The 144,179-nt window shown below is 36.5% G+C and overlaps 1 protein-coding gene across 5 annotated transcripts; it reads left to right on the plus strand.

The window, feature by feature from the left end:
- Nucleotides 1-12,020: 12,020 nt before the first annotated feature.
- POT1 (protection of telomeres 1) lies at nucleotides 12,021-102,120 on the plus strand. Of its 5 annotated transcripts, none has more exons than XM_020900436.2 (20): nucleotides 12,021-12,128; nucleotides 12,953-13,082; nucleotides 14,746-14,818; nucleotides 18,136-18,227; nucleotides 27,554-27,667; nucleotides 30,536-30,583; nucleotides 34,482-34,596; nucleotides 57,206-57,336; nucleotides 60,747-61,037; nucleotides 65,474-65,629; nucleotides 73,138-73,307; nucleotides 74,425-74,513; nucleotides 79,685-79,741; nucleotides 83,322-83,478; nucleotides 85,584-85,789; nucleotides 90,568-90,703; nucleotides 94,654-94,742; nucleotides 97,067-97,158; nucleotides 98,739-98,844; nucleotides 100,802-102,120. In XM_020900436.2, exons 2-20 carry the CDS (start codon nucleotides 12,960-12,962, stop codon nucleotides 100,912-100,914), a joined length of 2,358 nt encoding a protein of 785 aa, XP_020756095.1. In that variant the 5' UTR covers nucleotides 12,021-12,128; nucleotides 12,953-12,959; the 3' UTR covers nucleotides 100,915-102,120. The 5 variants fall into 5 exon arrangements, with proteins under 5 accessions (XP_020756095.1, XP_020756096.1, XP_020756097.1 ...); XM_020900437.2 differs by having other exon boundaries at nucleotides 12,025-12,128; nucleotides 12,950-13,082; XM_020900438.2 differs by having other exon boundaries at nucleotides 12,031-12,128; nucleotides 12,898-13,082.
- The last annotated feature ends 42,059 nt before the right edge of the window (nucleotides 102,121-144,179 follow it).

Genomic DNA, 144,179 nt, shown 5'->3' on the forward strand with positions numbered 1-144,179 from the left:
TCTAATTATGTGTCCTGGAATAGATAGCTGTAAATCAGTTTTCAAAAAGTGAGATGGAGATACCTAGCATATACCATATGCCCTCTTTTTGCCTTTTTAGAACTTCTCACTCTTCTTCTTTGATCTGCTCTCTGCCCGAAGAGCCTTACATGTATAGACCAATCATTTGAACCCTATCCCTTCTGGTTCCCTAAGACTAGGGATCTGTGGCTTATCTTGAAGCTGGCTTCATCACTACACTGAAAGTCACATCTCTGCTCAACATAGTCTTCTCTATGTGACTTTGTCCTTCTAAGATCTAGCATCTGCTCCTTCTCCTTACTGTTGACATAGGTGGTCTCAAGTTTCACAAAGGAAAGAGTAATGGAACTGGTAACGAAAAGGAGATGGCAGTAGTTCTAATAGTGAGGGTCACATAATATAGCTAAGCTCAGATTTTGGCTCATGGAGAGTTAAAAACTTGTACTAACTATTAAGTTATGACCAACCTAGACAGCATATTAAAAAGCAGAGACATTACTTTGCCAACAAAGGTCCATCTGGTCAAGGCTATGGTTTTTCCAGTGGTCACGTATGGATGTGAGAGTTGGATTGTGAAGAAAGCTGAGCACTGAAGAATTGATGCTTTAGAACTGTGGTGTGGGAGAAGACTCTTGAGAGTCCCTTGGACTGCAAGGAGATCCAACCAGTCCATGCTAAGGAGATCAGTCCTGGGTGTTCATTGGAAGGACTGATGCTAAAGCTGAAACTCCAGTACTTTGGCCACCTCATGCGAAGAGTTGACTCATTGGAAAAGACCCTGATGCTGGGACGGATTGAGGGCAGGAGGAGAAGGGGATGACAGAGGATGAGATGGCTGGACGGCATTACCGACTCGATGGGCATGAGACTGAGTAAGCTCCGGGAGTTGGTGATGGACAGGGAGGCCTGGTGTGCTGCGATTCATGGGGTGGCAAAGAGTCGGACACGAATGAGTGACTGAACTGAACTGAACTGAACTATTTTGTTGCAAATTAAAACAAAACAAAACAAAACAAATCCTCATGTCAAAATGTTGTAAACAAAAATAGATTATAGCTCTTATCACTAAAAAAATCTAAGAGTAGATGATCAGTTATCAACAGATCTGGTGGTCAAACATTGTCAGTTGAACTGATAATATATAGTCACCCATTTGCTTTAGAACTAATACAAGATAGCAAAGAATAGTGAACAAATGGTTAGAAAACCACCCTCTAGCAAGGTGACTTTTCAGTAGAGACCTCAAGGAAGAGAGCCAAGTTTCTTGACTATTTGGAGAAGAGAATTTCAGTGTGTTTAGTCTGTTTCCAAACCAGCAGAGGTCAGTATTTTTAGCAGAGAGACAGGGGGAAATATCTGGATGTAAAAGTGGAAGTGTTGAGAGGCTAGATTTTTTTTTTTTTTTTTTTTTGGAGTGTGGTGAAAAAGCACTGAAAGATACTGTAAGCGGAAGTGACATTTTCTCAATTTTTTTTTTTAAAAATTCCCTCTGGGCCCCATGTGGGGAATTAGCTGTAAAATAATAAGAATGATGGTTAGTAATCCATTTTAGAAGGCTGTTACTTTGGAACAGTGGAAGATAATTGACTTGATGGAGGTGATGGCAAGTGCCTGGATCCAGAATAGGATATGATCTGAAAACAGAGACATCAGAACTTTCAGATTGGTTGTGGAGTGTTAGAAGAAATAAGAACATCCTCAATGTGGTTTAGCCTGAGTAATTAATTGCATGAAAGTGGTGCCATTCATTGAATTAGAGAATATTAAAGTGGAACAATTTGGAGTTCATAACATATGGAGTTCTCTCTTAAGCCTGTTCCAGTTTGCAAGTTGGAGATAACTTCCAGACATATGAGTGGAGATATCTAGGATGCCAATGAAAATATTAGATTATTATTAGCAATGTTAGATCTCTACACCTATGAATTCCCTGGTGCTAGCCTGAAAGAAGTCTTCTTTTGACTGCCAGTCATGTAAAATTGAAACAAGTTCATAAAACTTGAAATTCTGAGGCACGTGAATTTCAGAGTTAGTTGATACAAGGGCTTAAAGTTATCAAATGCAGATTTTTTAAAAATCTGACATTCTGCTCCTTTACCACAGACTGGCTTCATTTTATTTTATTTTATTTTTATTATTTATTTATTTTTTTTCCATTTATTTTTATTAGTTGGAGGCTAATCACTTTACAACATTGCAGTGGTTTTTGTCATACATTGAAATGAATTAGCCATGGATTTACATGTATTCCCCATCCCAGTCCCCCCTCCCACCTCCCTCTCCACCCCATCCCTCTGGGTCTTCCCAGTGCACCAGGCCCAAGCACTTGTCTCATGCATCCAGCCTGGGCTGGTGATCTGTTTCACCCTAGATATACATGTTTCGATGCTGTTCTCTTGAAACATCCCACCCTCGCCTTCTCCCACAGTGGCTTCATTTTAAATTTGTTTCCTTTTTGGCCATGGAATGGTGTACAGGAGTAATTGATCTACATGTTTCCTCACTTTGTATCAGAAAGATGGGAGGCTGGTTTGCCATACTGTTGCTATGACAACAGAGAGAGGAAAAAATTTTCTCACAGAAGTCCCCAGCAAATATTTTTTCATCTGTCTTTGGGCCATATGCTCATTCCTGAATGTGTAATTGTGGCAAAGAAAATATAATTTTTCTGAGGGAAGAATGAATGGTTTGATATAAAAGCTAATGGGCAGAAATTGAAAGAAAAGAAGAATGTTTAATATGAGGGAAAATTGAGATTTATCAGGATTAATATTATTAGTATTGTAAATAATGTGAATAGAATTGATTAGTGGATTACTTCGAGTACATAAACAATTCTTCATGATAAGTATAAATGACAAAGCAGAAAAAATAAATTTTCTTTTTACCGATTCCTTTCTTTTTGATAGAGTTACAAAACTGTTAAACAAACATGCATCTAGACTTTGGACTCATTTACACCATCTTAATATGAAAATAAGTAGGAAAAGCAAAGTATTTACTTTTCTCCATCTGTTCTATTCCTTTGACTATGCCAGACTTTGACAGTGCCAGATTTTGACACTGTACTCTGGGTTGAATATATCCTAATTAAACTAGAAGTTTTTCAAATATGATTATATGGTAATCATTTCTATTCTACTCTAATCATAGGAAAGATGCTTTGAACTAATATTTTTCCTACTGAGGACTAGATAAAAGTAGGGCCAACACAAATCATATTTCATCCTCCAATACAGTAGCTATAACCTATCACTGTAGGGAGAAAAGATAAACTGTCATTTATATACAGAACCTCTTACTGTTATTGTACACAAGTGAAAAAAAGAATAACATACCCTCAATTTTCATCAAGGGGACTCTATGATGTTGAATTTTGCATTTCCTCAAAAAATGTCTGAATGTAATGAATAAATGCAGATTCTATTTAAACTAATAGAAGAAAGATCTGACAAAAGTACAAAATGTCTTTTTGTGTTAAAAACATGTTTTGAGCCTAAAGCAAATGGTTCTCAATTATGCCAAATAACCATGATGAACTAAAAAAAAAAATGCAACCTCCTAATAAATTTTCCATTATTTAAACTATTTTTAAACTATTCATTATGAAGGATTTTAAAGTGTGCCTATTTTTGATCACCTGAAAAAGATGGGTAAAAAAGAGAAAAAAAAAATCAGATTACACTTTACTACCTGCTACCATGCTCTCCAACTTTCAGAACTGGACCAGAATCTTTTTAAAACACATATTTTGAAGTCTAGCACATTTTTTTTAACCCTAAGATTATATAAAGTTCTATAGTGAGTATTATTGCATGCAGGATTGTCCAGAACTATCCTCATAGTATACTCTGCAGGACATTCAGAAAATAGTGACTCTAAACTCAAGACATAAACCCATACATCTACAGTGTTAAGAAATTGAAAGTTCCTCTTTAACTAGTCTATCCTTCATGTCTGCTCATTTTCAGCAGGTCTTTCATTATTATTTTTCTTTCTCTCTCTTCAGTGTGTGCTGCCTCAATTATACTTGTATCAGTCTGAACATAGACCAAATCCCTTACTTCCTTACTGTGATCAATCAGATCAGTTCCTTTCAGTGGCTCAGTCGTGTCCGACTCTTTGTGACCCTATGGACTGCAGCACGCCAGGCCTACCTGACCATCACTAACTCCTGGAGGTTACTGAAACTCATTCCCATTGAGTCAGTGATACCAGCCAACCATCTCATCCTCTGTTGCCCCCTTCTCCACCCGCCTTCAATTTTTCCCAGCATCAGAATCTTTTCAAATGAGTCAGTTCTTTTCATCAGGTGGCCAAAGTATTGGAGTTTCAGCTTCAGCATCAGTCCTTCCAATGAACTGATTGACCTTAGAATGGACTGGTTGGATATCCTTGAAGTCCAAGGGACTCTCAAGAGTCAACACCACAGTTCAAAAGCATCAATTCTTCGGTGCTCAGCTTTCTTTACAGTCCAACTCTCACATCCATTCATGACTACTGGAAAAACCATAACTTTGACTAGATGGAACTTTGTTGGCAAAGTAATGTCTGCTTTTTTAATATGCTGTCTTGGTGGGTCATAACTTTACTCCCAAGAAGCAAGTGTCTTTTAATTTCATGGCTTCAGGCACCATCTGCAATGATTTTGGAGCTCCCCGCCCCCTCAAATAAAGGCTGTCACTGTTTCAATTGTTTCCCCATTTATTTGCCATGAAGTGACGGGACCGGATGTCATGATCTTAGCTTTCTGAATGTTGATTTTTAAACCAACTTTTTCACTCTCCTCTTTCACTTTTATCAAGAGGCTCTTTAGTTCTACTTCGCTTTCTGCCATAAGGTCTTCTTTGCTTTCTGCCTGATTGGGTCAGGCCCCAAGATAACCTTCATTTTTTTGATGTTTAGTGCCTTAGTTGTGTCTGACTATCAATGCTAAAAGATAACTTCCATACTTAACATCAACTGGTTTGCAAAATCCCTTCACAGCAGTACCCAGATTAGTGCTTGATTGTTAATTAAGGAAAACCAGATATCTCAAGGAATTTAATGCTTTTCTATGTATGGGAAGATGCAAGCTGGGCTTACTGAAATCATTTCTTTCATGTGCACCTAATCTATCTGGGGCCACTATCCTGTTTTCACACCCTGAGCTTCCTTTCCTCAGGGCTTAATGTAGGGAGTGGCTACAGTCTGACAGCTGTTCAGTTCAGTTCAGTCATGTCCAACTCTTTGCGACCCCATGGACTGCAGCACACCAGGCCTCCCTGTCCATCACCAATGCTTGGAGTTTACTCAAACTCATGTCCATTGAGTCAGTGATGCCATCCAACCACCTCATCCTCTGTCGTCCCCTTCTCCTCCCGCCTTCAATCTTTCCAGCATCAGGGTCTTTTCAAATGAGTCAGTTTTTCGCATCAGGTGGCCAAAGTATTGGAGTTTCAACTTCAACATCAGTCCTTCCAATGAACATTCAGGCCTGATCTCCTTTAGGATGGACTGGTTGGATCTCCTTGTAGTCCAAGAGACTCTCAAGCGTCTTCTCCAACACCATAGTTCAAAAGTATCAAATCTTTGGTGCTCAGCTTTCCTTATAGTCCAACTCTCACATCCCAACATGACTACTGAAAAAACCATAGTCTTGATTAGATGGACCTTTGTTGTCAAAGTAATGTCTCTGCTTTTTAATATGTTGTCTAGGTTGGTCACAACTTTTCTCCCAAAGAGTAAGCATCTTTTAATTTCATGTGATCAACAACTTTACCAAATGATAAATTTTTTTAATGGGTTAATGAAGGACAGCACAGGCATCAGAAAATAACATCTCTTCAGGAAATCATGTATACCCTTTGGCTTTTTGCTAGTTCCCTTTCAATTCCTCTATCTTCTCCACCTCTACAGAGAAACAAAGAACCATTTTCTTAGGCAACGTGTTTCCTCTCACACATTGGCACCTCGAGGTGTTTCTTTTGTATGTTTGTTTTTTAAATTTTTTTTTCTATAAACACTTTTCTCAGAGAATCTTATTCTGAATTAACTTATGTTGATATTGTAAGTGCAGATCGTTTCCAATATTTATCTTCAGTGTAACTTAACTAAAATTTATCTCTGTTGAGACAGCCTGTTTCAATCAACCCTGTGCCTCTTAGATTCTATGAATTACTTAGGTGCCTAATGGCTTAGTTGGAGAAGACTCTTGAGAGTCCCTTGGACTGCAAGGAGATCCAACCAGTCCATCCTAAAGGAGATCAGTCCTGGGTGTTCATTGGAAAGACTGATGCTGAAGCTGAAACTCCAATACTTTGGCCATCTCATTAGAAGAGTTGACTCATTCAAAAAGTCCCTGATACTGGAAGGGATTGGAGGCAGGAGGAGAAGGGGATGACAGAGGATGAGATGGCTGGATGGCATCACCGACTGGCTGGATGGACATGAGTTTGAGTTAGCTCTGGGAGTTGGTGGTGGACAGGGAGGCCTGGAGTGCTGTGATTCATGGGGTCGCAAAGAGTTGGACATGACTAAGTGACTGAACTGAACTGAACTGAACGGCTTAGTCCAAAAAGGAGAGTGTCTCACTCTTCATTCTGATAAGATCATGGTCCTTCTTGCTTTGCTCACCCTTCCTTCATGTATCTGTTTCCCTGTAATGTTTACTAAACGTTCAGGCTGTTACATTCTGTTTCCAGTAATTCACTTTTTCCTTAGTGTGTGATTTGTCCCTTAATATTCCTCTCAGAGCTTTTCACTGAACTTGATGTGATGATAACTGGAAGCTAATTTTAATTAAAAAAAATACTACTAAAATACAGAAATTGTGGTGGAATCTCTTCAAGAGACTCTAATGTTTGTCTCAATTTGTGATATCCAATATTATGTTTTAAAATATCTTGTTTTCATAATATACCCTGTGATTACATTCCGTATTTAAATTTATGCTTGAAATATAGTGTTGCTATAAATTTATGTTTGAAACATCTTTTAAACTATTTAACAATATAAAAAGTTGCTGCTTTAGAAATAAGATTTTGTACAGTTACTAATATGTTCATTAGGATTGGACACAAATGCTATTAGATTGCAAAGAAATGAACTCTGAAGAGTGTAATCTAGTTATTACTGTTAGGAAAACTAAAGAATAAGTAAAACATGTTATTGTCAAATGCTTGGGATGCAATATGATACCAAATGCTTGCAGGAAGATAGCTGATTGCAATAGGAATGGGTAACAACTCCACAATTAGTGCATAGGAAATAAACTTGGAGCATTGGGTGACTAGAAAATTCAATTCAAAATATCAACATTAAAAAATAAATAGGTAAGAGCAGTTTAAAAATGCTTATGAGAGATACGAAGTACCAGAAGCTTGTAGATTAATTTCTTTCCTTCTGGTCAGTCACTTAGGAAAAAAGTGTTCATCCATCATGCTCAGTTGTGTCCAACACTGCGACCCCAGGGACTGTAGCCTACCAGGCTCCTCTATCCATGAGATTCTCCAAACAAGAACACTGGAGGGTGTTGTCATTTCCTACTTCAGGGAAACTTTCAGACCCAGGGATTAAATTCACATCTCCTGCATCTCTTCCAAGGGCAGGTGGATGCTTTACCACTGAGCCACTAGGGGCGCACTGAATCCTTACATTCATGCTTTTCTTATTTAAAAAATTCTACTTTTGGGGACTTCCCTGGTGGTCCAGTGGCTAAGATTCCATGCTCCCAGTGCAGGGGGCCAGGGTTCAATCCCTGGTCAGGAAAGTAGGTCCCACATACCACAGCTAAGACTCGAGGCTGTCAAATGATAAATATTAAAAAAAAAAAAAAAAAATTCTACTTTCAGCACTTATTTTTTACTAGTGAGAATCTCATTTTAACTTTTCTTAAAATTCAACATTTTTACATTGTATATTTTATACCAAAACTTCCTTCTCTGTACCTTTAAAAATTATAGCTTGGAATAGCTGTTACATTAATTGTTAGTGTAGCTTTTTATATTGCTTCAGTAAAGGTAGAAAAACAATAATGGATTGTTTTGGCATTATATGAGTTCATTGCCCTATCTAGTTGATTCCATCTCTTTTTTCCTCCTCTTATTATCTTAAATTATACTGTATTTCATATTCAGTTTTTTTTTTTCATTTGTAGGACAAACTAATTGCTAATGTGAGGAAGAAATGTGTAGGATCCAGAGCCAGACCCATCCCCAACTCAGCCACTAACTGGAAGGTTATGAAGAAGAACAAGATTAGAATTTGCTTGAATGTGTAGGGAGCATTTGGGTCCTAGAGTAATTGAGAACAATCACAACAAAAAAGCAGTTTTGTATACCTCTCTTAGATATCTTCATCATAATAGAATATGGACATTCATAGACTTTAACAGGAAAGAAAATAAGAAAACTTTAAAGGTTTCTGTTGATAGAGGGTAAAAGAAAAACTAAGAACATATGGTAGTGTTACCAAACTTAAATTTGGCTGCTCATGGCTCAAGAATCTGATACTGAGAGACCAATATTGGATAAAAGGAAAGAGCATTATTGAGGAAGTTGGCAATCCCAAGGAGAAGGTTGACTCATGGACCAAAGAACTGAGTCCCTACTCCCCATGGTTTGCTTGGAGGTTATACAGGGGAAAGAGAAAAAGAGCTACATGCTCGTGAGAAGGTTTCAGGGTATATGCTCAGTTCATGGACATCCTTTTGTTTGGCTGGTGATGAGATAACCAGGAGTCAACATCATCAACTTCTGGTTCCAAATGGTCTGTGGGTCTACATGCTTGTGGGCAGCATGTTTGTGAGCAAACTCGTCTGATGGGGGGTTTTAGTATATACAAAATAGTTCAAAAGATATGGTGCAGAATGTTTTATATAGCCCTTAAGAAAAACTGTCTTTGACTTTGTTTAATAGCTAAACTATCATTATTTTGTCTTGTTTGACAGTTTTCCTTTGTTTCTGCATTTTCTCATTTCTCTGATTAAATTTATTATTTGGCTTAAGTTTTTTTACAGACAAGAGGCAAGTGGAGGACATGAGTGGGGAGGGTCTGTCCCAGAGAGGCCCCATAAGGCCTTGTGCAGTTACAGTAGCAAGATGAAAATACTTTTTTAAAAGATGAGTAAGAAAGACTAAAAGGTGTCCTTTTGGCTTAGCAACAAAGAACTCTTCAGTTATCTTGGAATGACAATTTCAATGTAATACGGTAAATTAGGGGTGAAATGGAATGATGGAAGCCACAGGTGAGGAAAGAGAAATTTTTTCCCTGAACATTTGTTCATTCAACAAATATTCAGCACCTACAATGTGCCAGACATTGGTCACAACTGTCACAATGGTCACAATAGCAAACAATCCTCCTTGCCCATAGTAAGCTTAGGCTGTGGAAGGTGTTTAAATGCCAATTGCAAATGTAAAAAATAAATAAAATAAAATAAGCAGAAACCTCAATTAAATAGAGTTGGATTGGATACAGTTAGAATTACCATTGGATACAATGACATATTATTCTCCACAGTCAAACGGAACTTTCAAAACAGTCCTTGTGCTCTAAACTTTTCCAACATATACCTGATTTATATAATTTTGTTGCTGAGTAAATTGTCTTGGGGTTTATGGAGATGAACTATTATGTTTGTATTAAGATTTGCTGGGAGTGATAGGTAGACATATCTATATATCAATAAGGACTAACCATCTCTCTCTTTTTTGACAACTATACTGTTTGAAACCCACAGTGTGTTACTCCACTTTCAAAAAGATTAACTTGGCACTTTCCCCCATTTTTTTTAATTGAAATTAAGATTTTTTTCTCATTTTAGGGCAAAAGATAATTTGAAGGATTAAACTAAAAAGATAGTTTAGATGGTGTATATTTTTAAAACTAAGAACATGTATACAGGTTCTGTGTTGCCAAGTTTATATGTGACAGTTGAAAAAAAAAATTCCCCTGTAATGATCATGGGGTTAAAATTTGGGGCTTTAGTAAACTTGGAGAACCAGTAGTCATAAAGTCAGTGGATAGTTTCACTCCCAAAGAAATTAATTGCTCCTGTGTATTTCCCTGGAGGACCCTAGTAAACCCTGTCTCAGTCCTGTATATTTATAAGGACCCTATAAGATGACCACCAAGGCTTTGGGTCTATGCTAAACAGGAAGCTCATGAAAATATCTTGTATAAATTTGTTTCTTTTTCTTTCCAATAAGCTCACATTCGGATAAGTTTAAAAAGATAGTAATTACCTTTATGTTTCCATAACACTATAATTTGGGTGATTGTTAATTCAGTTAGATACTGGGAAAAAAAATAGAGTTGGGAGACTAGAAAACTGAAGTCTCATACCCTGCTGACCTCAACAGGAAGAAGACAGACTTCCCTTTCCTGGCAAAGATATTTGATACAAATGAACTTACAAAACAGAGACTCGCAGATTTAAAGAACGAACTTGTGGTTGCAGGGAGGAGGATGGAGGGAAGGGATAGATAGAGAGTTTGGGATGAAGTACATACTGCTATATTTCAAATAGATAACCAACAAGTTCCTATTATATAGCACATGGAACTCTGCTCACTGTTATGTGCAGCCTGGATAGGAAAGGAGTTTGAGAGTGAACAGATACATATATATGTATGGCTGAGTCCCTTCACTGTCCACCTGAAACTAATCACAACATTGTTTATTAATTGACTATACTCCAATATAAAATGTTAAAAAAAGACTCAATGAAAAGCCATGAACTCTTTGCTATTAAAACCCTCCTAGCTCCCTTTCTCTCTCTATACCAGCTTTCTTCTTCCCTTTCCAGTCCTTTTCTTGCATGTTTCCCTGTGGTTGCAAACCTTGGGTTGCTCCATTCTACTGATCCCAAATAAACACATCCTTGTTGGAGAATTATCTGGTAGTCTTACTTGTTTCAGATCAACACAGAGAATAAGAAGGAAAAGTTGAAAATAGGTTGAGAAAAGATGTGTAATTGACCCCTTGGATAGTTTTCCTCAAATAACCAGCTGCAGAGCTCAAATTGTTATCACAACTGGTGGTATATGAATACAGGGATGGGAGAGAAAGGGAAAATGGACTAACACATGTGCTTCCTGCTCAAAAAATTTTTTTCTTCAAATATGTTAGCTACTTCTTCCTGCAAATATATACGTACAGCAGATGTTTCAGTCCAAATAGCCTTGGAAATATTTATGTGAATCTTTATTTCATTCTAGTTTTGCACTGGGGTGGTTTCACTTAAATGACTGGAGGGAGAAACAAAAAATAAGCAGAAGATTCACATTTAACAGCATCTCATTAACTACGGTGGCTCAGTGGTAAAGAACCCAAATGCCAATGCAGGAGAGGCAGGTTTGATCCCCGGGAGGGGAAGATTCCCCTGGAGAAGGAAACCGGCAACCCACTCTAATATTCTTTCCTGGGAAATCCTACAGACAGAGAAGCCTGGCCAGTTGCACATGGGGTCACAAAAGAGTCTGACAGGACTTAGCAACTAAACAGCTCATTAATTATAGCATCAAATCACAGTCCTATAAATCATTGAAGTGGTTAATCAAATCTGAAAAGTAGCATTCCTCATTGCTAGATTTATTTCACCATAAAAACTGCGTTAGAGCTCTTGCCTTTAGGGGGAGACAACTGGGAACTAAAATAAGGGCCCTGTCCCCGGGAGCTTCCAACCTACCAAACCCGCCTAGGTTTGCGAAACGCTCTTCATTGGTTACAGGATTTAGGAAACGTGTAGCACCTCCTCTCCTCCCTCTGCCTCCCGCCAGAGAGACTGCTCGAAATCGGAGGGAGCCGCCCTAAGTGAATCGGCGGGAATTCAGGGCGCCGGGGTAGTACAGCCGCCACCCACCCCGCCACGCGCTGGATCCTCTAAGTATTCCGGGAAACTTCCAGCGCATTTTAGGCCTAGACACCATCTCGTAATTCATCCTCTAAGGGCCCGAGAACGAGCAGCTGATATGCCCTACTGGTCGTGTACGCATGCGTGGGACTGGGTTGCTGGCGTGCGTGTGACGTCACGAGCGCGCCCGTCCGAACTCTTCCTAGTTTCTCTTAAGAGAGTGGGTCAGTCAATTTCCAAGTAAGTTTGGAGATCTTGACGTGGTTGCGAGGTGAGTTGGGACCTGAACCGATATAATGAAGAGCCTGGTTTAGTTTAGGTCAACATTTGGAGGAATTATTGCAGGAAAACTCTTCATACTTGTCTTTCTCGTGAGCTTAACTTGTGTTGAGCATCTTAGCATTGCATTATGTAAGCAGCTGACTTCAGTTAGTCCAGATCTCCGCCCTCAAGACGGTCTTCTGGCTTGGAGAAGCTTGGTGCGCACACACTAAAACTAAATATAGATATTAGTGCGTGTCCCAGACAATAAGTTTGGGGAAAAAAAGAACCTGAAAATACGCAAGTTAACAGCAGTTCAGTAGTTTCTTTAGACTGCGTAGGGGCTGGAGGGAGGAGGCAACAGATATATTTTGGAGTCATAAACTTTTGGGGCACAGTTTGTCTACATAATGTTACAACTGCCAAAGGAGTTTAAAAACGAGCGCAAAACATTACAACCTCCTTTCCCTTCCTCAATAGTTTGTACACTTTAAAGCACAGTAGTAAAGGCAGTTGTTAGGGCCCTTTTCACAGATCCTAAAACTAAATTGTACAAGTAGTTCTTAAAATACAAGACTAATAGAAAATGGTTAAGTTTGAATGCCTTAGGAGGATGTGTGTATTGATCCTCGTAATAAAATTACGAAATAATTCACCCGTCCTTCTTCTCCCCCAACAAGGGATGACTAACTAGAAAGGAAAAGCAAAAGTCAGTCAAAGACACTTAAAGCAAATTATTTATTACCTTTTGGATAAAATACTGTTTTTTTTGTTTTCAGCAGTAAGTTATCAATTTCTCTAACTGAATTTGCTTTCCATCACACTATGAAGCAGATCTGATATGCCACTTGAATTAATAAAAGAAGTCAACGGAGTGCCTGAAGTTGATCTGCTAAATAAATTACACAAAGTCGATATCAGATCCCTACAGCCAGGTTGTGATTATGACAAGAAATATATCCAGGTAAGAACTGACGCAACTCAGAATAGTTATCGTTTGTTTTCAGAAGTTGGATTGTTGAGTCCCTTGGTGTGTTCTTTATTTGAGCTTATCCTGATGGGAGTAACTGAACTTCTTGGATGCACAGGTCAATAGTTTTTATCAAATTAGGGAAATTATTGACTAATGTTTCTTGGAATTTTTTTTCTTGCTTATTATTACTCTTTTCTTTTTCTGGATGTCACTTACATGTATGTTTGCATGTTGGGTTCTTTGATATTGTCCTTCTGGTCTGTCAGGTACTGTTTGTCTTTTTTCAGTACTGTTTTTGTTGTGTGTTTTGGCTGAGGATTTTCAGACTGTGGAATTTCTATTGATTTTGTCTTTAAGTTCCTGAACTTTTTGGGGGGTTATATCCAATATTTGTTACATGTATTTAGTGAATTTTTAAATTTTAGTTATTGTATATTTAATTTTGGGTCAAAGTTAAGAGTGATGGGAAGCAGGTAAATGGCTTACTGACAAAATGTGTCATATAGTAAAAGAGAAATGATGTAACTTTTCAGTTTTACCCCATAATCAATATTCTCCATGTAGACATTCATCTTTCATTTTTTTTGTTTTCCATTTTCCTGATATTTCCTGTCATATGAAGTAAAGTTCTATGTATTACAGCTGGTCTTCTCTACTTCATTGTATTTAAATTCCTAATCAAATGTTTTTTAGTATTTGCAAACTCACCTCACATTTGGTTGATTAGGATGATGCTTCTTGCATACATGTGTTTATTAATAAAATGCTTTGATTAATTTTCTTTCTGATGAATCATTAATCTTAATTATTACTATGCTGTACCTAACTTCATCATTCTTCTCTTATTTTGTGTGTTTGATATAGAAGAATTTAAGTGAAATATTTAAAAAATTCTAGCATTTTTATTAGTGTTATTAAGATAAACCCTTTTAGATATAAATGAAATGTCAGTTTGAATTCTTACATTCCTTTTTCTAACCTGCACATGTCTGCAGGTATCTCAAGAAACATTTACGTTTCTTGAATTTTATTAAATACATTTTACTATGAAATTCACTGTATTTTAGTATATATAGGTCTGTGAGTTTTGACAGATGTATAAAAACATGTAACTGCAACCATAATCAAGCTGCAAAACAGGCTTTCACTCCCCCAAAATTTTATAGTCAGCTGCTACCTTAATTTCAATCCATGGCAACCACTTTTGACCAGTTTTCTCAGGTTATACAGTATTTTTTGCCTTTCAAGAATGCCATGTAAGTTGAATCATACAGTATGTAGAGTTGGACACGACTGAGTAGAGTTGGACATGACTGAGCAGCTGAACTGAACTGTTTGTAGCTTTTTTCTTTTTAATTATAGTTGATGTACAATATTATATGTTACATGTATCAGTGTGTAGCCTTTTGATTGTGTCTTCTTTTCACTCCTCGCAATTCTTCAGGTTGTTATGTTTATCAATAGTATTACATTTTATTGATTGCTGGAATTGCACCACAGTTTGTTTATAACATTCCTCAGTGTAGCAGTACTTGGATTCTTTCCAATATTTTGTAATGATGAATAAAGAAGCCTTAAAATTTTATTCTAATTTTTACTTTTGTTATTACAGTCTCTTGAATTTATGTGTAACTATTTTTTTTTCTCACTTCAGGGAAAACTCTCACTTATCTCTTCTTTAATCTGTGGTGAAAACAGAAGAGCTATTTTAAAGATTGGACTTCAAGGTAAATGACAAGACCATTTCTACTTAACTTTTTGCTTATAATCTAGAAATGGGTAACTTTATGTATACACACACATATAACCACAAAAATCATTTTTAGTATGAAACTCTGTAGAGTGAAAAGTTATTCTTTTACTCCAGCATCAAATATATGGAATGAAAAGTTACTCTTTTCCTCTCTAAATCTTTTCTTCAAAGTCTGTCCACTCCTCACTCCCCCATGGCTTCCATTTCACTTCAGATTCCTTTAATGTCCTATCCAGATATTACAATGGCTAACTTATCTCCCTATTTCTAGTTTCATTAATGTGACCCAAACAGCAAATTGTAAGATAATGCTATTTTCAGCATGTTATTTCTTTCCTAGGTGTTATGTAAGCCAATTCTTCTCCCTAGTAACCCTTAAATAATCTTGGTAAGAGTTTAGAATACTTGGAGACCAAAGTAAATCTCATCTGAAGTCTGAAATTAGTTAAATGAATGAAGAATGGTCTACAGCAGGAAATGGGAAATAAACTTTGAAGTATATTTCCAAAACTATTGGAAACCATATACATAACAGACACTGTTCTAGGTACAGGGAATGTAGCTATGACCAAAACAAGGTCTTGCATTCATGGAGTTTACATTGTAGGGGAATAAGTAAATTCAGCAAATAATTGTACAAAGTAATAATTGACAGAAATTTGGTTTGAAGAAAAATAGAGCAGGGTGTGGTGGTGTGCCTGATGTATTATCCTTTTATATATTCCTAGGTTTGATTTGCTAATGTTTTGTTAAGATTTTTTGCATTTAAATTTATTAAAAATATGGTAGGAATGTATCTTTTCCTATAGTGATTTTGATTGATTTTGATGTTGGGGTAATGCTGTCCTTAGTAAAGAGTTGTTTATGGCCCCTCCTTTCCTATTTTCTGGAAGACTTTACCTGGAATTGTTTACTTCTTCCTTAAATGTTTATAGAATTCACTGGTGAAACCACTTGTACCTAGAGAGTTTTTCTTTCAGTTCAGTTCAGTCGTGTCCGACTCTTTGCGACCCCATGAATTGTAGCACGCCAGGCCTCCCTGTCCATCACCATTCCTGGAGTCTACCCAAACCCATGTCCATCGAGTTAGTGATGCCATCCAGCCATCTCATCCTCTGTCGTCCCCTTCACCTCCCGCCCCCAATCCTTCCCAGCATCAGGGTCTTTTCCAATGAGTCAACTCTTCGCATGAGGTGGCCATTAGAGTTTCAGCTTCAACATCAGTCCTTCCAGTGAACAGCCAGGACTGATCTTCTTAGGAAGATTTAATTCTAAGTTCAGTCCCTGTATTTGACATAGGGCTATTGAAATTATCTCTTTCTTGGATAAGCATTGATAGATTCTGTTTCTAAAGGAATTTATCCAGGTCATCTTGGTTGTCAAAATGTTGGTGTAAAGTCATTCATAAAATACTTTTTATATGCTTTTATTGTATGTAGGATCTGTAGTGATGTCTTATTTCATTGATTTGATAATTCATGACTTCTGTCTATCTCTCTTACTTTTTTCCTGATCATTCTGGCTGGAGATTATTTTATTGATTTTTAAAATCAGCTTTTAAGTGAACGCTGAACATTCAGAATTTTATATTATCAAATATTGGATTTATTTGTAATTCTTTAAATATTGTTTGTCTTAATTTTGGAACACTATAAATTCTCTTGGAATCAATTTGATTAACTTTGTTAGGATGGGTCTAGAGCAGCGTTTATGTGGGGACTAATTTGTCCTGATAACTAAGGAAGTGCCCTTCTGACAAGTTTACCATGTGCTTTGTGTATGAGGATTCCACTCCGGAGCCAGAACAGTTCACAGCACTGTGTGAGTCTCAGAATTATTCTGCCTCTTTCTTTCAAGTGGTTCTGATTGCTTTTTGGGATTCTTTCTTCCCGTGCTTTTGGAGATCAGTACTCAGCCAAAGACCCAAAGGCACTCATCTCCAGAGCACTTGTCTATGCTGCTGTCTTCCTTTCAGCAACATGTTGCACAGATTCTATCTGCTTTGCTGTCCTCAAATCTGAATTCTCCTGAATTCAGTGAGGCTGTTGGGCTTTCTTTAGATTTTACCTCCATTTTCTGTTGCCTAGAATCTCCAGGAAATAAATTAGGGCTCTGGCTTTGCTTTCCTTCTCAAAGAGAATAGTTGCCTGCACTTCCTGTTGTCCAGTGTCTGAAAACTTGTGTTTTTATATATATATGTACACATATATACATACACATATATATATGTGTGTGTGTATATATATATATAGTCGTTGTTTTTGTCATGGCCAGAAATAGACATCTACAGGGCATTTACTATATTAAGAAGTAAGTTAAATATTGATTAGAAGCCATTGTATTTTTGAGAACATTAGTGTTTTAATTTATGTATCTACTTACTTTGAGGAATTGGATGACAGAAGTAAACAAAAGGAGATAATAGGCAGATGTGTGGTAGTTTTTTCATTGCTGGTGATAAAGTAGCAGATTGAAGAGTTATAAGTTACACTGCAAGTTTTGGAAAGATGTTTAATATACTTCATAGATACATGAAAGTCTGATGTGAGGGCAGTTGGAGTAATTGTTTGAAAGCTGATATTAACGAGACCTCCCTCAGATGATACAGTAATTGAATCTTAGCATTTGGCTTTGCTTCAGTGGTTCTTGGAGGTGACCTCTGGAGAACAAAGATGATGGAGAGTCTTCCCCAAAGCCTAGAATTTCCAAATAAGATTCCTCATAGCATATCTCTTTCTTCTTTTCCAAATAGTTCTTATTGTCAAAATCACAAAAAGCTCAGTTTTTATACACACACTGCTCTTTTACTCTTCAGTGAATGGGTGCTGCAGAGAACTCACTTGTCTAGATTAAAATTTAAAATTCTAATAATTATATATTACCAGAAGTTCAGTAAAAGTAAAGTATTTGCAGAGTGATGTTATACACTATAAAAATTGAATTGTTTTTATTTAGTTCTTATTCAGTATCTTATTCAGTTCTTTTGATTGTAACCATGGGAAAATAAATTGAAAGTGATCGTTATGTGATGTTAATGTGGCATTTACAGAAATTTGTAAAACATAGTTGAAACTAGTTATAATTCTGGTTGTAATGCCTAGTAGCATTCTGTACATTATTTTTGTGATTTTAAGGTGATAGAGTAAACTAAAAGTGAATTATAAGCATTTTAATTACTCTTCTTCATAATTTTGTTTTGAAATAACTATGGGTTTTAGAATTTAGTTGTCAGCAATTTTTTTGTGTCCATAAAGCTGTGTCTGATGTGTTTTTCTGTGTGTTTCTCTATAGAACAAGATAATTCGAGTTCAGAGATCAGCAAGATCAATATATTATTTTTTGGAAGCTTAGCAAAGGACTGTGCCAAAGTTTTCTATGAAGGGGTAAAATCATTTTATATTACTTTATCTCTTTAGAAATAGAATTATTGATCATGCTATATGTATCCTACAAGCCATTTTTTAGAAGTTCATTATAGATTTGCAGATGTATGAAAAATTATACTTTTTAAAAAAACAACATCCTTAAAATTGAACATTCCAAAGAGATTAGTGAAACTTATCATTGACAGAAAAAGGGACAATTTTTCCTCTCACTGAAGTTTACTTTTCAGTATTCAATAGACTGTCTTAAAGGTAGGTACATTTTCTCTTACTTAAAAATAATCCTTACTAACTAAAAAATAATATGAGCTCTAAGTCTATATGAGTATGTCTATAATATTTTCTGTAATTATTATAAAATAAATGCCAGCTAAAATCCCCAACAAGATGATACCAAACCAAACCCAGCAGCATATTAAAAGGAGAGTAAACACCATGACCAAAGGGATTTATCCCAGAAATTGTGTTTGGTTCAACCTAAGAAAATCATTGTACTACATTGTATTACATTGTAACAGCATCACTGACTAGAGGGATATGAATTTGGGCAAACTCCAGGACATAGTGGGGGACAGAGAAGCCTGAGTGCTGCAGTCCATGGGATCTCAGGATTGGACACATTTAGCAACTGAACAGCAACAAAATACACCTCATTAATAATAGAACAAAGGGATAGAAAGCACTGCTACTCAGCATTGCTCTAGAACTTCTAGCCAGAGCAATTAAATAAGAAAAGAAAGACATCTAATCTGTAAAGAAGAAATAAAAATATCTCTCTTCTCAGAGTAGGAAGTCTTCTCAGAGTAGGAAGTCAAGACATACCTGGAATAATAGGCAGTTTGGCTTTGGAGTACAAAATGAAGTGGGGCAAAGGCTAATAAGAGTTTGGCCAAGAGAACGAACTGGTCATAGAAAACACCCTCTTCCAACACACGAGAGACAACTCTACACGTGGACATCACCAGATGGTTAATACTGCAATCAGATTGATTATATTCTTTGCAGCTGAAGATGGAGACGCTCTATACAATCAGCGAAAGCATGACTGGGAGCTGACTGTGGCTTAGATCATGAACTCCTTATTTGAAAATTCAGACTTAAATTGAAGAAAGTAGGCCATTCAGGTATGACCTAAATCACATCCCTTATGATTAAACAGTGACAAATAGATTCAAGGGATTAGACCTGATAGAGTGCCTGAAGAAATAGGGACAGAGGGTCTTAACATTGTACAGGAGGTGATGACCAAAACCTTTCCCGAGAAAAAGAAATTGAAAAAAGGCAAAATGGTTATCTGAGCAGGCCTTACAAATAGCTGAGAAAAGAGAAGTGAAAGGAAAAGGAGAAAAGGAAATATATACCTATCTGAATGCAGAGTTCCAAAGAATAGCCAGGGGAAATCAGAACGCCTTCTTAAGTGAACAATGCAAAGAAATAAAGGAAGACAATAGAAACCGGAAGACTAGATCACTTTCCATTCCAATCCCAAAAAGGGGCCATGCCCGTGAATGTTCAAACTGCTGCACAACTGCACTCATTTCACGTGCTGTCAAAGTAATGTTCAAAATCCTTCAAGCTACACTTTAACAGTAAGTACATGAACAAAGAACTTTGAGATGTTCAAGCTGAATTTAGAAAAGGCTGAGGAACCAGAGATCAAATTGCCAACATGCATTGGATCATAGAAAAAGCAAGGATATTCCAGAAAAACATATGTTCATTGACTGTGCTAAAGCCTTTGATTGTGTGGATCATGACAAACTGGAAAATTCTTAAAGAGAGGAGAAAACCAGATCACTTCACCTGCCTCCTGAGAAATCTTTATGCTGGTCAAGAATCAACAGTTAGAACCAGAAGTTGAACAACAAACTGGTTCCAAATTGAGAAAGGAGTATGTCAAGGCTGTATATTGTCACTCTGCTTATTTAACTTCTATTACATCATGTGAAATGCTGGGCTGGATGAAGCACAAGCTGAAATCAAGATTACCAGGAGAAATATCGGTAACCTCAGGTATGAAGATGACACCACCCTAAAGGCAGAAAGTGAAGAGGAACTAAAGAGCATTTTGATGGAGGTGAAAGAGTGAAAAAGCTGGATTAAAACTAAATATTCAAAAAATGAAGACCATGACATCCAGTCCCATCATTTCATGGCAAATAGATGGGGAAACAATGGAAACAGTGACAGGCTTTATTTTCTTGGGCTTGAAAATTACTGCAGACAGAGACTGCAGCAATGAAATTTAAAAAGATGCTTGCTCCTTGGAAGAAAAGCTATGACAAACCTAGGCAGTGTATTAAAAAACAGAGACATCACTTTGCTGACAAAGGTCCATATAATCAAAGCTATGGTTTTTCAGTACGTACATTGTCATGTATGGATGTGAGAGTTGGACCATAAAGAAGGCTGAGCACTGAAGAATTGATGGTTTTAAATTGTGGTACTGTCCAACAAATAAAAATAAATGGAAGAAAAAAAAAATAAAAAATTAATATGTAAAAAAAAATAATAATAATAATAAATTGTGGTACTGGAGAAGACTCTTGAGAGTCCCTTGAACAGCAAGGAGATCAAACCAATCAATCCTAAAGGAAATCAACCCTGAATATTCGTTGCAAGGATTGATGCTGGAGCTTCAGTACTTCAGCTACCTGACATGAAGAGCTGACTAATTAGAAAAGACCCTGATGCTGGGAGAGATTGAGGGCAAGAGAAGAGGGTGATAGAGGATAAGATGGTTGGATGGCATCCTTGACTCAATGAACATGAGTTTGAGCAAACTCAGGGAGAAAGTGAAGGATGGGGAAACGTGTGCTGCAGTCTATGGGTTTGCAGAGTCAGAAATAACCAAGCGACTGAACAACAAGTCTTCTCAGATGACCTGATCCAATATATATAGGATCTTTAAAAATCCAAAAAAAGGAAAAAAGCTGAGAGGGCTAATATATGAATTTAGCAGTGTTGTAGGGTATAAGATAGACACAGCAAAAACAGTTGTACCATCCAATAGATCTGTTTGCTATGCTGGCAGTGTTCTAGATCTGTGTTGCCAATATGGTAGCTACTTGTCTTATTTGGCCAATGAGCACTTAAAATATGGCTTGAGGAACTGAATTTTAAACTTTGTATCATTTTAATTAAATAGCCACATATGGTTAGTTTTTACTGTATTGGACAGCACATCTACAGAACTTAACCACTGTCTGGTGTATAATACAGATTTTTTTTCTTCATGTGTATTAAAATGATTTAAAATTGTTTTTTAATAAGAATCATATGACATCTTTGATGTTAATTAGCGATCCTCTGGATATTTGCAATACCAGTTTTGACAATTAACTAATATTGAAGCATATAGCTGTAAAAATTACTGAGTCATTTATAAGTCTCCAGATAAATTGTTTAGTATTAGAAAATACTTCTAAAATGATGCTACAGAAATATTAGACATATGGTTGATTTATGGTTTTTACTAACAAGTAAATGATACAAGGAAAAACAGTGGTTTCTGCAAAATGACAAAGTCAGATGAGATTGTCTGTACTCTGTCTCTTTTTTCATTTACATTCATTTAGGTTCAGTAAACATTTATTAAGGGCTGACATTTTGCTTGACTTTGTGCTAGGCTCTAGAGAAACCAAAATGAATAAGACACAGTGCTTGACCTTATGGTGTCCACTATCTCTAGTCTATTGGAAATCATTTAATGGTGGTGACTGTAATAGAACTGGAGTAGCAACCTCAATAAACTGAATCTGCCTGGAGGATTTGGGGAAAAACATCAAACAGTAGGCACAAAGTTTTTAGTGGAACATTTTATCTGTTAGTCTTTAAAATTTTTTATTATGAAAACTTTCAAACATATGTATAAGTGGTAAGAGTTGTATAATTACTGTCCATATTCTGAACATCTAACTTCAGTAGTAATCAATACTTAGGATCTAATTTCGTCCATTTCATCTACTCATTTTACTGCCACAGATTATTTTGAGGCAAATAGCAGGAGTTATATAATTGAAACCCTAAAAATTTCAGTATATGAAAGAGAAAGCATCCTAAAATTGTGTATATATGTATATATATGTATGTGCTTATGTATATACACAAATGAATATATACACAACATAATTATACTACTGAAGTGTTAACATCAGCTTTTATACATCATGACATCATTGGTGCAGTCATGTGTACACACACACACATATCTATGTATATTTTTCTTTTCCTATGTATTTGTATACATGCATAAGCACAATTTCATCATTATGCCTATAATAATTGGTGTATATATATGTGTATATATACTGTTCCAGTTTCCCTGATTATCTCCCAGATTATTTTTCAATTTATACTCTTCTACCAGGAAGAGATTTAAGGTAGAGGAATCAGTGAGAGCTTAACAGTAATTCAGAAACTGTAAAGACCAAAATAATAAGGCACTTGTTGACTTGACATAGAATTGATTAGTTGTATATGTGTGTGTGTTTGGAGACTGACGTGAGAAAACATTGCTACGCTTTGTGTCAGAGAATGTTTTGCGTATGTTCTCTTCTGGGATTGTTTTGCTAAGTTTCTGTGAAGAGATGGTAAATGAGTTAATTTTTTTCCTTAAGTTTTAATTTGAACAAAGAAAAGAATTAATGTAGTTATTTATTTTTTCCTCAGTGAACAGCTGTTATTAAATCAGTGGTGTATCTTGAAATCTTGCTTTAAAACTTGAGGAAAGCAAATAGTTGCCATGCAGTTCATGTTCTAAAACTCCTAGGATAGTTCATTAGGCTTTCTCTCACAATAGTAACCAGAGTAATTTTTGATGCAATTTTAAAAGTTTTGATTGTGATATAGTTTTAACAGTTGGTATGGCACTGTGAAGTTCTAGAGGCAAGTATACTAAAAAATACTACCTGACAGCCTTATCAGGAAAGTGGACTAAGAAATAAAAGTTTATGAAGTTTATCACACACACAATCAAATCTGCTTGAGGCTGTTTAGGTAGGGTAAAAATCAGTATCTCTGTATAGCTATTTTAATGAGGCACTTCTATGAGTGGCTCCAGTAGCGGTCTGTTATTACTGTTATTCCTTATGATTATTCTTGCCCTTAAAGGCATGACTTTTATTTCAGCTTTGTTTAAATAATTAATATTTATGATGACAGTTCTGAATTACTAAGAATTCAGTGTTTCATAAGACTCCAAATCATGTCTTTTTTTAAGAAAGTTATTCTTCAGAAATGATGAGAGGGAGGGAGAGAGGGGAATGAAAGTGAGAATACTTAGTAGGTGTTTAACAGGGAAAGTTTCACTCCCACCACTTACTCCCATTATTAGATAATACCACTGCTATGCCATTTTTCTGGCATCCTTCCAGTGTTATATATGTATGTATATATGTATACTTACATATGTATGCATGTATATGTGTATACGTAAACTCATATGTGTGTTATCAAATGACATCATACTATCCATGTTTTGTAAATTGCTTTATTTCACAACATATCTTGGACATCTTAGAGAAGTGTTTTAGAAATAAATACATGGTATTGAATATTAGGGATCTGTTTGCTTATATTTTAAATACATTTTTATCTTTATCCTTAAAATTCTTGTGTTTATTCTTATTTGAAAAGCAATATAAAAAGTTTGTAATAAAATGAATTAGCATGTATGCATTCTGTGAAACATATGTGGTATATTAGATATTAGTATTTTTCCTAACTGATATGAAAGGCGTTTTCTGCTATTGAAATATATTTTAAGTAGATATTCATTAAAATAGGATAAAACTATACAACTAATTAGTACTTGTCTGGTAACAGGATATTGATAATGGTAAGTCAGTGTGTCTCCTTTTAAAATATAATGGTGAGAAGAGTGAGTTCACAATTTAAATTCTTTCTGCATTTAAAATCATGAATGCTAATCATCCGAGAGGTCTAATTAGGCTATTTTTTTAGAGTTTTTAGTGTCAAGGGTAAAGATTGTTGAAAATCAAAGGTAAAACTTTTTGCATAAAAGGATGAACTTTATTTATACTTCAGTTCTTGTACCATTCTTCGTCACTTGTTTTCTTAAGCTTGGCTCTGTGTTTAAGTACAGCAGTCCTAAAACATCTTTGCTAGATTAATGCACATTTTGTGAGAATATGAATGCTCTGATTGAAACTCCATTCATCTGAGGCATTTTTTTTCAGTTTTAGCTTTTGTTTAAAGAGAGTTTTAGCATTAGTATGTAGATATAAAATACAACTTTTTCAAAGTACTTTAAAATATTTTTTTTTTCCCACCCCTATAAGATTGTTTTGAAAGAGCAGGTAGAGTAGTACCTGGAAGTCAGAGATCTGAATTCTTGTCTTCTTCTACAATAATTAGCTGTATGTGACCACAGTCTGTTCATTTATCCTCTCTGGCCCTTATTTTCTTATCTGAGAAGTGAAGATATACGTGATTACATGATTTCTAAGGTCCTTTGCAATTCTAAAATGCCAAGTTTCTTTGAAGTAGTTTTTGTGGTAGTTGTATAGTTTATGTTAAGGTTTAATGAAGGTATATTTTATATAATATGTGTGTATGTTTCATGTGTATATTCATATGTTTCAGTCTTCATTGAGTTGTCTAAAGCTTTGTTGAATGTTTTTTGTCTTCTATGCTTGATGTCTGAAAAATCTTAACTGATTAAGACAGTCATGAACCTTGTCATCATGCAGTAGTTTTTAGTGGAGAAAAGTAAAATTAAACAACTATTATGTAATTAATTATTTTATCCAGATGTGATGTGTACTAAGAAGATTGAGTAGCAGAATAAGAAAAATAGCAGGAAGAATGAGCACAGGGGTACTAGGAGAGTAGATCATCCCTGCCTGAGGATCCTGGAATGCTAAGGAATTATGGGAAGGCAGAATTTCATAGTGAGTCCCACAAAATATGGCTGTTGGTCTGGGGTGGGGGTATCAGATCATAAAATGTTTTGAGACCACTTAAAGATTTTGGTTTTCATGCTAATATTGCATGTATTACTTCCAGTTATGTCCTTGGTGTTACACGATCCAATAGATGCTAGTAATACCCATGAAATACATTTCATATGTTAGAGAAATCTTTTCTGTCAGTCACTGTGCTATCAGTGACATCAGGTTCCTGACTTTTCCCTATGCCCTTTCACTCTTTAGCAGTGTTTTAAGGTGTAATAACCTAACAATATTTGCAAGTTCTGTATAGTAAAAATTACTTTTATGCTTGGTAAAGTCAGATAAATTTTTCTTTTTGGATTATCAGTTGCTTCATATTTTCTCTGCCTTTTTCCTGCTCAGTCATGAGAATTTTTAATGTATTATCCATTAAAATTAGCAAATTAGTACACTAGTTTTGTGATTTACATTTTTTGATATCTATTGATTTACTTCCTATTTCACCACTGATTGTGTTCATCATTAGGAAATATTAGTATGTAAAAACCATGTTTGTTTATATGCAAGTAAGTTGCCTGATTTTTTTTTTTTTAATTGTTCAATTTTAAAGAACACTTATGTTAAAAAGATGTGTCCTGATTTCATTATCTCGGAGACTCATTTGTGGTAGAAATATTCCTTTTGGCTAAACTAAAAATTGTTTAATGACGAGGACTTAGTCTTTCTTTCTTTTTTTTCTTTTTGACTCAGTCTTTCTAAGGCACTGTAACAAAAGGGAAATGACCCCTTTGTGATACCTGAGTATTCTGAGTTGGTTCAAAGATTTCATTTCATGTGTTTTCACTTTTATAGCATTGATGCAAAGATAGCAATTAAAACCTTATCATTTTTAGTAGCAGGGTTATGCTTCTCAGGCTGATTTCCTATTTCTGTTTTCAGTAGACTGAGATAGGGGCCCACTCTGATATATCAGAATACTGTTTGATTGGCTTCAGTATGCTCTTCTCAGAAATTTAGAACAATTTATATTAAATCTCATTTTCAACTTAGTCTAATGAATGTTTATGCAAACTAAAACAACCTATTGTATATTTATCTTTCTTATCCTCTGTGTATTTGAATTAATTTGAGAGCCATTATGATTAATAAATTCATTAAATATGAATCCTAGGCCACTTATTTTTCTCTTTGTGAAGTTCAGTATTTCAGTTTTTACCAGTGCTGATTAATTTATTCAGAATATATTTATTGAACATTGATTATGAACAGCAGCCTCCATCAGTCATTTGTATAAGATAGCCACATGGATAAGACATTCTTCGTCTCAAGGATCTGACAGAGTTTTAAGGGCAGTAAAAATATTAAGAAAGTTTATAAATAACACAGAATATAAAAAATATTAAAATGATGTATAGAAGAGTTTAGAAGAAGGAAGAATTATTTTTCCTTCTCCCTTCTTCGGGGTACAATCTAAGGTAAACCTCACAGGGAAGAAACATTTACAACCTAGATTTTCAAACATAGGTAGGATCAGATATGTGCAGAAGAGAAAAATGCTATTTATTTATTAGTGGGGGCTAAGAATATTCCAAAAATGTATGTGGAAAAGCACTAGATATTTAAAAGAATATGATTTCTGTAGTATTGAATGGAAGTATATTGAGATAAAACAGGCAAATTCCGTTGGGATGAGATCAATGAGCCCCTTCAGTGCTTCAGGGCTTCCCAGGTGGCTCAGCAGTAAAGAATCTGTCTGCAATTCAGGAGACGTGGGTTTGAACCCCAGAGTATCTCCTGAAAGAGGGAATGGCAACCCACTCCAGTATTCTTGCCTGGAGAATCCCATGGACAGAAGAGATTGGTGTGTTACAGTCCAAGGGTCATAAAGAGTCTGACACGACTGAAACGACTGAACACATGACACACACGTTTATAATATAAATATATATAAATAAAAAATTGGGGAGGTATAAATTGGGAGATTGGGATGGACATATCCACATTACTGTATGTAAAATAGACAACTATAAGGGCCTGCTGTGTAGCACAGCACTCTATATAGCACTCAGCACTCTGTAATGTGATAGATGGCAAAATAGTCCAAAAAGAGGGAATATATGTATATGTATAACAGATTCACTTCACTAAAAAATCTCTATGTGATTTAATTAGTGCTTTCCTGGTCCATTAAGAGAGGCATTGTACTTGTCTATGCCTACATTACTGATACCCATTTTTGTAGGAGATGGTATTCTAAATCTTAGAGTCAGAAAACATTAAGTAAGTTTAGGGAAGCCTGTTTTCCATTTTACAGAAATGATTTCCTTTTTTACATAGTAATAAAAATCAAAATCTATGTGGCTTTCAGAATTATGGTATATTGATGGTTTTAAATTATTTTATTCTATATAGGACACCATTGCAGTGGCTGGATTTGTTGTTTTGTCAGCATCTTCATCTCCAAGCAGAGATGGTAAACATTGCTTATTTTTGAAAGCATCTGAGAACTTCAAATCAACTGTTTATGTAAGTGTGCAACTTTTTTAGTCTAATCATTTTATGATTTTAATGAGCTAAAGTAATGGAATAGAAGTAGTATTTCTGTATATCTGCAGATAAACTATTTTGTCTGACTGAATTATTGTAATTAAATATTTTAAGTTTAGAAAATAGGAATCCTTTTCTTAGCTGTTTAGAATGAAATCATTCTAAACATAATATCCCTTAAAGATAAGTAATTTGTTAATGAATTTCTTAAAACTTCACAGGCACTTTAAACATGATCCTATTCTTTGCAATTGTACTGTCATCCTCTTTTGATGATCTGCTTGAATTTACCTTAAATTAATCAGATTCCCCTTTTTAGATAAAACTGATTTCCTCCTGTTGTTGTTGAGTTGCTAAGTCTTGTCCAACTCTTGGCGACCCTATGGACTGCAGCACTCCAGTCTCCTCCTTTCTCTAGTATCTCCCAGAGTTTGCTCAGATTCATGTCCACTGAGTCATTGATGCTATCTAATCATCTCATTCTGTATGCCCCCTTCTTTTGCCTTCAGTCTTTCCCAGAATCAAGATCTTTTCCAATGAGTTGGCTCTTCATATCAGGTGATCATAGCTTCAGTATCAGTTCTTCTAATGAATATTCAGGGTTGATTTCCTTTAGGATTACCTGGTTTGATGTCCTTGCTGTCCAAGGGACTCTGGACAGTCTTCTCCAGCACCACAGTTCAAAACCATCAATTCTTTGGTGATCAACCTTCTTTATGGTCCAATTCTCGCATCCATATATGACTGCTGGTAAAACCATAGCTTTGACTAAACAGACCTCTGTTGGCAAAGTGATGTCTCTGCTTTTTAATACACTATCTAGGTTTGTCATAGCTTTCCTTCCAAGGAGCAAACATCTTTTAATTTCATGGCTACAGTCACCATCTGCAGTGATTTTGGAGCCCAAGAAAATAAGATCTGTCACTGCTTCCACTTTTTCCCCTTCTGTTAGATTGGTTCAAAAGTAACTGCAGTTTTGGACTGTGAATTTTAAATCATTATAACTAGACTCCAACACATCTTTATTAATCAAAATAGGAATCATTATAATCAATGTATTTTTGCCAATAAGAAATGTCTCTCTATTCCTGTAGCATAAAAATCTGTGCTTCAGGATTCGATGAACTCTTGGAAAGCATTTTCTGCCTCTGTGGAAGCGTTTTCCTGCAAAAAGTTGTTGAGATGCTTGAAGAAGTGGTAGTCAGTTGGATAAGGCAGATGAGGCAAAGCTTCATAGCCCAGTTTGTTCAACTTTTGAAGTGTTGGTGTAGTCAGGTATTATGAAGAAGAATTTGACCCTTTCTGTTGAACAGTGCTGGCTTCAGGCTTTGCAGTTTTTCATGCATCTCATGGATTGGCTGAGCATACTTCTCAGTTGTAATGGTTTTGCTGGGATTCAGAAAGCTGTAGTGGATCAGACCAGCAGCAGACCACCAGTGACCACGACCTTTTTTTGGTCCAAGTTTGGCTTTGGTAAGTGCTTTGGAGTTTCTTGGTCCAATCACTGAGCTGGTCATCACTGGTTCTCATATAAAATCCACTTTTCATTACACGTTACAATCCAATTAAAACATGGTTCATTGTTATTGTGTTGAATAAGAGAAAATGACACTTCAAAACAATTATCTTTTTGATTTTCATTCAGCTCATGAGACACCCCTTATCAGTCTTTTTCACCTTTCTGATTTGCTTCAAATGCCAAATGACTGTAGCATGAACAACATTGAGTTCTTCAACAGCTTCTTGTATAATTGTAAGAGGATCAGCTTCGATGATTGCCTTCGGTTGTCAACTTCTGAACACTAGCCTCTAAGCTCCTCCTCCTCAAGGCTCTCATCTCCTTTGCAAAACTTCTTGAACCACTGCTAACATATTGCACTGTATGTTAGCAGTTAGCAGTTCCTAGGCCAAATGTGGTGTTGATGTTGAAAGTTGTCTTCTCTGCTTTGTGACCCATTTTGAACTCAAATAAACAAGTTGCTTGAATTTTGCTTTTTGTCTAACATTATTTCTATATTCTAAAATAAATATAAAATAAACACTAAATAATAAGTCATTAGGAAAACCACAGTTAAAAATGCACATTAAAATGATGTATGATATAACCACATTTATTTAATAATGTATTCCAGTATCAAACAGCAAAATTCAGCAATACAAAACTGCAATTACTTTTGCACCAACCTAATATTTGCCATAAAGTGATGAGACCAGATGCCATGATCTTAGTTTTTTGAATTTTGAGTTTCAAGCTAACTTTTTCACTCTCCTCTTTCATCCTTACCTAGCGGCTCTTTAGTTTCTCTTTGCTTTCTGCCGCTAGAGTGATATCATCTGCATATCTGAGATTGTTGATATTTCTCCTGGTTGATATTTCCTCCTGTTTGATTGCTTATGATCATCCTCTGCCTCTCTCTTTACGCCCCCATACACATACACGAAAGTGTGCATCCTCTTCCTCTCTCTTCATCCCCACCCCTATCAACACACACAGATACACATACACACACAGTTGGAAACTACCTGTTTGGTCAAGGCTGTCAGGTAGAGAAGCAAAATTGGGTCAAGCCCTGTGCCTGCAGACCAACATCTACCTGTTTTGTTGTGTTCTGCTTGTCTGAGCAGGGCATTATATGAACCAGTGTGGTCCTATGATATTAAAATTAATGAAATAAACTGAAGCTTAGCTTAGACAATTTTGTCACTGTCACTGTTTATTTGTAAGCTATTATGCCATTCTAGTGAACTTTAATATTATAAAATTAAGATTGTAGGTTTAATACAGTTAAAATGTCTGTAATCACATTGCACATGATTGTATACAAATAAATCCTCTCTTTTTTTCAGGTTTATGTTAAACCGGTAGGAGATTGTTCTACAGAATCAATGTCTTTGGTAAGATGATGTTCATTTTAATTTAGAAATGTACACCCTCCCACACACACATACCTATATTTCCATACAAATATGTATTCAGGCAACTTTATAGCTAGCTATAAATTTTGAAATTGTATCAGTACAGTGGGAAAACATAATCTCTACTCTTTCAATACATGATGATATTACATTTGAGTTATATGTTTGCATAATAATTAATATCTGGTTTGTCTGTTACATGGAATATTTGCTTATATTTTGTGAAAGTTATGTGCACAAGAAAATTAAAGTGGAAAAAAAGTTTTATTGTGTGAAGACACTAGGATTTTTGCTACTTCTAAATCTTAAGCAGTCATTTATTTTGCTTTTCATCAGCTTATGTTTAAAACTGATTATTGTGCACTAAACTGTGATTTGATAAATTATGTAATTTTCAATAAAGAAGTTTTTTATACTTGTGATACATTTTGCTTTTCTTTTTAAAATCATTTTTTCAATATTTTTAAAAATATTGTTATCTCATAGCAATGAAAAGGTCCCCATTTTTTCAAGTAAACTACTTATAGCTGAGTGAAACTAGAAAGAAGGTAATATGTTGATAAAGTTTAATGTAAAGTTTATGTTCTACTTATGTTCTTAAACCTTTACTTTCTATTGGACAGAGTTCATCAACTTTGTTTCTAGTTGACAGTAACTTCAGGGTATAGGCTTTAAATTCTGAATACTACCATAACAGTATAATTTAAATTTGTTATTTAGGGAAACTATAACCAATAAGAGGATTGATATACTTTGAAGAAAATATCAGTTAACTCTGATATTAGTATTTTTCAAAATTATTATAAATAGGTCAAGTTCAAATATTTGATTCATCCATGCACCTGTAAATAAGGCAGAAGTAAATGAAAGCCTCTGTACTTAGCAAAAATGTTTTTTCAGGAAGCTCAGGCATTAGTTTATAACTGAAATATTAGCATATAACTTATCTGTTATACACACATATACATGTTTTACTTACATTGAAAACCAAATTACTGTCAAGAAGTTTATTGCTAGTTGTGAATTAATAAATATATTATTTGGAAGACCATAATGGTTAGGGTCTTGGAGCTGTGCTGGCCTTTGCTTCATCTCTACATTAGGGAGATATTTGTTAAGATAGTTTATTGGATCCAGTTAGTTTGGGAGCTGAGCTCCTCTCAGGTCTTCCTGTCCTATATGCTGACCATTATTTTTCTTTCTTTCTTTCTTTTTTTATATCATGGTTTGATGAGATTTCTAAGCAAGCTCTGTCCTTCTTGTGTTTGACCTGAGCCTCCTTGAAAAAAACCAATTCATTTTGATTTAATTTTTAAAATTTTAACTGTTAGTGTGATAAGTAACCTTATTTCAATTGGGAGTGACATTGGTGGGTGACAGAGCCAGGTGACTGAGTCCTTTTCAGTATTGTTTGACTAATAGTGTTTGTAATTTCCTTGGTTCTGTCTTGCCATAGCAAAAATTTGAAGTGATGGGTGGACCAGTGTTATTACAGCTCGGTGTTACTGCTTGGTTACAGCTCAGTTTTCTTTGGCAAACAAAGGAAAATACATCCTCGAGGTGTGAGGGAGGGCCAACCCAAAAGAAGCGCAGAGAAGAGAGAGAGAGTCTCAATTTTGGCTCCTCTTTTTATATGTTTTTCTTTTCTCCTCCCCCGAGCCTGCCCTGTGTAAATTGGGCTAGCCAGGAGGGCTTTTTATTTCACCTGAGGTTCTCACTCCACTGCTTGGACCTTCCTCTGTTCTATTTTTGTGGGCTTTTTCCTTTCTTTGTCTGTTAGCCACCACCGTTCTGGACTCCTTTTTCCTATTCTAACCATCTAACATTCCTCCCTCAAGAGACTCGAGATGGGAGGCCCAATTCTTTGGGAATAGGGGCGTCGAGGTCTCTCAGGCTACTTCCTGCCGAACTGGGATGGGGAGAGGCATTGGGCCTCCCCCTCTTGCTAGTCTCAAGCCTCAGAGTCCTTATAGCAGTGTCCATCTAAGGGTGAGTGATATTTTCCATAGTTGGCTGTAGCTTTGTATATCCTTGTTGAACTTGCACTGCATGTTGTAGCTTGTTGACCTGGGCAGAGACAAAACAGGTTAGACAATTGATACTACATGGAGCAATCATAGGCAGCACCAATATGGTGATAACAAAGATTAGTAGGGGTATTCAGTTCAGTTCAGTCACTCAGTCGTATCCGACTCTCTGTGACCCCATGAATTGCAGCATGCCAGGCCTCCCTGTCCATCACCAACTCCCAGAGTCCATCCAAACCCATGTCCATTGAGTCGGTGATGCCATCCAGCCATCTCATCCTTTGTTGTCCCCTTCTCCTCCTGCCCCCAATCCCTCCCAGCATCAGGGTCTTTTCCAATGAGTTAGCTCTTCTCATGAGGTGGCCAAAGTATTGGAGTTTCAGATTCAGCATCAGTCCTTCCAATGAACACCCAGGACTGGTCTCCTTTAGGATGGACTGGTTGGATCTCCTTGCAGTCCAAGGGACTCTCAAGAGTCTTCTCCAACACCATAGTTATTAGCCAACTCCAAATTCCCCATCGCCAGGAGAAGGATCCCCCAAAGAGAGATTGTAGCCACCCTGAGAACTCTCATGCTCATTCTTTGAGATCCTGTAGGATCTGAATTTTTCCTTTTTTTTCTGAGGACTGTAAGACTTTCTTTAACTTACCTGGAGGTATTTATCCAGACACAACATGTCTCATTCAAGGTGGCTCAAGTCCCAACTTGTTCAGGGATCAGGAGATCTATCTCATGTCTATTTTGGGACACAGCCCCTGCCAAGCTGTGTTTGCTCTTTAGAACTATCCTGAGACATCTTATCCCCAGAAACTTAATTTTGGGGGTATTCATTGGAATGGCACTCATTTGTGGTCTTGAATAGGTATCTGAGAGCTCCCAGGGGCTCACAGGTGTATTGAGTGTCCTCTTCTGTTTTTTCCCACAGCTTGACTCATGAGTAGTGAATCCAGGAGTCATGTCCGGGTACCTTGACTGCTGCGGGGGTAGAAAATATTACAGGGTAGGAGCCCTTCCATGTGGGCTGGAGTTGAGCCTTTGGGACCCATCTTTTCAGAATTTAATTAGGACTTGAGTCTCTGGAGCATATAATGGTGGCTGTTTAGAATCTTTTAGGCCTTAGTTGACACCCCACAAGTGTATATCTTGTTGGAAGTGTGCAATGGCCATGGTATAAGACCGGAGGGACTGAGCCTGTGAATCTAGGAAGAGGTCACTGACATAAACAAAAGGTCCCCCATAGAGCATCTCATAAGGACTAAGACCAACCTGTTCCTTAGGGGCAGTATGGGTGTGGAGGAGAGCTATTCGTAAAGCCTCCTTCCAGCCCAGGGAGGTCTCCTGGGTTATCGTTTTATTGCTGATTTTAAGAAATGGTTTACCTAATACCTGTAAATCACTTCCCCTTTTATTTCCAAACTTATGTACAGTTATTTCATATATTTTCTTCTTTTATTACCATTTTTAAAGTCTTTATATCATTTATAATCAAATCTGCCTTTACATAGGCCTTAGTAAAATCTTCATAGCAGTATAAGAAAAACAAATATATGCCATAAGTTTTGAAGTGATTCTAGTTAAAGTTAAAAGCTAAAACTAAAATCTCTTAAACTGCTTTTTTTTAAGTTGTATACAGATTGCAACATTAATAATCAAAGCTATTTATAAGAAAAAGTAGTATATACTGTAACCTTTATAAGCTGTACATTTCCCTTTTTTTTAGACATCTCTTTTTTAGACACAAAGAAATAGATGCAGATCAGTTTACTAACTTACAGATTGATCATAACATGATTCTAAAATCTAAAAATAAATACTTAATAATATTGATATATTCACTGTCTTTCTTTAGGCTCCAGCCACACATTATGTATATACACCCCTGAATCAACTTAAAGGTGGCATGATTGTGAACGTCTATGGTGTCGTGAAGTTCTTTAAACCTCCGTACCTAAGCAGAGGAACTGGTAGGTATTAAAATGGGTGAAGATTTTAATGAACTGGCTCTGCTTTATTGGTTTCAACACAGCTCCTTTGGTACTCTTAAGTCTTACAAGCTCAATTCTGATTTGTCATTGTCAAACAATATTGATGCAGATTTTTTTGGCCAGTTTTAGTTATAAAATAAGTGTCGTCTTTAGGTTCTAAAGAATAAAAAAATTAAAAGGATGCTAAACAGTAACGTGACAGCATATGCAAGTATATACGAAAGTATAGAATAAGAAAAGGTAAATAAATAGCCAATTACAGAATACTGTAATACTGTAATGATGATTTGTAAATCATTTTAATTCTGGTACAGAAGTTAAATAACAAATGTATAAAAAAGAACCACCTGTAAATACATGTTAGTGGGTACACAATATAAAAGGATAACATTGTAATGTTGTAACATCAGTGACATGGAGTATGTGTTGGGGAGAGTAAAAGTGTAGCATTTTTGTGTGTGATAGTTTATTTTTTATCAGCTTGAGACAGTTTTAACTGTAAAATGTCTTATGTAAATTTCCTGTTAACCAAAAAGAAAATACCTATGGATGATACTCAAAAGAAAATGGGAAAGGAATCAGACTTTATGTAATGACCAAAAAAGAAAAAAATCAATGAAATACAAAGGAAGATCATAAGAGGAAACAGAGCAAAAGAGCTACAAGTCAGAAAAGAATTAGCAAAATGGCAAGAGTAAGTTCTTCTTTAAATGTAAAAAGGTTAAACACCCTATTCAGAAGACTTGGGTTGCTTTAAAGCTAATTGAGAAGATATAATCTATTCTCAGCAGTGGCCACAGGACTAGGAAAGGTCAGTTTTCATTCCAATCCCAAAGAAAGGCAATGCCAAAGAATGCTCAAACTACCGCACAATTGCACTCATCTCACACGCTAGTAAAGTAATGCTCAAAATTTTCCAAGCCAGGATTCAGCAATACATGAACAGTGAACTTCCAGATGTTCAAGCTGGATTTAGAAAAGGCATAGCAACTAGAGATCAAATTGCCAACATCTGCTGGATCATTGAAAAAGCAAGAGTTCTAGAAAAACATCTATTTCTGCTTTATTGCCTATGCCAAAGCCTTTGTGGATCACAATAAACTGTGGAAAATTCTTCAAGAGATGGGAATACCAGACCACCTGACTTGCCTCTTTAGAAACCTGTATGCAGGTCAGGAAGCAACAGTTAGAACTGAACATGGAACAACAGACTGGTTCCAAATAGGAAAAGGAGTACATCAAGGCTGTATATTGTCACCCTGCTTATTTAACTTATATGCAGAGTACATCATGAGAAACACTGGGCTGGATGAAGCACAAGCTGGAATCAAGATTTCCAGGAGAAATATCAATAACCTCAAATATGCAGATGACACCACCCTTATGGCAGAAAGTGAAGAAGAGCTAAAGAGCCTCTTGATGAAAGTGAAAGAGGAGAGTGAAAAAGTTGGCTTAGAGCTCAACATTCAGAAAACTAAGATCATGGCATCTGATCACTTCATGGAAAAGAGATGGGGAAACAGTGGCTGACTTTATTTTTCTGGGCTCCAAAATCACTGCAGATGGTGATTGCAGCTATGAAATTAAAAGACGCTTACTCCTTGGAAGGAAAGTTTTGACCAACCTAGATAGCATATTAAAAAGCAGAGACATTGCTTTGCCAACAAAGATCTGTCTAGTCAAGGCTATACTTTTTCCAGCAGTTAGGTATGGATGTGAAAGTTGGCCTATAAAGAAAGCTGAGCACCGAAGAATTGATGCTTTTGAACTGTGGTGTTGGAGAAGACTCTTGAGAGTCCCTTGGACTGCATCATCCTAAAGGAGATCAGTCCTCAGTGTTCATTGGAAGGACTGATGCTGAAGCTGAAACTCCAGTACTTTGGCCACCTCATGTGAAGAGCCGACTCATTGGAAAAGACCCTGATGCTGGGAAAGATTGAGGGCAGAAGGAGAAGGGGACGGCAGAGGATGAGATGGTTGGAGGGCATCACCGACTCGATGGACATGGGTTTGGATGGACTCCGGGAGTTGGTTATGGAGGCCTGGAGTGCTGCGGTTCACGGGGCCGCAAAGAGTTGGAGACGACTGAGCAACTGAACTGAACCTATTTTTGTAAAAGTGCAAACTTTTAAACAGACTAACGTAAAATAATGTGTTCAAAAAGTGTGAATTTCAGTTTTCTGAGAGTTAATGTAGTTAACAGACAATGCACTTTATCTTGGTTTAATTCAGTTCAGAATTAAATTTCACATTTATTACTCTGTTGCGACTGAACTGAACTCTGTTGAGTCTAATTTTAAAGGACAACAGTTTTTAAAACGTATCATTGTTTTATGTATTATTAGGAAAAGCTATACTTTACTGTCAGTTGTAAGATGTAGCCATATTTTAAGATGTAAAAATATGAAATGGGTGGTGTTAATGAAACATTTTTCTTTATCTACTGTGTGTCTGCCAACTGCTGTGGCTCATGCTGAGAACACTAAGATGTTCTCAGTGAGTTAATATTCTTTAAGATTTAATTTATTGTTGTTCAGTCACTAAGTCTTATCTGATGCTTTTGTGACTCCGTGGACTGTAGCCTGCCAGGCTCCTCTATTTATGGAATTTCCTAGGCTCGAATACTGGAGTGGGTTTCCATTTCCTTCTCTAGGGGACCTTCCTGACCCAAGGATCGAAGCCATGTCTCCAGCATTGTAGACAGATTCTTTACTGAGCCACCTGGGAAGCCCTCATTAAATTACATGTGTAAATTTTATTGTGAAATGACCTCTAAGTTTACTCCTCGCTTTGTTGGATGGAGGAAAATTTTATTTTCATGTGGTCCTTATATTTTGTTAATGTGTTGTCACAACTTAGTTTATGTGAAAATGACTATGTGAAGCCTATTAAATCTAGAGATAAGAAGTTTGAAATACAAGGTAGCTAAGTTTGAAGAGCCCAAAGGGATGTTTTGTTGAAAACCCTGAATTCTGTTATTTTAGCAGGAGGGGAAAAAGTTAAACACTAAAGTTGAAGCAGAGAAATTTTTGTTTGAATTTCTCAAATATTTTTATTCAGCTTTACCTTTTTGCAAAGTCTACATTCCATACCCCATCTTACCATTCAAAATACACATGCAGACTTTCACTTTAGTAGGATCTTCTCACTGAATTTTTCCCCCTGAATTTTACATTGCTCATCCTGAGAATTCTGTTACTGTGATCTTCTTCCGATGGTGAGTGTTATCCCACTGGCTTTCGTTGACCTGACCAATTTAAGAATAAGCGCTGGTAGTAATGTTCTGTAACTTGGTAGAAGATATAATTTGAAAACTTTTTTGCACTTGGTGTGTTGCAAATGATTATCATTAAAAGTTTATAGTAAATTAATCAGCAAATATGTTAAAAAATAACATGAAATGAAATTAGGAAATAAAAATATAGCTGTTTTTAAAACAGCTATGACGACTCAACATTAATTTTGTATAGCATAGTCATTTTCTTCTGACAGTGTTATTAATTCATGTGTATATAATGAAAGCACTGGGAAACTGTATAATAATATGTTTATTATATAGTCTATGCATCTTATGTGTCTCTCAGATATCCAGTCCCTATATTTCTGTTTCTTCTGAGATACTAAGTTAAAATGAACGTCATCAATTTTTTCTGAATGTATTCACTGAAGCTCTAAAATATGTCTGAAGATATAGGGAGATATCTTTACTAATAGCAAGATAGTAGCATTTGCAAACTGTCTGTCTTTTCATTTTAGTTACACTTAATTTTTATTTCTGTTTGATAGAGTTTATCCTTCAACATGCTGCAGGAGAGTCAGACAGAAAGCTCTGATTTTTGTGTTCAGGAAAGGATCAACTTCATTAGTATTACAACTGAGAAGGATTAGAATAAATGTACTGGAATAACCCACAGCTGTGCCTCTTTTGTATGATATAAAGCAACGTTATTTCACAAATACATGGCCACAACCTAAATATTACGTCTTAATGTACAAAATAGTTATGTGGAGGAAAGTTACCTTTCCTTTCTTTATTCTCTTACATATCATCAGCTAGAGTTTTCCATTAAAATTCATTTTATAAATGTTCAGTGCAGTGCTGTGGAGACAGCTTGGTGCAGTTTTGCATCCTTACTGCTTGTCTGAGATTCTTCTTGAAGACGGTCCTCCTCTGTGATAATGAGCACACATGACCTGTAGCGCATTTTTGCCAGCTTGTTTTAAAGCATCGCACATGCTTTGTTTCCTAAGCTTTGTATTGAGTCTCAGGGCAGCTGCAGCTTTTATTCTTCCGGAAGTCTTTTTTTTTTTCTTCTTTCTTCAGTCCTGTTTTAAAAGGACTATAGTTACTCAGTCTCTTACTAATTTGTGATGATGTCATAAAAACCGAGAATTTCTCAGGGATAATAAGAACAACATTTATTAAAAAATCATTGTATCATCCAAATTGATTTATCACTCATTGGGGTACATAATATGGCCTCTTTCATGTAGGAAGACAAGGTTATTGTCACCTTCTTGGGATTTTGAGATTTATATCCGTTACCTCCTGTGAAAGCCTTCCAGTTACTTTCACTTTGCAGAGCTGGATATAGAGAGCTAGGTATTCAGTGTTTCATCTTGTACAGATAACATTGGGCATATTTTCTAGAAAAAAACATATGCATGTGTAAAGACTTAAACATATAATATCAAAGGTTCATTCCCTGCTTCCTTTGAGCTTCAGATTGGAAACTCCTGATCTGTGATATGTTTAGAGTCACTTATCTGAATATTTAATTAATATCAAAGCTACAGCATATGTATTGGTTTAATGTATGGCATTTAAAACAAAATAAATATATAGTTTTTTTTCAGTTCACTCGTTTGCATTTATGCAACAAACATTGACAACTTTCTATGTTCCAGGTGTTATATTAGACGTGAAACATTCAAAGATGTATGTAATTGTTTTCCACCCTCAAGAAATTAAAATTTTTACTTTAGACAGATAATCATTACAGTAATTATAATTGTTCATGATTTCACTTTGGTTTTAGTTTTCCCCAATTTGTAAAGTTCTAGTTGTCCATTTTATTGTTGAAAATGAACAGAATCATCATTGTGAAGCATAGTAAACTTTTTGAGTATGTATTTTAAAGCTGAATGATGGATTTACCTTTTATATGAGATGAAGGTTGTGGGCAGGCATGGAGTTTTCCATTTCTCTCGAGCTAAAGCATATGTCTAGTTGAGTGACTTGAGACTCTTCTCAAGGGCTTGGCTGTCTTACTTGCATGAGGGGAGGGCAGCCAGAGCGCGGCTAGTCATCACTTATTCCTTTAAGGATTTGGAAAGGAAAGCTAAGCCTCTCTTCACTATTTTCAGGCTATTCTGTCCATGCCAGTAGGAAATACTTGGGTTTCCACTTGGAGAGTGAAGGTGAAGAAAGCTCTTTCTTATTCTGTCACTGAACCTTTGTATGGCTTGCTTTCTTGTATTCAAGATGACTTCTTTGAGGAGGTTTGTGGCATCCCCTCTTCCTTATCCATATCCTAGGAATATGTCTCTCAGAATGTTTTCCTCTAAAAAATTATTAGCCTACTTACTATGTTTCTTGAGTTTATAGTTTTAATTATTTCATTGAATAATAATATGAGTGTTTTCTCATTCTTTCATGAAACTTGTGATACATTCTTTTATTCATTCAATTGGAAAATGTCTTTGCTAGCCTTGTGTAGCATTATATTATAGTTAGTTGTTGTCTGAAGACAGAGACTAATAGATTGTTGTTCATAGATAAAATAACTCTCAGAGAGTTTATGAGTGAGAGAGACCCAAAGGTAATCAGCTAATTAATACAAGGCACAGTTGTATTATGCTGTGACTAAAGGAATAAACAAGTTGCTTTTAGAGTGGGAAGGGAGAGATTAATGCTAATGGAGAAAAGTTTCTAGGAGATGTAGCATTTGAGCTGAACTTTAAAGGATATTGGATTTTGATAGATGAGGAAGAAGAGATAACATTCCAGACTTTGAAAATAGCAACAAAAGTTGTCAGCTTTATAATAAAAATGTGTACTAGTGCTGAAGCAGTCGACTTAAATATAATTTGAAGCAATAGAATGTCAGCAGTATATTGATGCATACTTTTATGCTCTTGTAGCAGGGTTTTTTAGGGATCATTATTAAGGACCTATGATATACTGTGTGATACACTCCTTGTTTATATTCTTGAATAAAATTTTTTAAAAATTTTGTATTTAATTTATGGTTTCCATATGTGGTAAAACCGGCTTGTTCAGATTGTATTGGTTATATATACAGTCAGCATCTTTATATGCTAGAGCTGTCATGTATCAATCATTGGCAATTGGTCTTTGCAAGGTTATTCAGAATTATACAAATATATTTTAAGTGGACTTCCCTATAGCTCAGATGGTAAAGAGTCTGCCTGCAATACAACAGACCGGGTTTGATCCTTGGGTCAGGAAGATTCCCTGGAGAAGGAAATGGCAGCCCACTCCATATTCTTGCCTGGAGAATCCCATGGACAGAGGAATCTGGTGGGCTACAGTCCATGGGGTCACAAAGAGTCAGACACAACTAAGTGACTAACACACACTCATATTTTAAGTGGCTATCAATGGAATACTTCATTATATTATTTCACAGGTCTAATGGATTCTATTAATATTGGACTCACAAAAATTACTTATAAGTTACAAAAAATTTTGATTTCTATGTGCAGTTTTAAGATTTTCTTCTACTTCAGTATATTACTTTCCCTCCCAACTTCACGTACATCAATTAAGAAAATAAAAATATAATCTCTTCTGTGTTTTTCAGTTTGATTGTCCTCTCTCAGTGATTTCTGGCAGCTTCTTACTCTTTTTCATCATATATGTTATGATGCTTTCCCCAGCACTTTAGTTTTGTGCTGATAGTTTTTGAAATATAAATGTTTATAGTGCTTGTGGAGTCATAATTTGTTTGTTTGAAGAGTCTTACCCATAGAAGATCTGCAAAAAGCTATTTTTCTTTAAAATCATTTTATATTTTTTAAAACTAGATGTATTGCCTGGAATTTTATTTTGTATATAATGTGCAATGATCTCACTTTTTGTTGGTAACTGCCTTGTTTCAAAATCATCTATTAAATATTGTGATGTGTGTAAGTCATGTATATTATCTGTACCTCCATATAAGGATCTGTGGAAGAACAGCTAACAGAGAGCCTGGGGTGAATTCTCTTCTCCCAGTGTATGACCTGCAATAAGTCTCCTCAAAAAGAGGACTATTCAGATGTTGCCCAATTTTTAATCGTTTGGCAGAGTATTTACTACAGCCTCTACATGAGTTTTTTATGCCACTGTGTTCCTCATCTTCAAGACTTTTGTCTCCTTTGCAAAACTTCTTGAACCACCACTGCACTGTATGTTCGTTACAGTTCCTAGGCCACGTGTGTTGTTGCAAGTTGTCTCTCCTGCTTTACAACCCATTTGAACTTGAATAAGAAAAGTACTCAAATTTGCTTTTTGTCTAACATCATTTCCATAGTCTAAAATAAATATGCAATAAGCAGCAAGTAATAAGTCAAACCAGTGAGTCCTACATGAAAGCAACCCTGAATACTCATTGGAAGGACTGAAGCTGAAGCTCCAATACTTTGACTACCTGATGAGAAGAGCTGACTCATTGGAAAAGACCCTGATGCTAGGAATGATGGAAGGCAGAAAGAGAAGGGGGTGACAGAGGATGAGAGGGTTAGATAGCATCACTGACTCAATGGACATAAATTTGAGCAAACTCCGGGAGATGGTGAGGGATAAGGAAGCCTGGCATGCTGTCGTCCATAGGGTCGGAAAGAGTTGGACATGACTTAGCAACTGAACAACAACAATAGTAAGTCAGCAAAAAAACATAAAGGGAGAAATGTGCGTTAAAATGATGTATAATATAACCGTATTTATTTAAGAATGTATTCCAATATCAAACAGCAAAATTCAGTAATGCAAAACTGTGATTACTTTTGTACCAAACTAATATTTTTGTGCTTTTATGTACACTTCATATAGACAGCCTCACTTTGCCTCTGGCTTCTTTCACTTAGTATAATGATTTTGAGGTTCCATGTTATAGCATGTATTAATAGTTTAATCCTTTTTATTGATGAATATCAATATACATTTATAGTTATTTTAAAAGTCATTCTTTTTATTTTATCTACATTATTTTAAGCACAAACTCCGGAAAGATAAAGACCACTGCTAGTTTTAATATAAATCCTTAAACCTGGTATACCATTTATGACCTGTGGTTGCTCAATACATAGAGTAAAACATGAGGAAAATGCCTCCAGGCGTAATTCTAGAATAACATTTATAAACTCGTCGAGTATCTGTCTACCTACCTACTTACTCTCCTGTGTAATCTGTGTGTATATGCACACATGTATTTAGAACCTGTATCTCTATCATACTGTTTATGCTTTCTTCTCTTCCTGCTTCCCATGGTCTTTTCCAATATTATAAAAACATGAGTGGAAATTATGTTAACATCATACCAGCATAGTTAGAGAGTGCTGTTATGTATTATATAGCAAGTATCCTTGTAAACAGATAAGGTTGTAGCATATAGTATCACCTTAGTTCAGTGATTTGCCTTCATGGCTTTTACTTTAGTATTTCAATAATAAACTTTCATACAAATAGAAAGCTGTTGGGGAAATACTGATTGGTTTAAAAGCAACGCTGCTCTAGTATTGATAATAGATAAAAGATGGTGAAGCAACTTTCATGGAGGAATAGTTTGTGGATTATATAATTTATGCATGCATGCATGCTTCTTTGATTAAAGACCTTGCTTAGATGAACTACCAGCTTTTCCTTATAATATAACTCCAAGGTAATTTACACTTAATCATACTGAGGAAATTAGGTGAATTGCTTAAGATTGCAGACTATAGGGCTTAATTTATCATCTGTTACCTTTTGTAGATTTATATCAAGTTACATGAATTATTACCTAAGTGTTAAAGTAGTTAAAACACTTTGTCAGTTTAAGCATGAAGTCTTACTGAAGCATTAAAGTAGTTAAAATCAGTCCTTTATCAAAAGTTTAAATATGTGTTTTAGAGGTTATTTGCAGGGTTCCAGGTGGCTCAGTGGTGGAAAAACTGCCTGCCACTGCAGGGGACACCAGAGATGCAGATTTGATCCATGGGTCAGGAGGATCTCCTGGAGGAGGAAATGGCGACCCACTTCAGTATTCTGGCCTTTAGAATCCCATGGACAGAGGAGCCTAGCTGGCTGCAGTCTGTGGGGTCACAAAGAGGCAGACAAAAATGAGCACACACATGCACACATACACAGACATTATATTAATATGCTATTTTGATAAACTAAGAAAGAATAGTGATTTATTAAATGTCTTTCTACTCTCTGTACTTTCTCTACTGGTATTAGTTTTCAAGAAAGTAAACTTAAATTACCTTTGTTTTGTAACTCTGTTATTAAAATACAAAGTTCTAGGTTGACTGTGACTTCACAAGTTTGTTTTTTTTTTTTTCATTCATTTGGGAGTCAAAAATGAGGCATAGGGAAAATAAATATTTTTTATCATTTTAGGTAGTCATTATTGAAGGATTATTTATTTGGTGGAACACTTGTTTGGCAGTTTGCCCTGTTAGTATTTGTTAAAATGAATAGCTTGGTTTCCAGTTATGTCAGGAATCTAATGGTAATTTGTGAAAGAACCTGAAAACTCCTTAATATTTCATTTGTATTACTACTTTACTATTCTTGAGGGCAAATTATTAGACAGATTTTTTTTTAATGCCCCCTGTTTCTTGGATCTGAAGTTTTGTTTCTTTTATAACTGTATACATATCTAAACACCAAAATATATAAAATTTTATTTTGAAACTCATTATTTTTGTAGATAACCTTGGGAGAGTCTGAGAACTTCTTCAGGTTTAGTTATGCTCTTCTAGAGAGCTTGTTTTGTAGCTGGTAGATGATATGTTGATTGCAGCCATGAAATTAAAAGACGCTTGCTCCTTGGAAGGAAAGTTATGACCAACCTAGACAGAATATTAAAAAGCAGAGACATTACTTTGCCAACAAAGGTCCGCCTAGTCAAGGCTATGGTTTTTCCAGTAGTCATGTATGGATGTGAGAGTTGGACTGTAAAGAAAGCTGAGAGCTGAAGAATTGACGCTTTTGAACTGTGGTGTTGGAGAAGAAAGACCCTTGAGAGTCCCTTGGACTGCAAGGAGATCCAACCAGTCCATCCTAAAGGAGATCAGTCCTGGGTGTTCATTAGAGGGACTGATGTTGAAGCTGAAACTCCAGTACTTTGACCAACTGATGTGACTGACTCATTTGAAAAGTCCCTGATGCTGGGTAAGATTGAAGGCCAAAGGAGAAGGGGATGACAGAGGATGAGATGGTTGGATGGCATCACCAAAACAATGGACATGGGTTTGGGTGGACTCCGGGAGTTGGTGATGGACAGGGAGGCCTGGCGTACTGTGGTTCATGGGGTCGCAGAGAGTTGGACAGGACTGAGCGACTGAACTGAACTGATGATATTTTGAAGAACATTGCCCATGGTGCAGGAGACCCAGGTTTGGGAAGATTCCCTGAAGAAGGGCATGGCAACCCACTCCAGTATTCTTGTCTGGAGGATCTCATGTACAGAGGAGCCTGGTGGACTACAGTCCATAGGGTTGCAAAAAGTCAGACACAACTGAAGTGACTTACCACACATGGATATATTAATGTTACCTTTTGAATGTATAGGATAAATTTGAGAGCAAAGTTGTTTCTGAAACAAGACACATTCTGCTGAAATGTATTTCTACCCAAATGGCTTAAAAATAGATTGTTTTTCAAGTTTCTTCATAAACTTCCAACTTTCTGAGAGTTTTATGATAACCCCACCTTCCCATCTCCTCTTCTCTGAATGAAAACACATTCAAATAATTTCTCTTTTGGTTAAAAAATGAGAAGGATTTTTTTTAAAAAAGAAGTTTGGAATAGAAAAAGCAATGAAAATTAACTTATGCTTTGGATTATTTCATTTATTTATTTATTTTACTTAACAATATTGTATTGGTTTTGCCATACAATTTTTTTATACTTTTAGTTTTTTACTTTTAGGAATTTGAAAATTTTTGCTTTATTTGGAAAACAGTATCAGGACTTCACAGAATTTGTGTGTATACCTGGATGTTATTACCAGTTGAAAACCAGTGAATTTGATTTTTAGGGTGGAATGATAAACAAAATATATATTCCCTGCAGAAGTGTCATGATAAGAAAGCTCATATTTTATGTTAAGTATTTGAAAGATTTGTCATTGAATGCATTCTATAAATTAGTTTTAAGCAAAAGGTTAATGGAACCATGTACCAGCAACAGAATAAGAACTTAGAAATACACATGAATTTCTGTTACCACTAGAAACAGTTTTGATCATTTAATCATAAACAAAGCGGGTATACCCCAATCCCTACCAAAAGCTCAACAACTGTCCATCAGTTTTTAGCAGATTCTTCAGGCTTCTCTTAACTCCTCTCAATTTCCCAGTACATATGATTCTTTGGAGAAACTGGTATCATCACCAATAATCACCTTCTATAACTGAAATAAGATTCATGTAGCATTATAGATAAGAAAACACTTCAAATTGAGAAAAGAAGAAAGATTTGTTTATTATCTTCCATAATACTGTCGAAATACTTTCTTTCATTCTTGGTACTTTTGAGATAAGTTTAATACCTTTTAAATTCTGGTATACCTAATTCAGGATTTTTTGAGAATTTAACAGGTCAAAAGATTCTATAAAGGTGTTCTAGTCAAATAGCTAGTGAAAATACTGTTATACAGGAAATACTTTAAAAAGTACTTGTTTTTCTCAGCATTTTTATAAAAATATTTAAATATACAGAATATTTGAAGGAATTATGCAGTGAACACTCATATATACTGACTCTTATTGGTGATGCTATTAGTTAATTTATTTTTTGATCCATTTCAGAGTAAATTGAAGATACCAGTACACATTATCCCTAAACATTTTCAGATATACATCACTAACTATCAACTAGAGTTTATATGCATTTCTTCTTTTGTGGGGAGAAACTGTTACATGCAGTTTCCTTCTGTATGCAGGTCAAAAAGCATCAGTTAGAACTGGACATGGAACAACAGACTGGTTCCAAATAGGGAAAGGAGTACGTCAAGGCTGTATATTGTCACCCTGCTTATTTAACTTATATGCAGAGTACATCATAAGAAATGCTGGGCTGGATGAAGCACAAGCTGGAATCAAGATAGCCGGGAAAAATATCAATAACCTCAGATATGCAGATGACACCACCCTTACGGCAGAAAGTGAGGAAGATCTAAAGAGCCTCTTGATGAAAGTGAAAGAGGAGAGTGAAAAAGTTGGCTTAAAGCTCAACATTGAGAAGACAAAGATCATGGCATCTGGTCCCATCACTTCATGGCAAATAGACGGGGAAACAGTGGCTGACTTTATTTTTGGGGGGCTCCAAAATCACTGCAGATGGTGACTGCAGCCATGAAATTAAAAGATGCTTGCTCCTTGGAAGGAAAATTAGGACCAACCTAGATAGCATATTAAAAAGCAGAGACATTACTTTGCCGACAAAGGTCCATCTAGTCAAGGCTATGGTTTTTCCAATGGTTGTGTATGGATGTGAGAGTTGGACGCTGAAAAATTGATGCTTTTGAACTGTGGTGTTGGAGAAGACTCTTGAGGGTCCCTTGGACTACAAGGAGATACAACCAGTCCATCCTAAAGGAGATCAGTCCTTGGTGTTCACTGGAAGGACTGATGCTAAAGCTGAAACTCCAATACTTTGGCCACCTCATGCCAAGAGTTGACTCATTTGAAAAGATCCTGATGCTAGGAGGGATTGGGGGCAGGAGGAGAAGGGGATGACAGAGGATGAGATGGCTGGATGTCATCACTGACTGGATGAGCATGAGTTTGAGTAAACTCCAGGAGTTGGTGATGGACAGGGAGGCCTGGTGTGATGCAATTCACGGGGTCTCAAGGAGTCGGACATGACTGAGCGACTGAACTGAACTGAGCCCAGTTGTGTCTGACTCTATGACCCATAGACTCCAGCATTCCAGGCCTCCCTGTCCTTCACCATCTCATGGAGTTTGCCCAAGTTCATGTCCATTGTATCAGTGATGCTATCCAGTCATCTCATCCTCTGACACTCTCTTCTTCTACCCTCTATCTTTCCCAGCATCAGAGACTTTTCCAATGAGTTGGCTGTTTGCATCAGGTGACCAAAATACTGGAGCTTCAGCTTCATCATCAGTCTTTCCAATGAGTATTCATGGTTGATTTCCTTTAAAAATGATTGGTTTGATCTCCTTGCTCCACAATCTTAGGAGTCTTCTCCAGCACCACAGTTCCAAGGCATTGATTCTTTGGTGCTTTGCCTTCTTTAGGGTCCAGCTCTCACACATGTACATGACCACTGGGAAGACCATAACCTTGACTATATGGACCTTTGTCAGCAGAGTAGTATCTCAGCTTTTCAACACACTGTCTAGGTTATTTTGGTTACTTAGTTTTATAGTTTATGTAAATTAGTAATATTCTTCAATGTGGCAGTTGCCCCATACTCATTTTATGGGCAAATAAGGACAGCCATTTGACATCCCTTTTGGAGGATTAGGAGAAGTCAGTGTATCAATTGGTTTGATATCAGGAAGCATCAAAATGAGATTTTATTTTTTGATTTTTATTTTAAGTTGTTCTCTTGTAAGTAACAACAAAGAGAGAGTTAAGGCAAAAAAGAGGAGACAAAGTATAAAACAGTGGATAGCCAGGAGATCGGTAGATAATGGAGAGGTGGGAACTGCTAAAGAGAATATCCCAAGACAACAGTAAACTGCAGTCCTGAAGAGGTGTCTGCCTCTTCATCAAGTGAGTCTGTAAGTTCTCCATTTTCTCAGTAATACTTCCCTTAAAATAAGTTGCAGATCTAATTTGCATACACTTTTAGAAAAGCATTTTCAGTGGGAGAAACACCAGTTCTGTGAAACATTCTATGAAAAAGTGGTAAATTTTGCATACTGTATCTGGCTCTTGAGGTTCACAATGCATTATTAGCACGTTGTCACCTCTGAAAAGTTTTAAGAAAGGAACCTGTTTAACTTTATTTTTAGCATATTTCACTTGGAATTACTTGAACATGGAACCCTTTTTAATGTACTCTGATTTTTGTTTGCTGAAACTTGTTCTGTAGAGTCAAGTTTAGAGATTAGCAACTAGGAAGGGTTAGGGCCAATTCTTATTTTTTGCAATTTTTAAAAATTTATTTATTTTTAATTAGAGGATAATTGGTTTACAGTGTTTCATTGGTTTCTGCTGTACATCAGCATGAATCAGCCATAAGTATACATCTCTATCTTTGCAATTTGATTATGGTAGAATTGCAAGGGCCTCGTCTCTGTAGTTTTCTATATAAAATGTAGTACTTTATGAATTTTCACTTTCAAAGAGTATAATATTGATGCCCTAAATCAGTGGTTTTTAAGTTTTCTATTCTTTGAAAAATTATCAGGATCTCAAGGAGCTTATATTTTTTATGGGTCATAGTTACTGATATTTAAACATACAGAAAATTAAAAGTGAAAGACTAACATTTAATAATTTTTTAAACCAAAAATAGTCTATTACATGTAAACATAAATAACATTTTTAATTAAAAATATATTTTCCAAAAACATGGAGTGTAGTATTGTTTCACATTTTTTTAAAGTATTTTTATCTTTAACAAATGATAAAAGTAGCAGGATTCTCTTAGCTCTTTAGCAGTTCTATATTATCTTCAACATTTTTGTTTTTGAATAAGTGGTTAATGTTATTTTCCACCTTATAGCTTCTCAGAAACTCTTTGTGTTCCAAATGATATTTCACTTGAGAACCAGATTATCTTGTTAACTGTAAGATATTTCTCTGTGGTGGGAGGTTGATTGATGCATATCTAAAGGCCACTAATTGAAATTCCAGTGGAAATTCAAATTGGAATTCTTTTGCAGTCTCTTACATCTGTACTTTTCTTTTCATGTACCAACTGCAGTCAGTTTGACACTGTATATTGGTAGTGTCTTTAGGTTCTTTGTTAAGGCAGATTCTAAGATTATATCTGAGTTCATTAGATAAGAATGTTACAGTTTATTAACAGTAATAGAAATGCCACTGTTGCTGCTGCTGATACCACCACCACCACCACCACTGACCAGCTCTTATGTATACCATTTAGCCGTGTTGTAGGTGCAGTTTTAAGCTCTTTACATGTGATTACATATTTAATTTTAGCAATCATGTGAGGTGAATACTAATTTCCTCCATTTTTCAAATAAGGAAATTGAGGCATAAAGAGGCTAAATGATTTTCAGTGTCTGCAGTAGGCTTCAGAGGGAGAATTTTTACAAGTACCATATATTCACTGTAGGTGGTGCTTCCAAGGTGGCGCCAGTGGTAATGAATTGCCTGCCAATGCAGGAGGGACATTGCCAGAGACTTGGGTTCAATCTCTGGGTCAGGAAGATCCCTTGGAGTAGGACATGGCACCCCACTCCAGTATGCTTGCCTGGAAAATTCCATGGGCAGAGGAGCCTGGCAGGCTACAGTCCATGGTGCTGCAAAGAGTCGGACACGACTGAATGACTGAACACACAATGACATGCATTAATTTAGTAAAGATGGTTGGTCAACTACTGTGTATTATAGAATTTGTGAACTGTGAAGACTTAATACTAAATCTGGAAGCCTATTGTCTGTGTTTTCTGGTTAAAGAATGTCTGCTTCTGGCATGCTTTAGAAATCTATATACAGTCACTATTTTGAAAAATATTTGCTGTGTTCACATATGTCATTCATTACACAATAAATATATGTGATCTATTTCAAGACACATTGGGTGTCTTCCCACAGCTAAGTCCTTATTTAAATAAGAAACTTAACCTATTTCTTATCTAATTTGACAATGAGCAAAGTGTTTCCACTCCCTCATTAAACCCTGTTACTGATGCTTTTATCATCCTGAGCTCTCACAACTGGGAACTGGTTATCCGGAATTGACCAGCCCTAATGCCCCGCTCGTTTCTGCTCCTACTAGTGGAACTGTATTCTCTCAAGAGTTGTGTTCTTACAGTTTTGTTCCCAAATCTCTTTGTACTCTTTTTCCTTGTTATTCTGATTAAGTAATTTCATTAAATCTTAAGGAGACAGATGAATATGAATGTGAAAAGGCAGTTTTTTTGTGTGGTTTTTTTGAAAGTTGAATGCTTTGGAAAGATAATAAACAGGCAGTGGGCTGGATTTGGCTGTGGACCATAGTTTGCCAGCTCCTAATTTATAATACTGTGCTCTCTTTTTTTCTTCTAACCACTCAAAATACCTCTCTAAGTAGCCTCACACTTAACCATATATCTGCTTTTATTGCCTTTGTCTCTTCACTAGGATTTAACTCTTGTTCAACTACCTCAGAAGATGCTCTTTTTTGTCTCCTTTTCTTCTTTTAACTTATGAGTCAAAAAATAATTGTTGCAAAGAATGTAAAAATAAACTCAAGCATCATCATAATGAATTTTTATAGACTTTTTCTATGATGTTTGTGAGGTCTGTTTCTGGAGTAAATTTATAGGTGAAGGAAGTTTCCTTATAATAAATGGTATGTTAATTCTTCAGTAATGAATTCCTTAATAGGAGATGCATGAAATTGTAGATGATATGGAGTTAAGATACAGTATAATTTTTCCTATTTAGAAAAACTCTCAAGCCTCCATCACAGTTTTAAGCATAATATTTTACTTTCTTTGAAATTACTGTTTATTTTTGAAAAATATGTAATATGGAGACAGTACAGTGTTCTGGTTAAATATAGAAACACAGGAATCAGTTATGCTAAGCTACATGTGACTTTCATACTTGGGAATCTTACCTAGACCTTTTAAGAAACTTAAATTCTCTTGTTTGTTAATTGCAGTATACAACTATCTAAAAATTCAGGGAAACAATGCATATAAATTGCTTAGCAGAAACCTGGTATTTAGTAAGCCCTCAATAGTTGCTGACTGCTAAGTAACATAATTCCCCCCCCACCCCCATTTTTAGTCCTGGGAATAAGATACCTTGCATAACATAGGTACTGTGGTTTTGTTTTTTCTGTCTGAGAAGACAAATACATTATTCCATTTCATAAATTAATTTAGAATGTTGACATTTTATTTTGCACATTATTATTATTATTTGATAACTCAAACTATATTTAGGACTATAAATATCTTTTACCAAAGTATATATCCTTTAATGTTAAACATAATTTCAGACTGTGGTTAAGCTTCAGTCATGGTTTGAAATTTGTCTTAAGCTCTCTTATGTTTTGAACTCCAAAGCTGGGTATGAAATGTATGAAAAAATTTGTTTTCACCACTTTTCTGAAATATGAATGCTTATTTTACTGCTCACCAAGGATCCAGGGCCATCTTAAGCCTGTCTGTTTATCCAGTGTCAAGCTTAAATGTCAGTTTCCAGTTATGCTAGAAAATGTCATCTGGATCATTAGTTCTGTGGTTATTGTGATGAATCATTACGTATACAGAGTATAAACTCTATACACTAGCAGATGTTCGCATATAAAATAACACACAAACTGAGATCACAGCATTAGTGTTTAAAGATGTAAGTCAATGTAAGGAAAATGTAAACTTCATAAGAGAAGGTGCCATGCCCGGTTCATTTAGTCGTCTTCCCGACTAGTGTGTATATATATATATATATATATATATACCTAGCATTAGGTAGGGAGAAGGCACTGGCACCCCACTCCAATACTCTTGCCTGGGAAATCCCATGGATGGAGGAGCCTGGTAGGCTGCAGTCCATGGGGTCGCCAAGAGTCGGACACGACTGAGAGACTTCACTTTCACTTTTCACTTTCATGCATTGGAGAAGGAAATGGCGACCCACTCCAGTGTTCGTGCCTGGAGAATCCCAGGGACGGGGGAACCTGGTGGGCTACCATCTATGGGGTTTCACAGAGTCGGACACGACTGACGTGACTTAGCAGCAACATTAGGTAGACACTCAATAAAATTTAGATTAGCTTATGTACTAAATTTTTTTTAAAAAATGGATTGGAAAATAGCAGAAACCGAAGCAGGGTTCCTTGCTGCTGAAATACAGACTACTAACCACCACTGAAATATTCAGCATTCTGTGGTGGTGGAGGGAATTCCGAGGGAGGTTTATATTCTAGAGAGCTTTGTCATTCACCTATAGTTAGTATCTATGGTGATTTTACCATAGGTGTTGCATAATATTTAGATCCTTACTGAACTAAGTCTTATATGCTTACAGATGTCAGTATTTTATCACTGTACATATGTATATAGTATTAAGTTCGTTTCTATCTTTTTTGCTTTCAAGGAAGCCTGTGCTCTATGGAAAGGTTCTCTTTTTTTCTCTGTTAATAAAATCTAACTTTTATAAAAGGATTTGAGCACTAGGTAGATCTTTGTGGCTTACACTTGTGAAAAGCCATTGGTAGTACTTCCCGTTGAAAGAGAAAGGAAGCAAAGAACAGAGACTCGGCATGTGATGGCTAATGTGTGCGGTGCCCCGGTGTGCACTGTCTAAGGAGGTGCCTTTCTCATCCACATGGAGTCACTTAGCTGAAAACACAGCTGTGTAGATTTCAGGCCAAGTTCTGCTGCCACTTGGGAATGTCCTCTGCTACATAAACCTATAGCAGCATGTGGAGCCATTCCTTTTACCCACTTAGAATTCTGAGCATGCATCTGTACACCCTGGCACACAAAACTGTTGTGTTGTTCTTTGGGCAATCCCGAGGTCACTTCTTTCTTTCTTGGCAGTCCATTCCTACCTAACTGCTAACCTGACACAGACACTTCAAGGGGAGTGGGGAGGAGGAAGGACCTAGAGAAGGAATGTGTGCATCGCAGGTGTCACATGTACAAGCATCCCTGTTTCTGAAGGTTTGGATAGAAAGTTGTTTAATCACTAAGTCGTGTCCAACTGTTTGTGACCCCATGGACTGCAGCATACCAGGTTTCCCTGTCCTTCACGATCTCCTGGATATCTCACTGTCTCTTGCTTATACTCAGGTCCATTGAACCATTCAACCATCTCATCCTTTGTTGACCCCTTTTCCTCCTGCCCTCAATGTTTCCCAGCATCACAGTCTTTTCCAGTGAGTCAGCTCTTTACATACAGTGGCCAAAGCATTGGATAGAAAGGCCAGAATGTAAATGTGTGCCAAGACTGCTACTCTCTTGGGCTCAGTAAAGTTCCTCTGAAAGCTGGTTAGGGTGTAGAGTATTTCTGCTTGAGAAAGAGGAGTCTTTTTCTAATTTGCACAAAGATACTACAAAAGCTAATGGTGACCCTATTTCAGACCCTCTGGACAATGGGTCTCCACACTGTTTCTCAGAGTGTCATATGGAGTCCTTTGCAACCTGTCAAGTTATCTACGGGAAGGCTGCATTTTCCAGGAAAAACAAAACCGTGAGGCAGTTTTCAATATTCTGAAATTTAGGTTAAGCCTGATCTTTTTTTAACCACACCCCAGTTTTGTTTTGTTTTTCAGTTATTCCACTCTTCAGTATCATGTATATTCTAGAGAGACTGGGCTCTGTTACTTCATCCTGGCTAACATTTAGATTCAACTACTGTTATTTATGCCTGCTAAATTTGCAATTTTGTTGATGTGTTGTATTCCCAATTGACAAAAGTGGCTCATTGTGAAGCATTTAAAATGAGAGGAGTAATTTAGAATCACTGCAACTTAAAATAACACTATAAGTACAAGAGTAACTAGTTCTCTGATATAAATATGAAATGTGAGTTTGTGTATTCTAGTACAAATAAATCTGTTTTACGTGATTTTGGAGAAGCTGTCAGGAAACAAAAATGTAAAGATACCAAGTTTGATCTTTGTGTACCTGAATTAGATTTCATTAGACTAGTGATCTCTTTGCCCTTATGTTTTGCCTACCATGAAATTACATGAAGCTTAAAACCTTCAGATCATTTGTGTTTTATTCAAAGTACATTACTCATTATGCAGTGCTGTTGCCTGTCTTTGCATTCAGCTTCTGCTTCATCTAATAATGGTTAAAGGACTTCTGTCAATTTCCTTCTCTATGGCCATTGGCAGAAAATTTCAGTTCTAAATTCTTAACTGAATTCTTAAAGCCGAAGAAGACATTCCAAAGATCATTTTCAAACTTGGTTTTTTATGTCATCTTGAAAGGTGTTACAGCACATTGAGCAGTGCAGGGCACCAGGGATGACTCATTACACTCTTGCATCTTTCTCCTAAGCAAGTCTCTCATTTTCCCATTTTAATATTAATTTAGTCTTTTTTAAGCATAGGTAGGAATAATGATGAAATAATTAATAGGAGAATGAAATTGCAAAATATTTCAAGATAAAAGAAAATACATGATTAAAAATTCCATAATGGATCTTAGATTTATAAAAGGGTAAAAAGCAGCCATATGGTCATCACAAGCAAGAGTGTGTTTTATTCTGTTAAAAAAGAATGTGTTTTATTCTATTAAAAAATAAGTGAATTTACCTTTAATCTTTGGAAGACTGCTAAGAGAAAAAATGTCACAAAATAACACTCCTTACAAATAGTTAGAACTACTGACAAAGGAAACCCCAAAACTAAAAACTGGGTCCGATAGACCCTCCACATGAAGAGATGAGGATGTAATATTTTCACTGTTTTTGAAGATGCTTGTTAAGGTTTTATTTTTCAAGTTTTTTAAAACACATGTAAATCCATGGCTGATTCATGTCAATGTACAGCAAAAATCACTACAATATTGTAGAGTAATTAGCCTCCAACTAATAAAAACAAATGAAAAAAAAATAAAGTTTTTTATGTTCTCTCAGTTAATGGTTGTCCCCTCCTCACAGAATCAGGTTTCTGTTTTTCCTTTTTCCCTCCAGTCCTGTCTCCCCATTTTCCCATTCCTTCCCCTTTCTCCATACTCCTCTGTTCTCGTCCATCTCCTTCTCCCTTCCCCCTCTTGGTGTTCTTCCTCCTTTTCTTCTATTTTTGTTCTGTGTCTTGTTTTTACATTTACAAACGTAGGTATCATTTATTTTAGATTGTAGACATTTGTTTCCTCTGCTTTGTATGTGAAGAGTTTGTTTTTTCAATGTGATCTCTTTTTTAAATGGGAAATCTTACAATGTTCAAACTTCTAATAAGAGACAAATCTTATAATAGGAGACAAACAGTACTCACACAGGACACATTGAAAGTATCAGTCTAAGGTGGGTGGGAAGACAGCTTTCTACCTGGTTATAGACCCCCTACTGTGATAATGCAGAGGGGTTTATTCTGGGTACTAACATCCTCATCAGAAGGCTTACCACTTCTTGGTCTATCAGTGAAACTTACTTGGAAAGCAGTCTGTGTTCCACGAAGAGGTGCAGTTAGAGACTGAGATATCCTACATGCCTACCTGAAATCATCTTCAAAGGAAGGTAAAGATGGGTGATCATTGAAGCAGTTGTTCCATGTGTAAACTTTTCATTAGCCCTAATTTCAGCTGTTTTTCTCTGTCTCCCTTAATCCCAAAGGCTCCCGTCTTTGCTGTAGCTGCTTAGGAGTATTTTCTGTTTGCATTCTCCTCTGTCCATCTGATCCCTTAACCATCTACTTTCCCAACTTCCTGAAATAATGTTGATATCTTTTTTCCATCTCCTTCACTCTCCTCTCCTCACCTCTCCTCTCCATTCATTGTTTCGGGTTTATCTTTTCCTCTGTCTGCACTGTCATGAGTATAGAGAAGGAGGGAAATCAACACATATTTTCAGTGTTCATTTTTCTGAAACATGTACTTTAAATGATAACACCTGTTATAGTTTTTGCTACCACCAGTTTGAAGTTACTGGTTTTTCATGCAGCCCAACTATCATTGTATTTGGTTAGTTTTTTTTCTTTTGCCAGTTTAAATTGTATAAAATACCCCTCTTATTCTGATGTGTAATCTTTTGTAAGTATCAATAGCAGATCATCACTTTTCCTTTTAATTTAGTATTCTATATTTTCTCTGAATTGTTCATTTGAATTTCATATTCACCGTAAAACCCTGGGGTTTCTTTTTGCAGTATGTTCACTCTTAATCATATTTGCTGGAAATATCTTATGGTATTTTTTGTTTGTTTTTGCTCTAAATTTAATTGTGTTTATAAATTATGTTATTTGAATATTTTATCTGTTTTACAATTTATAAATTTGAGGTAATAAAAATGACAGACAATTTACATTAAGTAGGGTTTTTATTTTTGTTTTATTACACTTTCTAAAATGAATTTTTTGTGAAATATTTTTGCAAAATAATTTGTCAGTGTGTTTAAGAGAGAAGAAAATTTCTTTATGTTTTGATCCTATTCTTAGAAGACTAAAGGAAGGAATAAAGTTTGATGCTTTGAACTCAGTATTATTATTTTATTAGATGCTTTGAAATACTAAAAGTCAGGTGAAATGTTTTTGTGTTTTCCAGATTATTGTTCAGTTGTAACAATTGTGGACCAGACAAATGTAAAACTAACCTGCCTGTTCTTTAGTGGAAATTATGAAGCCCTTCCAATGATTTATAAAAATGGAGATATCGTTCGCTTTCACAGGCTAAAGGTATAACTCATACTGTTTAGAACTTATATTTGTTTGAAGAGCACTCAATATTGCTCACTGAAACTAGTTAACACTAATTATGTGGTTGCTTTGTTAGAACATGACTTCAGGCATTTCAAGAGATAAGAAATGTAAATGAGATCAGACTTCAAGTGATTTATATTAGGAAACCTCTTCATTTGAACAAACTACCTGCCCTCCGTCCACAGAAGTGTTAGCTGCTGTCATTCAGACTAGCTGCATTCTGTGAAAGAATTTTAGTAAAAAAGCAAAACTATTAGATAGTATGTGATTTTTTAATAATCAGCTTTTCAGTACTTTAATATTTTCAGCCTCTTAAGTTTTAAACATTTTAGTTCCTTGCTATTTTGCTCTTGTTACATGAGTTTCAATGCAACTCCTTCACTATCTTTGTTGTCTTTTCTTCTAATGCTTCGGTTTATCTGTGGTTCTTGTGATCACTGATGCTCACAAATGAGTGAGGTACTCAGGGTATATTCTATCAGTGGTCTTAGACATGGTGGGAAATAACTCTGTTGCTCTATTAATGCCTTTCCTCTGAGAACAGAAGAATATTGGAGAACATTGGTTAAAGAGAACTGGAAAGATTATTATTATAGCACTATATTACATGCTTATCAACATTTCAAAAAAAATTGGCTGATTGGCACACATTACTGTTTCCTATAGTACAGTTGACCTTTGAACAACACAGTTTTAAACTTCACAGATCCAGTTATGCACAGATTCTTTTCAGTAGTAAACAGTATCCCATGGTTAGTTGAATCCATGGATCCTGAAATGAGGAGAGAGGGCTGACTGTAAGTTATAAGAGGATTTTCAGTTACATGGATGGTTGGTGCCCTTAACCTCAGTGTTCATGGACAACTATATTTACAATTCTTGTCTGTTGTTTAATTGAAGTGGAATGCACATCTCTCTTTCCACAGCACTAGCGTGCTCATATATCTAACACTCTAGAAACTTCCACCATACCCTCACCTAGAGTTGCCATTCACACCCTTCCCACCCCTAGCAGTAAACAATCTCATAACTTCTCACAACATTTATTAGTTTCTCTACATTTGTTCTTTATATAAAAAGAATACACTGTTAGTCTTTTTTTTTTGAATGTTTGGTTTATGCTTTTTTGATTCAACTGTACTATTGCATATAGTTTTTACTTTCTTCATTTTCACTGCTAAATGGTATACCATTGTTTGAATACACTAGAATTTGTATCTTTATTGTTAGTTGTTTAAATAGTTTTCAGTTTGGGCTATTATTGCTGCTATAGACAGTCTAGTACATATATTTTACTGAATATGTATAATTATATAATATACACATTTACATATAATTATGTAATTATAATGTTTATTATATAATATGCATTTCAGTTGATTGTATACCAAGGATTGTAGTTCCTAAGTTCAAGGCTGTGCATATATTTGCTTTAGTTTATAGCTAAACTATGTATTTAATTTTGCAGAGTGATTTTTACCACTTATACTCTCAGTGATACAGAAAAATTCTAGTTGTTCCACATTTTCACCAGCACTTGATATTTTCCATTGTTTTGAATTTCAACCATTCTGTTGCATTTGTATTAGTATCTTATTGTGATTTTAACTTGAATTTCCTTGAAAAATTAAGAAACTGAGAACCTTTTAAAGTTTGTGTGTCTTCTGAAGTATGAAGTGTCCATTGGAGTCTTTGGCTCATTTTTTATAGGATTTTAAACTCCCATTTCTTAATGATTTGTGAGAGTTCTTTTTATATTTAGGCTACAGATCTTTTTTCAGGTATATGGATTGTGAATATCTTTTTCACTCTATGTTAGTGCCTACTTACCCTCTTAATGGTGTCTTTGGATGAACAAAAGTTCTTTATTTTAATATATTCTGCTTTATTAACTTTTGTTTTATGATCAGTACTTTTTTAATTTCTTATTTAAGAACTCTTTGTCTGCTTATTTTATGAAGATAGCTTCTAAGTTTTCCTCGAAGTCATTACAATTTTCTTGTTTCATATTTAGACCTGTAATTTCCTTTTCCTACAATGTCTCTGACAGATTTTGAAGTTAAAGTTTTTCTGCCTCATGAAAACAGGAAATGTGCCCTTCTTTTTCAATTCCGGAAGAGTTTATGCAAGATTACAGGGTTTTTTCCTTACTTAAATGCTTGGTAAAGCTATCTGAGTTTGATGATTTCTTTATTGATAGATTATATTAAGAATTAAGGTTTCTTTAAGATGAATGAGGTTTTTTTTATTCTATCAGCTTTGATGTATTTAATTTTTAGAAAAAAATATATCATTATCAAAAATTATTTCATTCAAATTGCTGACTTTATTGATATAAATTTGGTCATATGTTATTCATCTTTTAGATGTTTGGTGGATTTTTAATGACAAATCCTTTTTTGCAGTCTTAATATTATGATTTGTATTTCTTTTCTTTTTTTCCAAATCAACCTTTTTCTAGGGTTATTATTTTTATTAATCTCTTCAGAGAGCTAGTTTTTAGCTTTGATTTTCTCTACTATATGTTTCTATTTCTCTTACCTTTGATTGTGTTTCCCTTCTACTTTCCTTGGATTTGAGATAATATTCTTTGTGCAGCGTCTTGAGATAGAAGCCTAAATTTCTGATTTTTAACCGCTATTCCTTTGTAAAATATTCACTTATTTCTATAAATTTTTCTCTATATACTGCTTTAGTTATATCAAACAAATTTTAACACATCACAGTTTAAGCATCCATCAGTTGAATACATTTTCCAATTTTCCATAAATATATAAATATATTTATTAATATCAGACAGTATTGCAGGAGACTTAAAAGGCATTTCATAAGTTCAAAAGGATTGTTTTATGGCAATGTAACAGTCATAAATGCATGTGCACCTAATAACTGAGCCTCAAAATTCAGAAAGCCAGTGTTTTTAAGGTTTATCTGAGTTCTCTCAGTCAGACTGATGAAACCTTAGCCTCAGCTCCATTTTATCCACTTCATACTCTTTTATTTTGAGTGTTCTAGTTTCCCCTACAATATTCATAAGTAACTATCTTATTATCCTTTTTCTTTTTATAAATTATATCTTAAAATAAGCTAACAATTGTCTTGTCTGTAAAAGTGTACTGATAGTATTAGGGGAGCTACCACATAGCTCTTTAAAAAATAAAAATAAATTTTGCATAATGTTTTACAGTTTACATGGTAAAAGGATTACATTGTACTAAAGGATTTTGACATAGCTGAGTAGATTTTTATCATTTCATATTCTAATTATTTAAAGATTATGTCCTCTAATATCTGTACTGGCAAAATTTTATAGTCTCCTGTTTCCAGTTCCTAGGTTCTACATCAGTAACCTGTTTTTTCTGTTTCCTACGTTGCCACTTTCTTAGATCCAAGTATATAAAAAGGAGACTCAAGGTATCACCAGCTCTGGCTTTGCAGCTTTGACATTTGAGGGAACTTTGGGGGCTCCTATCATTCCTCGTACTGCAAGCAAATGTTTTAACTTCACTGCTGAGGACCAGAAAATGGTCGAAGCTTTACGTATTTGGGCATCGACTCATATTTCACCTTCTTCAATATCAGTCAAATTGTGTGATGTCCAGCCAATGCAGTATTTTGACCTGACTTGCCAGCTCTTGGGCAAAGCCGAAGTGGATGGAGCATCATTTCTTCTAAAGGTAGGTATTTTTAAGTACTTAAAACTGTAAGTTAGCATGGCCTCAAAGCCAAAAAGACCTTTTATTTCAGCATTCTGATGGAATAAATAAGCAGCTATGTATTAAGAACTTAAAATCTAACCTTTTTAATGGTCCTGTATTTCCATGCATCCTTATTCTTGAATTTCCCTTCATCCTAAACTTCTAGAGAAAAATAGTGTTATCAGTTCTATATTTTAAATATAGTATACTTTATGCTGTTTATGTATTTCTTATTTTAGTACTGGTAAAAAGAGTTGTTTCCTCTTGCTATTTTTAAACTATATTTCAAAAAATGTGTAGTTTTGTTGCTTTATGTGGATGTAGCCTTTCTTCTCACTTATTTGCTTTCTTGGTTTGTTGTCATTGGGTTCTCTTCTGGGTTATTTCACTATCTGCTTCATGGGTAGATCATGGATGGTTTTGAAGTGTTTATTTTTCTTGTATTTTGTTTTGTTTTTAAATCCACAGGATTAAAAAGGCGGCCTAAGACCCATCTAATCTTTGTTTATACCTATTCCAGTTTATTTATGAATAGCTTCTGGAGAGGTTAGTTGTCTGATATTATCTTCATGAACCCTGCCAAGGCAGGATGCTGTTAAACAAACAGTACTTCAGCCCTGCTTCTGTGGTTCTTTCTTAGGTTTCTACTCTTTGCAATGATGGAACGTAATGGGAAGTGGAGTTCAGTGTCATTGGGCAGATATTGGGGTGTAGCATTATTTTCAGATGTATCTTGCCCATATTAAAAAAAATAGTGAGGATAGAAATGATTGAATAAAATAGGAAGTTTCTGAAGTTGAAAATAGCGAATATTTATATATACACGAGATAATCTGAGAAAGTAAATGTGTGCTATAAAAAAGGGTGAATGAGTTAAATATGACAAAACTGAAGCTAAAGAAACATAAAATCATCCAAACAAAATGAGAAGGTGTTTTAAGTCCACCAGTCATACTTTATGCCCAAAGTGACTTACTTAACAAATGAGCATTTGTTAATCATCAAACATTTCTAACGATAATGAATCTGCTGTGCACAGAAATATTCTCCACTTTTTGACTGCTGTGTTGTTAGTACGTAATTCTGAGGTAAAACCTGCCACCTTTTAGCTGACATAGCCGAATCTACATTTTCTCTCTAAAGCAAAAAATCATGCATGCATCCCATTTTTATCAATAGCCTTTTCAGATAAGTAAAAACAACTTTCATGTAGAGATTATTTTAAAATATAGCATTCAGCTTTGAATATAAGAAATTATTTTAGTAACATTTCCTTGAGGACAATTTGAAAGAAATCTCAGAAGTCTCTCTATACGTCTCAACAACTCTTTTCATAAATTATTTTATACTAATAATTTAAAATGTGAGAAAATGCCTTTAAGGGAATATTTCTCCATATATTTCTTACAGTGACAAAAATCAGAAAAAACTTGGTACTAGCAATAGAGAATTTTGTGAATTATTTATGTGTTATGGAATACTGTACTCTAAAATGACATTGTAGACATAAACTTGCTGAGATAGAAATTCACAATATTCTCTTTAGTGATTAATGCACCTTCATTTATATACTAAAAAATGTTTCCTATACCTAGCAAAAATATATTGAGTTGAATATATAGCAATATTTTACTCATTTTACATACAGGAAGTCAGATTTTAATACTTTCTTTTCTGAAGTTGATTTTCCTATCCCAACCTAGAACTATATATTTTTTAAATTTTATTTTGAAAACAAAAGGAGCCAGATCTTACTCCAGCTGAGTTCTAGTCACCATGGAATATAACATAGTTGTTTCTCCTCTCAACTGAGATATGATACTAATATCAGTCTCCTTAGTAACTATAATACATTCATTTTAACTATTCTAGTAGACATGATTCCCCTATATAGTGCTGTTTCTAAAAGAAATTAATTTTAATTATAGGTCATTAAGACTATAATGTTAATAAGTTAAAGACTATGTCTGGAGGTATACTCAAAGACAAAATTTAGAGCCTTAAATGTCTTCATGAACAAAGAAAGAAAAAAAGGCATAGCATATTAGAATAATCTTTCAAGTCAAGAAATTGAAAAAGTAACAAACACAACTGTAGAAAGTACAAGGTAGTATTTTAATAAGGTATTTAATTTTGGAGTAGGTAATTTTTAGCATTGCCCAGAAATTGAAAAGATTTTTTTTAAAACAATACTTATTAAAAAAGTTTCTCTCCTTGCCATCCTCTCTTGTTTCCATGCTGCTATTAATATAATAATAAAAATAACATTAGCATTTCCAATTGACAAAGAAAGATTGTTAAATGGTGATTGTTATCTATTTGGAAAAAAGATCTGTATATAATATGCAAATTCCTAACACACTGAGTTTTCATACAAGATTGCAAAAGTTCCAGAATTTCAAAGCAAAGTCTGACTTACACTCTACTCTCTCAGTCAGTCCTTCAAAAGACTCATGAATTGGTCTGTAAAGCCATTTAAAGTCTCAAAAACATGTACACACAATGAAAGAACAAATTCCAAGTAAAGGTAAGTGTCTGGGACATAATGTTACTACTTCCAGCGTTATTGTCCTAGTTCTTTTAGGTAACAGAGCTAGTGACACAAACTCATGATACTTTAACACCTAGCACTGGCACCAGCATTATTTAATACTTCCTCTGTAAGCTGACCCTGGCAGACACTTGTACAGAAATGTGGTGTTTTCCAAACAACCCCATCAGAAAGTAGGCAGAAGACCTAAAATAACATTTCTCCAGAGAAGACATGAAAATGGCCAAAATGCACATGAAAAGATGCTCAATATCACTAATTATTAGAGAAACACAAATCAGAACTACAGTGAGTTATCAAAACTGGTCAAATTGGCCATTATTAAAAAGTCTACAAATAACAAAGGCTGGAGAGCGTAGGGAGAAAGGGAAGCTTCCTACACTGTTGGTGGGAATGTAAATCGGTGCAGCCACTGTGGAGAACAGTGTGAAAATTCCTTAAAAAACTTAAAAATAGAGTTACCATATCATCTAGCAGTCCTGTTCCTGGGTATATATATGGAAAAGGCAAAAACTAATTTGAAAAGATACATCTGGTTTTCATAGCAGCACTATCTACAATACCCAAGACATGGAAGCAGCATAAATATCTATGAACAGATGAATGAATAAAGAAGATATACATTTTTATGTGCGTGCACGCGTGCGCGCGCGCACACACACACACACACACACACAAGAATATTATTTAGCCAAAAAAAGAATGAAATAGTGCCATTTGCAGCAACATGGATGGACCTAGACATTATGGTACTAAGTAAAGAGAAAGACAAACATCATATGATATCACTTATGATTGGAATCTTAAATAATAAAACAAATGAACTTATTTACAAAACAGAAATAGGCTTATAAACATGGAAAACAAATTTACGGTTACCAAAAGGGAAAGGACAAGGGGAGGAATGAATTAGGCATTTGGAATCAATAGCTACACACTACTATATATAAAGTAAGCAATAAGGACCTGTGTATAGCACAGAGAGCTATATTCAATATCTTGTAATAACCTGCAATGGAAAAGAATATGAAAAAGGTAACGTGTATGTATGTGCGTGCTCACACATGTGTAACTGATCGCACACATGTGTGACTGAATCACTTTGTTGTACACCTGAAACTAACACATTGTAAATGAGCTCTACATCAACTAAAAAAAAGCAATAACAGTTAAAGAAAGAAATGTGTTTTCTACTTCAGTTCAGTTTTCTACTTAAGTAGCTTGTTTTCTCTTGTACAGCCAGACTTCTGACATGCAGGGCCATTCCCACCTCTATTAAATGTCTTTCGCAATGCCTTTTTAGCATAATAAAGCATCAGTCATCTCTACCAACCTTAGCACAGCACAAGCTGGTTCAGGTCTTAAGGATGGGATAGTGCATCCTTGTCCTGCAGTCCTTTCCCATCTCTGTCTCAAGGTAACTTAAATAGCAATCCAACATACCTTTCCCTTTTCAAGGACCCATGATTTTTATTCATTTGTGTTCATTACATCTAATATAAGGTTGCTTGAAAAACTACCCAGCAGTAAAGTAAGAAATAAAAGCAGAGTAGAATGCCAGTTTGGTAAAAAGGAAAAGACATATATATTATAAATACACAAAAGAAAAAAGAGTAAAATTAAGCAATGTGTTAATCATTTTTCTAAGCTCAGTTTGAATTTTTTTACTTATATTTTAGTCATTTCCTCTACATATGTAGTCCTTGTACAATCAGGAAAAAATATAGATCATATTTAACGCTTACCAGATATTTGGGGGAATATATTTAATTACTTTTAAGCTATATCACCAGCAAATAAACCTCTTTTAGCCTCCACAGTTTTATAAAAAGATCATAAAAGTTTTGTTCTGCCTCTTATACAGGTATGGGATGGCACCAGGACCCCATTCCCATCTTGGAGAGTCTTAATACAAGACGTTGCTCTTGAAGGTGATTTAAGTCGCATCCATCAGCTGCAGAATCTGACAGTAGACATTTTAGTCTATGATAACCATGTTCAAGTGGCTAAATCTCTAAAGGTGATGTTACATTACAAACTTGTTTGTCTTTTGTATTTTTATTTTAGGGTAAATCACATGGTAGGTGATATTTGAGGTCCAGAAATTAACTCCAAATTTATTTTTTCTTTAATTTCTAATTTGTAAAATGCATGTTTAAAATAAATTGTTAGATGATACATTAAATTACAATGGCTTCAACAACTTTTTAAAATTTAAGAGCATTTCTGAATATCTTAAAGCTGTGCCCAATTTTGCTATGAGAATAAGAAAGAAAAATTTCATCCTGCAATAAAATTTGCTGAAACTGATGGAGGATGTATGAAATATTTGTAAACTTAAAAAATGCTAAGCTTTTTTAATTGGTTTGATAAAATCCAGTCTTTAACTTTGTACTCGTTGGTCTAAGAAATTGTTAATCTACCTCTAAAATATATTGTAAATTGTGTGTATCATGCAGTTTATTAGAATTTGTTCAGTTTTTGAGATAAAATTTTCTAGGTAAAAGCATCCTGCTTAATTATGGCACTTCTTGTTTATTAATAACACTTTAAAGAATATTTTTCTTCATTTTACTATATTTTATGTTTGCAAGTATCCTTTCTTGCCAAGAATAGTATCACTAATAATAGCAATCATAATGGTAACATTTATGAAGCACTTCATATGTATTTAGCACTGTTTCGGGCAGCAGGTACTATCATTTCTGTGTTACAAATGAGAAAACTGAGGCACTCAGAGAGGTTAAGCCCACGATTTAACAGCCACTTGGGTGAAGCCTGTATTTGAATGTACAGTGTCTGCTTCTAGAGCTAATCCTCTTAAGCAGCATAAAGAAATGATTTCCTTTATTACAAATAAAGCTTCCATCCTACCTTGAGGGAGTTATACAGCAAACTTAATAGGAAGAAAACAGTGAAAGTGAATTGCAATTTTTTTAGATATGAATTTTACTGCCTAATTTCTTTTTTGCAAATAAATGTTCTTGAAGAGGAAATATTTCCACTTCCATATTATGTTACAAATAAGCCCACCCAACTCAATAAATTAGGTTCAAGTCCAGGTCAAGGAAGGTGATAAGTGCACTTTTTTCTCCCTTGTGAGTGTGTTCATACTTTATGTCAGAAAACTGACAGTTGAAGATATATTTTGATGCTTTTCCCTGATTTTATCTGCATTGATTAGTTTCAAAAATAATATAATGATAAAGCCAATTCTAAGATCTTTTTAAGATACAGGTAGAGTTCTTTTACAAGTGAAAAAATTTACATCTAAAATTGGACTTTGACCGTTTAATGCTCTTCCCTGTCCTGCTTCTCCGGGTCCTTCTGTCCCTCTCTCTCGTCCTGAGCAGTACCTGCCACAGTGCTTTCCATATTGTAAGGGTGAAGTGAAGACTATCTTCTGATGAATGAATCAATCGTGAGCCTCCTGACATTTTAAAACATTTTTTTCATCTCCCTTTTCGCTGCTTTATCTCACCCACTAGAGGGTGCTCTGAGCACACATAATTAAGGAAATGTAGGCAATTAATTTTTATCTAAAGATATCATGACATATTTATCTGTAATGTAATAGAAAAATGGAAAGAATTTTATCTGTATAAAAGTAATATAACTGTAGGCTTTTATTTAATATATACACTGATAGCATATTTTATTTGTTCTCAGGTAACCTCCATACCAACAATTTCATACTACTTTAAGAAATCCCCAGAGTCGAATGATACTGATAGCCAATGAATTCTTATCAGTGCTTGAAGAAAACTGGTTAAAATTGCATATGTATATTGAAATGCATGGAATGCATGTATTTTTGTCGAGTAGGAACAGGAAAAATGTGGTTTTTATTATATTTAATAAAGAACAGTTAAGGCAGTTATAAAGCACGATATAATTTAATTCTCTGTACAATACATTTTACAACTTAAGTTTTTTTAGCGATACGTTTTTAACATTTTTCTGAAAATTTACTTTTTAGGTAAGATATCACATTCCCTATACGTTTAATACACATACACACACATAATGACATTTCAAACATTTTGTCTATAAATGAAAGCAGGGTATTTTCAGTCCCCAGACTTACTCTGACACAATTTAAAAATAACTATAAAATATACCGAGTTAGTATGTTTGGCATTCAGTGACCCAAGAACTATAGTTTTTATTTTCAGACATATACAGCTTAGTAAAAATGTTAAACCTAAAGGGAAAGTTTTAAAAGTTTATAAGGAATATTTAAATTATTTGAAAAGGAATAATAATTTCTTAATAGCCAGTTTGTTTTGCTTTTTTTGTTTATTAAAATGGACTTTTATAACAGTGTTTAGAAATGTGTTTTATAATTTTTTGGGTTATGATTCCCTCACCTGTATTTTTGGAATATTACCACATTAACAACAAGACTATTTATTATGTATTTGTCTATTTTAACAGAGCATCTGGCATATTTTATAGTATATTTAGCAAGCTTAAAAAAATACAATGCTGCCTCCAGAAGGAATTTCTGGAAATAGCAACTTGTCATTTTTATAGCCTATGTATATACAAATTCTCTCTTGATCTTTAAAATATGGTTTTGTTTAATTGTGAAATGCATTAGTAGAGACAAACGAACATCCATGTGTCTGTCACCCAAACTTAATATTTATAAATGTTTCCCACACTTATTTTAGGTACTTTTAACTTTAAGAAATGAAACTCTACATGTGGAACCTTCTTTGTACTTCTGCTTATCCTAATTTTTTGCTTCCCAATATCCTCTTTTTATTTATCCTAACATGTAGGTGTGTACAACCATGTTTAGTATGCTTTTATTTTATGATTTTTTTCTGAAAATGCATATAGTTATTTATCATTCTATAAATTGCTTTTCTCCTTTGACATTATATTTCTAAGATTTATGCATGATCATACGTGTGTCTCCATTAAAACCAGCCTGTCTTAATTTTTATACCTTTATTTTTAAATGATACTTCATAGGTTAAGCCCTCACTCCTAGTTCAGTCTTCAAAACTAACGTAACTATTCACTTTCAGATCAGTTTTTACAGTTGCAGGAAAGGCACTGGGGATTTTGACAGAAATTGCATTGATTTTAAAGAATAATTAATTAGGAAATTATCATTATATTTTGAAGCTTTTCACTTATGAATATGGTATCTTTCACCTGGGTCTGCCCTTAACAACTTTTTAGATTACATACAAATACTATTCTAATATATTGAGTATGTTAAAAAGAATTATAGAGTAATAAATGTTCAAAAAGAATGAGATAGAAGTGCATAAATAGAAATGTATTTTATATTTTCTTCTTACTTTACTTTGGAGACCATGAGGAAAGTCAATTTGTCATCCTTTTTTTTCTTTTTCCTTTTGTGTTTTTTTCCTTTGAGTTTATTTACCCTGCTCCCCTGCTGTTCTGTCAGTGTTAGAAGTCAGAGAAGAAAAGACTAAATGTTTACCTCTTTATAAAACACATGATTATTTGGGAAAAGTATCCTTGAGAATGAAGAAGTAGCTCAAGGAGTGTGGATTTCCCCCTCTTTTTCTTTACCCCACCATTTCTCTCCTCTATCAAATCGAGAGAGTGATGATGAGAAATACAATGTACTGAGACAGTAATAAGCAGAGGTGGGAAATTGATTTACAATAAATGTGATTTAGGTTATACAGCTTCTTCCTTTAGTAGATGTCAGTTGCTTTAATAATGTTCTATATGTATCTCTTTTTAAGTCTTCTTAAGAGAGTATCAAATACTCTATATTAAAGGTATTTTTAGGACTCAGTTCAGTCGCTCTGTCATGTCTGACTCTTTGTGATCCTGTGGATTGCAGCATGCCAGGCTTCCTTGTCCATAAGCAACTCCCGGAGCTTGATCAAACTCCTGTCCATAGAATCGGTGATGCCATCCCACCATCTCATCCTCTGTCGTCCCTTTCTCCTCCTGCCTTCAATCTTTCCCAGCATCAGGGTCTTTTCCAATGAGTCAGTTCTTCGCATCAGGTGGCCAAAGTACTGTAGCTTCAGCTACAGCATCAGTCCTTCCAATGAATATTCAGGACTGATCTCCTTTAGGATGGACTGGTTTGATCTCCTAGCAGCCCAAGGGACTCTCAAGAGACTTCTCCACACCACAGTTCAAAAGCATCAGTTCTTTGGCACTCAGCTTTCTTTATAGTCCAACTCACATTCATATATGACTATTAGAAAAACCATAGCTTTGACTAGATGGACCTTTGTTGGCAAAGTAATATCTCTGCTTTTTAATATGCTGTCTAGATTGATCATAGCTTTTCTTGCAAGGAGCAAGTGTCTTTTAATTTCATGGCTGCAGTCACCATCTGCAGTAATTTTGGAGCCCAAGAAAATAAAGTCTGTCACTGTTTCCATTGTTTCCCGATCTACTTGCCTATGAAGTGATGGGACCGGGTGCCGTGATCTTAGTTTTCTGAATGTTGAGTTTTAAGCCAACTTTTTCACTGTCTTCTTTCACTTTCATCAAGAGGCTTTTAAGTTCCTCTTCACTTTCTGCCATAAGGGTGCTGTCATCTGCATATCTGAGGTTATTGATATTTCTCCCGGCAATCTTCATTTCATTTGTGCTTCATCCAGTCCAGCATTTCGCATGATGTACTCTGCATATAAGTTAAATAAGCAGGGTGACAACATACAGCCTTGACAGACTCCTTTACCTATTTGGAACCAGTCTGTTGTTCCATGCCCAGTTCTAACTGTTGCTTCCTGACCTACGTACAGATTTCTCAAGAGGCAAGTCAGGTAGTCTGGTATTCCTATCTTTTGAAGAATTTTCCACAGTTTATTGTGATCCATACAGTCAAAGGCTACAGCATAGTCAATAAAGCAGAAATAGATGTTTTTCTGGAACTCTCTTGCTTTTTCCATGATCCAGCAGTTGTTGGCAATTTAATCTCTGGTTCCTCTGCCTTTTCTAAATCCAGCTTGAACATCTGGAAGGTCACAGTTCATGTACTGTTGAAGCGTGGCTTGGAGAATTTTGAGCATTACCTTGCTAGCATGAGGGATGAGTGCAATTGTTCAGTAGTTTGAGCATTCTTTGGCATTGCCTTCCTTTGGGATTAGAATGAAAACTGACCTTTTTCAGTCCTGTGGTCACTGCTGAGTTTTCCAAATTTGCTGGCATATTGAATGCAGCATTTTCACAGCATCATCTTTTAGGATTTGAAATAGCTCAACTAGAATTCCAACACTTCCACTAGCTTTGTTCATAGTGATGCTTCCTAAGGCCCGCTTGACTTCACAATACAGGTTGTCTGGCTCTAATCCAGTGATCACACCATCATGGTTATCTGAGTCATGAAGATCCTTTTTGTATAGTTCTTCTGTGTATTCTTGCCACCTCTTCTTAATATCTTCTGCTTCTGTTAGCTCCATACCATTTCTGTCCTTTATTGAGCCCATCTTTGCATGAAATGTTCCCTTGGTATCTCTAATTTTCTTAAAGAGATCTCCAGTCTTTCCCATTCTATTATTTTCCTCTATTTCTTTGCACTGATCACTGAGGAGGGCATTCTTGCTATTCTTTGGAACCGTGCATTCAGATGGGTATATCTTTCCTGTTCTCCTTTGCCTTTAGTTTCTCTTCTTTTCTCAGCTATTTGTAAGGCTTCCTCAGACAACCATTTTGCCTTTTTGCATTTCTTTTTATTGGGGATGGCCTTGATCACTGCCTCTTGTGCAGTGTCACAAACTTCCGTCCATAGTTCTTCAAGCACTCTGTCTATCAGATCTAATCCTTTGAATCTGTTTCTCACTACCACTGTATAATCATAAGGGATTTGATTCATGTCATACCTGAATGGTCTAGTGGTTTTCCCTACTTTATTTAATTTAAGTCTGAATTTGGCAATAAGAATTTCATGATCTAAGCCACAGTCAGCTCCCGGTCTTGTTTTTGCTGACTGTATAGAGCTTCTCCATCTTTGGCTGCAAAGAATGTATCTGATTTCGGTGTTGACCATCTGGTGATGTCCATGTGTAGAGTCTTCTCTTGGATTGTTGGAAGAGGGTGTTTGCTAAGACCAGTGTATTCTCTTGGCAAAATTCTGTTAGCCTTTGCCCTGTTTCGTTTTGTACTTCAAGGCCCAATTTCCCTGTTATTCTGGATATCTCTTGACTTCCTACTTTTGCATTCCAGTTCCCTATAATGAAAAGGACATCTTTTTTGGGTGTTAGTTCTAGAAGGTCTTGTAGGTCTTAATAGAACTGTTCAGCTTCAGCTTCTTCAGCATTACTAGTTGGGGCATGGACTTGGATTACTGTGATATCAAATGGTTTGCTTGAAAACAAACAGTGGTCATTCTGTCGTTTTTGAGATTGCATCCAAGTCCTGCATTTCAGACTCTTTTGTTGATTCTGATGGCTACTCCATTTCTTCTAAGGCATTCTTGCCCACAGTAATAGATATAATGGTCATCTGAGTTAAATTTTTAAGACTAAGTTTGGCCAAACATCTAAAATTAATAGCAGGACATTTAGTTTAAAAATATATTGTTTAATTATACGTTTGAACTCATGGAATGTGTCCCACATTATGGTGTCCTGACAGAAATTGTTCTTTGAGACCCCATGAACTGTAGCCTACCAGACTCCTCTGTCCATGGGATTTCCCAGGCAAAAATACTGGAGTGGGTTCCCATTTCCTACTCCAGGAGATCTTCCCAACCCAGGGATTGAACCTGTGTCTCTTGCATCTCTTGAACTGGCAGGTGAATTCTTAACCATTGAGCCACCTTGGAAGCCCAAACTTGGAAGCCCAAATAGAGGAAGTTTATTATTTTGATATAATAATGCATTTGAAAATATTCTAGTATTCTCATAATGAGAGTATTTTATTGGTCATATTTAATTAAATATTACCTTAAATTGGGCTTCTCAGTGGGCTTAATGGTAAAGAATCCACCTGGCAATACAGGAGACACGAATTTGATCCCAGGTTAAGAAGATTCTCTGGAGAAGGAAATGGCAACCGACTCCATAATTCTTGCCTAGGGAATCACATGGACAGATGAGCATGGTGGACTGCTGCCCATGGGGTAGCAAAGAGACAAACACAACTGAGTGAGCCAGCCATCAGTGATACCTTAAATTAGTTAAAGCAGGTTATTTTCAAAAACCCTAATCAAATAGGGGGCTTGGATTTGATTTAGGTAATAGGTTTCTAAGCTACTGTATTTTACCAGAGCTAAGACTCAGTCTTATTTCATGTCTTAATATCCCCAAAATGAAAATGTGCCTTTGGATTTGAGAAAATGCATAAATACATATCTATACATGCATATGTGTGTATACATACACACATTTTCATTTCAATATGGTGTCCTTGGGGCTGATATTGAGTATACATCAGTGTAGTATACCAGTTCCCTTTCTGATGGGTCTACACCCCTGGTTATTGGTCTGTACCCCATATTAGTTGTTAAATATTATATCAGAGATTTTTTTTTAGTTTTCTCCATTTTCTAAATAATAAACCATCTATTTTTAGGTTGGAAGCTTCCTTAGAATTTATAGCCTCCATACCAAACTTCAGTCAGTCAGTTCAGAGAACCTAGCAACGTCTTTAGCCCTAGAATTTCATCTCCATGGAGGCACAAGTTATGGTCGGGGAATCAGAGTCTTGCCTGAAAATAACTCCGATGTGGATCAGCTGAAAAAGTAAGCCTATTATATACCTATCTAGAAATTGTAAATAAGGTATTAATTAAGCTGATTTCTAAGATAATGTAGTTCTGAGGTGAGGAGAAGGAATCTGATGAATCCCTTGTAATTCATTCTCAGCGCCTTCTGTGCCATTATTCATTTTTTTTAAATAGCTGAACCAAATGAAACAAATCAAGTGATTGTCGGTTCAAATAGCTAAACAGTAGCAGAGCTGAATAGTCTTTAGTTTTCCAACATTTACTTATATTCTTTCTTACCTTTACTCTTTGCACTTTATGTTCTACCATTTTCCACCTTCTCTAAGTATGGAAACAAACAGTGGAAACTGGAGCTTAGCTAAAATTTGGAAAACTTGATATATATACCTAGGATACCAAATGTACTTGGTCCTCTGTGGAAAAAAATTATGCCTTTTTAAAGTGTGTTTACCTAAGAAAATAGATAGCAGAAATATTTCATGGTGTCATATTTTTAAAACTTTTAGGTGTTCCCAGAAAGTGAATAGTACCTTAAATCCTGCTACACTTGTACTTCCCTTTATCCTGAAGTATTCCTATTAGTCATTGTGTGTAGAAACTCTTTGATCTATACTCTGCGGAAATAAAAAGTCTTCTGCATATTTTCAAAGAGATATAGAAGATATCCTGTTCAGTAAATTGAAGTGACAAAACTGTTTTCTAAGTTTTAACATATTGAAATCAAGATGACTTTAACATCAATGAAATTAGCTATTTTAATAACCTTATATCAGTTTTCCTACTTTATTTCTTAGATTGCAGTATATAGCCATATAGTATTTCATTGCTTGAGTCTAGAGTGAGATTGTTCTGACTTAGAATGACATGCGTTATATACCCAGCTCGTTTGCAGTATTTCATGATCCCACTATTTCACTTGTATCTTTCTAGACTTGGGTGTTTTACATTTTAGAGTCTCTTGGAATCCCCTGATAATCTGATGAAAGCTATAGACCTACTGCAGAATGCGTACACACACACAAACGCACACAGAATTTTCACGTAATTTCACTAAGCTCTTGCTTTCTAAGGGTAAACTGACCATTGTTTGATTGTGCTTTATGCAATTAAAAGTTGTATTCTTTCAATTATAGGATTTTAGAATCTGCACATTTGCCCCCCAACCAGAGTTTTGTTGGTGTATGTCAATCAGAGCAAGAGGACAGCTTTTCAAACATTTCAAGTAAGGACAGTTTTTTAATAAATTACCTAACTGTAGTTGACTTATAATATTGTGTTAGTTTCGGGTGTACAGCTTTAGATTCTTTTACATTATAGGTTATTAACAAGATATTGAATATAGTTCCATGTGCTCTACAGTAAATTCTGGTTATTTACCAGTTTTTATATATAGTGGTGTATATCTGTTAATTCCATACCCCTAAGAACTAAGGGTGATTTTTGATGCTGCCAGTTTAGTTTCTGTTAAGTAAAATTACTACATCAACATAAATTATCTTTTTTAATACCTTCCAATCTCCTTTTTTACTTGTTAAATTGATATTCATTATAAAGAGACATGCTAAACCTTTACGTGTCCTAATACAAAGATAAACATAATTCCTCCCTTAATTATGTAGTTACATTTTCAAATTGGAATGGTAAGGATTACTTGATTTGGGTTATATTAGTATTTATGTATATACATTTATGTGTGTGTATATATATACCTATTGGGCTTTGTAGGTGACTCAGTGGTAAAGAATCCACCTTCCAATACAGGAAATGCAGGAGACATGGGTTTGATTCTCGGGTCAGGAAGATCCCCTGGAGAAGGAAATGGCAACCCACTCCAGTATTGTTGCCTGAAAATATCCCATGGACAGAGGAACCTGTTGGGATTGGAATGAAAACTGACATTTTCCAGTCCTGTGTCCACTGCTGAGTTTTCCAGATTTGCTGGCATATTGAGTGTAGTATTTTAATAGCATCATCTTTTAGGATTTGAAATAGCTCAGCTGGACTTCCATCACATCCGCTAGCTTTTTTTGTAGTGATGCTTCCTAAACAAATTCTTAAAGAGATGGGAATTCCAGACCACCTGACCTGCCTCCTGAGAAATCTGTATGCCTGTCAAGAAGCAACAGTTAGAACTGGACATGGAAAAGCAGAATGGTTCCAAATTGGGAAAGGAGTACGTCAAGGCTGTATATTGTCACCCTGCTTATTTAACTTATATGCAGAGTACATCATGCGAAATGCCAGGCTGAATGAAGCACAAGCTAGAATCAAGATTGCCGGGAGAAAATCAATAACCTCAGATATGCAGATGACACCACCCTTTTGGCAGAAAGTGAAGAAGAACATAAGAGCCTTTTGATGAACGTGAAAGAGGACAGTGAAAAAGCTGGCTTAAAACTCAACATTCAATAAATGAAGATCATGGTATCCAGTCCCATCACTTCATGTCAAATAGATGGGGAAACAGTGACAGGCTGTATTTTCTTGGGCTCCCAAATCACTGCAGATGGTAACTGCTGTCATGAAATTAAAAGATGCTTGCTCCTTGGAAGAAAAGTTATGACCAACCTCAGTTCAGTCGCTCAGTCATGTCCGACTTTTGTGACCACATGGATTTCAGCACGCCAGGCTTCCCTGTCCATCACCAACTCCCGGAGCTTGCTCAAATTCATGTCCAGTAGAGTCGGTGATGCCATCCAACCATCTCATCCTCTGTCGTCCCCTTCTTCTCCTGCCTTCGATCTTTCCCAGCATCAGAGTCTTTTCAAATGAGTCAGTTCTTCGCATCAGGTGGCCAAAGTATTGGAGTTTCAGCTTCAGCATCAGTCCCTTGAATATTCAGGGTGAATATTCAGGACTCATTTCCTTTAGGATGGACTGGAGATCACTCCTTGCAGTCCAAGGGACTTTCAATAGTCTTCTTCAGCACCACAGTTCAAAAGCATCAGTCCTTCAGCACTCAGCTTTCTTTATCAGTCATCCATACATGACTACTGGAAAAACCATAGCTTTGACTAGACGAACGTTTGTTGGCAAAGTAATGTCTCTCTTTTTAATATGCTGTCCAGGTTGGTCATAGCTTTTCTTCCAAGGAGAAAGTGTCTTTTAATTTCATGACTGCAGTCACCATCTGCAGTGATTTTGGAGCCCCAGAAAATAAAGTCTGTCATTGTTTCCACTGTTTACCCATCTATTTGCCGTAAAGTGATGGGACCAGATGCCATGAAGGGAGACCGACCTAGACAGCATATTAAAAAGCAGAGAAATTACTTTGTGGTGGTGGAGAAATTCCTGAGAGTCCCTTGGACAGCACGGAGATCAAACCAATAGATCCTAAAGGAAATCAGTCCTGAATATTCATTGGAGGACTGATGTTGAAGCTGAAGCTCCAATACTTTGGCCACCTGATGTAAAGAACTGACTCACTGGAAAAGACCCTGGTGATGGGAAAAATTGAAGGCAGGAGAAGAAGGGGATGACAAGATGAGGTGGTTTGATGGCATCACTGACTCAGTGAACATGAGTTTGAGCAAGCTCTAGGAGCTGGTGATGGACAGGGAAGCCTGGTGTGCTGCAGTCCATGCAGTCACAAAGAGTCTAACACGACTGAGCGACTGAACTGAGCTGAGGAGCCTGATGAGCTATAGCCCGTGAGGTGGCAAAGAGTCCTACACAGCTTTAGTGTGTAAACAACAATAACAACAAAAATATATATAACTTATTAAAAATCTGTATTCATTTCCCAGTCAACTGTTTGCTTGTTAGTTTCTCAAAGGGACAAAGGTTATTTTTGCTGCTTTACTTCCAATAGCCCAAGTATTTTTTGATCATGCATATCTTAAGAGTTCCCAGTTGTATTGAATTAATCAAGTACCTAATTATAAAATATTAACAGATAATTGGTGGAATATTTATATTATTATCTGCCTGAATAGATGGCTATTCAAATATAAATTTTAAAAATTTGCTAAATCTGTAATAATTTTTCCTTTACCATTTTGTCTCAGTATTTGCTTGTACATTCTGAGCTTCAAAATCTGTGTCATGTTTCTATCCCATATGATTGGTTTTTTTTTCCTACAATCTAACTTCTTCCCTACTGTGATCTGTTTAATGAATATTTATGCTCTTTCTATCTATATCAGTAATAATAAGCATGAAAATCAACATCTGTGACTTGATAGGCACTAAATAAGTGCTAACAGTCATTATTTAATCCTAACCTCACTCCTGTGAGGTTGCTATTCTTCCCTTTTGCAGAAAGGAAATTGAGGCTTTGAGTAATGGGAATCATATAGTTTGCCCAACCTCCCTTACTATTAACTGATGGCAAAGTCAGTGCCATTCAGATTCTGGCGATTTGGTTGTTTTGTCCATGTTTATTTCTTCATTTTATGTGCTTTAAAATTCTTCATATTTCCTAGCACCTTGATGACAGCATTTTAGCCTAATGTGTGACTACTTGAACTACCCATTATGAGGCCAATTTACTTCAGTTGACAATCATTTAGAGCCAATGTGATTTATAATTATACTTTTTGAAATCTCTTTCCTCCTAAAATGTTTTTCTGATTATTTTCAAATTACAGAAGTAGTACATATGACAGTATCAAGTTACATAGCTTTCCCATGCCTTTATTCCCACTTGCTGAGGGAAAGATAACAGTTGACTATGAATTCTTCAAACCATTCATGTTTATAAAAATATACATACTTCTATATGAACATGTATATCTTCTTCCTCTGTTTAAAATTTTCACAAAAGTGAGACCTTAGTATGCTGATTGTTTTCTTTAATGATAGATTATAGACCTCTTTCTGGACTAATTCATATAACTCAAACTCATTCTTTTAATAGCTGCATTATATTTTACATTAATCTAATATAATGAATTCAGCCATTTTCTATTTGATAGACGGTTGTTTTCAGTTTCTTACTCTTACAAATAATAAACATCCTTGAACAGTTGTACATTCAAGCTTATTTTTTCTCTAAAATTCGTAAAGGTGGGGTTGAAGGATCAAAGAGTAAACGCATGTTATTTTCATAGATGACACCAGATTATATGCCAGAATGTCATAGAATTCAAATGCAAATAACAGTGTGGGAGCATGTCCTCCCTCAAACTGCCAGTGGTATTGCTTTAACAATATGTGTGCTGTTTTCAGTTTGGCAGGTGTTAGGTATATTTAGTTTCCCTGAGTACTTGTAAACTTAAAAAATCTTATATTTATCGACCCTTCTTACTTCTTTGAATTGTCTGCTCTTACTCTTTACCTGATTTTCTGTTGGGCTCTTTATCTTTATTCTTATCAGTCTGTGGAAGACAGTTTTAATACAATTTTGCACATCTTTTCTCTTATTTTCTTATTATTTATTTACTAATCAGGCTTTTACATTGTTTCACTTCATGCAGAATAGCAGGTATTAAGTAATCAGATTCTTTGGAATAATAGTTTTCCAGCTTAATGTGTCCATGCAGGTTCCCTTACCATGGGTCCTTGTGCCATTTAATAGTGATTTTGAAGAAGAACAAATAATCCATATATTTGTATATGATGTTTCGTATAATAAATTATAAAAATATACTATTATATGTAATAGAATGTGGTAAGCTAATATGAGTGCAAAATTTGAATACTTTTTTTAAGTCTTCAATTCTTCATTTTAGAAAGCATCATTAAAATGTATTGCTGTGGTCACTATTTTTGCTGTTTTGTTTAAGTAAAATTACATTTTATGGCATTCCTCAAGTCATCCTATTAAATTTAGTAAATATATTATTTTATCTACTTATCCCTTATTTCCATCACAGTGTACTATTTCAACATAAGAAAAACTTTCAAACATATAGAAAAGTTGAAACAGTTGTTCAGTCAACATTTGTATTCCCACCATGTTTCTCCAGTTAACATTTTACTCTCTTTGCTGTATCTTTTATCTCTTTTTTAATCCATCAGTTTGTTTTAGTTTTTGATACATTTCAAAGTAATTTGCAGACGTAAGTACACCTCCTAAACACTTCAGTGAATGAATATCATTATCTACAGTTCAGTGTTTGTTTAGGATTCTAAACAAGAAATTTAGAATGTTTAGATTTTAAATTCCTTGCCATTTTCACTTAAGTGATGGAATCCACTTATCTCTTTCTATAATAAACCCTATGCAATTTTGATTAAGATTTCATTGAAACTACAGATCAATTGGGAAGAATATCAGTTATTTACAATATTGAACTTTCCATTCCATGAACAAATGACATGAATCCATAAACAAATTTCTCCATTGACTTAAATTTTCTTCAGTTTCTCTCAGTAATGTTTTATAGTTTTCATTGCCACATTGAGCTTTTAATGGATTTTCAAATATAATTCTCTCCTTTTTCCTAATAGGCTCTGGATCAGTATCACTATATGAAGTCGAAAGATGTCAACAACTCTCAGCTACCAGTAAGACCATTTTCATCTTTGAAATTGAGACACAATAATAAGCATAATGAAGTCTGTCTTTAAATTTAATAAGGAACTCATCATTGGGCTTCCCTTGTGGCTTAGATGGTAAAGAATCTGTCTGCAATGTGGGAGACCTGGGTTCGATCCCTGGGTTGGGAAGATCCCCTGGAGAAGGGAACAGCTACCCACTCCAGTATTCTGGCCTGGAGAACTCCATGGACTGTATAGTCCATGGGGTCACAAAGAGTCAGACACGACTGAGTGATTTTCACTTATCACTGTCTAATGTTGAGAGCACATATCCATGAGAACAAAAACATACCCATATTTATCTTTTATTCCTCTACCTCATGCTAAGTGGCATAAAATGGAACCCAGAAAGATATATGCTTTTAAATTGAGTGTGTATTTTTATATCATTTATCTATAAAATTTGTAAGGCATATTTATAAAAATAAGCCCCATTACATAGCAGAGTATAAAATATTTTATCTAGTATTAGTTTTAATCAATCCACACTATGTATTTAATGGTATACCCAAAAAGGAGCTACTTAAAATATTCCCCAAAATTTTAATGTTAGCAGTGATAATCAATTTATCAGATACCCAACTTCTGTTACTTCAGTTCAGTTCAGTTCAGTCGCTCAGTCGTGTCCCACTCTCTGCGACCCCATGAATCACAGCACACCAGGCTTCCCTGTCCATCACCAACTCCTGGAGTTTACTCAAACTCATGTCCATCGAGTTGGTGATGCCATCCAGCCATCTCATCCGCTGTTGTCCCCTTCTCCTCCTGCCCCCAGTCCCTCCCAGCATCAGGGTCTTTTCCAATGAGTCAACTCTTGGCATGAAGTGGCCAAAGTATTGGAGTTTCAGCTTCAGCATCAGTCCTTCCAATGAACACCCAGGGCTGATCTCCTTTAGGATGGACTGGTTGGATCTCCTTGCAGTCCAGGGGACTCTCAAGAGTCTTCTCCAACACCACAGTTTCAAAAGAATCAATTTTTCAGCGTTCAGCTTTCTTCACAGTCCAACTCTCATATCCATACATGACCACTGGAAAAACCATAGCCTTGACTGGACGGACCTTTGTTGGCAAAATAATGTCTCTGCTTTTTAATATGCTATCTAGGTTGGTCATAACTTTCTTTCCAAGGAGTAAGCGTCTTTTAATTTCATGGCTGCAATCACCATCTGCAGTGACTTGGAGCCCAAAAAAATAAAGTCTGACACTGTTTCCACTGTTTCCCCATCTATTTGCCATGAAGTGATGGGACCAGATGCCATGATCTTAGTTTTCTGAATGTTGAGCTTTAAGCCAGCTTTTTCACTCTCCTCTTTCACTTTCATCAAGAATCTCTTTAGTTCCTCTTCACTTTCTGTCATAAGGGTGGTGTCATCTGCATATCTGAGGTTATTGATGTTTCTCCTGGCCATCTTGATTCCAGCTTGTGCTTCATCCAGCCCAGCATTTCTCATGATGCACTCTGCATATAAGTTAAATAAGCAGGTGACAATATACAGCCTTGACGTACTCCTTTTCCTATTTGGAACCAGTCTGTTTTTCCATGTCCAGTTGTAACTGTTGCTTCCTGACCTGCATACAGGTTTCTCAAGAGGCTGATCAGGTGGTCTGGTATTCCCATCTCTTTCAGAATTTTCCACAGTTTATTGTGATCCACACAGTCAAAGGCTTTGTCACAACCAATAAAGCAGAAATAGATGTTTTTCTGGAACTCTCTTGCTTTTTCGATGATCCAGCGGATGTTGGCAATTTGATCTCTGGTTCCTCTGCCTTTTTAAAACCAGCTTGAACATCTGGAAGTGTATGGTTCACGTATTGCTGAAGCCTGGCTTGGAGAATTTTGAGCATTACTTTAGTAGCGTGTGAGATGAGTGCAATTGTGTCGTAGTCTGTTACTTCAGCTAAGGTGAAATAGAACAATTAAGAAAATATTTCTCCACATAATGTATTAAGTAAAATTCTGTAATATACTATTATAAAAACATGAGTTTTTCATGACTGGAGAAAGGATGTATAACTATGAAATGGCAGAGGGCTAGTAGAAAGAATCTTATGGTATTATATTAGAATTGGAGGTGTTAGTATGCACTCATGGTATTAGAGACAGATAAATAGATATATTTGTTTGTATATTATGTATTTGCTCATGTATATATTCATACACATGCAGGCTCATATGTGTAAGTATAGGTGTAAACATACATGCATATGTGCCCCAGCTCTAATGGAAACAATAACACCCAGTAGCAATAAGCACACCTAGTATTCAGATCTTAATTTATAAATGATATCCCCAATCAGGGCTTCTTGGAGAAATAGCATATTCCAGAATTGGGAAGCAGAATTGTAAGATGATTCTGGAACATCTTATTGTGCCATAAAGTAGAGAAGTCCACCAGGTTAATGGTGACAGTTGTCAAATCTGGTGCAATTTAAGTGTCAAAATTAAAATTACTAGTGATGGGATAGTACTGCTTGAGTAAAGTAGGAATCTAGTAGTCCATATGGAGAGTAAATAAAGAAGAAAACAAATAAATGAGGTTGAATAGAAAACTGTTATTTTAAGTAGAATGGCAGCTGATAAATATAAAAGAAATAATCAAGTTAGGACACAAAGTCACCATTTTTAATCATGATAGTGATAATTTATTAAGAAAATTGCCAGTTGCCTGTCATTGGTGGATCCTAAGCTAGCAGGATTCTAAACATTTGATGAAATTGGGATATTTATATTTTATCAAATGCTTTCTTATTAATTATGGAGGGGGAAATAATAAGGTTATAGTGGAGAAACCTACTGAACACCACCTTAATGAGCTGAGCAAAGTTCATATCCCCAGGGATGAAAATACTGATACATGTGCCTCTTCATATGCTCTGAGAGGGCCACAGTATCACTTATATGGTAGTATTCCTACCAAAAATGCATAACTGATATCTGATCATGATAAAAACCAGACACACCCAAATAAACAGCCTCAAATTCTCAGTATATCAATGTCTTGAAAGACAAAGAAAAGCTTAGGAACTATTCTACACTGAAGGACTCCAAAGGGACAGAAGAAATAAATACAATGCGTTGTTCAGGATTAGATCCTGGACCTGAAAATAAAATGCTAAATAGGAGTGTTATGGGGCTAGTTGGAGAAATTTGAACGTCTGTTGATCCAGTAATAATCATTGGTAAGTGTTTTGATGTTGAAAATTGCATTATAATATGTTAATGAAATTCCTTGTTCTTGTAAAATATACACTGAAAGTAGTTAGGGATAAAGGGGTATAATGTTTGGAAATTACTATCAAATAATTCATATATATATATATATATATATATATATGTGTGAAATATGCATATGTGAATCATGTATCTGTAAGATTTATATATATATATGGAGAGACTGAGAAAATGACAGAGATGATGTGGCAAAATGTAACCAAGGTTAATACAACTTAATTAGATTTGATTGTATATTTTTTCATGGAGATTCTTGTCATGAATACATTAATATCCTTATAGATTTATCTAACTTAATCCAAAAATTCTTTGTAGTACTTACAGGTCATCAATATTTGGAGAAAACCCCACTGTGTGCTATTTTGAAGCAAAACGCTCCTCAACAATATCGTATCCGAGCAAAACTGAGATCATATAAGCCCAAAAGACTCTTTCAGTCTGTCAAACTTTATTGTCCTAAGTGTCACTTACTGTAAGTATTTTCTGTAATAAAACCAAAGTTTTCATTTCATAAAATTTGTGTATATATATTTTCTTATGTATAAGTTTAAATACTGGAAGTGAATCAGTTATGGTTTAAATCTATTGTATTTTGAAACAATTGTAATCTTTTTAAGAGAAAACACTAATTCCTTAAAGATAAATCCTTTTGATATTTCTTCATAATAGTAAAAAAAAAAAAAGTAGGTGCTATTTTTAGATCTGAAATTCAATTTAGTAGCTCTGATACATGCAAACAAGTAACAGACTATGAAAATATTTGAACAGACTTTCTCATTTGTAACAAAAAATCTTGAAAGTAAACCATTATTAAGTAAAATTCTTAAATCAATAAGATTTCTGGTTAGTTTAAATTCTTAATTGTTAGAGAAAACCTTGTTGGAAATACTCCTGTCCTGCTTAATAACTACAATACAGTGAACATAATTTAAACTTTTGTTAGTAATTGAGGATTTCTCAGTTTCTGAAAATCTTTACTCTAAGCATCAATTTTTATATAAATGAGTAAATAAATATATAGGACATTAGAATATATATGTACTTATTATTGGCTCAAGACATATTCTGAAAATTATTTTTAATCCCTCTTTCTCTATTTATGCAATCTGACTCTCTTCCCTCTGTGTATGTAACAAATACATGTATGTGCATCGTCTTTTGGACATGTTGTTTGTGGGTGTGCTCTATACACTAATATACATATGGTTTCCCCTCTGAAATGTAAGTATAGTACTGTTTGTGGAGATTTTTAATCATCAGATCTCCTTCTGCAAAACAAGGGATTGTTTTCTATCTATCTGGGCTTGAAATAATAGAGTGTAAGTACAGATTTTAGATCTTTAAGTATTATCAAATTATAGTTGGTAAAATTCTGTAAAATTATATAAGTTTACCAAACAAAGCCACCCTATATGATCCTTTTTTAAACAAATGAGGAAAACATTTCAGAAAAGTTAAGAGGTTTGGGGCTTTCCTGGTAGCCCAGTGGTTAAGAATCTGCCTTGTATTGCAAGGGACACTGGTTCAATCCCTGGTCCGGGAGGTAGCCGCATGCCTGAGGGCAGCTAGGCCTGTGTACCACAGCTGCTGAACCTATACTCTAGGGCCCACAAGCCCCAACTACTGAGCCCATGTCCAACTCCTGAACCTGTGCACCTTGGAGGCCGTGTTCCTCGGCAAGAGAAGCCACCGCAGTGAGAGGCCCATAGTGAAGTGAAAGTTGCTCAGTTGTGTCAACTCTTTGCGACCCCTGGAATTCTGCAGGCCAGATTACTGGAGTGGGTAGCCCTTCCCTTCTCCAGGGGATCTTCCTAACTCAGGGACCAAACCCAAGTCTCCCGCATTGCAGGCAGATTCTTTACCAGGGGAGCCACGAGGGAATCTCCTAAGAAGCCCATGCACTCCAACAAAGAGTAGCCCCCACTACTAGAGCCCATGTGCAGCAACAAAGACCACTCATAGCTGTAAAATTAGATAAATATTAAAAACAACACCAAAAAGCAGAACATTTAGTAAGGTTAAGAGATTTTACCTAAAGTTACACACTTGATTGGTGACAGAACCAGGAAAGGAAATAGACCTTTTGATTCCAGATTATGCAGTTTCTACTGTATCATATTTTGCCACATGATATTAAAAAATTATATTCTAGATTAAAAGGAATCCAATACTGGTCTATAAAATAGGTACTCTATGAAAGTGAAGTTACTTAAATGGTAATGAATATTTAGCTGGAGTGAAGATGGGGTTCCTACTGGGAGGTTTAGCATTCCTTACAGAGGAGAACAGTTTGGTGAAGAAATAATTATACATAATCTTGGTATCACAGAGCCAGGCAAGGAAATTGGTGGTTGTTAATGTAATTATGATACGGATCTAATTAGCCATGAAATGTCATCAAATATCTTTCTATTGAATGAGTCCTTTAATCTGCAGAGTGAATTATCTCAATATTTTAAAATAAGTAGATGGTTCATAAGCACATAAACGTTCTTTTAATTGGATAATTTGTTAAATTTGACTTTCTAAGCTTATACCAGTTTTTTTTGTGTGTTATTCCATTGTTGATGATTTTAGGCAAGAAGTGCCAAATGAGATTGATTTGGATAAGATTTTCCAAGAGGGTGCAAGCACAACCCCAGATACAAAGCTACAAAATACATCCTTATATAATTCGAAGGTCTGGACCACTAAAGATCAAGGAGAACGAAAAGTAGCTATTCATTTTGTGAAAAATAATGGTATTCTTCCACTTTCAAATGACTGTCTAATTTTGATAGAAGGTATGATGTTCTTACTGTTTTATTAACATACAGCTTTTTCTTCTGCCTTTCTCTGATTAATTATTGTTAAATTTATTTTAGGGTCAACCTTGGACATATAAAGTCAAAGTATTATTGCTTTAAATTTCAAAATATATGTAACAATTAGATTAAAATAGATACATACACATATACATATCTAAGCTTAACTGAATGACATTTTGAAGTTATACATTAAACTCAAGTGGTTGCATTTGTTCATCTTCTTGGAGTCCTGCATGCAATCTTAATGAGATCCAGTGTGGTTTTTGAGCTAAATAATAATCAAGAAGCTGTTTATTATATATAGTTGCTGTTGACTTGGCCTCTGGATGTCACTCTTGTTTCATAAAAAATACAATGAAAGTCATCTATTGATAGCTAAAGCAAGGAAGGAATCCTTAACTCAAGTAAAGGTAACTTGACATACAGTATTTTAAAAGAATGAATCTTTAAGTCAGATTTATTTTTGCATTTCTTTTATACTTTTGTCTTATTTTTATCTAATATTTATATAACAATCCATAATAAAAGAAGACCACTTCTAATTTGAAATAGAGAAAACTTTAGTTTCGTTTTGTAAATGAACTGATCTTTATTACAGTGGATTATGATCATTTTTATTACTGACATTTTTCTGTTTATAAAAGTAATTCATAATCTTTTAAAAAAATAATTATATATATATATATGTGAATACATATGTGTATAAACATTGGTGGTGTTTTCATGAATACTTCTTGTTTTAATACATAATAGCATACAGGAAATTATTTTAATTAATTTCTATATCTTAACTGATTTAATAATCACAATAATCCTTTGAAGTTGGTACTATTATTATAAGCTATTTTATACATGAGAAAACAACCACAGAGAGATAAATGTCTTTCCCAGTATCATGACTAGTGAAACTGAGTTGCTTCCTGTTTTTTGACATAGTAACTCTATGATAAACTTTATCTCCCCCTGGATGAAGTATAATTGTGGGAGCACAAAGAATTAAGTAAATGTTACCCAGTTTCTCTCTAGGAAAGTTATCGTAGTGTGCATATGCTTTAGTAGCATATGAAATTATCTGTTCCCCTACCCTCATCATTATGATTTACTAGAGCTTTAAAAGACTTGGCCACTTTTATGAGTGAAATGTGACAACTTACTCCATTAACAGTATTTTTACCTGTACCAGGAGATAGACATAAAAACAGAAAGACACACACACACAAATGGAGTAAGACTATTTATGTGCCCTAAAAATAAAATAAAGCCATGATCCTATCAGACTATATCAGAACTGTCCTTGTAGAGCCAACTAAGAGGATGTCAAATACGCCTTCGGGTCCTTCTGTGCTTTGCTGCCTCCCACAGAATTCTGTGCTTATCCAAGTTGGCCTTGAGGGTCCAAAGGAAGCTTAACAAAGAAGTCCCTGTAGTTCCTGCTTCTATCTTTAATTACCAGTTATCCCTCCAACTTTCAGTCTCATCTCCTACCTCAATTCCCATCCCACCCTCTAGGCGCACTGAACTGGTGATACGTCCTAAACCTAGTGTATCTCTGTACCTCTTTGCCATTCCATTGCCACTTTCCTGGGAAATTCTGCTCTAAAACTTCTTCAGAAGTAAATGCAGCAATTCTCCTTATCCAGCAATTCACATATAATATTTAATGAACACCTACATGCATCAGGCATTTTTCTGATTCATCAGGCAGATTTGAGTGGTTCTTATTACATACCATATGAACTTCTAGTAGGGCATTTTTCTTATATTTGTGCTTTAACTGTCTGTTTATAGATTTGTTGTCTTTATTAAAATGTAAAAATTTCCTGAGGTCAGAATACATGTAATTTTAGTCTATGTAACTTCAACACCTAGAGTAGTAAACCTGATGTGTAACTAGGTTTATTTGCAACCCTATGGACTATAGCCAGCCAGGCTATTTTTATTTTACCATATTTCTGAGTATTATAACTCCAAGCCTAGGCTAGGATCTTAACTGTAGTTAGATCCTGCTATTACAGAGCTGAGAAAAGAGATATGGGAGCTGGGCAAGTTAAAATGCCACAAAGCTTGCTGTTCTCACCAAGATTTATCCACTTTTTTTGAATGAACACTCCTTGAATTGTTGCAAACCTTTGGTTAATTTCTGTACTTATTCACTCAGTCCTGTCTGACTCTTTGTGACCCCATGGACTGTAGCCTGCCAGGCTCCTCTGTGGTTGGAATTCTCCAGGCGAGAATACTGGAGTGAATTGCCATGAACTCCTCCCAGAGATCTTCCTAACCCAGGGATTGAACCCAGGCCTCCCACATTGCAGGCAGTTTCTTTACCGTAAATAGAGTTCTGAAAAAGTTGAATTTCATAATTTTTGCCAAAGTTATTTTTGCTATTATAGAGATGTGTATTTTTGAATGTTTTTACTCCACTACGCCAGAAATACTTCCCCCTCACAATTGAATTTCAACATTATAAATTTTACACAAACTTTAGGAAATACACAGAACTATTTTTATAAATCCTGTTCTGTTTCCCTGGAGAGGAAAAATTATCAGTCTAAGTAAAAGTGTACCAGAAAAGGTACTGGTAGGTTTGAGTAATCAGAGAGAAGGCTGCCTTCTAATAATGGTATGCCATTGAACATTCTATTTCTTCTCAGCCAACTTGATGGTTTTAGTGCCCTTCCTGTCATAACATTTGGGTGTGATGATTTTTCATAGGAAAAATGTACAAACACTATACAGGAGTTTCGATTACTTGAACTGTTCACATCTATATTTAAATTAAAGGTTAAACTGAAAAGAACTGTGAACCGTGAACTTCCATATGTTCAAGCTGGTTTAGAAAAGGCAGAAGAACCAGATCAAATTGCCAACATCCACTGGATCATCAGAAAAGCAAGAGAATTCCAGAAAAACATCTATTTCTGCTTTATTGACTATGCCAAAGCCATTGACTGTGAGGATTACAATAAACTGTGGAAAATTCTGAGACATGGGAATACCAGACCACCTGACCTGCCTCCTAAAGGAGATGAGTCCTGGGTATTCATTGGAAGGACTGATGTTGAAGCTGAAACTCCAATACTTTGGCCACCTGATGCGAAGAGCTGACTCATTTGAAAAGACCCTGATGTTGGGAAAGATTGAAGGCAGGAGGAGAAGGGGATGACAGAGGATGAGATGGTTGGATGGCATCACTGATTCAATGGACATGGGTTTGGGTAGACTCCGGCAGTTGGTGATGGATAGGAAGGCCTGATGTGCTGTGGTTCATGGGATTGAAAAGAGTTGGACACAACCAAGCGACTGAACTGAATTGACCTGCCTCTTGAGAAATCTGTATGCAGGTCAAGAAGCAACAGTTAGAAATGGACGTGGAACAACAGACTGGTTTCAAATCGGGAAAGGAGTCCGTCAAGGCTGTATCTTGTCACCCTGCTTATTTAACTTATATGCAGAGTACATCATGAGAAATGCTGGGCTGGAGGAAGCACAGGCTGGAATCCAGATTGCCGGGAGAAATATCAATAACCTCAGATATGTAGATGACACCACCTTTATGGAAGAAAACAGAGAAGAACTAAAGACCCTCTTGATGAAAGTGAAACAGGAGAGTGAAAAAGTTGCCTTAAAGCTCAACATTCAGAAAACAAAGATCATGGTATCCGGTCCCATCACTTCATGAGCAAATAGATGGGGAGACAGTGGAAACTGTCAGACTTTATTTTTGGGGGCTCCAAAATCACTGCAGATGGTGACTGCAGGCATGAAATGAAAAGATGCTTACTCCTTGGAAGGAAAGTTATGACCAACCTAGATAGCATATTAAAAAGCAGACACATTACTTCACCAACAAATGTCTGTCTAGTGAAGGCTATGGTTTTTCCAGTGGTCATGTATGGATGTGAGAGTTGGACTATAAAGAAAGCTGAGTGCCGAAGAATTGATGCTTTTGAACTGTGGTGTTGGAGAAGACTCTTGAGAGTCCCTTGGACTGCAAGGAAATCCATCCAGTCCATCGTAAAGGAGATCAGTCCTGAGTGTTCATTGGAAGGACTGATGTTGAGGCTGAAGTGCCAATATTTTGGCCACCTGATGCAAAGAACTGACTCATTGGAAAAGACCCTGATGCTGGGAAAGATTGAGGGCAGGAGGAGAAGGGGACGACAGAGGATGAGATGGTTGTATGGACCAACTCAGTGGACATGAGTTTGAGTAAACTCCAGGAGTTGATGATGGACAGGGAGGCCTGGAGTGCTGCAGTCCATGGGGTCACAGAGTCAGACACGACTGAGAGACTGAACTGAACTGAAGTGAAAACTGAAAAGATTCATTTCAAACTCAAGACTAAATTTGCCTAGACATTAGTAGTATATAGCAAACTTAATAATGGGAATCCTGTCATTTTTTCATTCTCAACTTTATTCTTTTTAGGTCATTCGAACCGAAGTGTTCAGGCATAAAGAGCAATTTGTGTAAATTTTAAAAGATGATGGTTCATATTTCACAAACCTTTTATTTTGCTTATATCTCAGCATTTTTGCTTAGTGGTTTCTTTAATCAATGAATAGGATCCTAAGTTTACAAATTTCTGTTTTTAACAATAAATGTATAAGTGTGTTAAATTCATGGCATGTGTTGTCTTTTTCTGTCCATCCTTTTAGTCTTTTACTGCCCCTAAGGTGTTGCACAATAAATACCCCAGTTTGTCTACTTTATATGTGTACTATTTGAAGGGTTTATTTGTTCCCTTTTAATAGGAGGTACACTCAGTGAAATCTGCAAACTCTCAGACAAGTTTCATAGTGTAATTCCTGTAAGATCTGGCCATGAAGACCTGGAAGTCCTTGACCTTTCAGTTCCATTTCTTATACAAGGAAAAATACATCACTATGGGTATGTTTTCAATAATGGGAATTTTTAATTTTATTTATTCACTTGTTTATTATTTTATCCCCTTGTTACTACTGTATTCAGTGTATAGTGGTTGAGTACCAGTTTATAGGTGATAGATTTTTTTGGTACATGTATCTTCTTGAATAGCATATATATTGAGTGTCTGTACTCTGCTAGGTTTAAGGCTGCCCTAAAAGCTAATATTCATTTGCTTTCTAAAAATTTAGATACTTGTTACAGAGAAGGTTCAGAGCTGCATGCTAGTAAAAGTTAGGTAATTGAATTCCAGAATTTCTGTGCCACAAAGTTATAAATGAGTTGCCAGTGAGAAAGTAAAAGATATAAAAATACATTAGGAGCTACTTACTAGGTTTGGAAAGAGGCAGTGTAGATAGCATCTGTGTTTCCACCTGATCAAACAGTCAAAGGGTTCTGCTTTGTGAAACCTTGGGCTATAGAATATTTTCTGCTTTATTGGAAAATACCAGATTGTTTTTCCAGTTATTATGGTTCAGTCGCGCATGTGTGCATGCTAAGTTGCTTCAGTTGTGTCTGACCATTTGTGACCCTATGGACTATAGCCCTCCAGATTCCTCTGTCTATGGAACTCTCCAGGCAAGAATACTGGAGTGGATTGCCATATGGGTGAATCAGCAATGTGTAAAAATTTGCTTACCTTGGATTCTCCTTAACACTTAGTTCTTGGTATTAGTCTGACTTGTGATTTTGTTAGACTGATGAGTATCAAATAGTATCTGTGTTGTTTTGGTGAGTTTAAGCATCTCTCCTGTTTGTTGGCTATTTAGGTTTTCTCTTCTGTAAATTCCATGTACAGATTTTTCACTTGTTGGCCCCTGTTTTGGTTCCTGTGTGTATTTGTGCCATGTGCTTAGTCACTCAGTTGTGTTTGACTCTGTGACCCCCTTGGACTGTAGCCCACCAGGCTCCTCTGTCCATAGGGATTCTCCAGGCAAGAATACTGGAGAGGGTTGCCATGCCCTCCTCCAGGGGATCTTCCCAACCCAGGGATCCCACCCATGTCTCCCTCGTTGCAGGAGGATTCTGTACTGTCTGAGCCACCAGGGAAGGCCTGTGTGTGTTTAGCCGATTCTAATAATTCTGCAAAGAGATGTAGGAAGGATTTTTGTAAGCTTTTATATGCAGTTACATGCATCTCATCAAACTTCTAGTCCGTCCTATACTTTTTTAACTATGGTTCCTTTTATTTTATAGATTTTTCCAAGATTAATATATTCATATTTACCAAAATGTTTGACAAGACCTTAAAGTTTTTATAAAATTTGAATTAGATTTCTGGATATGATACTTTTTTAATAGAATTGAAACCACTGCTTCAGTTTTTTAGCAGTTGCACATCTTTTAAGAATTTGTTTGTCCTTGAATCTATTTTAGTAATGAAAGTTTTCTAGAATAGCATTTCATTTGTTTTTCAGGTTTAAATTTACTGACATAAAATTATTCATAGTGCTTAAGTCTTCCTCTTCTTGAATTCACTTCATATTATTTGCAACTTTTTAATCCTTGACCTTTTTTGCCAAAGCAACCAGCTTTTGTTTTGTTGATGGCCTGTATTTTGTTTATTATTGTTCTTTACTTTTTTCCTTTACTTTCTGTAGGTTTCCTTAGTACTCCATTTTTGTAATGTTTTAAATTGAATGTTTGCTTCACTTAATTCACTGTTTTTTAGTATACATTTAAATATTTATATTGAAGTCTATAATTTTCCCCTGAGAAAATAGCCATAGCTTTAACCAAAGGTTTGATAGGTCCTATTTTTCTTGTCATTTCTAAATGTTTCACAATTTCCATTATGATTTCTTTGGCCCATTAATTATTTCACTGTGTATTTTAAATTTTTCACACACTCATTTTAGGTGCTACATTCTTATTTATATTTTAGTTAATTACTTTTTAACCAAATAGCTTGATGTATTTCATAATGATTCATCTTTGCTTTATCAAGGAATATGTTTGTTCATAATTTGTACATACTACATAGATTTTTAAAAGAATGTGTATTTTCTAACAGTTGTGTTTAATGTTTAGTAGTATTTAGTTATGTCCATTAGACAAGCTTATTAATGGTATCCAAACCTTCTTTCCTTTGTCATTTTATCTATACAGTACCTTCTTAGAGGCTAGTTAATGTCCTCTGTGATTGTGAGTTTGTGACATTTTATTCTGTCAATGTGTGCTTTATATGTTTTGAGTCTTTTTTGCTTGTTCATTCAGGTTCAGCATTTCATCTTGGTGAATTCAGTGTACTATATGTCCTTATATAAAAACTTCATCTATAATCATGATTTTTTGCTGTAAAGTTTATTTTTTTTCATATTCTTATAATTGTATCAGCTTTTTTGGTTGGTAATTGCATGGTGTACTTTATTCTCATCCCATTGCTTTTATATTTCTTTGTTGTTGTATTTTAGTAGCGCTCATAAATAAATGCCAGTAGATTTTAGTTGTTTTTTGTAGATGATTTTAAAATAAGTTAATTGCTGAAACATCTAGGTTTTATTTTTACACTATATTTCATGTTGTTTTACCCTTGGTGGTGGTGGTGGTGGTTTAGTTGCTAAGTCATGCCCAACTCTTGCGACCCCATGGACTGTAGCCCGCCAGGCTCCTCTGTCCATGAGATTCTCCAGGCAAGAATAGTGGAGTGGGTTGCCATTTCCTTCTCCACACTTACCATAGTATTGTTTCCCTTTTCATCCTTTTTTGTTATTACTTTTTTTTCTCCAGTCATCTATTGGATTAGTTTATAAAAATGTTCTTATTTTTCTCCTTTTTCCTCTTTCATTACTTTGGAAGTAATGAATTCTCTAATTTACGCTTGTTACTTTTTAATTTTTAATTTGTATACTTAATCAATGTCTAAAGTTTAATATTACAGCCATTTTTAAAGGTAACTCGCCCAGTTACCTTTTTCTGTTAAAGAAGATGCTTTGGTGTATTTGAAGAGTGGAAGGAGATAATATTTAATATAGTTACCCTCTGTTCCTCCCCAGATTGCAAATGAAAAGTATTCTGCGTGAACCTTTTGAATGTTAATTTTTATATTTTTGTTCAAGCGTATTTTCTTATCAACATCTCCTAAATATTAATATATATAATAAAAAGTAAATTACTTATATTTAAAATGTTTATATATTAGTAAAGCAAAATATCTATACTAGATAATGTACAATTTAAGTGTATTATATGATTTTAGACTGATTTATATTACAAAGAATAAATACAGTATTGTGCATGCATGCTCAGTTGCTCAATCTTGTCCAGCTCTGTGACTCCATGGACTGTAGCCCATCAGGCTCCTCTCTCCATTGAATTATCCTGGCAAAACTACTGGAGTGGGTTAGCATTTCCTCCAAAAGATCTTCCTAGCCCAGGGATTGAACCCACATCTCCTGCATTGACAGGCAGATTCTTTACCACTCTGCCACCTGGGAAACCCCTAACTATAGCATTAGGCATCATATACTGTGATTCTCTAAATATGTCCTAGTACTAACTTCTTTAGTTAGAGTAACTTTCTCCTATTGGCTATATTTATAAATTTAAAGGTCTTGGGTATTACATATTGTTCTCAGAGCCATAAATCAAAAGAGTCTTTAGAGTTTTTCACTTTACAAATAAGGAAATTAGCCAAATTAATTAATAGCCTGCACCTGGAACCTTTCTCATTGTCAGCTTAGCAATGTAAATTCTGACTGTACTATCTTTTTTGATTGCTTCTGTTGTAAGGAGTTCATTTGTTTTAATAATTCTGTTTGTAATATGCACATTAAAATACAGAAATTGCAGTGCTCTTTTGTTTAATAATGCACTTTTTAAATTGTGCATGCTTGAACAGCAAAGATTTATAATAATTAAATGAGTTGTAATAATTACTTATAATAACTTATTTTTTCTTTTATTGATTTCAGATGTAAACACTGCTCTAGTTTGAGACCAATAAAAAATCTAAATTCCCTGGTTAATAAAACATCGTGGATTCCTTCTTCTGTTGCAGAAGGTTAGCTAAATTTTTCTGTCCTATAATTGTAACTGTCTTTATATAGGATAATCTCACTGATAATATTTCAGTATTTGTGGATATTTTAAAATCAGAGCAAAGGTTATGCTAAAGTTTAGTTTTTCTTAAGCAGAACCATTCACAGTGATCATAATAAAAGTTTAAATATTTTAAAAACTTGAAAATGTACTTTTAAGAATCTTACAGTATTTTTCAGTTACTACATTTTAATTTTCAATAATTTAGTATTAATCATAAATACAACTTGTGAAAAATCTCTCCAGTTTATGGTATCTTGGGTTTGAAAAGAATTTTAGAACTAGCTATTAGAACTTTTTACCCAATACAAGTCTTTAGCTGGAATAATAAGAGTCTTTTTATATCACATCATTAACTGTGGTCATCCAGCCTTGGCTTAAAACTCTCAGCAACTGGGGACCCATTTACATTGCTAAGTCACTTCAGTTGTGTCCAACTCTGTGAGACTCCACGGACAGCAGCCCTCCAGGCTCCTCTGTCCGCGGGATTTTCATTGTAAGATAACAAATCTTATTTTTTAGATGCAGTACTTAACAGTGGGGCAAAATCTGCTTACCTGCAATTTCAACATGGGTCACGTTCTGTCTGCTGTTAAGAGAATTAGAGTCCGTGTGTTCCCTCTTCTATAAAATCAGTAGACTGTGCATTTGAATGTAATCTGTCAAGTATTCATTAAGTCCTTATTTCTCCAAGCAGGTATCCACACTTCCTTTGGTATTTTCTCATGTTTCTTACTGCTTTATTTCTCCTCTTCAATAAGCATTCCATTTTACCAATGTTCTTCTCAAAGTTTGGTACTCAAAGCTAGAAATAGGGCTGCAGATGTTGGCCAGTTCAGAATGTGGAGAAAACCTTTATTCCCTAAAATTGGACAGTGCTCCTGCTTGCCTGAAAATTTTATTGTGTAGATATTGTTTGTATTCTTGGTTTTGTTTTCTTTCTCTTTTAATTTAGCTATGTGATACTACTAATTCATGTTTTGTTTGTGGTCCAGTTAAAATCCAGGTTAACTTTTGCATGAATTTCTTGCTGTGTACTTCAAGCTTGGTCTCATCATCCTGTACTTAATGTAGTTCTTTGTTTGCTTATTGGTCTCTTAGAGTAGGTTTTCTGTTCATCCTTCTTGGTTTTAGCCCACAGTCTATTGAGTACTTTTGAATCTTGAAAATCAGTTCCTCTGTATTAGTGATTTTTCTCATGTCTGTATGGCCTAATTTATTTTTCTTACTTGCCCCCTTTATTAGTCATATTTGAATATGAATTCCACAGATGGAAGACAATATTCCATTATATAAGCATTTTGAATGTCTTTCATTTATAGACACAAAGTAAGATGTTCATTTTAACCTATACATTTTCATATAATTTAGTATCACTTTAATTTCTTCCTTTTTTCCTCATCTAAACCAAATTATGAAATCTCAGATTCTGGCATCATTCAACCAGATGCTATCTTTTAAAAAAATAAGTGATCTCTGTGCTTAAAATCCAAAGGATAGAGACAGGTTACAAAATCCTAACCATTGAACTGTATGCTGTTTTTTTTAAGAACATTCTGACATTTAAATTTTCTCTTACATAAGCTAACATGCATTGAATTGCCTTTTATATTTTCTGTGAAGATCAACTCATTTTAAAGATAATGCTCTATCAGCATTTAGTGTTTTAAAAAGATACTGGGACTTCTCTGATGGTCCAGTGGTTAAGAATCCAAGACAATACAAGGACATGGGTTCCCTCCCTCGTCTGGGAAGATCCCACGTGGCACAGAGCGGCTGAGCGCTTGCGCCCCGGCCACTGAGCCCACACTCGAGCCCATGCTCCGCAGCAAGAGAAGCCCCCCGCACTGCAATGGAGAGTGTCCCCCGCGTGCCACTCAGAGCTAGGGAAAGCTCTCATGCACAGGGGAGACCCAGTGCAGCCAAAACATAAATTTTTTTTAAATAAAGTTAACAAAGATACCATTGCTCTTGAGTCATTGTCTCTATACAGGTGTAGTATAATATTCCAAAATTACCCTTCTGAAATGAGCTTAACATATTAGTATCAGGGAACAAAAAGGAGTGCTTTTTTTTTTAATCTCTTGAATTATTTTAGTTAACAAGATTAACAGGAACATAATATCACAAAACAACTTTTTTCTTTACTGTTATTAAAAGGCATAGTGGGACTTCTTAGTAGTCCAGTGGTTGTGAGACTCCATGCTTTCACTGGAGGGAGCACAGTGTGGTCAAAGAAAAACGACGTAGGAGATTCATATGGTTTCAACTTTTTTCCTTCATTAGCACTGGGCATTGTTCCCCTCCAACAAGTGTTTGTGATGACATTTACTCTTGACGATGGAACGGGAGTATTGGAAGCTTACCTCATGGATTCTGTAAGTAACAGAGGTAGTAAAGATATTTCTAACTATTAGAAGATATTTCTAAAATAGTACTTTTTTGAATTTTAATATATTTATCCATGCCTACCTTATTACTGAGAACATTTAAGGCAACTCAGAAGAATAAATAAAACAAGCACATAAATCTTAAATTATGTATGTATTTACTCTCTTGATTTGACACTATAATCTTAATATGTGAATAGTGAGAAATTGAAAAATCAGAATTTAAGGAAAGACTCCTTCTCTATACCATGCAGAAGTTCTACTCCAAGAACTGGAGGCAGAGGTGTGGCCATACCCTCAGGCGTTATCTATTAGCATTTCACTGGGCTTTTTAAGTCTCCAACATTTCATATTAGAAAGAATGAAGTTACTTTGAAGGGGAGATCCATTGTATTATGTGAAGCTTGGTAGCTATCTACAAGACTACCTTCATTTCTAACAATTTCAAGTTGAGGGGTTCCCTAGACCAAGACCCTTACCTCTGACGCCAATCGAAAGCACAGAGGTCTCCACGACCACTCTTAGTTTTGATAATTTACTAGAAAGACTTACAAAACTTACTGTGTGCATTATGCTCACTGTTAACTATTTATCATGGCTAAAGGGTATAGGTTAAAATCCTCAAGGGGAGAGGTGCATGAATCTGAATCCAGGTAAGTTTCAGACATAGAGCTAATGTTCTCTTCCTGTGGAGTCGTGGACAGTGTTACTTTCCTGGTAATGATGTGTAGCAGTACACGTGAGGTGTTGCCAACCAGGGCAGCAAAAGGAGCCGTAGCATCCAGTTTTTATTGGCACTTCATCAGGTAGTCAGTATTGGCTGCCCCTGTGACTTATCTCAGTCTTCAGCCCCTCCAGTGGTCAAGTTAAAACCACATGCTCCAAACTCTCCACCCTAAATCACAATGTTAGAGTGACCCAGGTTACCTAGGCAAATGCAGACACATCTGTGAGGCATGATGTTCCAAGGTTTTAGAGGTTACCTCTCAGAAACTGAGGGCACAGGCCAGTGAGGTTTTTACTACACACATTGGGAAAAAAATCTGGGATAAAGATGAGGACACCTTTTCTTCTACCTAATCAGTTTATCCATTTATTAAATATTTAATGATCACCTGCTCTATGCCAAGTGCTATTCTTTGTGATAGGAACATGGCAGTGAGTGAAGCAAGCAAACTCCTTTCCCTCCTAGATCTTACAAATAGTAGAGGAGAAAAAAGCTAAACAAATAAATATATAGTATATATTATACTCTTAAACTCGGCACTTAGACATCATAGGTGCTTAGTCTGTGTGCTGTCAAGAGAATAGTAAACTTCACTGTGTTCTGCTCACTACTTTTAGTTATCATTATGTCAAAACAATTTAACTTGGTTTTATATGTATCTCAAAGCTGTCTTTAGATTAAAGTAATGGATTAGATTTTAGAGTTTAGCACTCTAGTTTATGAAGTCTACAATATAAATAGGGTGAAGTAGTTTAGATGATTTTAATTAGATAATATTCAAATACTTTCACATTGATTATAACTTCTAATCATTTCCTTGTTTCTTTGTGTTTTTCTTAAGGAAAATTTCTTCCAGATTCCAGCATCAGAAGTCTTAAACAATGATAATCTTCAGCATAACATGGAAATGATCATGGATATGTTTTGTCCCCCAGGAGCAAAAATTGGTAGGCAGTAATATTTGTTAATGCCATTCATTCTTTTTCTTGAAATAATACTTAGCTTATGGCTAATCTCTGGACTTTTAGAGGTAAAAAAGTTTTTAAATCTGAGTCCAAATAAATTTATAAATTAGTGATTGATGAGACTGTATGACCTACCTACTGATGAAGACTGTGGCAAGGATAAGACAGGTATGAATCATAATTCCTGAAATGAAAAAAAGATTTTCTATATATTTTGAAATGTATCAGAGTACCTGGTACCTGACAGGGCTTTCAGCTAGACAGATATAAAGGTGAGCTGGCTTCTTCGCAGTCAGCCAAGAAAAGCAAAATAGGGGAGATCAGTAAGCAGTCGGCAGGAAAAAAGGCAATTTTGATCGCAAACACATTTAATAAGCTGCTTATGCATACAAACAGTTGAAATTGAGCCAACAGGGATGAAATTTTGACAAACATTTCCTATAAAAAACTCACTCATTTCACTGATGAATTGTTTATTCAATATTAGCTAATTTCATATTTTATCTACATATTTTGTTAGCTTTTGTTGTTTTCTGTGTAATATTTGATTCACCAGCCAGTCTTCAAGTCAGGTTGCATTGATTACACCTACTTTCTTTGGTGGCCATTATTTCTCTTTGCCTTAAATGTGCAGATCTAAATCATTTTAAGGCAATTTGACTTCTCATCACAATTTTTCATCAGTAACAGATTTTACCAGCAGCAAATTTAGCTGTTGTCAGTTTAACTTTTACAGTTTGTCTTAAATCAGGTTTATTTTCCCCTGATCAGTCTTTGCATTTTATAACAATTCCAAAGAGAGAGTTTTTGTACATCCATAACTAAGTCTAACTTACATACTTTTATTTGATGTCAGTTTTCATTTTTATTGGCTGTTTGGATTCTTTTGGATAGATATTTGAAAATAAAACAGTCGTATCAAAAAGCATAGATATGATAGGCGTTTGATACATACTGCCAGATGGCTTTTCAAGAGCATTTTCCGTATTCATGGTTCTACCGACAGTGTGGGAGAAGCCTGTCTTGCTTGACCCTTGCCAATAGTTAGGACTATATTAAGTGTCTTTCAAATTCAAACTTTAAGAAATATTACCAGACTGTTCTAGAAGGTATATATAGATTCACTGTGGTCATGGCCAAAGCTTGGAAATGGCACTTGTGGCTGCCATATTGCCTGGACAGAGTACCTGGTACCTGACAGGGCTTTCAGCTAGACAGATATAAAGGTGAGCTGGCTTCTTTGCAGTCAGCCAAGAAAAGCAAAACAGGGGAGATCAGTAAGCACTCGGCAGGAAAAAAAAGAAAGGAAAGTCCCCACCAGGAACTTGCCTGGTGGTCCAGTGGTTGAGAATCTGCCTCCCAATGCAGGAGACACACGTTCAGTCCCTGGCCCAGGACGACCCCACATGCCACCAGGCAGCTCAGCCTGTGTGCTGTAACTACCGAGCCTGCACGTTAGAGCTCCTGCGGCTCAACTGCTGAAGCCCGCATGCTCTAGAGCCTGTGCTCTGCAACAGGAGAAGCCACCGTAATGAAGCCCATGCACTGCCAGGAGAGTAGCTCCCACTCGCTGTAACTAGAGAAGAAAGCCCAAGTAGCAGCAAAGACCCAGCGCAGCCAAAAATAAAATTTAAAAAAAAGTCAGGAATGATTTAGATTACTACCTATGATATCAAATATTTTGAAAACCCTACATCATTACTTTTTCTTGTTATTGGGGAAAAATTCAAATTAGTCAGAATTGCTGCAAAGCAGTAACATGAAGCCAGTGTGTATTTGAAAGAACAGATGATGTTAAATTTGGTGAGTGTATTTATTTACTTCTCAAGCTAAATTAAATATGTTAATTTTACTAGTTAAGTGTTATGCTTAGATACATATTTCTGAGTTATATGTTTCATTTTAATGATTCAATATTACTTCTTTTTTTGATTTGTAGATGCGTATCCGTGGCTGGAATTCTTCATCAGGTCATATAATGTCACAAGTGGAAAGGAGCAGCAGATATGCTATCAGATTTTTCATACTACAATTGCAGATGATGTTATCTAATTTTGACATTTAGCTTAGAGCATATGAAATATTGTAATTTTAGAAAACATTACCATTTTCTATGAGATTGATATAAAACACATGAAACATCTAATTCTGTAGTTTATTTTCCATTTTAGCCAGTTGTTTTTTTGTTTTTCGTTTTTTTTTTTTTTTTTTTTACCAATAGGCATTGTGTTATCTTAATGCCCTCTTATAAGTTCAAAATGTTCCTGTTGCTCAGAATCTCCAATATGATAGCTGTGAGGGGTATAAAAGAGAGACATCAAATAAATAAGGACTATGTTTTCACTTACTCTTGACTCTTCTCCTTTCAGAGAAGCTATTTTGCTACCCTGCCCTAACAGTTGGAGTAGGAAATGGCAACCCACTCCAGTATTCTTGCCTGCAAAATTCCGTGGACAAAGGAGCTTGGGGGACTGCAGTCCATGGGGTCACAAAGAGTTGGACCCAACTGAGCTGTTGAGCATGAGCACCCTAAAAATCCTCCCCCTGTTGGTTTTTCCATGTGTCACCCACTGATTTCTCTGCCATCCACCATCACTGGTTGAACTGCTTTATCTGAAGAAAAAGCATCAGCATTACATCAGCCATGTGGATGATTTTAGCAAGCCTATGGGCTTAGGAAATGTCCTCACCTTAAACCTTCAACTTTTACTGAATGCAAGATTTGATTTTTTTCATGTTTGTACAAAGGGATCTGCTTAAACAAGGACTCCTTGAAGAAGTGCTTGTCTGCATGAGCTACAGTGCGCTTTAAAGAGTGATTTGCTTTAAGTGCAAGGAGTGGAATTGCTTTCCTCGGGTGCTGATTTTGACCCGTCGAGGATAACTCCATTTTTTCAGACTCGTGTGCTTTTATTGCTTGTTTCTCAACATGATACTGGAAGTTATTCCCTTCCTCCTCAAATCTAATCAAGTGGTCAAATTTGCAGTGTTCGTGGCTTACTTATATTAACCTTTTTGTGAGGATCTTGTGTAAAATAGACTTCTATTTCATGCTGAACATTGAGAGAGAAATTAACTCAGTGTGATAGTCTGCTTTTTACCTGATATTTGTCAAATTTAAAATCATGAGTATTCAGTTTTATACAAATACTTGTATATATTTGCATATATGTAAAAATTTGTGTATGTTATTTGCTGACAACTGAGAGATACAGATCTGCCTAGTTCAGTATTAATAAAGAATAAATAAATATATAATTTCAACTGTTTTTATTTATTTGCCCTATGCTGAGCTGGGGCATGATTGGAAGTGAAGAGTCAAAGCAGATGTATCAATGTAACAGATATTTAGGACTGTCCATGCACCAAGCGCCATGTTACGTAAGTACTTAACTTGTGTTTTGGACTTCCCTGGTGGCTCAGATGGTAAAGAATCTGCCTGCAATGCAGAAGATCCAGGTTTGATCCCTGAGTCAGGAAGATATCCCAGAGAAGGGAATGGCTACCCACTCCAGTATTCTTGCCTGGAGAATTGCATGGACAGAGGAGCCTGGTGGGCTACAGTCATGGGATCACAAAGAGTCAGACATGACTGAGTGACTAACATGTATTTTAGTTTCAGGCAACCCACTTTCCTGATAAGAAAACTGAGACTTGACAAGCTGACTTGCCTAAATGCATACAATTATTAATGTCAGTCAGCACTTCAATTCACACTGTCTCTGCTCAGAGGCCACACTGCTAATAACCACCCCAGGAGTCTGGAGCAAAAGCTAGCATGAGATTTTTCTGCAAGTGAGTTCTCCCTTAAATATCTGAAGTAACATTGGAGATAGATTAAAAGAGAAGTCAGTGATGTGTTCTCTTACACTAACCAAAAGGTTTTTCCACACATTATTGACAAAAAAGGATTGGATATCTGATTTCCTCTGTTCACAATAATTCTAAATTAGAGCTCCTGAGTATATAAACACATCTCCATGGTTAAATACCCATCTCCCCCCATCACCAAATTGTCAGCATGTTCAAGACAGTGGAGGAGACTGATGCTGCTGTTTTAGATCCAAAACATTGAATCAAGAGTTTGATTCAAACTCTTGATTCAAACCATTGGAGGAAAAAAGTGTTAAGAACCATACAATTGAGTTGGTATGTTTCAGTGTTGGTGGTACGCTAGGGAGACAAGAGGGAGAGAGGCATTTTCTCTTCCTTCGAGAAGCACCCAGTCTAGGGGAGTAGCGGTCAGAGGTACAGTGGGTACCACATGCGTCAGCCTGGGCTGTCTTGTTAATAAAGTAACTCTTCCTATGAGTTTTCATGCTTTCTCTGTTCATTTTGATAAACCCCAAGACTGTCATTTGTTTTGTTTTCTAAATTGTCAGTTTTGAACAAAAAGAGTTTGTCAACCAGTAGTGTTTATCCAGTGATATATGTACCTTACCCTAATCGGGAACCCTAAGTTTTAGAGGAGTTCCATTTCTGGAGCAGCAACTAGTTCATTGTGCCCAGGTTGAAACCCTGTCCCCTTTGTGGTCCCTGTGAATGGTGGTAGAAACTTCCTGCCAGACTTGACATAAACTTAAGAACGCAGTTTGTGTTCAGCCTCTTCCTCAGTTTCTAGTCTCCGCAACTTCCATTGTTTCAGACACTACTGGATCAACTCTTGAGGCCCCTGCCCTGTTGTATATGAGGAAGAGAGTGCATGTCTTAGAAAATCTGAGGCAGTTGATCCTTCTTTATCTAGATGTGACAGTGGAAAGTACCTGCTCACAGGCTGTTTCTGTGGCCACCCTCATACTGCCTTATTTGAAGGAATTACACCTGCCAAGAAGGAGTGTGTCATTCCCCACTTCTTTTTACCCTGGTCACGTTGTTGCACATTGGGCGTTGTTTCTAAATAAATACAGAAATGTTGATGTTGATAGTCTTGAAGGAGCTGAATACATGTCTAACTACCTGGGAAAGCAGTTGCCACGCAATACTGGCTGCTGGATTTTTGAATCCTGACCCAAGCTTGGGGCTACCCTGGTGTCTCAGGAATAAAGAACCTGCCAGCAATGTAGGAGACACAGCTTCCATCCCTGAGTCAGGAAGATCCCCTGGAGAAGGAAATGGCTCTTGCCTGGGCAATCCCGTGGCAGAGGAGCCTTGAGAGCTACAGTCCAGGGGTTGCAAGAGAGTCGGACTGGCCTTAGCAACTAAGCCACCACCCAAGCTACTTGCACTCACAGGACTGGACCAAAATCTTCCTCCCGCCTGCTTACCAGCTTAGTGCTATTTTGTTTCCAAAGTCAAAGCATTTGTTTGTCAACTAATTGTGACTCTTAACCCAGCCAACTCTCTTCTATACCTTCTGGAAAATTTCACTGGTACCTGGAAAAAACACTACATTATTTTGATTATTTTCAGTGTCTTCAATTTTGACCATGCATTTCACTGAGTTTTGCTTTTATCCAGCATTTTTTAAAAAATGAAAGTACTATGTACTTGTAAAAGTTTGAAACAGCATAAGCTATATAAGTTGTATTAATTGATGGTTTAACTAGCACCCCAGAGGAAAACACTTTCAATAACTTGGTATATCATTTTCCAGACTTTTTCCTGAGAACAACTATGTATATATATACATCTTTAAAATAGCATCATGTTACAAATGTATTTCTGCAACTTGCTTCTGTCACTCTGTAGACTTTTTTTGTTAGTACACATATAAGGGGGCTTCTTTGGTGGCTCAGGATGGTAAAGAATCTGCCTGCAATGCTGGAGACCTTGGTTTGATCCCTGAATCAGGAAGATTCCCTGGAGAAGGGAATGGCTACCTACTCTAGTATTCTTGCCTGGAGAATTCCATGGATAGAAGAGCCTGGTGGGCTACATTCCATGGGGTTGCAAAGAGTTGGACATGACTGAGTGACTAACACACACACTTGTGAGTTAGAAACTTTTTTGTAATCAGTAACGTTTAAGTGGGCAATTATTACTGTTTAGACTCTTCTATCTGGTATTGTTTTCCCTCTGGGCTTCCCTTGTGGCTCAGCTGGTAAAGAATCTACCTGCAATGTGGGAGGCCTGAGTTTCATACCTGGGTTGGGACGATTCCCTGGAGAAGGGAAAGGCTACCCACTCCAGTATTCTCGAGTTTTATTAAAAACTTTCATTAAAAGTTTTTTTCTTTTTTTAAGTGTTTTCCCTTTAAATAAATCTGAGCCCCCTGGGACCTCATTTCACTTTTACCCCCTGGGGGTAAAATTCTGGTCAAAATCCTGTCCATACTTCCTAATACAGGTTAAGACTCTGCCATAGACATAGCTGCCTTGATATATTCTTCTATGTTTTTTTAAAGAACTCGTGAAAAAATCATGTTAATGTAAAAAAAGGGAAAATGCCTCCTGTAGCGCTTTTCATTAGGAAATTAAGGCTCTTTGATGGCTCTGATGGGTCACACTCAAATTCTAGAGCATCAGTTTAGGTGAAATGAAAAAAATTTCTTCCTGTGTTGGCCCCTTGGGGTCTCTGGATAGTGTCAAAGCCTCCCACCTACTCTAGGAAAGACAGAGTGATGTTTCTTCTCCACCCTCTGGTACTAGGAAATAATATCAGAATTCACCAGGGTGCTCAGGTATGTGAGATCATATCTTCTGGCAGTCAGGAAATGAATCAGTAGCACTCTGTATTATTGTTCCCTTCAGTGTTGTGATTTAAGCTGTTCGGAAATGTGAGATCACTTAGGATTTCAAAGTGATGATCGTCTTACAAGGAGATTAATGTCCCTTCCATTCAAGACTGCTTTTGATGAGTAGAAAAGCATTAGGCATCAATTACAATGATAAAGATAATGCATCAATGTATAAGGGAGCTCTCCCTCAGATGTGCCGATTGGTGAAACATGAATAGTTCAGAGACTCCTCTACTATTTTTAGACGATAGCAATATCCTGATGAATGTCTGTCTTGTCTTCCCCTTGAAATCTAGGCTACAAAGTCACATTGGTATTCGTGTGTGAATGTGAGTATATGCTCATGTTTATTCTCTGCTTTGAGTTCACTTTGCAGGGCACTGTGTTGGAATTTACTTGACAACCTTACCCACAACTGCCAAAGCAAGACATTTCCAACTTGTGTGAAAATTTTCTTTTATTTCACCTATTCCACAGTACTTTGAAGATGTGGGCCTGTGTTTACTGAAAGCCTTATCATCTATTAATAAAATATTCCATCAAACATTGTTGCAATTTCTAAATAGGTACCTTTTCATATATAACCTGAAACCCTGGTATATACATTTTTCGTTTCCTGTACCTTCAGAATGATTTTTCCCTGCTGTGCAATATGGATTTACAGATAAAGCCAATTTGTCTTTACATAAAACTATCCCTCAGCAGATTTTTGTCCTCCATTAGAGGGCAAAGTCTTTCTAGAATTTCTCTTGCCAAGTTTAGCTACCTCTTAAATGATTTTCTGTCCCAAGTTGCTGTAAGTGTTAATAACAAAGGTAATACATTGAAAAATCACAATTGCTGAAGTCAGGTGAAAACACTGCTTGTGATAGGTAGGCATAATTGTGGTTTTATGGGGTTGTGTGGGAAGTACTATGGGCTTCCCTGTGGCTCAGAGAGTAAAGCTTGCAATGTGGGAAACCCAGGTTCAATCCCCGGGTTGAGAGGATCCCCTGGAGAAGGGAATGGCTACCCACTCCAGTATTCTTGCCTGGAAAATTCCATGGACAGAGAGTCCTGGTGGGCTACAGTCCATGGGGTCGCAAAGAGTTGGACACGACTGAGCGACTGACACTTTCCCTTAGGAAGTCCTATCTGCTTACTCCCCATGGTTCTTGAATGTTAAACTTGCCCTTAAATTTTGGAATCATTAACAAATACTTCTGCACAATGATCAAAGCTTAAATGGAGGTTAGATCAAGAATACAGAGTAGGCATTTAAAAGTCAGCTCACGCATTTACATTCATTTATAATTCATATTGTGTGTATCCAAAGAAGAATTGGATGTGGTTTACAATAAAATTGAAACATGGGACACAGCCTTTGGCAATAGAGCAAGAAGACAAGAACTAAATAAAGAGAAGAGTGTCAAAGCAATTCAAAATCCCAAACCTATGGGCTACTGCAGGTTTTGAAGAATATTGGAAGGACTGATGCTAAAGCCGAAACTTTGGCCACCTCATGCAAAGTGTTGACTCATTGGAAAAGAAGACCCTGATGCTAGGAAAGGTTGAGGGCAGGAGGAGAAGGGGATGACAGAGGATGATATGGCTGGATGGCATCACCGACTCTATGGGCATGAGTTTGAGTAAACTCCGGGAGTTGGTGATGGACAGGGAGGCCTGGCATGTTGTGGTTCATGGGGTCGCAAAGAGTTGGACACAACTGAGCGACTGAACTGAACTGAATACATGAACATATAACAGGTTACATAGTTCTTATTAAATAATAAAAATTACATGTTTTTTTAGATACAAACTTTTATTAACCTCAATTTGAAGACAAGGTAGATTTTTAAACACATGAAACAACAATGATTTAGGGATTAATAGTACTTATTTTAAATACTTGATCTAGAATGGTGGGAGGTAAGCTCTGAAAATGAAACAGAGTAAGGGAATTTTCCACTGAGTATCTACCTTTTGCTTCTTATATGAGGCATTTTTTTGTTTTTATTATTAGTGATTAAAGTGTTTCAAATATCTATGCATATTCAAGATTTACTAGACACATTAATGAATTAACACAGTGAAAAAAGTCAATTCCCTTCTGATATAAATATCACTGAGAAAATTAGCTTTTTACCTTTTTCTTTTTCAGTCGCAGGTAATGAAATGAAAGAGATGTCATGTGTTCAGTGTTTCATGTCAGGAAGAATGTGGGTTTTAATGAATTACAGTCCTTTGCAAGATAATGCACTCCCGTATTTCACCTTCAGTGTTCCAGGGAAGGAACTTACTTTAGTCATAAGTAAAAGAAGCTCCACACTGGTGCCCAACTGGGCACTAGCTGCCCAAACAGCTTCCCTGGTGGCTCAGCAGTAGAGAATCTGCCTGCAATGCAGGAGACCCAGGCTCGATCGTTGGGTTGGGAAGATCCCCTGGAGGAGGGCATGGCAACCCACTCTAGTACTCTTGCCTAGAGAATCCCATGGACAGAGGAGCCTGGTAGACTGCTGGCCATAGGGTCGCACAGGGTAGGACGTGCCTGAAGCAACTAAGCAGCAGCGGCTGCGCCAAACAATAGATCACGTCATCTTGATGCCTATTTCATTCACAGCCCACATCCAATCCATCTGAAAAATCATCATGGACTGTTCTTAAAAATTCATCCAGAATTTGACCACTTAGTGCTTCGTCTGCTACCGCACTGGCCACGCAGCCATCTTCTGCCTAACCAGCCATATCCCCCAGCTGGCCTGCCTGCTTCCGCAGTTTCCCCACATCAACAGTCTCTGTTCAGCAACCGGACTGATTGATTAAAATGTAAAGTGGATACCATCATTTTCCAGTGTTTTCTAATGTCACACAGAGTGAACTTGACCATGGCCTTTCCCACCCAGTGTGATCCATTTCCTTAATACCTCTCTCACATCTTTTACTATTTCATTTTTCCTCTCAACCTCCAAACACGAGTTCCCTTGTTTGCACTTTGTAACTCGATGTCGTTACTTTATTCTGGACACTGTTGAACTCTTCCAGTTTCCATGGTTCATCCCGGGCACATCCTCTGTGGCATAAAGACTTTATAGGAAGGCCCTCCCTGATCATGTAAAGACCCCTCTACCCCATCAGGCTTCATCCCCCCATTCCTGACTTGTTTTTCTCCATTGCACCTATCCACCTGACATCTTTTTTGGTAGTTCATACTCTGTTTCCCTTTCCCAACAAAACATGAACTCAGAAGCAAGGCGTTTGATTTCTTCATTGATGTTAACCTAGCACCTAGAAGTTCCTGGCATGTAATCATTGCCTAGTAATATTCCTAGAACCAGCAAAATATTTGAGACTCAAATCTGAGAATACTAGAATTCACTAGCACCTATAGTGATACTTGGAGAAGGAAATGGCAACCCACTCCAGTATTCTTACCTGGAAAATACCATGGACAGAGGAACCTGGTAGGCTAAAGTCCATGGGGTCGCAAAGAGTGGGACACGACTGAGCAACTTCACTTTCTTTCACTTATGGTGATACTACCACTTAAACTGATTTCTGGCACCCAGAAATTTGCAGTTAAAAATAAAACCTAGGGTAACTTTGATATAAAATGAACAAAGTTTCTGTAGGTCTAAGTCTCAGTAATTTGCATTTTCAGCAATCTCCCTTTCAGGTAAAAGATTCAGAACCATTATTTTGCAAATTATTTAGAGTATAGGGTCCATATCTGTTTGCTTCATTAATTTTATCTGCCTGGTCTTGAAAGCATTTGAGTTGAAGCACCTTAAACTTAACTAGTTGCACCTTAAGCAACTTAAACTAGAATCAAAACCAGTCTGTGGGTTTTAGCCTTGACTTCATATTATAATCACCCAAGAGGGAGCTTTAGCAGCATCAAATCCTTGGGCTCTCCTCAGGACTGCATAGATTCAGCCCCCATCTGCACCCCAATCTAGTTGTTGACCATAGACAAATTGGTTAGCCTCTCACGAAAACTGAGAATAGTAATAGTGCCCACCTCAAAAAACCATGGAGTGGGAAGAGGGCAGGGGACAGTGGATTAAATGAAAGAATAAATAAATAGGTAAAACACTTAGGAACTGGCACATAGGAAGTCTTCATAAAGGATTAGATATGATTGCTAAACTTGGGTGACAAAAACTAAGCCTTATTGCTATTCTCTTTTTTTAAGAACAATGTGTTTATTCTTCTACTTTAGAATCTTTAACATCCAAGGAAGCGCTGCTGCAGTTGTGACAAGGAGAAAGAACCACACACTTGGGGTCCTTCCAGCCCAGTCCAGTGTAGCTATTACCAAAATGGGAATGGGATGAATATCAGTGGACCAGTGGGCCAAAGAATCCTCTCCTAGGATGATTATCTTGGATAATTTCATTATTTCAAATCCCATTTTCTCAATACCTCACTTCTCCTTTTTTCCTTTTTTTTTTTTTACTGTGCCACAGGTATATAGGATCTTAGTTCCCTGACCAGGGATTGAACCTGTGCCCCTGCAATGGAAGCACAAAGACTTAACCATTGGACCATGAGGAAAATCCCTCAGTATCTCATTTTTATTGTGAAAAATACAGGGAAACAAAGAAATGCAAGTTAAACCTGGGCTTGTATGACTGATTTTTATTTTTAAATAGAGAATAGCTTGACTAAGTAACAAGAGGAGGACTCTCAACCTTGCACAGTGTGCAGTCACTGGGAAAGGTGAAAAATGTATTTTCTGATTAAAAAAACATAACCCTAAAACAATGATGGGAAAGGAAGAACGGAAAAATTGTATAATAACTTTATAGAAGATTTTTTGCAGTATAGTCAGTTTGAAAAAGTCTCTTCAGTTTCTGCATCTTAGACACTTAAAACTAAAATACAAATAAAGCTGTGGATTTCCCAATGCTTGTATCATTCAAAAATAGTTATATTTAACAAGTCATTCACTAGCCATTATTTGTTTTTCAGAGAGTCATCAAGAAAGTTTCTTTTTAATACTGGATAGTATTTAATTTTGGAATGGGCTTATCTAACTCCACATACCTGTCTCTTTTTCATGTAATGGAGCTTTGAACAAAGAATAATGATGTAATATGCTGCTAGAGTTGAATCTCTATAGTTTTAGCTGAATCTAAATGCAAATCAAAGTGCATTTTTTATACTGGTATATTTGGTGAGATATTTTAAATGCTTATTTTATGGTTCCACAGACTATAACTGACACCTCTTTGAAAGCACTGAATTTTCAATATTGAATCTGCAAAATTAGTTTCTACTCTCAGATCACACACACAAAAAAAGCATGTGATACATATCATAATTTATCTACCTCAGAAAATAAGACTTGGTTATTACAGATAGGACACTTGTTAAGTACTTAAAATTTGCTAAAACCTGGCTTCTGTATATTTCTGTCTTTCTCACATAAGACTTACTTACAGTAAGATAGCAGCAAAACCAATCTTTCAGAACTAGCCCACACCTGCAGGATCATGGCATTCTGCTATGGCTTCCTAGGTGGCCCTACTGCAAAGAATCTGCCTGCCAGTGCAGGAGATGCAAGAGATGTGGGTTCAGTCCCTGGGTTGAGAAGATCCCCTGGACTAGGAAATGGCAACTCGCTCCAGTATTTTTGCCTGGAAAATAAGGGAAGCCAACACTGCAAACATTCATAACATGATTTTCCTAGATCTACTCTAAATAGATCAGTGTCTTTTTGGAAAGTTAAAATCTACTTCATATTTGCCTTAATCACTGGCTCTTTACTAGAAATTCCTGTCTGTCTAAGAACACCTTGTGAAAAGCTAAACCTCTTTTAGAAGAGCTTCAGTTCTTTGGTTCAAAGCCTTAGACCTTCATAAAAAGCAAAGAAGCCTGGAAAGAAGACAACACTTCATGTTGTTATGAATATTTAAAATTAGTATAAAATCTTCAGTGACATTTTATTGGAAATAGAGGACTGGACAGGGTTCCCAAGCACAGGAGTAAGAAGCCCACATCACACAACTCTGGGCATCAACTGTAAGGCATGGGATCAACTCCAGGCACCAGTCTCTAAGAAGTTTGCAGTACTAGAAGATGCAGTTGTTTACCCTGCCTCTCACCTACTGGGATTCAGCAAACTGGGTATCCAGTCCTAGCCTTCACACTAATTCACTTAACTCCTCTGGACTCTCACCTTTATAGACCATTTGTTTCCAAGTTTTCACCTCTGGTTAGTTTGTAAAGATTATACCTGTGAAATTTCATCTATTAAATAAGAATTTGTTTCTTGTTTTTATTAAAAACAACACTAAATAAAAGTTTTTGGTTTAATTAATATAACTAAGTGCTAACTAAATTCCTATAATCCCAAACAAAGTTAAAGAATCAGAGCAGATTTCTCACAAGTCATTGTACAACACTTTAAACATTTTGAAAAGTTGAAAATGGTTTGAGAATTCCATTTTCAACCCATTGTTCCTTTAAAGTCCTCTAATAGTTCAGAAGTCCAGATTGTAAACCAGTGAACCAGGATGATCTTTAAAATCCCTCCTAGTTCTGACATTTCTTTGATTTAATGAAACTTGGTTTCACTTTCACAATTGTTGTTGGTTTAGTCACTAAGTCATAGCCAAGTCTTTGCAACCCCATGGACTGTAGTAGCCTGCCAGGCTCTTCTGTCCATGGGATTTCCCAGGCAAGAATACTGGGGTGGATTGCTGTTTCCTTCTCCAGGAGATCTTCCCAACCCTGGGATCAAACCCAGGTCTCCTGCATTGCAGGCAGATTCTTTACATTTTTGCCAGAGACACTTACCTTTATTCACTTTCATAGTTCCTTTCCTGTTGCGTTTCTTTCCTCTTCTAAAATGCATGAGACAAGAGCTCAGGCCTGGTGCACTGGGAAGACCCAGAGGGATGGGGTGGAGAGGGAGGTGGGAGAGGGGACCCAGATGGGGAATACATGTAAATCCATGGCTAATTCATTTCAATGTATGACAAAAACCACTGCAATATTGTAAAGTAATTAGCCTCCAACTAATAAAAATAAATGGAAAAAAAAAATTTTTTTAAATAAATAAATAAATAAAATGAGAATTTCTCTTTGGAATCTGAAAGATTTTTCTTGTAGAAATTTAGATTGTCTGTGTTCATTTCAGTGTTTTAAGAAAGGGGAAAATTAATTACTTAGATCTTCCTTCATCTGAATGGAACTTTTTTACAATTAATTTCAATCTGTAACATTGAACACTAGTGTTCTGGCAAACCAAAATGGAGTCATTAATATTCTTTAAATGCCTGGCAGTTGATTTAAGAAATAGGTGTTATTTAAAATGGAAATTTACAGACTTAAAGAAATAATAGCGTACACTCAAATAACCCTTTATAATTTGTAATGCACTTCCATAGAGTACAGACTGGCGGTATTGATTTACCCTGGATATTCCTATGTTCTTTCTCCAACCTTGGAGTAATAATTGATTTTATTTTTTCTATTTGTAGAGAGAAGTCACAAATACATTTCCATGTGTGCAGTATGAATTAAATAGATGAAGGGATAAATATGCTTTTATAGCATTTATTTAACTTCGATGTCTTTCCAGTTTTCTCTCTTTTATGAACTATGAAAAACTGAGAATGACAATAATGCCCCCAAAATACTATTTAGAAAAAGTGAGAACAACCATAATGTCCCAGAATATACCAATTAGACAAATTATAAGTTATCCCCACAAATTGTAATATAATGCAACCCTCAAATATGATATTTTAGAAGAATATTTAAGAAAATTCTTATATTTACTGTTATAGGTAAAAAGAAAGGTTTATGCTAACAATCTGACCCCATCTGAGTATGTGTATCTATACATTTATTCAATAAGCAAGCATATTTCATGGGTATTTGTTCAGAGCAGTGATTAGAATTGACAATACAGCTCTCAAAGACAGTTCCTTCCTTCAAAATCATAAGCATGCCAACAACTACAGGTAGAACCAACCAGAATGCTAGCAGTTTGACGTTGTTTTTTTTTTTTTTTTGAACCTGACTGTATTTTTCTGAATCCTATGAAATTCATGCATCGACTCACATTCAAACTAAAGCTTAAACACATTTTTGTAATTTTACTTATTTTATGCTTAGATGAGGAAAAATTCTAGCAGAAAGAAAGCAGTCTCATTACATCATAGCAATTATGAGTCTTCACAATATGTTACTACTCTCTGAAATAAGGAGGAAAACTAATAAAAAGAAAAGAGCATACTATTTTCTGGTATTTTAATTTTGCAACCAAGGGAGGCATTCTTTACAAATTTAAGATGGAAGAACCATATTATATTATTAATGCTTTGGCTCTTCAAAATCTGTATAAAATCACTTAATTCAACATCATTTCAATAAAGTAGAACACTATGTATAGTCTGTCATTTTTAAATATGCTAAAAATTCCATTTAAAGATCTCAGCAGAGTTTATCAATTTATAATTATCGTTGGAAAAACTTTTTGATTCCACTAGGTTTCTAGATGCAATACATAATTCAAGAAACCCCTTGCTGATTTTAAGTTAACATCATGTAAAGTCTTCTACATTTTGCATAAGCTTCACATTAAGCAGAATTTCATTATTTCTTATGCCCTTGATGAGAAGGTTAATTTTTGTTAGGACTTCATAGGACTTATATTAATTTGAATAGAAGTTCAAGTTCATATTAGAAGATTTGACAGGAGCTTTTGGCTGCTTTGTCAGTTGTAAATAGGCCATGATTTAAATTATTAACTTTTGTTATAACCTTAAACAAATATCATAAGCATGTGACAGAGAAAATAACAGTGAACTTGAAATAACCAAGGAAATTCACATTTCTGCTGTCAGTAGACTATTTAAGCCTTATTCCTAAAATTAAGGTAATTGATATATGTCATTGTCTTCACTTCAGTGATTTACACAGTGATTTTACACATCTTCACACTGTGATGTGCATGCTGAGTTGCTCAGTCATGTCCAACTCTGTGCAACCCCATGGACTGTAGCCTGCCAGGCTCCTCTGTCTATGGGATTCTCCAGACAAGAATACTGGATTGGATTTCCATTCCATTTTCCAGGGGATCTTCCTAAATCCAGGAATGGAACCTACATCTCCTGCATTTGTTGGTGGATTCTTTACCACTGAGTCACCTGGGAAGCTCTAGGATTTGATAGGCAGAAAATAATCCATTTGATAAATCTTTTCTACAATACTCAAAATTTTCTATTTCACCCTCTCTGAGCAGATATGATTTGTGTCCTTTGGATTTCTTTGTTCTTCCATCAGAAATTCATTTGCAATTGCTTTACAAAAGGAGAAAGGGATGAGTTTGAGGCTTGTGAATGCTGAAGAATCTTACTGCACACATTACAAATACAAACACGTGCTTTCAACTTTAACAACTTAAAATGTTGACTTTGTTTCAGATGCATAACTTTCGAGTATGAAGAAGAAGGTCAGAATACTAACTGGTTTTTCTGTGTAGCCACTATCTCTATCTCTTTAAAGATCTTTTGATCTCAGTCCTGAGTAAAAGGATCAGAACTTCTATGAGATCAGTCTTGCATTAAATCCAAACCAAATTGTCCTTGTTCTTGTCCTGTCTTATCCTGATAGAACAAATAAGCTAAAAAAAATCCTGACTATTGGAAAGCCAGTATTTGTCTAAAAGTTAAAAACCATGAGTGAATGTAGATGGGTTTAGAAATCTATGATCTCATAATTTGTTTCTTTATTTAAGCTCTTATTAGGTAATGAGTTTTCCTGGATAGTTTACCTGGTTTATTTAGGAGATTCTTTTACCCATTCATTTAACATATATGCATGAATCTGCCATGGAACAATAATAATTCATAATCCATTGTACTTATCAATAGCAAATTGAATAGCTTTATATGTGTGAGATTCTGAATAAGAATGGAAATATCTCATGGGCCAGAAATGCCCCCGTATCTGAGAAGTCAACTAGACTCAAATGTCTTACTGGTTTTGGCATTAATTTAGCACATGGATCTACCACAGAAGCCTACTTCATTGCATTGTATTTTTTTTCAAGTTCAAGAATAAATATATTTGCCATCTTTGAAGTATTTCTATAGTGAACTTTTATAAGAACTGAAGAAAGTTTTGTGACATTTACCAGGGTATTGCCTGTTATAAAACTATTTTAAAGCATTTTCATTAAGGTCAGCAGAAAACTCAAGATTTTAGAAATCTTCATTTTCTGATCTCAAATGCAAATACATTTGGCCTTTAAATTTTCTCCGTAATTTAAATCAAAATAATGAAGATTATTTATAATTTTTAGGCCTCTAATAAAAACACATTGGGTTGACCAAAATTTTTATTTGGGTTTTTCTGTAAGATGTTATGGAAATTGTTGGCCAACCCAATAATTATTTCATAGTTTCATTCAAGCACTTTTATAATCTAATTATTTTTTTATCTTTGATCTACCTAGGATTTATTTTGGTGTACACAAGATCCTGTGTATTTTGTCAATAACTGAATTTTCCATTCTTTTCTATTGGTCTCTTATAACAAAGAATATCTTTTTCATAGCCATAGTTAACATCATGACTAATAAAGAATTGTAGGAAGCACTTCATTTATAGTTAGGAAAAATAGAAGTATGCATTATGATTCTATAACTTCTTAAAGTTCTGGAGATCATGGCCAGTGCATTAACTTATGAAGCAAACCCAGCAGTATAAATATCGGAAAAGAAAACATAAAATTTAAATATTTGCAAAAATCTTTATGACATTAGAAAAGCCTATGCTGAGAAACTAAACATTAGAACAAACCGCAACTCAGCAAATAAGCAGAATAAAGTTTAACATTTCCAAATCATGAGTTTTCTTAAATATCAGTGAGACTAGATAAATGTTTTGAAATTATCATCTGTTTTTTCTAAGCTTTTCCTTTATCTTCGCCATCACCCACCCTTCTCTACTCCCCGGCTCAGCTGGTCAAGAATCTCCCTGCAATGTGGCAGACCTGGGTTTGATCCCTGGATTGGGAAGATCCCCTGGAGAAGGGAAAGGCCATCCACGCTAGTATTCTGGCTTAGAGAATCCCATGGACTGTATGGTCCACGACCATGAGGCTAGTGTGAGCCTGGAGGGCCAGAGGCTCTGAATTCCTTGCCTCCTTTTAGATTTGCTTCTGCCAAGCTCTCATGCCCTGGTTTTGAAAACCCAAGAGAAGCTCTTCAAATAAGGTAAAGAATCCACCTGCAATGGAGGAGACTCAGGCTCAATCCTGGGTCTGAAAGATCTCCTCAAGAAAGAAATGACAACCCACTCCAGTATTCTTGCCTGGTATGTATCATGGACAGAGGAGCCTGAGGGGACTACAGTCCATGAGGTCACAAGAATTGGATACAGCTTGGAGACTAAACCATCACAGACTATCTCCAAGGCAATATTGACTTTACTTTTATAATTAAATTTTAAAAAATCTTGTGCTTCTTAGAGTTAATATTTTGATCAAGGCTATATGTTTGTTAAAAATACAGATAAGTAAAGATAAGGCTTTCATGTCTTTATCATTTCTCATTAATAGGTTTGAGTGGGTCTAGGAGATTGTTTTTCTTTTCCTCTTCATAACATCAAGTTTGGTTAACTTGACAGTTATTAACAGCACTTACATAGTATTACTGCAATTATGAACCCTCTGCAATGTTTCTGCTGGCAGTATTAGGTGAACATTTACAGAACATGTATCTGGAAGGCCATATCAGGTCACTTATTAAATCAGATAGTAATACTATATCTTTTAGTATCTTCTGTGTAGCAGTCATGGGCTTCCCAGGCAGCACAGTGATAAAAAAATCTGCCTGCCAATGCAGGAGACTCAAGAGACCCAAGTTCCATCCCTGAGTTGGGAAGATCCCCTGGAGAAACAAATGGCAACCTATTCCAGTATTCTTGCCTGGAGAATTCCATGAACAGAAGAGCCTGGCAGGCTACAGTCCATGGGGTCCAAAGAGTCAGACATGATTGAGCATGCATGCATATAGCAGACATAGTGTGACTGACTCTACAAAGAAACAAATGTTAATAACATACAATTTCATAATCTATTTAGACAAACAGAACATAACCTTTCAGGAAAAGATGACCATGTTACATAACAGGGGTTCCAGTCTTCTCCAAGATTGGATTTGTACAATTAGCATTATTTTCTCTTCACTGATTCACTTAAAATGCTCTAGATTGCCCCTGGAAATTCTTTGTATTTAATTATAGCCACACAACTACTTTAACATGTAAAAATTGTATTCAAATATAAGAAGCATGCATATCTCAAGAAAACTGTCCTGCTTTTTTTGCAATTTTAATCTCTTTTAATGACTAAGATAATCCACTTCACCATAAATCAAAAATTTATGTTTGAAGCTACTTGAATCTATAAATCATCTTTCTGTTTTTGATCTGGGTCTATTCCATCTACCACATGAACTACTTGTGGTCTTATGGTTTTCTTCCTTGTATGTATTTTGTGTGCATCTAGTTAAAGAATTCAATGTGAGATTAAGCACCACTTTAGTCGGAATCCTTTAAAAAATATCACCTCCTCTTTGGTGTGTATGTGTGTGTCTACACGGATTTTTATGGATACATTTTGAAAGGAATTCTTTAAATAAAAAGTTTAAAAAGACAGTGTTACTGCACCTCCAATAACAAGGCACAGTTGTTTAGAGGCTAAACAAAAATACTAAAGACACCACTATCAGTATTTAAAAATACTGATATTTTTAAATTTAAATATTAAATTTAAATATTTTTAAATATCAGAAATTTAATGGAGGAAAATGGGTTGTTGGGTAATGGAAGAAGCTGAAAAGCTACCTAGAGGACAGTGAGGCTCTGCATAGCTTGTAGAGCTCCATAGCTCTATAACCAACACTCCCAGCATTGGCCAACTGGAGGACAAATGAGGAGGAGGTATGATGGGAACCCATGGTCTTGAGTTACTGCATGAAGGCTGAAGCTAGTGGGCCTTTCTGGAAGAAGATGAAACCTAGCAAGTGTTGATAGCTACCACCAAAGGCAGAAAAGAGATACCTTGAGGTCTCCCTTCCTCCTGTCCTCTGCTCTGCTGATGGTGCCTGAAGCCTGGGCAATACAGGTGATAGAGCAGAGCTGAGAAAAGCAAGGGCAAACATGACACAAGAGGCACAGAGAGCAAGCGAGTCTGGTTGTTTCAGAAGCAGGGGTGGACTTGCTCTGAACTGCCCCTGCTATTGTTCTTGTCGGTCACTGCTCTCATCCTGTGGGACAATGAAGGAGTCATGCAGTGGTGATGTCAGAGCTCGTATGGGGCTTAAATCAATGACAATTGCCTCACTGACCCACTAATGCATCCTGCTGATCAAACCAAGTCACATGGAAAGTGATTCTTTTCCATAGCTTATTTTTGGCAAAATTATGACATTGCCACTTCTCTTTAGCAATAATCAGGGAATACTTTTGGACTACAGAGTAATACAAATGATTTCCCTAATGAAGACATTTATTTATTTATTCTCTTAGTAGTGATTCTTTTTCCATAGTTTTACTTATGTGTATGACACACCAAACTATTGAGCTAATAAAAGTGAAAATAGAGACTAGCTAAATGATGCTGAGAATTAGGAACTTAAAACTTGGAGATCGGTCAAAGAAAAAAGCCAGTGACCCACTACTGTTGCACTGCTATACAAGAATAATTATATAAATCACAAAGAAACTAAAATTGTTATCAAATGTACAACCATATTAACAACAGTGGCATGGGGCAGCCCTGCTGGAGCCTGCTGATCAGGAGAAGATTTGGTACAGACATCATTCCATCGATGTGCTTCACGACATGGTCTCAAATATTTTCTGCTTGATTTCTTCCCACCCCCTCAAATATAATCCCCGTATCAATTCACAAATAATTATAAAATATTTTCCAGTATTTTGAAGATATAATTGGCATAAGTGAAAGTGGCTCAGTCATGTCTGACTCTTTGCAACCGCAGGGACTGGAACCCCCCCAGGCTCCTCTGTCCTTGGAATTCTCCAGGCAAGAATACTGGAGTGGGTAGCTGTTCCCTTCTCCAGGGTGTCTTCCCAACCCAGAGATTGAACCCACGTCTCCTGCATCCCAGGCAGATTCTTTATCATCTGAACCACCAAGGAAGCCCAAGTTTACTGGAGTGTACAGCATACCCTTTCTCCAGGGGATCTCCCCGACCCAGGAATCGAACTGGGGTCTCCTGCATTGCATAATTGACATAGAACATCGTATATGTTTGGACTTCCCTGGTGGCTCAGAGGGTAAAGAATCTGCCTGCAATGCGGGAGACCTGGGTTTAATCCCTGGAGGAGGGCATGGCAACCTACTCCAATATTCTTGCCTGAAGAATCCCCATGGACAGAGGAACCTGGTGGGCTACAGTCCATGGGGTCGCAAAATCGGACATGACTGAGCAACTAGGCACAGCATAGCACATCCTACATGTTTAAGGTGTACAACATAATGATCTGATACACGTAGAATATGAAATGATTACCACGAGTTTAGTTAACATCCATTACCTCACATAGAAATGATAAATTCCTAATGAATAAATGAAGCCATTGGAGAACGCCCGAAAGTGGAATTTGACCCTTGACAAAAGGGAACGGCACTTGCCCTTCTTTTTCACCCAAACTTTGTATAGCCTAGGGCAGCAGGAGCTCAAAGAGAGCTGTAGGATTTCGGGCTTGAATTTCAAGGGACAGAATCTGGAGCTGCCTAAAGGGCTGAGAATTTCTCCCCAGTAAGGACAGAGTTATGGAGGAAGGAGTACCACTGTAGGGTAAGGGAGTTAGAGAAGGCGAGGTTCGGAAAAAGAACCAGACCAGCTCTTTACAGGAACTGCTGCTAAGTCACTTCAGTCGTGTCCGACTCTGTGCGACCCCATCCCTGGGATTCTCCAGGCAAGAACACTGGAGTGGGTTGCCATTTCCTTCTCCAATGCATAAAAGTGAAAAGTGAAAGTGAAGTCGCTCAGTCGTGTCCAACTCTTTGCGACCCCATGGACTGCAGCCCGCCAGGCTCCTCCATCCATGGGATTTTCCAGGCAAGAGTACTGGAGTGGGGTGCCACAGCCTTCTCTGCTTTACAGGAACAGATCACCTTTAATGAGGCGAGAAGGGGCAGCAGTCAGTTTAGTGAGCTGCTGCCCTAACCCAAGAAAAGAGTAAATATATCTAGGCATATACATGGAAATCTCCTGTCTTAAGGGGGCCTGTTCTTCTCCAAGGTTGTCCAGATTAGTTATCTCTTAAACGGCTGGGGTAAGGAATTCTGGAGATCGGCCAGAGGCTGGGACCGGCTGGGAGCTGGGAGTAACCAACTTTAATGTCCATTTCTTTCTTTGGGTGAGAGAGTTCTTTGTTTTGCATAGAATGGTGGGGAGGACATGGAGGGGAGTTTTAACTCCAGGCTCTTTTGAGCCGTGTAACTTTTCCTTCAACCACAATTAAATATAAACCTTCCTCAAACCCTTGGTGACTGTGTAAGTGTAAGGGAAAAATCCAAGGAACTCAGTGGAAAGCAATATCTTGGAAGTTTAAAAGGTTCAGCAGAGATTTTAGCTGCTTCCCACTATGAGGAAGACAAACATTTGGAGTGTGAGTCATGGCAAGTTAAGTGGCTTGATAAATATCTTAGGTTTTCCACTGAAACCCCATGCTTTCAGGCTAAAAATTGTATCACAGAGATTTTCCCTATAGGTTTTTCCCCTAAGATATGAACCATCCAAAATGAAGCCTGCTCTAAGAATATGTAAAAGCAAGCCTTCATAAGTTCAAGGTGAGTAATGTGTGTGCGTGCATGTGTGCATGTTAATATAGTAAATACCTGATAGAAAACAAAATAAAACAAAACAATAGTTCCTAGAGAACAATTTAGAATCCAGTTTCTCACTGATGTATCATCTACAATGTCTTGAGAGGATCTTCCCAACCCAGGGATAGAACCCAGGTCTCCTGCATTGCAGGTGGATTCTACCAGCTGAGCCACAAGGGAAGTCCAAGAATCCTGGAGTGGGTGGCCTATCCCTTCTCCAGGGGATCTTCCTGACCTAGGAATTAAACCAGGGTCTCCTGCGTTGCAAGTGGATTCTTTATGAACTCAGCTATCAGGGAAGCCCTGAATATAACAAACATCACTAAATATGCAAAATAAAATTATGACGCTAGATCAAGAGGAAAATCTGTCAATAGAAATAGCCCAGCAGGCTCAGAGATGGATAAGATGTTGAAATTATTAGAAAACACCTTTAAAACTACTTCTTTCAAAGTGTTCAAGGACTGAAAGTAAAAGATGGTCATGTTGAGTGAACATGAAGAGAATCTTAGCAGAGAAATGCAGAATATAAAACAGAACATAATGCAAATGTTAGAGATGAAAATTAAAATATCTGAAATAAATATTTCACATCATGGGATAAACAGTAGGTTAGAGATGGCAGAAAAAATAGTCAGTTGAATTTGAAGACAGTTCAATAGAAATTATCCCATGCAAAGAACAAAGAAAAAAAATATTAAAGACAAGGAACAGACATTCAGACATATGTGGAATAATGTTAGGCTGTCTAACATACATATATTGGAAACCCTAGCTAACAAGAAAGAAAATGAGAAAGAATCTACATTAAAAGTATGTCTGAAATTTCCCAAATTTAGTGAAAAACAAATTTCAGGTTTAAAAATCTCAAAGACTCCTGAGTAGGGTTAATACATATAAAACCTTAAGTTTACATATAATAATCAAGCTGATATAAAAAAAATAATGAAAAAATCTTGAATGCAGCCAGAAGTGTGTATGCATGTGGTGAAATACTATATACAGGGGAACAATGATTCAAAGATGACTGATTTCTCATTAAAAATAGTGGAGACCAGAACAAAACATTTAAAGGACTGAAAGAAAATTCTCTCGGAATTCTATCTCCAGAAGGAATATATTTCAAAGAGAAAGGCAAGACAAAGACTTTTCAAATAAGTAAGAGCTAATAATTTGCCACCAGCAGACTTGCACTAAAAGAAGTGCTGAAGGATTTTCTTCAAGGTGAGGGGAAATAATGATTGGGGAACTCAGATCTTCAGGAAGGATTGAAGAGCAGAAAGAAAGATGAATAAATGGATACATGTTAAGGGATATCTTTTTTTCTCTTAACTTTTTAAAAGGACCACTGCCTTTAATGAGATATTATATGGAAGACTGTATAATACGTTTTAAACTGTGTGTAAAATTGAAATGTGTTAATAATAGCCCAGAAGATGGGGGTAGACAGGATCATGCTATTATTGTTGTTCAGTCACTCAGTTATGTCTGACTCTTTGCTACCCCATCGCCTGCAGCATGCCAGGCTTCCCTGCTATTACTAGGCTCTAGCGTTTTACATCAAGTGAAAAGGTATTAACTCTAAATATATGGTGATAAATTAAAGATGCATACAATAATTATATATAAATTGCCACTAAAAAAATAACACAGAGGTGTAGCTAAAACCCAAGAAAATTTAAGATGGTATCTAATTAATATTAACTAACCCAAAAGGGGGAAAGAAAGAGATCATGCTTTTCATTCTATGTAAAATTTTAATAAAAACATAAGAAAAAATACAAACAAAATAAACAAAAATAGATCTGGTGGATCTGAATATCACAAGCAGGATTCAGGAATTTATATTTGATAACACCCCCTCCCCACTAATTACATGGCTCATCCATGTTTGAAACTGCTGATGTGGATAGACCTTATCACTTTTCCCCTGGTTTTGAAGCACAAAACCTCTCCCAAGGTCCTTAACTCCTTCCTACAGACACATCACTCAGTTGTAAGAGCAGCAGGAACCTCAGACTTGTCAGCTGGAAGAAGCAGGCTATGGCCTAATGGTCTGCGAGAACAACATTATCAAAATGACAGCACTTATGAAAGCCTTGGCGAGTTTAACAGCTTGCTATATCCTCTTTGATTCTTACACACCTCTTGCTAACTTTCATCTTCCCTCAATTTGTCTGCCTTTCTGATGGAGAGAGAATTATCATAAACTGACACTTCCATTTTTTGCAGGAAAGAGACCTGCAGGGGAACATCAATGTTTTTTGTTGACTCACACATTTATGTCCTGAGCAAGTATGGCATTGAGGTTTCAGGGTAGTACTTACGGTGTTTGTATAGAGTCAAAACTGTGTCGGAGATGGACAGTCTGTCAGAAATGCTGGTCCTGTGAGGCCAGTAGTGCATCATAAGGTGAGTCCTGATGGATGGGATATAAATCTGTGTCTTATGCTTCTAGATGTCACCTTCCACCACACTGAGGCAAAAAAGGAAACCCTTCAGAAAATATACTGATTTGAAATCAGAAAATTAATTTCCAGTGCTAATGTGTATATGCTGAGTATGGAGATTACATGTACAAATCTCAACCTGGATTTTTTAAAAGGTGGAATTTTTGGATCATAAATGCCTATTTAATGTAATACAAAGCAAATTGTATAATCATTTTTGGAAGTGCTCATTTACTTCCAATAGCCTTCTAGGATAGCAAATAAGGTTCCATACGCCTAGGTATGTAGTCCCATAGGAATCCTCTAGTTTCTCAATATCCTGATTTAGGATTATGTCTACTCAATTTAATTCTTCACCTGACTTTCTGACTTGGGATTTTTTTTCCATCAGTTCATTTCAGTTCAGTCATTCAGTTGTGTCCAATTCTTTGTGACCCTATGGACTGCAGCATCCCAGGCTTCCCTGTCCTTCACCATCTCCTGGAGCTTGCTCAAACTTATGTCCATTGAGTCAGTGATGTCATCCAACCATCTCATCCTCTGTCATCCCCTTCTTCCATCACTCCATGTTTATCGAGTAGCAGTGTTTCAGATTCTGTGCTAGACTGTGGAAATACTGGCTCTATCCTCACAACTCTCAATCCAATGAGAGATGCCCACAATTAAAGACAATTATGAGATGCTGTGCTCAATGTCATGATAGGGAAGTAAGGACGTGCTCTGTCCTACAAGCACGTTAGGAAAGAGCATGTAGTTCAGACTTGGGATGTCAGAGGACACTTCCTGAGAGACGTCATCTCTAAGATGAGACTTAAAGAACGATTAGGTTTAGGGGAGTAACGGGGAAAGAGGAGGAGAACAGAAGACTGTTCCAGGAAGGAGAATCAGTTCATGGAAAACCCTAGAGGTAGAGAGAGCAAGGAAAATTTAGTTAACTAAATTTTAGTTAACCCCACAAAACTGAGACTATCTGAAAGAAGAGGTGAGGTAAAGTAAGAAGGTTAATTGGAGAGAGAGGCTTTTAAGGAAAGTAGATGCCAGATAATGGAGAATAATTATCTGATATTTAGGAACTTGTTGTAATGACTGGAAGTGATTACAGTGTTTTAAAAGGGAAATGGCTTGGTCTGATTTGTATTATGGAAAGATCACTCTGGCCACAGTGTAGAGGATGGGCTAGAGGGTAAGTCTGGAAGCATCAGGATCAGAAAAATTAGTATGGATATTGCTAGGTAATATGAGGGGTAATGGTGACTTGAACTAAGGTGGTGACAGTGCGATAGAGAGAAGAGTACAGACTCTTGACAAATTGCAGGACTTGAAAAATAAGAGAAGGGTCCTTGGAATCTAAACTGATTTATAAATGATGTGGATATCAATGAGTTCATAGAAGTGGCTTGAGATCACTGTGAAGTAAATAATGTTAAGGGACAGTGAGAGCGCTGGAGGAGTGACAATCTGTAACAGGGTGGGACTTTGAGGTGAAGGTTTCAGAGGTGGAGGACTGGCAGCTGATAAAGACCAGCATGTGGTTTGGGAGCCGCTGACTGGAGGTGAGGGATGTGAAGCTCACTGGAGAGAAAGCCAAGGAGGCAGTAGGCATGCCTCCTACTGGATGAGATTCCCATATTAAAAAATAAATAAATAAATGAAAATTGAGGCTGAGATGAAAATCGTGAGTCAGACACTAAAGGATTCAGTGAATGAGAGGGAGTTACCAGGAAGTCAGGAGGTGATGGAGAGGAGTAGAGGCTAGAATACAACATGGTAAGTGAGTCAGCTTGTATTTCTCAGGAGAAAAAAGCAGAGATTTTCCTTTAGTACACTCTTCCCCATCATGCCAGTTCTCCCAGGCAGAAGCTGATGAGCACAGTAGCTGCTCTTACTTCTTAGTTACGTCTCAACGACTCAATCCCTTCAACACCAGCTAGCCCCTACCACTCACCACTCGCTCACTGGGTCTCACCTCTTTGAGTCCCAGTTCTCCTGGTGCCTTACTCCGATGCTTCCCCTATTCTAATGTTTAGACCTCCTTGGAAATGCGTGCGAGTGTATGTCCTGTCTGTGTGTGTGTTATGCAGAAATGATGATCATTCTACCCATACAGTTTTTGGGTTTCATTTTTGGCTCATAGAACTGATGATCCTTTGGGTCCAAAAGAGAAAAAAAAAAATGAGTCGTTGTCTGAGAGGTCAGCTAAATGTACAAAATCAAGAGTAACACAGGGAGGCTATAGACAAGGACATAGACATGACCTCTAAAGACTGAGTCCGAGAGAAGGCAGAGTCATGAAGAGCAGCACTGAGAGGAGAGCAAGTCAATCTCTACCTTGATCGAGATCAGCTGCTGTATTTGAGATTCTGGATTCTCAGGACTTCACTGGAGCCAGAATGAAATCATGTCTGCAGGCATCACTCTTTCTGTGAATGGAGGCCATGGGAAAAATGAAGGTGGGATGGGAGGGAGAAATCACTTTTATAGAAACAACCCTCATGAGGGCCTCTCATTCCAACAATAACTGCTACAAAATGGGGAAGGCAGAGCCATTTACAAGTGTCCAGACTGTGAGATCACAGAAAGCAAAAAGTGTGTCTTATTATCTTTTCTTTGCCTTTAGGAGTTCCTACAATTTTATTATAATATTTGGAGGTGTGAATTTATTTATCATTTACTGCTTGAGATTCATTGAGTTTTAAATCTAAATATTGATGTCCTTTAACAGTTCTGTAAAATCTTTAGTCATCATCTCTTCAAATATCTCTGGTATCCTATCTGGAATTGAAGTAGCTGCATAGTCCTTTTATTCTTACATGCTAGTTACTCTCAATTTCACTTTTTAGATAATTTCTTTTCTCTACAGACAATCATTCTCTCTTCAGCTGTGCAAATCTACTGTATAATCCTTTCATTGGGTTTCCTAACTCTGATGTGTGTCTTTTCCACTTCTTCAAGTTCTATTTTTTAAAAAATTAAAACCAGGACTACTCAATTAAAATCTCCACTTCAGCTTTCTTCAGACAACAAAAATGGTGATGATTTGGACTAGCTCAGGCGAAAGCTTACTAATGGTTACAAATCCTCAGAGGAGGCATCAGTTTCTAGACAGACAAGTTTCTTTGTTATCCTCTTCTAAAGAGAGGATTTATTTCTCATTCACCTTTACTCTGAGGGTTTCGTGTGCTGAAGTCCAAGCTATTATCAGGCTTTAGACTCTACCCCCTGCCTGCTTACACGCCAGTCCTGTCATGGGGTTGTCAGAAACCACTGATAACAAAGCTAGTTTTGTCACTTACCTCTCAGAGTTCTCGCTTTTACTTCAGATTTGGACTCTCTATTGCTCCATTTGTACCAGGCATTTAAAAAGAGTTTTTGATGTTATATCTAGTACGTCTGTTGTTTCAGTAGGAGGACCATTCAGGGCATCTAACTTGAAAGTCTTTGAGGTCACTGTTGAGAAGGAAGAGGTCAACTTTTGAGAGCAAAAAGACACGAGGACCTTCTCAGACTCGAAGGTAAAAGCTACTGGGAGTCATAGAAGTGAGGAGTGTTACACAGGCTTCTGAAGTCACTCAGAAAAAGGAAGGAATCTAGTCTTTGATGAGTGTGGAGGTATGTTCAGGGACTAAGACAATGGTGATAAGAAAAAGCTGACCTCACTATGTTGAAATTCAATATTGAATAAAAATTCAATATAAAAATCAATATAAAAATAAAAGAAAAGGCTGGCTTAGATTAAGGAAACATGAAATGTGCCTTGCAGAAGACTGCCTTTTATATTATTATGGAGAAAAAATTTGCTTCTCATCAGCAAGCGATTGAGAGACCTGATCTAGATAGAGATCTAAATTGAGTGCATTTTGTATAATTAAGTAAAATATGCTTCTTTTATTAAACATGAGAAAATATGCTAATCATAAGGAACGTGAAAGCAAATTATACATTTGAATCTATGAATTTAATGTTTATTCCTTGGAAAGGAAAAAGTTATAAAAGCAGAGGAAACTGGAGCAAAAATTAAACTAATCATGAGAAGTAAAGTAAAATGGCAGTACTACTTCATCTTTGTGGGAAAAAGGAGAAAGATAAAGGGAGTGGTTCAGCTTATAAAGGAGAAAATAGGAAATGTGAATGATAAAAATAGAAGACAGACATGGTGAATGGATGCATGGAAAGATGCTCACTATCACTGATCATCAGGGAAATGCAGATCCAAACCACAGCGACGTATCATCTCACACCTGTCAGAGTGGCTATTATCAAAAAGATAAAAAACAAGTGTTGGCAAGAATATGGAGAAAAGGAAACCCTCATGCACTGTTAGTAGGAATGTAAATTGGTATAGCCACTATGGAAAACAATATGGAGGCACCTCAAAAAATTAAAAATAGAGCTGCCATTTCCACAAAAGATATATGTACCCTTATGCTCACTGCAGCATTATTTATAATAGCTTAGATATGGAAGCAACCTAAGTAGCCATTGGCAGATGAACTGCAATGTGGGAGACGCAGAAAACATGGGTTCGATCCCTGAGTCAAGAAGATCCCCTGGTAGAGGACATGGCAACCCACTACAATATTCTTGCCTGGAGAATTCCATGAACAGAGGAGCCTGGAATTCTACAGTCCAGAGTTGCAAAGAGTTGGACATGACAAGCAACTGAGCATGCACACGCTAAGTAACTGAACACACAGTGGACTATTACTCAGTCACTAGAAAAATACTAAATCTCACCATTGTGGCAACATAGATGGATCTAAGAGGTATACTGAGCAAAATAAATCAGACAGAGAAAGACAAATAGCGTATGATATCACTTATATGTGGAATCTAAAGAACAAAACAAATCAAAAGGAAAACAAGACTCAGATACAGGAATAAAAGGATGGTTGCCAGGGTGGGGAGGCTGGGAAGGGGCAAAACAGAGGAAGGAGCAGAGGTATAAAGCTCCAGTTATAAAAATAAGTAAGTCATGGAGAGGGAATATACAGCAGAAGGAATATGGTCAATGATATTATAAGTTTGTGTCAGGGCAAGTTATTAGTAGACTTACCATGGTGATCGTTTCATAATTAATTCAAACGTCAAGTTAATGTGTAGCACATCTGAAACTAACATAATATTGTAAGTCAACTATGTTCCAATAAAAAAATATAGAAATAACAGGCAATATCAAGGAGCAAAAATAAAAGGATAAATGTCAGCTAGTATATCAAGAAAGGAGACTAGGAAAAACACATGAAATAATGATGCTTGAAAACCTGAGAAACTGCCTGAAGATAAAAACTAATAGACCAAATAAACATATAGAGATGAAGAACAGAAAATTAAAAAATGAAAAGAGTTTAGAAAATAGGTAAAAAATGGAAATCCTGAGGAAGGAAAGGAGGTATAATCAGGAAGTGTGTGTGTCTGTGGCTTTTAAATTAATTGTGACAATGTTTATGCATGTCTCCAAACAACATGATTCCCAGAATTTGGGAGAACTTACTGATTATCCATCCACAGGAAATTTAAATGATTTTTTCTTAGTAGTAGTCTGGAACAAAGTGGAAAGGAAGTGAGCAGTAATCTTCCCATGGGTTGTGAAACAAGCTTTCATAAATAATATTTGCTTAGAATTTTTTAACTTTTATAGGATTTGACTTCCTTCTTAAATATTTTAAACTGAGTTTTTAAAAAATAATCTTTTAAATAATACATGGAAAAAATTTCTTACTCTTCCATAGATCCGCAAACAGGTATTATGGATCCACCGTGTTTAGATCTCTAAATAGGCAAGATCCTGTCCAATTGTGACACATAATTACATATCAGACAAAAACATTTTATCCATTTATTTGAAAACAAATAAATGGGTAAAACAGTTATAATCTGATTCTTGCATTCATACAATGTACTTAAGCATAATTTGAAATATATTCTAGGTGTGCAAATATACAAACACATAATTACTTAGATGATTTCCCCAAAGACATTTGCTAGTTTTGAAGGGCTTAAGGTTTACTTCATTAAAAATATGTGAGGATGAATAACATGGATGGACCTCACGACTGCCATACTAAATGAAGGAAGCCAGACAAAGACAAATATCATATGGTATCACTTATTTGTGGAATCTAAAAAATAATAATAATACAAATGAACTTACTTACAAAACAGAAATAGACTCAGAGACATAGAAAACAAGTTTATGGTTACCAAAGTGGGAAAAGTGAGATGAAGGATAAATTAGGAGTTTGGCTTTAACATATACACACTATTATATATAAAATAGGCAAACAACAATGACATTCTATATAGCCCAGGGAATTACACTCAATACCTTGTAATAATCTATAATGGAAACAAATGTGTGTGTGTGTGTGTGTGTATGTATGACTGAATCATCTTGCTGTACACTTGAAGCTAACACAACATTGTAAATCGACTACACCTCAATTTAAAAACTGTAGAAGGACGGTCCCCTCAAAAGGGACTTAGATTTATGATGGCCACATTTCACATGTCTAATTCCCTCTAGATTGCTATTAAAATGACCAGTGGATTGTTTAACCAGAAAAGAAAGAAACTCTTCACTAGTGCAGTTAAATACAGAACAGTGATAATCACTCTCTAGAAACTGAAATTTCTACTCCATGTGGAGCAAGTGGAAGAAGAAGGAAGGGAAAACTTCAAGGGCCCTCTTACAGTAAAGGGTACCTAGTGAGTGGGTATCTCAAAGAATATAGAAAGATGGTAACAATAACCCTATATGCAAAACAGAAAAAGAGACTCAGATGTATAGAACAGACTTGTGGACTCTGGGAGAAGGCGAGGGTGGGATGTTTCAAGAGAACAGCATCGAAACATGTATATTATCTAGGGTGAAACAGATCACCAGCCCAGGTTGGGTACATGAGACAAGTGCTTGGGCCTGGTGCACTGGGAAGACCCAGAGGATCGGGTGGAGAGGGAAGTGGGAGGGGGGACCGGGATGGGGAATACATGTAAATCCATGGCTAATTCATTTCAATGTATGACAAAAACTACTGTAATGATGTAAAGTAATTAGCCTCCAACTAATAAAAATAAATGGAAAAAAAAAAAAAAAGAAATCCTTGATGCTCGCCATCAGGAGAGCCTGAGGCATTACTTGATGCTAAAGTCACAGTGAATACCATGCATCCTCCAGATTTAACGTGTCTTGGTTTATCCTGGACAGAACTTCCCATTGCCAATCAAAACAGAAAATAACACCTTCAAAGAAAAAGTCTGCACCTCTTCACTTCCTCCAGCCTTTTGAATCTCTTAACTGGCCAAGAAAATGCACAGTCTAGATTTATCCCTCTTCTTCCTCCAGTCCCAAAAGATTCAGAGACCTATATTGACATCAGATATACCCCATTTCAAGCATAGATCTTCCTTTAAAAGATGGAGTAAGCAAGCACAAAAATGATAATTACCTGACATAAAAATACATTCCAATTATTAAAAAATACAAATATTTTCAATGAATCGTAGGAAATTTTAGAAAATTTTTTTTCTTCCTATTTTCTAAAAATAAATATGTACTACAATGGTTACAATTAGAAATAATATACAGAATATTTCCAGTGGAGCAACCAAATGATGCCCATTCAAGGTCATATAAATCATTCATCTTTATTAATTGCCTCCTTCCTTGTAAAACATATGTCAGCACTTAGAATCAAAGGTGTGGGATCCAGTTTTGACTCTTTAAATTCTATCAGCTAAGTGTGTTCCAAAATGTTGTTTAGCACCTCCATCTGTAAAAATGAAGAAAAATATTTTAAGATATTTTGTGCTTAGAGCAGTTAATATGGAAATTAATGGATTGAACATATTAAAAATGCCTATTCTGTGTGAAATTCTAAATATAATTTAGTTTCCCATCCTCTCCTTTCTCTTTGTTCTTTCCATTACCCCTTTTCCAAGTACTGGTTCATTTTTCTCCTCTACTTCATAGCTACATTTCTTTAATGTACATTTTTCATTTGACATTCTGCATTTTCTAACACCCATTCCATTCTCTACTTCATATCTTGCGAACCCAGGTCTCCTGCATTGCAGGTGGATTCTTTACCAGCTTAGCCACAAGGGAACCCCCTGCTATCTTACTGAAGCCCTGTCATTCACTAAGCTAATCTCTGCCTATATCCACTTATTTTCTTTCTTTCTCTTTGGATCTTCTTTTGTCTTTCACATCAAAAGGTAAATTTTTTGCTTCTCGAACTCTTTCTTGGCATCATAGTTGCTATCCTGAACCTAACCTTCAACTTCAGTTCCACATCAAATTCATTAACCAGTAGTATACCCAGGAAATGGCAAAGGACTATCAATTGACAGTAAATTTTTTGGTCTGAAATGTACAGTGTAGTGGTTAAGTGCATGGGATCTAGAGCCAAGATTTGGTTGAAAATCTAGCTTTCCTACTTCCTTGAAATGTGAGCTTGGCCAAGTTGTTTCACTTGCTTGACCTTAGTGTGCTTAAATTTTCTTCGAATCCCGAGATTTAAAAGGAGATAATGAATATAATGCAATCAGTACAGTGCCTTGTACATAATAGCAGCTAATGTCTATGGAGCACTCATTAAGTGTTAATTCAAATTAATTTGAGGGTCTTCCAAATGAGTGATGAGAATTAAATAAAGAAGAGTGATGAGAATTAGATAAAGCACAGATGAGTGACATTACTGAACATTAATTACTTTTGTGATCATCTTTTAATCTCGTAGTTTTCCAGAAAAATTCCCTTCTTCTATTCAGCAAATTGTAAAGTTCCTAATGAAAGCTGAACTTTCATGATTAAGACTCAGAAACAGTAGTACATTTTCAAATATTTATGAACTGAGAAAAAAAGAAAAAACAGTTCTATCACAGGATGGTTGCTTAGCTATACCTATACTCACTTTAATTCTGCAGACAGGTCTAAAACCCCTAGAATAACTCTTACAACAATGAATTTTGCTGGAAGAGGCAGGTGAAGTTTTGAATACAAGAATGTTTTCTTGTTTCCAGCATTTTGAACATTTATACTTTATATTTCAACTGTTATCAATAAGTGAAAATTATTTGACAAGTATTAATTAAACTCTCTTGATCTTCAATATCTCTACAGGTAAGGCAGATCTTCCTGTCTTTCCTGTCATTTTCATTACGAGACTAAGGCTTTAATACTTGGCAGTCGTTCATCTGTCAAAATTCATTTAAACTCATCCATAAACATGTCATTTGCATGTTGATTAACTGTCACAATTTCCTCTGAAACAATATCAGATTGGAACTGCACAGTAAATCACAACTGAACAGATTCCTATTAATTCCAACGCCTCATATGAAATAATTGATTTTCTGAAGAAAATTTGTAACCTATGTGCAAATTACACATTTTGTTTATACATGCGATCTATAGTTGATGTTTTAGTTACGCATTTGTTTATATATAAAACCTGGATTTCCAAATCAAGGACTATAAATATAAAAAAGATCTAGCCAATCTAAAATGCAAACCTCCTGATTAAATTCAGCAGTTTGGCAGCGAGAAGCCATAAATGGCAATCCGGCGCAGTGCATTTCCCCCCGAAAGGCAGGCGAGGGCGCTCTTCCCACAGTATTTTGGTTTAATCCTCCGGAGCAAATAAGGTGTGAGAAGCCCGCCAAATCAGAGGAAACGCCCCACACGTTTAAGCAGCATCTTGGCGGAGTCCTGTTCGGAGACCTTGAAAAACTGACTTAGACCTGTCACAACTGAGGGCGGGAGGACCTTTCTCAGTTTTGATGAGATTCTCAGAGATTCCAAATGGCTTTGGAGGAATACTGAAGTTAGTGTCCACTCAGAACTAAAAAAAGGAGGACTTTCAACCCAGTAAGTGCATCCTAGTGAATTCCCAGTCAGCAATCTTAAATGTGCTGAGGCCAAACTATACTAACTGGATGAGTGCCTTCTAACCAGATTTCCCTGAGTAATGAAGGCAGCATTTACTCCTAAGGAGGGTTCTAGAGAGCTTCCCTGTCCGCCTGCCAATGCAGGAGGCACAGGTTCCATCTCTGGGTTGGGAAGATCCCCTGGAGAAGGAAATGGCGACCCAGTCCTGAATCTTGCCTGGGAAGGCCCATGGACAGAGGTGCTTGGAGGGCTCCAGGCCATGGGCTCCCAAAGCGGTCGGACAGGACCTAGAGACTAAACAACAACGACAATAACAACAACAGGGTTTAGAGGATGGAGGATTTCACAACTCTGAAAACGCAGTAGACTTTAACTTCTGGATTCCTTCCTTCACATATCCTTTAATCGTTCGAAATACAAAATAAAAGTTCACAATCTTAAGAGGGTTGAAGTTTTAAAGAATGGTTCTGTTTTGGGAACTCAAAGAGTTAGAATTCTCCAGCATTATTATTTTTATCCTCCTTTAAATTTCACTATGGTTGTCATGAGCTTCATTTCTTTACTTAAAGCATTATTGACAGCATAGAAGCATTTATTTATTTCAGTTAACAGTGAGAGGGAGATTCCCGCATCCCCAGCCTTAAGACTGAGTGACTATACCAATAACATTTAGGTCTATTTTTAATTGAATTATAATCTTTAGTCCTGTTCTTCTGAAGGAGTTTTATGTGTTCTACATTATAGAGGCTTTGAGGTGCTCATCGTTTTATCCCAGTAACTGTTATTCATGCCCAAAGAGCACTATGCTCTTGCTTTTAGCAAATCAATGGTCATTTCTTAGTTTCAAGTTTTCAGCCCTGAAAATAAAAACAGGGTTGACACAGAGTTGTGATAGGATGATAAATAGTTCACCTTCAATTTGTTCTCAAAAATAAATGAAAGAAGAACATCATCTATAAACATAGGTTATCATGTTGAAATGATGACATCCTTCAATAGGTTTCTACCATTCAAAAAATAATTGAAGGGGTGTATATGTTCTCAAAGAAAAATAAGGAAAATGGAACGAAATGGCATTTTATTGGGAAATTAACATCTAGCTAGTTTTCAACTAAAACCTTTATCTAGGGAGACAATTTGTGCCCTAGAGGAAAAAATAGGAAAGTGAGGACCCCCTAGGTTTGGGGTCTATCACTAATCAGCTGTTTCACTGTGATATTTATTTCCACCTCTGAGTCTTAGGCTATGGAGTTGTGAAATGTTCAGGATGTGAAAGTTTTCTGAGGAGTTAAAATTATTCAACCTTATATGGTATTTATTAGAAAAAATAAAATATATACATCTGTACATATAGCTATAATGAGACTAATGTCTATGTGATAGATACAGATCTAGATAGACACAGATACACATTCCTGGCCAGTAAGGCAATATGATGAAACAGGAAGTAAAGGGTAAGAGAGGAAGGAGAAAAACAGTTTGAGGGTAATATTGCTCTTCTATTTTCTTCTGACAAAGTTAATTCCAAGTTTCTTGAGTTAAGAGGAAAGAAAATTATGTAAAAACATATTTCTATCCCATGAAAATATGTTTTGTTCATTTCCAAACTGAATGGATTTCTTTGACTTAATTACTTAAGTCAAAATATCAAGGATATTTTTTTCCAGAAACTGATACATATGTTTTACAAAGCACTTCCCCCCAACATCTTTTCAAGTTTGAGATGCAGCAGTTTGCCTACAGTCCTACAGCTTTTGCACAGCTCCTAATAACTGACCCATTTAGTTCCTGAGTCCAAAGACATGTCTTACAGCTCCTTGCCCTCCCTTCCTCTGATCTCTCCCCCCTCCCCATACTCCTCCCCCCATCTTCACTTCACCTTACCTGGCTCACTGACCCCCCGCCCCAATCTCTCCCTAGCCCACATGGTTCTTTCCTGGAAGTTCCCTGACCCATGAATCTCCTGCATCACCTTTCTTTATCTCTCTCTTAGTTTGTCTCTCTGCCTTTTCTATTGTATTCTTTGCTTCTCTCCCTTTCCCTTGGTCTATCTCCTTTCTTCCTTTTTCGTTGAGAGTAATATAAATTGGACTTGTAGTTTAAAAAAATATGTGGTGTATAGATTAATAAAATTGTGTGTCCCATTTTAATTTCAAAATAGGATAAATTGTTTCAATGTTTCTTTTAAAACAGCAATCAAACCACAGTAATTAAAAGAAGGCTCTGTGCAACGTGTAGGTTTGCAGGCACATGTGAGTGTGTGAGTGTGCACACTGCCCTGTGTGTTATTAACCCGTTATCTGGTCAGGAAAGCAATGCAGGCCTCCCGCTAAGACAACAATGCAGTGTTTCTGTTTGCTCTTCAGGATCCAGGCTCCACCCTCTTCTCCACTGACCACGCCCCCTTGAGGCTAATTTGCGTAAACATCTTCGGCAGAGATCCTGTTCCCTCAAGTCAGGCTGGCTCAACAAATGGGAATTCTAGGAGGATGCAGGAGGATGGTTACTGCTCTGTGCAGAGTGACTCACTCTGCTTCTGAGTTTTGGTAACTCTACTCCCACTAGCTCTTCACCTTGGTTTCCTGGCCTGTCCTTTCACTTCCCCAGCACCTCATTTACTTTTTATCTTTTTTTTTTTTTTTTTTTGCTGCTCTAGGTCTTTGTTGCTGCACATGGGCTTTCTCTAGTTGTGGTGAGTGGGGGCTACTCTCTAGTTGTGATGCACTGGATTCTCATTGCTGAAAACCTCATTTATATCTTTTAATTAGATTTTTGATAAATAAACTCTCCTCAAATTACCCTAGATCAGGTGTATCATCTATAGCCTGTTGGAAACCTGGTGGACACAGCAACCTTCACTCATGTATTCATTCATTTAATAAGCATTTTTTCAATGCCCACTAAAGTGCCAGCCAGGCTTGGAACTGGACTTCAGGGATATGACTGGTTAACAAAAAGCAGCCACAGCGTCTGACCTCATGGAGATAAAATTTTAGTATAGAAGTGTTTCTCTGCTTCTTTGGGTGGCCAAAACTGATTGGACTTATCTTTGTTTTAATCTGATACTTGATAAAAATCCAGCTCAAACTCAATGTAAATATCACACTCCAAGCATGGTAAGCAGTTGCCGTATCTCCTTAGACTATTTCCTAATTGCTCTTCTGCTGGAGTCCAGGTGGGAACAGCAGGTGCAGGGATTTCCAGACAGGAGCATACTAATTAGCTGCCAGCATGGTCTACCTGTTGGAGTTGAAGTCTGCTGGCAAAATTCCCTCTTGCATGGGGGGGGTCAGTCTTTAGTTCTATTTAGGCCTTCAACTGATTGGATGAAGCCCACCCACTGTATAGAGGACAATCTGCTTTTCAAAGTCCACCAATTTACATGTAAATCTCACCCAAAACATCCCTCAAAGAAACATCACTTTTCTATATCCCCCAAATGCCAAACTACATCTTTTCACCTTAATTAAATGATGAAATATTTCAGGTCAAATGGGTTTCGAAAATTTAGAAATTTAAGTACATACTGCATGACTATGATGTACAAGGGCTATTTGCTTGATACTGGCCTTACACAGATGAATGACAGATTTCCCATGTTCATAGAACTTACAGTTTGATGGTAAAGTAAATACATTCCTATGATCATATGATTTTTATGTATAACATGAAAAGGAACAACCTAAATTCTCTCCATTCAGTGTCACAGGTACACATTTGTGAAACTTTCTTCTTTTATTTTTTCACAGTGCTTGTCCTATAACTGTTCCATCAAGCCTCCCTGACCTTTTCCAATAGTTATATCACAAAGACCTTGGCTGTGTTATCGGGACATCAACACTGTCGCTTGTTAATCTGGATGAGTTACTATAATGCTCAGAGCCTCTGTGTCTTCATTTCTAAAATGAATGTAATAATTTATACAGTGTCACAATGGAATGGTAATGTGATTGACAGAAAGATAGAAAGTTTTAGCAGCAAATGGCAAGGAAATTTACAGCGACTGGAAGAACAGAGAACAGTTACATAAAGCAGAGGTTTACGCAGTGAGGTTTCAGTGAGCTTGTGGCTTTTCATACTTCCAGCATTCCAGTGAGATTATGCAGCTTCACAGGCTACTGCCTGAAGGGATGAGGATCCCTCTAGGTGGGAGATGCTTCCTTTCCCATTTTCAAGGGTTTGTTAATACCCTACTACTGGTATCAGCCTGGAGACTCTGGCTGGATGCCTGCCTCCTGACTAGGTGCAAATAACTAGCAACAAAACAAAATTAGCACCTTTCCAAGTGTTTAAATGGAGGTGGGATGAAGCGAGCTTCTATTACCCACACTCAGGCTTCAGCAGGCCTGGGCTTCAAGCTCTAGGAGGGTCCCTCCTGCAAACAACTAGCTCACAAAGATTCTATATGGAAACTTTTAAAGTACCCAGCCCATGATGGGCACCCAATCAATTAAAAACTAGAATTCTGTGACATGAATAATATTGGTTATATTGCTATATTAGTGGAGAAGGCAATGGCAACCCACTCCAGTACTCTTGCCTGGGAAATCCCATGGACGGAGGAGCCTGGTAGGCCACAGTCCACGGGGTCATGAAGAGTCGGGTACAACTAAAATGGCAAAAAAGGATATAAGTGCCGTAGGCTGGGTTCTCTTTATTGCTGAAGTCACTCATAACAGTAAACTATTATTATTATTATTATTTTATTCTGTATATTATTGTTTAATATACTGTAGTTAGGGTACATTCAGATTTTTTTATATTCCCAAACTCTTGTATATTTACTATATCTTGAGTTTCCTAAAAACGAACACTTCATCTTTGAATGTAACTAATATTGGTAGTTATATATTTTATTCATTCTTTTTTTCAGGAACAACAGCATGCACGCTTAAAGGTGATTATTCAATTATTAAATTGGTTTTAGTCAAAATGAGCTTTCTCTGTAATTTCTTCATGTTAGGAATAGCAAACTATATGATTTTTGAATGCAAATCATACATTAGAAAGCCATTCAATTGCATTACATTACAAATGAAACATGGTAAGATTGTGATAGTGTTTTTACATATACTGCTTTAATATTTTCTTAACATACAATGCCATATTTGTGTTTTCCACAATCTAGATGTAAAACCCTGGTCACTCATCAGGTAAAGAATCCACCTACAATGCAGTAGGTTTGATTCATGGGTTGGGAAGATCCCCTGCAGAAAGATAGGCTACCCACTCCAGTATTCTTGCCTGGAGAATTCCATGGACAGAGGAGCCTGGCAGGCTACAGTCCATGGGGTCGCAAAGTGTCAGACATGACTGAACGACTAAGCTCAGATATAAAACCACTTTCTATTCAACTCCAATTTCTCTTATAATATAAAGAAACGGTTAAGAAGGACTGTTGTCTGTTGGTAAAATTAGGAAGTGATGAAAGTATAGAATATGAATGCAAATCTGAACATGCCATGCCACTCAAATAGCATGACACCTCACTACCAGCAAATACACAGCACTCATGGACACACACAACTGAAAAGTTCCACTGGCTTTATTTATTTATTAATTTGTAATAATTTTCCTCTGCTCTTTATTTGTTTTTTGCTGCATGTGGGACTTTAGTTCCCTAACCAGGGATAGAACCCTCAACTCCTGCTTTGTAAGGGTGGAGTCTTAACCAATGGACTACTGGGGAAGTCCTCTGTTGACTTTATATAACTCTCAGGATAGAGACAAATCTCTTTACTGTGCCTATAGAGGTCTTTCAGGATCTGGTTCCATCACAGCTCTTAAGCCCCACAGCATTCAACAATGCCTTGGCACTGTCAACTTTAGCCACGGTGACCTCTGTCTAGTGTCTCAACTGATTATACCCTCTCCTGTCCCCATGCCTTTAAGACATGATGTTCTTCTGTCTGCTGCAGACAGAAGAACATCTGGTGAGTAGTTAACTTCTAGGAATTCTTCAGTCTCTTTGTAGAAGTTTTCTTTGACCTTCAGGATTTGTAGAAGTACTCCAACCATGGAATCTAAGCACCACACAGCTCACCATCAGATTCATCTCCACTGCAGTTTCACATCTGCTTGTGCAGATACCTCAATGCCTGCGTCTCCATCACCATTAGACTGCGGGCTTGATGAGGGAGAGTCTTGATCCGCTTCTGTTCACCATTACATCTCCCCAGAGTCCAGCACTGTTTTGGAGTAGTACAAGCTTGATGAAAGTCAAAGTGTTAGTTGCTCAATTGTGTCCAACTCTTTGTGACCCTATGAACTGTAGCCTGCCAGATCCCCCTGTCCATAGAATTCTCCAGGCAAGAATACTGGAGTGGGTAGCCATGCCCTTCTCCAAGGGATCTTCCTGACCCAGGGATAAAACCCGGATCTCCCACATTGCAGGCAGATTTTTGCCATCTGAGCCACAAGGGAAGCCCTAGGAGCTTGATAAATACCTGTAAAAAGGGTAAAAAGTAATACAAAGTAGTATGTGAAATCATGTAATGTTGGCCAGATTTCAAGCTCATGTATTAGTGCAACTGAACGTCAGAAGATAATAGAGGGTTTATGTTTGGAATATTGAAATGTAAAGATTTCCATGAATGAAGTGCAGTTTGTTCCTGCCCCTCTTTTGATTCCTGAGGGAAGCATTTGCCAAGTGCCTTTGATGAAAATGTTTGCATTTTGCTCAATTTTTGTTTGTTTTCTTGTTGTCCTCGGGGAGTGGAATGCCTGTCTGATTCCCCCTGACAGATCAGCTGTGGCAGGTCGGCTGTTACAGAAAATTCTCCACCTCAAAGGCTATAGATCTCCTACAGGGAAGACTCTGAGCAAATGCTGTCATCAGCAGCCACGCACTGCTGCAGACATGCAGTGAGAAAACATGTCAGGTTTTGTTTCAATGTACAGGTTTTAGTTAAAAAAAAAAAAAGGAAGAATTTTCAGGATATTGATTACAGATTAAAACAACAACCTTTAACGTAAATCCTGAGAATTCCCCTTGTCATTTTTGTTTTCTTATTTTTCTTGCCAATTTTTAAAGTTAATGCATTTGCCCCCCTTATTTTTCAGGGAAAGGTAATTTCATCAGATAATTTTTTAGCTATATTATTTCATTTCACCTTTTACGTAGTCTATTTCATATTTCTTGATTTAAAACCACCAAACGCAACCTTTTCTAAACCTAGGACAATAGGCATATTGAGCTTCCATTATATAAAATCTCTTTTTTCTTTTTTTAATGTACATGGAAGCACACTGCACTGTCTTGGGCATAACAATCAGAATATTTGTTGAATTAGTGAGCACTAAAAATAGTTATGGGCTTCCCAGGTGGCACTAGTGGTAAAGAACCCGCCTGCCAATGCAGGAGACAAAAGAGATGCGGGTTTGATCCCTGGGTTGGAAAGATCCTCTGGAGAAGGAAATGGCAACCCACTCCAGTATTCTTGCCTGGAGAATCCCACGGACAAACGAGCCTGGAGGGCTGTAGTCTGAGGGGTCGCAAAGAGTCAGACACTACTGAAGCGACTTGGCAAAAATTGTTACATAATCTGTATGTGTGCATGCATGCTAGGTTGCTTCAGTTGTGTCTGACTCTCTGAGACCCCATAGACTGTATTCCGTTAGGCTCTGTCCATGGGATTTCCCAGGCAAGAATACTGGAGAGGATTGCCATTTCTTTCTCCAGGAGATCTTCTTTAGCCAGGGATCAAACCCACATCTGCATTGCAGGTGGATTCTTTTACTGCTGAGCCACCAGGTAAGCACCCAGGTATTTGTGGAAGTTGTCTGTTTCAGTTTTGGGCATGCCTTCTGACCACATCTGAGAGATTTGATATGCCTATCTGACCATGTTAGGTCCTTTACTGGAATATTGGAACTAAAAAAGGGAAGTCAATAACTTCCTCCTAAAGATTGACTTATTTAATGTGTAATGAGTCAGGAGGTGCATTTTATACTATATTTAGGTGCAAAAATAGCTGGGATGCTGGAAAGAAAGAAAAAAAAACGGTGACTGGTGAGAAGAAGCAAACAAAGAATGGGTCAAAGTTCCAATTAGCTTCTGCTGCCCCCAGTCACACCCACCATGCTCTCAGGGCATCTGTAAGGACTCCTTGCAGGGGCCTAACCTCTGAAAATCACTGGCTGTCAAGTTTATTCAAAATGCATCCCTTTATTGTCTCTCTGGCCTGTCTCTCCCCAGTCTACCTTCAACTTTGTTCTCAGCCTCACAGTATTATTGCCACTATTATAAGTCTATTACACTGAATTTTAGTTCTGCCCTAGTTTCTTCTGGATGTCCAACCCACCTCTCCCCTGCTCTCCTTCCTTCCCTACCACCCCCACATTCACTTGCAGGTCTCAGTTTAGAACTTTCTTCTTCAAAGGCATCTGCTTTGACCCCTCCTCCAGTCAGAGTAAAACATCTCTTTATGTTTTCACAAGCAACCCCCTCTTTCCCTATTCCAGAGCTGCCTTTGTCATCATATATTCCTATTAAATGCCTCTGTACTTGACTTGACTCTGTTGCAGTGTGAGCCCCTTGAGGAAACGATCATAACTGTTTCATTCACCACTCTATATCTAAAGGTGGCTCAGTGGTAAAGAATCTGCCTGCAAAGCAGGGGACATGGGTTCAATCCCTGGGTTGGGAAGATCCCGTGGAGAAGGAAATGGTAACCCACTCCAGTATTCTTGCCTGGAGAATTCCATGGACAGAGAAGCCTGGCAGGCTACAGTCCATGGGGTCGCAGAGTCGGGCATGACTTGGTGACTCAACAGCAACAACGATACATCTAGTACACAAAGCACCATTCCTGGTGCAGAGGAGGTAAGCAGTAAGTATTGTCTTTTCTCTTTGTTTTAATTTATATTTTTGGTTGTGCTGGGTCTTCGTTGCTGCACGCAAGCTTTTCTCTAGTTGTGGTGAGTGGGGGCTACTCTTTCTGGCAGTGCGCAAGCTTCTCACCGTGGTGGCTTCTCTGGTTGTGGAGAACAGACTCTAGGGTGCAAGGGCTCAGTAATTGTGTGCATGGGCTTAGTTGCCCTGAGGCATGTGGGATCTTCTCAGACCAGGTATTGAACCCATGTCCCCTGGATCGGCAGGCAAATTTTTATATGCTGCACCACCAGGGAAGTCCAAGTACTGTTGGATAAATGAAAGATAAATATATATATTTAGATATCACAGAGTAAGTAGATCTCTGAGTCAAATATGCCTAAGTATTGTAATTATGCACTCTTCATAAAATAAAATTGACATTAAGCTCTTTTTTTCATTATCCCTTGTGGCTCAGCTGGTAAAGAATCTGCCTGCAATGCAGGATACCTGGGTTCGATCCCTGGGTTGGGAAGATTCCCTGGAGAAGGGAATGGTGGCCCAATCCAGTATTCTTGCCTGGAGAATTCCATGGACAGAGGAGCCTGACGGGCTATAGTCCATGAGGTTGCAGTGTTGGACATGACTGGGCGACTAATACTTTCACTTTTTTCAAGCTCTTTTTTAAGAACAAAAATCCTCATATTCTGTTCCTAGCAACATTGAACTGCTTGTTCTGTACACTTCATTCTTTTTCTCTTCTCCCCATCTTGGCTGGAGTCTGTCCCTCGGCTTACGGCATAGGTTCTTCCTCCCCCACTTCAGTAACTAACTCTTACCATTCTACCCTATTATCATCCACCTTCTTCAGGAAGCCTCTCTGAACCACTGATCAATGGCTGTTTCTCTTCACTTTCAAAGAACTTGGGTTTTAGTCCATGATATAGGGCAAATAACCTCACCCACTTTGGCCACGGTTGCCTTATTTCTAAAAATGAAGAGGTTGTATTGGATTATTCATCTTTAAGTTCTTTTTAGCAGCCAAATTCTCTTATTTTTATAAGTAAGATTCTTTTATGAAGTCCAATATATTCATCAATGGAAATCCAGGGAAACTATCCCAGACTACATTGCCTAAAAGGGATCACCATGAGGAGTCCCTCTTAGAGAGTAGACCACTGCAAGGGGACTGGGTCAAATTATCACTTAAATGTCCTTTCTTGATTACAAGAGGAGATAATTGGCTTATTTCTGATCTGAAGTGGAAATGAAAGCCTTCCCTTCTCCTAAAAGTGGATGCTCAGAGAAGGAGACTGGGTTCATGAATAGGTGAACCTGAAAATGCAAAACACTAAGGAACTAGTTGGACCATAAGTAAAGCTGAGCACTGAAGAACTGATGCTTCCAAATTCTGGTGATGGAGAAAACTCTTGCGAGTCCCTTGGACCGCAAAGAGAATAAACCAGTTAATCCTAAAGGAAATTAGTCCTGAATATTCATTGGAAGGACTGATGCTGAAGCTCTAATAATTTGGCCACCTGATGCAAAGAGCTGACTCATTGGAAAAGACCCTGATGCTGGGAAGGGCTGAGGTCAGGAGGAGAAGGGGGAGACAAATGATGACATGGTTGG

The sequence above is a fragment of the Odocoileus virginianus genome, chromosome 1, assembly GCF_023699985.2.
Source record: "Odocoileus virginianus isolate 20LAN1187 ecotype Illinois chromosome 1, Ovbor_1.2, whole genome shotgun sequence".
In the NCBI taxonomy this organism is placed as follows: domain Eukaryota; kingdom Metazoa; phylum Chordata; class Mammalia; order Artiodactyla; family Cervidae; genus Odocoileus; species Odocoileus virginianus.

What these genes read in the sequence shown, in the direction of transcription:
- POT1 (XM_020900436.2), top strand. Translation starts at nt 12,960, where the DNA reads ATGCCACTTGAATTAATAAAAGAAGTCAACGGAGTGCCTGAAGTTGAT. An exon ending in TGTCCTAAGTGTCACTTACT is followed by an intron (nt 83,479 to 85,583) that starts GTAAGTATTTTC and finishes TGATGATTTTAG; the next exon opens with GCAAGAAGTGCCAAATGAGA. An exon ending in CTGTCTAATTTTGATAGAAG is followed by an intron (nt 85,790 to 90,567) that starts GTATGATGTTCT and finishes CCCTTTTAATAG; the next exon opens with GAGGTACACTCAGTGAAATC.